The following is a 144,179-nucleotide window of genomic DNA, read 5'->3' as shown; positions in this document are numbered from 1 at the left end:
CCTCTAGTAAGCCATGATAATCCACACACATATACAGGAAATTACATTATCTTTACAGCATACATGTCAGCTTTGGCTCACCCTTCCGGTACTAAAACAGTTGTCCATAAAGACAAGCTCCAGGTAAATTTGCATTCACTCATCTTAGCAAGCTGTAGCTTCTAATGGGGAGAGGGTGGAGAGAAGAGGAGAAGGAGAGAAGAGGGAAGAAGGGGTATGAGGACAAGGAGACCCTGAGGTCCTGAGATAAGCAGTGATCCTTTTCTCTCATTCTTCCACTAAAAGTGCTCAGAGGATCCTCACAAGGGTCATGAACACTATCTCACATATGCACACAAAATATATACGCACTCCTGCAGCTGCACCCTCAGCTAAGGTCCTCCGTTAAATGAAGCAACAGTGTTTCTGAGTTATAGCTTCTCAAACACAATGTAAAAATGAAATTATTTCACTGGACTAAACTGACAAAAAGCTTCCTAGACTATTATGGAGGCTTTTGAACGTTTGGCCATCACCTGATACTGTATGAGGTGTTGCAAGGTTTCATCTATCTTACATAAAATAAGTTATTTCACACCAGCAGAATTAAATCTTTTACTTAATCTGACATGTTGCTTGCGTGTTGGGTGAGATGTGCAAATATGCTCATCATGCTAACAGGTTAATAGTTCTTTAACTTGTTAGCATGTCAGTCTCACCAGTAAATATGTAATAGGTTTGTTCACATGTCCAAATCATTCTCATGTTTTACTAATCACTCTTGTAAATTGTGTGATGGCAAAGTTTTCTGTCAGGCAGTGTTTCAGTGACTGGAACAGTCACTTATGAATAATAAAATGGATTTTTTAGTTTAACATCAAGATCTAGCAATGTCCATTGATTTAAGCCAAACCATGTAGTTTTCACTCCTACCTCTATCATCATGTTGAGTAGAAAACAGAGGAAACTTTTGAAAGCCTAAATGAGAGAAAAGTAAAGAATTACAACAGCAATTTGAACAATTCTCAAACTAACTTTTGCACCCAGGTACACTGATGAGCATTGTTTCCTTTGGGGAAAAGACTCCAAACCTTTTATCTTGCAGGCTGTCTGATGTTTTCACTGAACAAAGGTCTTTAGAATTTGATTTTTTCATGCCAAAAGTCTGTGTCCATACGTCAGATACTGCAGTTACAGAAGTGGGTTGTGTAGAGGGGCTCTTGTGCATTTTGTGAAAATGTAGAAAAAGAAAGATTTCTTGAAGCACTGACATCTTTAGTTGTATGTATCGCTGAATGGTGCTTTCCAAAGGCTGCACATCTTATTGCTTGTTTTTTCTATAAGATCATAAAGTAAATGAGGGCTCCTGAACCAATTGTAAGAGCGAAGGTCTCCATAAGTCTTCCATATCGCATGTGATGATTTCCTTACAGCAATTTTAGATAAAACTATCATGTCTCAGTAAATGAGTCTTAACCTACCATCTTGGCACTGATTTTCAGCCATATGAACATAAACAGGAAGGAAATTAGGTTTGATCTTTTAGATAATATATGGGGGGAAAGGACTAAAGTTCCTTAAATTGTTGATTAAAGCTTTTCTCATGTAAAAACCTCTGATCTGAGATTTTGAAGAAGTTACTTGTGTAGGAGCTTGTAGGAAAGTAAATGTGCAAATTTAGCACCTGCACACTGATAATAGTGCTATGATCTCAATCACTAATATAGTGTCTCAATCACTGATGCAGCTTGTACATATTAAGAGAAACATTACTCATTGTCAAATGTGGGGAAACTAATTTTTCACTCTTAATGTGGTGAAAATAAAGCAAACAAATCAATATTGTGTATGTGTGTGTATTTTAAGCTCTTACTTCTTGTGAGTTCTTGCATTAGACAGACTCAATAATTAAAATGCTTGCTGTGTTGAGGAAATGTGAGTCTTTAAAGATCTCTGCCAAGAGCATGCTTAATTCTGATAACAAGAAAGATCAGTGCAGAGATTACAAGGAGTTACTGATGCTAAACACAACAACTGGGCCTGTTATTGATGACAGACAGCAAGATGGGCCGAAATGGATGTTGGAGAATGTACCTTGGTGATTTTACCATAAATTAGTTGGATCCATTCAATCTTTGTTTAACGTTGCTATTGTTCATTTACATTTCATGCTTGAGTGAAATCTACATGATTTGAGTTAATTTATGTGCTTTACCACAATGTTTCTGTCGTCATGTTTTTAACACAGCTGTAAAACTTCTAATCCCACCTGGCAGCTACAGTGTTGATAAAACATCACAACATTTCTCCTGTTCAGAAGGATAATAATTGGCTTGTCAAATACTGTTTTGCAGGTGATCATCTGGCTCGTTTCCAAGACAACACTGTGCTCATTATCATCTTAACTTACTCAGTAAACTCACTCGTGTGCTGCATCTGAGCAAACTATGATAGTATTAAGTTTAATGTTCACAAAACTTATAGTTAGGAGCGTCATTGTGACATGAAAATTGGTCATGTGATCAGTGTCAAAAGTGGAAATGTGTTTGCAGTTCGAAGTTTAATCTGGGTGAGTTCTTCTGTGTGCTAGTACTGCATGTGCGAGTTTATGTGTCGTTCTGTAAGGCGCGTGTGTGTGTGTTTATCTCATATATGTATGTGTATGTGGCGATGTGTCAGATTTCCTGTATTCTCATGCTTGCCGTGATGCAGATGTGCCCCAGAGACAAAAACAGAGAGAGAAGCTCACATGCAAGAGGTCACATGGGCTCACCATGTGCTGCTGCTGGAGGCCCAGTAAACTGGCTTCAGACAGCAGTCCTCTCAGTCTATGTGTGTGAGTATAATGAGTGTGGCTTGTTACTAACTTTGTTACTAACTGATATACACTACTCAAAAAAATAAACCGAACACTAAAGTAACATGTAGATCTGAATGAATTAAATATTTTTATTAATACTTTGTTCTTTCCATAGTTGAATGTGCTGACAACAAAATCACAGAAAAATGATTAATGAAATCAAATGTATCAACTAATGGAGGTCTGGATTTGGAGTTATACAAAATCCAACTGATACAACTTTGATCTAATGTCATTTAAACAAGTCAAGATGAGGCTCAGTAGTGTGTGTGGCCTCCGTGTGGCTGTATGACCTCCCTACAACACCTGGGCATGCTCCTTATGAGGCGGCGGATGTTCTCCTGAGGGATCTCCTCCCAGACCTGGACTAAAGCATCCGCCAACTCCTGGACAGTCTGTGGTGCAACTTGGCGTTGGTGGATGGAGCGAGACATGAAGTCCCAGATGTGCGTAATTGGATTCAAGTCTGGGGAACGGGTGGGCCAGTTCATAACATCAATGCCTTCGTGTTGTAGGAACTGCTGACACACTCCAGCCACATGAGGTCTAGGATTGTCTTGCATTAGGAGGAACCCAGGGCCAACTGCACCAGCATATGGTCCCACAATGGGTCTGAGGATCTCATCTAGGTAACTAATGGCAGTCAGGCTACCTCTGGCGAGCACATAGAGGGCTGTACGGCCCTCCAAAGAAAGGCCACCCCACACCATTACTGCCCCACTGCCAAACCGGTCATGCTGGAGGATGTTGCAGGCAGCAGAACGTTCTCCATGGCGTCTCCAGACTCTGTCATGTCTGCCATATGTGCTCAGTGTGAACCTGCTTTCATCTGTGAAGAGCACAGGGCACCAGTGGTGAATTTACCAATCTTGGTGTTCTCTGGAAAATGCCAAACGTCCTGCATGGTGTTGGGCTGTAAACACAACCTCCACCTGTGGACGTCGGGCCCTCATACCACCCTCATGGAGTCTGTTTCTGACTGTTTGAGCAGACACATGCACCTTTGTGGCCTGCTGGAGCTCATTTTGCAGAGCTCTGGCAGTGCTCCTCCTGTTCCTCCTTGCACAAAGAAGAAGGTAGCGGTCCTGCTGCTGGGTTGTTGCCCTCCCACGGCCTCCTCCACGTCTCCTGATGTACTGGCCTGTCTCCTGGATGAGCTGCTCTACCTGAGCCACTTATGTGGGTTGTAGACTCCATCTCATGCTACCACTAGAGTGAAAGCACCGCCAGCATTCAAAAGTGACCAAAACATCAGCCAGAAAGCATCGGAACTGAGAAGCAGTCTGTGGTCACCACCTGCAGAACCACTCCTTTATTGGGTGTGTCTTGCCAATTGCCTATAATTTCCGTCTGTTGTCTATTCTATTTGCACAACAGCATGTGAAATTGATTGTCAATCCGTGTTGCTTCCTAAGTTGACAGTTCGATTTCACAGAAGTGTGGTGGTACCTTTGTAAAAAAAAAAACAAACAAAAAAAAAAACATTTGTTATAAAATGTTTACTGTCTATGAGCAGATTAAACAATTTGGACTTGTGCATTACACAGTTGACTGTAAATGCACTCTGCTGCGCGTCGTGGTGTTTTAGACCCTGTGTTGTGCATTAAAACCATGTCATACACAGCTTGTTGTTGTTTAATCCTTATAAATGAACCCATTGGGAAAGTGTATCCAAACTTTTGATTGATAGTGTGTTTATATACTTTTTTTGTTTTAAGGGGTCTTATCAAGGCCTGCAGACTAGAATGCCTCAGGAGCAGTTGTCCAGATCTGCTACCAAGTCATGCAACACATATGTGACTTAGTACTGAGCAACATAAATATGTAAGCAGGCTGTTTACTAAAACAAGAAAACAGAACAAAAGGTTGGATTAAAGCAGTTTTGTGCTCTTTAAGTCAAAAATTGGCATTAGGTTAACACAGCAGAAAACACTCATGCATGCGAGTATATCTGAATTTATTGCACAACCACAGTTCTTCCCTCTGCACGGGCTTACAGTAGCACAGATGTTTTATCAGTATGTCAAGAAAAATCTGGCCAAGCTGTGACCATGTTCTTGGGACTTGGAAATTTTTTTTATCTGTGATGCCAGGAATGTAATTTGACATTTTAAAGGTCATTCTGATCTGCAGCAGAAAAAAATACAAGTTTTTTTGTGTCTTGTAAATCAGCTCGGTAGTTAACTAAAGTAATCTTAAAGACAAACACAAACTCAAATGGTAATCAGTTAATAATAAAGTGAATGATTTTCTTTCCAACAGATGTTTCAGAATGACAGTCTGTCAGACAAATCCAGGTGACAAATTACTGATTTATCTAAATATGACAATATGGAAAAAAACTGTAACATGTGCCTAATGTACGTTTCCCTCTTTTGCCACAAGATTCTCTTTCATTCTTTTCCTTTTTTTTCTACCAGTGGAAAAAAATCTTTCAAATAAATTTTGCTCAGGTCAAAATTTCTTTGAGTGTGTCTTGAAATCTTTTCATACGTCTCAGGAGCAGAGTTCCCTAGTTTCTGTCTGCCAGTGTCTCTCTCTTTGCTCCTGCCTGGTTTTAACTATTATGTCCAGAGATGACAGGGGGAGGACGATCGAGCGCAAAGAGATGAGAGAGGTGGGAAGACAATCAAAGGCCAAGAGGGAAGGAGAAGAAGAGGAGGAAGCAAGTGAAAGGAGAGAAGAGAAGGTCAGGTGTCCCAAAAAAGGATTCTGTGAACAACAAATCTCTGAGTCAGTGTAGTAGGAGCTGAAGGAGACATAAAGAGGTCAGTGGATAGAAGAACAATGCAGCTTGTAACTTGTAAATGGTGTGTGCTGTTACTGTGTAGCTTGTTGAGGATTTCTGTTGAGGAAAATGAAAATAAGCAACTAATAAGTAGAATTCAACATGTGTGTTTTTGGGTCAGTAATGATGGTTTATCCATCTGCTTCACCACTGTGCACGTCACCGAGTCCTTAAAGAAACTGAGAATGAGATTAGTCTAACAGGCTTAATTAGGTTTCCAACCTACTCTATGTAAATTCATATTTCTGCTTGTGTGCATTTATGGCTTTCATGTCCCTCTCAGCTGCTCTGTGGTGCCCTAATGGTGCAGAAAAAACAACAGGAGATCATAAACACCAGCTGTGCCCAGCCTGACCACACACTGCAATCTACCAACTGGCAGATCTTATGAAACCTGCTCTGAGGTGACAGAGTGCAGCAGGCAAAGAGACAAAATGTGATCAAAGCCTTCGGAGTATTTTATGTGTTTTCTATTCTTTTGGAGACAGAGGTATATATGTGTATCTTAGTTTGCGTGTCAGGACAGACAATAGTCACCATCCACAGAGGATTGATTTACTGAGGAGTTTCTGAGTTATTTCCAAAACTCTTATTTAACTTAATTCTGCTCCCCATTTTTTCACCTTTGTGAAAAAGAAACCCACTAAGTTTTAAAGGGGTGCTATTATGGTATTTGGAGTTTTCAGAGCTTTCTACAGTGTTACAGTGTTGAATCCTCATCAGACATGTGAACGGCACTGTTTTTTTTTTATCACCTAAACACATGTTTGAGTTTGAGTTTGAGTTCCAGCACTCTCTCCGTTCGGTTTCCATGGCGACGAAAAACATGTCGTTTTAGAGAGTTTTTTCTACTTCGAAATCCTTGTGACGTCCCGGGGGATAAGGTTCGGTGATTGGTTACCTTCTACTGGTTAACAAGGGCATGTACAAATACATCAGGCGGGTGGAAAACGTCGGATAAAGTTATTTCCAACGATGGCTGGTGAGTTTACCAAAGAGAGACATCCTGCTGCATTCGTTGCTGTTTTCCACTTCGTTTTCAGGGTCTGATTCAGGTTCCAACATGTAGGGCTGTATGCTATGTGTTGATATTGTATTTTGTTTTTTTTATTGAGTTCATATTAGCCTAATCTTTCTGTTTATGAGATGTTACAATGACGGTGAAAGCAGGTGCGGTGCGCGCTCCCGATGTAGTGCAGTGGCGGGAGGCGGGGCTTAATGCGGAAGAGTCTCAATCCACTCGTTTTGCCCACAGGCTGATCTGACAGCTTACGGAGAGGGTCGGTCTGAAGTAAATAAAGCGATTTGTGACAATAACTCGATCAATCCCAGCCCTTCTGGTCTCAGAAATAAAAATGAATTAGCCAGAAATGCACATAATAGTTCCACTTTAAGGAGCTTGTCTCAACCAACTGGTTTTGGTGCTCACTTCTGTTTTTAATCTGACCTGAACACAAATTATAAAGCAAACACCTTCATCAATGAAAAGAACTGGTTGCATTTGGCATCAAACTCTACTATGATTTTAGCTCATTTCTCATGTATAAACTTTTAATTTCAGTTTGCTTTGGTTTTTATACTAATTATGTGAGGACTGAACAAGTTAAAACAGGTGTTTAACTGTGAAAGTCAGCTTTTTAATCCGATTCAAAATGCCAAGAATGAGAAACACAAGAAAAGTAAGAGCAGAGAGAATGAACTTGGCATTTTAATGTAGCTTTAGCAACTGGTGTTATCATAGTGCCACTTTAAATCATATAAAATTAATTTGTTTTTGCATTAACCTTATTTCAGACAAACAGTGATACAGCGACACATTTGACTAGGCAACAAAAAACAGTTTCAAAGAATAGAGACTTAAATATCAGAGACTCAGCTAATGTAGACACTAAGAAATCAAGTTGCAGAAATCAAGATGAATGATCTAAAATCGAATCTATTATGTAGAGGAGAAATGTCTCCACAGGAAAGAACCATCTTTCAAATCATCAGACAACCTATGATGCATGGTTTTAACTGTGGCAGAAAATCCACACAGACACAGACAGAACAGCCACTGTGGAGATTTGATTGAAGAGGCGACAGAACAAACTGCCACAACACATCTCATCTGATATGCATATGTGTATCTTAGATATTTTTCACAGTTATGTTGCTGTTTATGCCCTTTATTTAACCATGATGGGGTCTTTTAGATGTAAGATCTCAGCCCACAGGAGTCCTTATCTAGATGGCAGCTAAAAAATAGAGTTAAAGTTAGACCTAAAAGAGTTAAAGCAGACCTCCACCAAGCAGTTTATTCCCACCCATATTGTAATTTCCATTGCACGTTATAATCCTGCCTTCATTTTCTATGTAGACACTATTAGATTCCTAGATTTGTTGCATGTTTATATCTTAATTTGTTCTCTTACAGTAATGAAAATTCCAAAGATCACATAATTTTTCCTGTTCTGGATCGTAGGATCTAAAATTTTGCTGGGATCCAGATTTATTATTGATATCTTGTAAAAGATGTTTGGAATGTTTCCTGTATTTTTTCTGGCTTAGCGCCCTGATCATTATTCTGAGTTTTATGCATGTATATTGAAAATAATTCTAACTCGCAACAATAAAGTGTTCTTAAAAAATTTCCTGGATCCAGATGGTAATCTGGATCACAACTAATATCTATTGGAATCTAAGTTTGACCCAGAAAAGGTCATAAAAGTCCTTCCAGTAGTTTTTGTGTAAAGTTGCTAGCAGACAAACAGACATATAAAGGCAGGCAAAAGCATAAGCTCCTTGGCAGAAGTAACGAAAGTACACATCTGTTTTACCATTTGGCCCCATTGCCTAATCATCTTCCTTTCAGAAGTATTTATACTAGTGTTGCATGATCTGAGTCTTATCACAGCAAGCAGCTGTTACTTGTATTATTAATGTCTAAATATGCAGACTTTCAGCTCATTATCTTACTTTCCTTTCCTTATAAAGGCTTTCATTTTTTATAAACGCAAAATCTATTGTCTTTTCCAAATATAGGACTAAGAAACCAAGTGATTAAACAAACAGTTTGTGTACATTTTGTAATTATGAACCATTCGTAGCAAGTTTAAAACTCACACTGGCACCTTCAGGAAAGCAAGATTCAGCTCATGAGCAAGGCAGCTGAGAAAACACATGTATAAAAGATAACTTCACAGTCAGGAAGGCACCTTCTTATATTTTCCCCACCCCAGATGTTTCCTCTGTGTTATCTCTGGCTATAACTGCCTCCCCACACCTTCAGTTCCCTGACAGAAGTGAAACAGGAACAGTCCTTTCATCTAACTCCCATTAAGACAGCAAACAAGTCTATCCCCAAGTTGCTAGAATAAAGGATTGATTTTAGTCTGATAACAAATGAGGAAATTGACTATGCTGCTCAGTGATGTTGCTCCAAAAAGACTGAAAAAGATCTCAGAAGTTGAAGATAAAATCACTGCCTTGTTTAATTTATGGAGAGCTGTCTTGTCAGAGTTTTTTTTCTTGCTACAATGACACACTGTCATATTTTATGAAATGTAGCCATGATTTTAAAAATCAGCCTCCACAGATAACTTTAAAATCACTGACACGGATGAGAAAAATTTATTCGGTAGGCAACTTATTTTGAATCCTTAGAAACATTTCAATAAGCCTTCTGGATGTCGAATGAGGAGTCCGTAAAAAAGCAGAGATACAGTTACCAGATTAAAGAAGAAGAAGAAGAAGAAGACAGTGAAGCCAAAAAAGGGATTCTGCTAATAGGATGGGATTAACTGTCCAAACCAGGCTGTCATCGTCAGCGCAGGTCTGGGAACAGAACATTTTCAGTTGTTGCTACGACAACGGTAACCAGAGATACACTATTCATTCACACGGTGAGGTCATTAGATGCCCTCGGGAATCAGATCACTTTTTACATCAAGGCTTCTGAGGTCCATTTATACATCAGATTGGACATCCAAAACCCCTTCACTGTTTTTTTTTAGTTATTCTGGGAAACATATATTTAATTATACACAAGAAAACAAGACAAGAAAAAAAAAGACTTTCTAAGCCGCTGATACTGAGGTTATAAGGTCTTTTATTTCTCTTTTTTCCTTCAACAATGAAAAGCATTATTACTGTTTTACAAGCGGCTTAACAGACAAGTCCCATATATTCTGTTACATTACTTACATACATAGGATGATATATAAGTCCCTTGAGACATAATGACTGAGCCACCGGAAAGTGAGATTAAGGAAATGAGGGATAATACCAGCAGCGAAGGAGTTGTTTCAGCTTCAGGGAAATGAAAAGTGGCATTATAACACCCTATCAGGGCAAAGTAAGATATATTCAATCAGTAGAGGTTGATGGTGACAAAGTGTGTCAGGCTGCACAGCAGTGGCCCAGATATCAGCCCAGGGTTAATAGCAGGTGTTGTTCCTTAGAAAAAGACGAATGTTATGGAACCAGGTCATTACAGGAAGCTGTGTGTTCAGACTGGGGTCAAGACAAGATGGCTGGAAAAAGATTACCTTGGAGGTTCATGAAGAGGTTGAAATGTCAACGGGGTTGTGGGTTGAAATATGTTTTTGTTTCTTTTTATCTGAATAAATATTGTTTAATTTAAAAAAAAAAAAAATGCTGCTTGTGCCTTGAAACAGAACATATCAATGATTGTGAGCAGTGTTCATTTGCCAAGTAGGTAAAAACCCTCTGACCTATCCTAAAAAAAACTGTATTGTTGAAGAAAAACTTCACAGAATGAAGCCTGTCACATGTCTGCACCATCCCACAGCTGACAAAACAGGGGCAAAACTTTGTCTTTCAGGTTTATTTAAATTCTAAGACAATAAAGAATATATAGATATGCTGTATTTAATAGATAAATTGAAATAATAATTTAAAAAAAAATCCCCCTTAATAAGAGTTTGCTTTTTTTTTTTTTTTTTTTTTTTTTTTTGAGGAGCGACATCAATTCATATTCTGACTCAGTGCTTAATGTGTAAGTCATGAGGTCCCAGAGCACAGAGAGGGTTCTGTTCTGGAGTTAGAAAGTCGTAGAATGAGCCAAAAAAGAAAAAAAAAAGCCATTGCCAGGAGCGAATGAAACAAAGCCTTGGTGTTAGCTGTTAAACCTAAACCCAACTAAACTGTTTCCCCAAACAAAGCATTTTGTTTTAGACCTGCTTGACCACAAATCTGTCAAAAAGATGGGGACAAACGGTGTCTTGTTTGCACACAGTAGCATTGTGTGCTTACAAAGTAGCATTTAAACTGTAAGGGATATCTCTAAATATCATAAGCTTAAAAAGCAAATGTCTTTATAGTCTTTCCTTTATAACTATCTACATGATTCTTCTTCTTCTAATGTCTTCCATCTCTTCTGCCATTCTGTCATTTCCAGATTTAAAATGCACCTTATATTGTTGGAAGTGCCATCTTCCTTGCAAAATAAAGGCTCTCATGCTACACATGCAGGCAGTGACAATATTTAACCACCGATTCCTTTCTTTCTGTCAACTGGATCTTTTCTCTCCTTTTCAATATCAGCTTCCTCAGGTTGTATGGAACATCTGCCTCCATTACTGCACGCCTGTTCACCATGGTACCTTACAGTGAGCCAGTGTTACTGCACTTTAACACAGCCGCAGAACATAGTGCTGCACAGCAGGCTTTCATTTTTAGGAGGTTTTGCACTGTGGCAGTGTTTTAACTGGGAAGCGGGCTTCATTATTTATTTATATGCTAAACTCAACCCCAGATTAGGACTGACCTACTTATCTATTCAGCTAACAAAGCTTTGCATTTCCCCTCACTATCTTTCATCAAGCAGGCCACTGTTTCTGCAGCACTTTATTCCATCTGTCCTCTATTTTGACGGTCCATTTCCAATGCTGCTGCTTACCAAGTCATTTCTGTTGCTATGACAAGTCTGCGGCTGCAAAAATGGAAGATTGTGTTTTGTGAAACATGACAAATGATAGATAGATGAATGGTGATGACGAAGGACAGGCAAAGATTTACAAAAGCAAAATGGGACAGAGGGAGTCTGAGACAGCAGGAGGTAAAGAAAACGCCAGGAAATAATGAAAGGTGAAAGTTGTAGATGGTACACAAAATGAGGCCAGTGTGCAAACCCCCCCCCCCCCCCCCAAAACATAAATAAAATGCAATAAATATTATATTTTTGGTTTGCAAAAAGAAATTTTAATTTTCATTTCATTTCAACATTTTTTCTTTTATTTTCTTTTTTATAATATATTGGCAAATCCAAAAAACAACCACAGAAAATATACTCAAAAGTTACAACAACTAATACAAACCCATTGCGGTACATTTCATGTAAAAAAAGAAAGGAAAAGAAAATTGGAGTAGGAAGAAGAGTTAATCTTATAAACCCTACCCCATTCTCATTTCAAAATAAACCAACTGGATGATATCATCTACAGCAAACACTAAGAACAAAGCACAGGTATGAAATACCTACTTTTTTTTTTTTTAAATCAGTTTTTTGCATACAGTTTTACAATGTACTCTTTATATTTCAATTTAAATTGAAAAAGATTTGAACAATTTTTAAAATGGCTTTTAAGTGCGTTCCATTGTTTTACACCAACCACTGAAATACTCATTTGTTTGAGTGAAATTCTTGCGAAAGGTAGTTTAAAATCACAATTTCGTCTACTTGTTTCATCATTTAAGATAAAAAGAATTTGCAGCCCTGGTGGTAACAACAATTCTCACATACACAGAGCATGTATGGAACACACACCCTTAGTTAGCTAAACAGGAGGTGGAAGTGTGTCCCACAGACTGTGCTTCTATTAACAATTTATCATTTTGATAAGGTTTCACCTTTCATGTTGTCATGGCAATCTCATCACTATTTCTTAGCAGGCTTTAAAAGATGAAAAAAGAAAAAAAAAATAGATGTGTATCCAGAGTCAAGTAAAGACTCAGTTTTGTGCATTCATTCATGTGGAAATTAACATGATGTGATGTTGCACTGATGCAAAGACCCGTTTGCTTGGAATGACTCTACGTTTGCTATTACATCTGTGCTGAAGCAGTTCTCACATTTACACCTCATGTGCCCTTATTTCCTTTTGTTTCTGGTCCTGTGAGTGTGTGTGTGTGTTTTTATGACTGTCTGTGAGTGGAGCATCTGCAGTTATAAGGGGTTCAGAGATATTTCTGTCAGGTGCCTTTGCTAAAAAAAAAAAAAAAAAAAAATCTAATGGGCCTATTCAGGTGACCATAAAGCAGTTACGCACACAGTGCCATTCATACATGCACACACAGAGAAAATGTAACACACACACACACATACACACACACACACACACACACACACACACACACACACACACACACACACACAAATGAATAGGAGCTGAAGTGGAACAGCAAGGTCACAGTTATTTTTCTGGGTGCCATGACACCCGTCCTAGAAGATGATAAAATGGTAAAAGGGAGAGAAAGGTATATGACAGAGCATTTTTCTTGATAAACGATGCGTTCTGCTTGACCCCAATTATAGCAGAAGGACCAGGTGATTATACATTAAAAAAAGACATTCAGTCTGCTGTAAGGATGGAAAAGAAGAGGACAATTGACTAAATGAGTAGTAATAGCTGCAGTGAATGAAGCAAATTCTTTCACATGGGTGCATGAACAGTCTTTGTGTCCTTGTGCATGACACCTGTGTGTAAATGAGCTTTAACTGGGGGCACATTTCAAATTGAGTAGGTTTAAAACACGGTTAGTGAATTAACATTTTACATGTGAGAAACTATTTAGTATTTCCTCTGGAAAGGTTTGGAATGTCTAAAATTGACTTATTAAAAATGAATATGAAACATCATTACATATCAGACTTATTGCTTTCTAATCTGCATAGTTGGAGTGATGGGGGACTTTGCAGATGTGCACACAGTTCAGTGTTTTCTTCAGTTTGATTTGTCATAACCCAAAAGTATGCACATGCTCAGACAAATGGAGCTACCTCCCGTACGTACTCTAATATCTTCTGCTTCATTTAAAGCGGGCAGCTTTGATTAGGCAGCGCTCTGTCTGCACATGGATGTCCTTGGATGTTCAGATGAAAACATTTTGATCTGGGTATAATTAACACAAACTAGCTATACTGAAGAGACATGGTTGTCAAACAAGACATACATGGCCATTTTATTTCATTTAATTTCTTTTTTTACTTTAACCTATGAAGACCAGATGCAACAAACAGTCTGTGCATGTTCCTTGTGTGCACTTGCACATGCTTAATATTGATGTAGTGAATCATTTCCATAAAAATCAGAAGACTAATAATAGTATTAATAATTAAAAACAAGGTTAAAGGATTTTTTGGCAATACTTATTGTTCAACCAATGCTTTCGTTTTGAAATACTTTTTTTCTTGTTTTTACTGAGTACATGATGTCTTAATGGGATAAAAAAAAAACAGATTCGTCCTGAGGGTGAAGTTTTTCTCTCTGATGGCAGCATGGGACATGATATCCATCTTATACATGGAGGGGGTTATTGGCTGACTGACACACCAGCAGAAAACCCATCAGGGTCACCAAATTCAGGACGACTTAATCACAGCGGCCATGGACAAGCTGCTGCAAATTTAATTGAAACCTGGCCAATCATTTCCCTCAGGTGCCTTGTGCATCAACCAAGTGTTGCTCAAGGGAAAAATATGATTGTGATAGCTTCGTAAGAAGGGCCCAGAAAACACCAGAAATCGTTAGAATTTACCCTCTAGGGAACATGAATGTCCTCATCAAATTTTATGGCAGGCAGTTCATAGTCAGTGGTTTTTATGGCACTGGGCTTTGAGCAGGTGGTGAATCAACTGACTGGGTGGCTAAAAACATCACCAGTTTCTCTATGGCAACACATCCTGACCTGCGGCTTCTAGTTTACACCTCTGAGAAATGACTACTTCCAAATTTGTGTCACCAAACTCGGAGAGAAGGAGCTGAAAAACAAAGCAAGTGTCTCCACCAGATAATTACGTTCAGCTGGCCAGCACAAGCGTGTTATCTTCCCCTCATGGTGCCTGCTTTTCCTCTTACATGCATGCAAAATCTGCCTCATTGCCTTATGACAGTAATTTTCAGTAGCCTTACGCCTTATTTCACCAGCTTCTTTTCTTGCAGATCACCACGTGTTGTATTGCACATGTATGCAAGTTATACTGTGGTATCTGTTTCAGTTCAAGGTTTCAGTTTCTGTTTATGGTGCTGGAACAATGTATAACAAAGAAATGGACAAACTACACAAGAGAAACTAATTAATATTTAAATCTCTTTGCACAAACTCTCCTTTTGCATATAATTAGAAATAAAATATATACAAGTATGTTCTGACTTGTTTTGTGACATGTTTAATTCTCACATATTGATATGATATGAATGATCAGGCATAAACCTCTGTTTTCTAAAGCGTAGCTGTGGTACAACTGTTATGCACATGCAGAAAGCAATGATTTCAATAGAAACTGAACTAATGAGTAAAAAAAAAAAATGAACACATTTGTAGGTAATTTTTAATATATGTATTTAGATGTTATTTAATCAAGAAATATTTGTCTAGCCAGGTCTCACATAGAAACTATTAGCTAGATGGAGAAAGGCCTTAAAAAGATTTGTTTTCATTCAATCTATTATAGTGCAGTGTCAGCATATGGGAAGGTGTGTGACTTGGTCAAGATTAGAGCATACAGTAGACGGCAGTGGCTGGTGCTTTAAAGGGGTGTGTCAGTGGGAGACAACTGACACAGATTCAGGAAATGACTCTTCAGGGGGCCATTTCCTCTTTTAACGGCCTCAGATGACGATCATAAGAGGATCCGTCCTGTGAAGTTTAAAGCTATGTGTTTTTTCTAGTCTAAAATGATGTCAATAATTCACTAATTACTGGAAGAAATGGATGAATTATATGCATGGCAGCCTGTAAAGAAATAGCTTGCTATGGATGTTATATTAGTATTAGCTGTAGAATCAGAATCAGAATCAGAAAACTTTATTGCCATTGTCTGTGAACACTGTAAAAGTAGAAACATAGCTATTTTATAAAATGAGGTAAAAACATGCAGAAAAATTTAAATTTGAAATGAAAAAAATGAATTTATCATAAAAAGTAAAAAAAAAAAAAAAAAAAAAAATCTTGTATACATCTTGTAGTATTTCCCAGTGAGTTACTGGTTTGCACCTGACCCACAGGAACAGGTAGATTGGTCATCCTTTTCATTAGGCTGTTGTCTTTCCAAACAATTTTTGGGGACGACTTCTCGGAGGATCCCATGTAACAACCTACCTGGCATGTTGGGAAAGTTGGGACACAAACAGGATAATCTCATCTCTGTGTGCACATACGTTGCCTCACACCTTTGAAACCTCCAGCCTGCTTTAAAGTGCACTGTTTCTGCACCATTTCGTCATCTAAAACAAGAATTATTGAGTGATACTTTTCTTTTTCAGAGGAGCGGCACTCATCTTTTCAAAGAACAAGGTGGAAAAAGCTGGTACAGCTTTTCCCTTGTAGCGCTAACATTTTTATTTTATTTATTTATAAACGAGTGCTGGAAGACATAAACACAATCTGAGCTTTTTGGGACTCCTAAAGAAGACGGTGGCTCTTAAGAAATTCTCAATGTAAACAGAAAAACAACAAAACAACACAAAATACAAATACAGAAAATGTTTCATATTTTACCAACACCCAGCTTTAACCCCTGGGGATTTGCTTTTCATTGCATCAGTCTAAAAAATGGATATCTCAATGACTGCTGGATGGACTGATAGGTGCATGTATGTGCAAACCTAATTAACTCCCACATTAGAAGGATATACATGCATAATATGCAGTTTAGCTATGTGGAATCATACCTGTGCTTTAGTGTGTCTTTATTGGCTGATTTCTAAAATAAAGCACTCTCAATTTTGATTTATGGGCTGTTTGTATTTTCCTGCTTTTACGTTGATTTTTGTCAGATTTAACTTGGTGGTTGGTGGACACAAACGCAGGATCAGTGAAGATAAGAAGTTTTTAATTACTCAGACAAGTAGCGATGAACGCTACATTAAGAGAATTAGGGTGATATCCTGGTACGGGAGAGACAAGACTGCACAAGGAAGCTGACCAAACACAGGGATTAAATCCAGGGAAACACATGAGAATAACAAGGGGAACACAGGAGATCTCCATGATGGCATGGGCAGGAGAATCCTGGGAAATGTAGTCTGGGCCAGTGATCAGCTAGCAGGTGAGGCTGAGTGAACCTGAGGAGAAGCAGACATGACCATTTTTTTCTTTCTTACTCTCTGTTGTTACATTTACAATAATAAACCCCTTTTTCCCAACATAATACAAATCTGAAATTTGGGCTAAAATTAGACCCACAAAGACAACATGCTAACTCCTCGTAAAAGCCTTTTGTGACTGTTGTCCTAACTACAGCATCATCTTACAGTATTACTATCCATCAGTGCTGTGATTTCAGCTGTATTCACACAGAGAGACATGAAAATGAGACAAATGTTTTCTCACACATCCCACAGTCTCCAAATGCACCACATGGACAACATTGCCCATGAACAAGCAGCTCTCAGGGTTGTTCCTTTAGCAGAGAAGAGACCTTGCTGTTACTGCCCAGTAACAGCAAGGTAAAGCTGTGTCCTAAAATCACTTGCATTTGTTACCAGTTTCTGATTCTTTATGTCTTTTTTCCATACAGGAGTCAAACTGGATGACAAAATAAAAAAAATTGACTCTTCAGACAACACTTTCTTTTGTTTTGTTGTATTTTTGTAAACCTGTATGAAAAAAATAGATGTATGACCTCAAGTCGTTAGCATTCTCATGAGATGCATGTTGCATTACGGGGAATTATCATTTATTTTCATAAGGCACACCTACACATTTTAAGTTTGTGTTAGCGTGTTGATTGCTAAAGTAACATAGTAAACATTTGGCCAATACCAAAAACTTTGAGAGGATATCAATTAGCTTTAAATATAGCAGTTTTTAAGGCAAGGGTTTACGCAGCCATTATAGTTGGTTAGAGCTCTTTTGCCTTTTAAATTGATCCCGGTGTCTGTGTCCCTTCATCCTCATCTGTGTCTAAATGTGTGTGTGTTGTGATGGTTAAATGGCTGGCCAAAACTTGGCAGGGCTTGGTTTAGAGCTGCTATGAATCTCAATGACTCCAGGCTCACTGCAGAATGAGTCAAGCCCCGGTCAGCACCATGAGAGCGATCAGTATGATGTGTGGCTCTGGGGTTTGAAGTCCTTATGGATGAGGGGTTTGTTTAAATGCACTGGTCTTTGGGTTTGCAAGAATATGCATAAGAAAAACTGAAAATGGAAAGCTATATATATTTTGTATCAATTTTTTCTTTTTATTCAGCTAATGTAAAAGACAGGTTTCTTTTACAGTATTCAGTTTTCTTTGTTTTGAAACAGCACATGCTCTGAGTGACCGAAAGGTAAAGAGACCATGGTTTTGTCTTACCTTGTTCTCGTGGTAAACTGATGACTTGCACGCACATTGTCATTATGAGTAAATAACTTGTCTGTAAAAAACAAAAATGCCACAATGACTCACATGCTATATTATAGGCTGAGGTGCGACAAGAAGCAACATGGGCAGAAAACTGTCTGCCAGTGCTTGTGTGAGCTTGAAGTGTTCTTTGTAATTTATGCATGACATGTGCATGTCCATACCAGAGCTGCCTCAGTGCTCTAATAGAGCTTCTTCATCACTAACCATTTATATATTCACAGCTGGATACTTCAGGTTTATTATTGCCCATAGAGACATTTGTGAGCTTAACTTATATGACAAACAGCAACTTTAGGCCAGTCTAACAAGAAGAAAACACACGACTAGATGAACATACAACTTCGACACAGAATGAGCCTTCCTAACCACATATTGTCACACCCACACACTATAACAACCCACAACTGAAAGAAAATAGAAAAAAAATCAGCTGTGTGTGGTTAAATTTTAAAGCCACAATGTGTAAGATTTCAATGCAAAAATGCCAGTGGAGAGTTGTTTTGTTTATTTGCTTGGTTTGCTGAGAGAAAAAACTGTATGTTATGCGACTCTGTTCACCTAAACACCCCAATGCCAACCTCCCTTCAACAACTCTGTGGAATTTTTTTCCCTGTAAGCAGAAATGACCGATAATTACCTTCAACGAATATGCAACCACCATCTGTCATGAGTGCAACATGTGATGTGTAAAAATGGCACAGATTAAGGAAGTGTTTGCAAAGTATAAAAGATGCTTTTTTTTATATCTGCTTTTATTTAGTCTTAACCACAAATTCTTTTTTTTTTTTTTTTTTTTTAATCCAGTCATGTTATTACCTAAAGCCAACAGGAAGATATAAAGTTGTGTAATGTGTTGTATTTGGATGACTTGAGCAACAAAGCATATAACAGAAGACTTTAAATGAAATGAATTATCGGCGAAACACCAAGATTAAAAAACAAGAATTGAATCTTCCCACATCAGTTGAGTGAAGTCACCACAGCTGGGTTCATAAAGACGTTTTGCTGGCAACCAGATGAATCTTCTTCTGTTCTGGTGAGAAATTTCACTTTCTGTAAGTAGCTTGTGAAACCACTGACTCACCTGAGGTTTCATTGCTGGGGTGGACAACTCCGATCCTTGAGGGCTGCAGTCCTGCGAGTGTTGGGAGTTTCCCTGCTCCAACACACCTGAATTAATCAATGGCTAAATAGCAAACTTGTGCAGAGTTTGTGCTCAGCACAAGTCTACTAATTAAGTCTAACAGGTATCAGGATGTGTTGCAACAGGGACTGTGGCTCTCAAAGACCAGATTTGCCCACCCCTGTAATAGAGTGAACATTGTTCCTCGTTTTACTTGTGTGAATAGGTATTATTGGTCCTTGGGATAGCTGAAGTTACATTATTTTGAAGAGAAGTAATATTTTGTTCTACTTTGCTCTTTCACTTCACACTTGTCTTCTCTGTCCAAGATTTTAACATTGTGGTCCTCAAAAAGAGTGTCTTTTACTATAAAGATGCAGGAAAAGAGCTGAGTTTTGGCTTGAAGGATAGACTCTCCCATGTAGGGGTATTCATCTGTTGAGGGATTGTTTGGTTTTACAGAACTCATTGCAGTGCTTACTGTACATGACTACTGTGCTACAGCTGCATTGCTGAGTGTGTAGTCAGGTACTTAAGTCACAGTAGTTTCTGTGTGTTTGAAAACCATTGTTTTTTGGTGAACTCCTTCTGAGTTTTTCAATATTCCAGCCACATAAAAGATGACACTACCTTCCCTTTTATTTACATCCTTTCTCCCTGTGTCTGGATCTTGTTGCAGTTTTTAAAAAAAAAAGTCCAGTTTGAGCAGCCTCAAATGGTCCAGTTTACTTGATTCATCCTTTGTTGTATACTGTGACCTGGATGAATGAGAATGTTGTGTTCGGAAAATGTACTGAATGCAAGTATGTCACTGTTACATATTAGTTTTTATATTTCCTTGTATGTACAGTGAGATCACATCTATTTAATTTATAAGACTAACAAGGTAACTTTCCAACCTTAAAACTCTGCGTTAAAGACTTGTTTGATGGCACAGATTAATTTTTATTGCACAGTTCTGGAGCTGTCACATTTGCTTTAGCATTACGCACAGTGTCATATTCTAACAAATAGATATCAACACGCCATGTTTTGAATGTGAACCTTGGCTGATTCAACAAAGAAACCCTAAAGGACATTATAGAAAGAAGCTGGGAAAAGAAGAGAGAAAGGGACAGAACAAGAGAAAAGAAAAGGGTTGAGTTATGACTGTCTTACTGGCTGGAAAGTGCTCACACTCCAGGTAGGATGCAACATGGTGATGAAGTAGCTGTCAATAGAGGGGCCTCACTGATAAAAATCTGCCTAAGTTTCAGTGGCACTTTTGCTCCTGCAGGGACTTGCAAAAGCACAGATGTGGTTCTGGTTTAACGGGTTTATGCTATAACTTAGGAGAAGACCAGAACAGCAAGTCTGGTTGTCTGTTTTTAGCTCTGCATCTTCTCCTGAGGCCTCAGCACACAACTACAGATAAAGACAGATCATAATTACTGCCATCAAGGAGGATTTTTTGTGTTTGATTTATTTATTTATTTATTTTTTTGAGAATTGGTCTTGGTCTCACTTAGATTCCATAAAAGTTTGCGATACATCTGGGAGGGATTTCGGACACTGGAATATTTAAAGGGTATCTCATAATACAATATAGATGGAAATGAGCTGACGGAGGTCTGTGCTCTTCAAGTGATTTTCTAGTTAGACATGAAGCACAGCTGCATCAGTCTGAGTTAGTCTGCGTCACCTGCTCCATAGTCCATCTAACACAGCAATTAGCTCTAAAAAGCCTTATTTGCCCCATTTCTACCAAGATGCCCAGCTCATGACAGTTTAATGGTAAACCCTTATCTCTGTTTCTTTTCTGCAGGCAATCATGTTCTTATCTAGTGGGATTGTAAGACTGGGACTCAAACAGAAGTTTGATATTCTGGCACACTTCCCAGTTTTTGAATGTGGAAAAACAATTAAAAAAGTGCATTGTCCAGTCCTGTGGCTGGATCCCTTGGTGGAAACTGGGCTATTGATACTCTAGGTGGTAGAAGTCAATGCACTGGAAAAACAACCAAGCAAAGAAATAAAAACAAAATAAACCTGTAGATCAACTTGGTTGCAGTCAAAGTGAGTTGTCAAAATGTTGTAAAAAAATAAATAAAATAAAATAAAAAATATATACATATATATATATATATATATATATATATATATATATATATATATATATATATATATATATATATATATATATATATATATATATATATATATATATACAAGACTTTGCAGGACTTCTCTTCTAACCAGAGACCCCAAAGCAACTAAAAGAAGGGAAAACCAGTTTTCAAGCCCCTTCAGTGTTTACAAAACACAGCTGTTTGTTTCTGTGGTTTAGCATCAAACTCTTTGGTCCCAACCTCACATCCCAGGCTTAGCTCCTCAGATCATCCTCAGGTAGAGTGCTGCTAATGTTACCACAGACCAGACACAGACTAAACACAGAGAGTGGATTTATTTGCTGCTGTGGTTCGTTTGTGTTGTACATTAAAGGTAAATCACTTTAATCTTCATCGTGCATCAGATGTTTGTTTGGTGTAGCTATAATTTTGGGGTTTCACTAGAAGGCATGACAGAAAAGGCAGTAGACATACAGTACAACCTCAATATAAAAACCAGTAAGGCTTGTGGCACACAATACACATTTCTGTAGACAAGTTGAGCACAATACAAGGATGACTATGTTGAATACAAAGCAGAGGCAAAGACAAGCTGATACTGCCTGGCTGTCATCGAGGTGGCAGTAGTTGACTTGGCAACCAAATCTCTGTGGGGTTGTTGGTATAGAAACAGATCAATGATTATTAGGATTTTTTTTTAACTCTTGCATAATTTGCATGCATGTTTGCATAATTCGTGTTTAAAATCTGTATCCAGTAGCATGCACCTGAAGCGATCGTGTTCCCAAATTCATGGCGCTGATGTGTCAAAAACAGCCGTTTCTGTGAACAGTGAAGAGCAGAATGCAGTGCAGCTCAGCGTATCAGGAATGAGACACGCTTGGTCCTTTGAGTTTTTCTGCTTATTGGGAGCAAAACTGGTTGCTTCACTGAAAGCCTGAGGGACATTGTAACATGACAGCAGTGCAGATGTCCATTTTAGTTTCTGTGCCTCCTCCTCCGCCACCTCCACCTCTCCTTCTCTTCTGCCTGCTAATCATCTGTGTTCCTCTCTTCCCATCCTCCTCAACACTGTCATCCTCCTCCTCACAGTCTTTCTCTCTGTACCTTGACTCATCATCCTTGCCCTCCCCTCCTCCCTTAACGTCCTTCTCCGTTTGTTTGAGATACAGGACCCTGGAGACTCAAGGCTGCAGTAAAACAAGTCTGATAGATTAAATATGTCCTTGAGCAGAATTTCAACAATATCGAGAAAACAAGCAGAAAATCTTAAGTCCAGTGTAACGTCTAGGATCCTGTTTGGAAATGTGGTCACTCAGGGTTGAAGAGTGGAGAGGAGAGTTGCGGTACTATTCAGTGCCATCAAACACGCAGCTGGAAAAAAAATCTGAGCCTGCAATGAGGGCCGTTGTGTGTGTGTGTGTGTGCGCATGTGGGGGTGGTAAGGGAGGGTTTCTGTGATGCCAGGGAGTGAGCGTGATGAGCTTGTGTCAGTAAGGTGGTAAATGTTTGATGGGGTTTATCTTCCCATCTGTCCTTTACAGCTGTTTTGCCCAGAAAACGAGAATGTGGCTTAAAACTGTGGTAGAAACATGAAACAGAATAATGTTAGCACGAGTTCAGAAAACTGACCGATCGCCTTTAAATGAGGGATTCATGCAAATCTGAAGCAAATTTAACAGAAATTCAGCCTTGGGTTTGTATGTTATGTAAGTCATATAAGCATGTGAGTAAAGCTCATCAAAAAAGCACAACAGTTGAAGTGAATTGTGAGATAACAAACAAAAATACATGAGCATTGGCATGGAAAGGTGTGTGTTTCTGTGGACCAGCGAAAATATTCTAAACTTTGTCACGAGATTGATATTGCTTAGTTTTTTCTTCGGTCCCTAAATTTGTTATTTGTTAATCAAATCCCTTTTTCCCAATGAAAGTCCCCCTCTGCTGGAAGGAGTAGCACAATCTAGACACATAATTCATGCACTTGTGCTTAATGAGTGTTTTTTTTTTTTTAATCCTATCAATTTCTACGCCTTTTTTTCCTCAAACATACGTTTTTTTTTTATTTCAGCATCATCCCTCTTCAGACCCTATTTCCAAAATGCACCAAAAATACATGCTTGATATTCTGCTAAATCTTTTTAAAGTTCACCGCAGTCACTTAGAGTTTTTTCTTTCTAGCAGTCCTACAAACAGTTCTTTCTTAAACTGGTCTTGGTCATCCTGAATTCACCTCTGTTTTACATGCGATTTTATACATATTATACATACATTGTGGTCATGACACACATCTAATTGTTTCAAACTGTTTACAGGAAATTTTTAAAAAGTGCATTTATGCTATTAGAAGAATTATTGAATACAACAATTTATATTACAAAAAAGGAAAAAAGCCAAATAAACGATCTGAATCTGATATATGAGATATGATCTCCAAGTCACAAAGAGATTGTTGTTCTTGTTTACATTAAGAATTGAACTTTGGCATTTCTTCAATTTATTTGCTTTATTCGCCCCCTCCTCCTTTTGAGGGCAGAATTACTCATGCTGGAGGAATATGCAAGTGCGTTATGGATTTTGTGAGGTATTGACTGCTGGGAACTGTGATATTTATGTGTGAAAGCATGGTATGATTAATGTATGTTTACACAGAGCACATGCTGCATGTTAATGAGTGTGTTTAATGATTTTATGATACAGCTATGCATGAATGCACACAAAATTGCTCCTTTGTGTGCATGCATGCAGAGATAACCCGTTACACCCCGCCCGACAGTCACGTTGCTGTGCGCCTCTTTGGGACCCCAGAGGCTGGTGACTGGCCCAGCTCCAAGCAAGTGTGTTTATAGCAAATTGATCATGTATGTGCTATACTCCAATCAATTGCTCCAACTACCAATGGGCCAGATTGTGAACTATGCAAGCAGAGGTCAATAAATACTAAAGATCTTAAAGTCAGGGTCTGGGGACCCTGAAGGGTTAAGGGTGTCAGTGTACACCCCTGCATTGTGCTATCACTCACTGAAAAGGTCATGAAGTCTTTCTAATGGATAATAATGCAAACACAGTTCACACAACAGTCATCATTTGCCCAGACATCAAACAGGATTAATGAAATCCTGTGAACTCCTGTAACCACAGGAGGATCTGCAGCCTTCACCTTTACTGCAGCCCTCCCTTGTATAAATTAGGAAAGAACTCAATCTTAAGACTTTTTACTGTAATCAGCATTTTGATAGCAGATTAAGTAATTGAATAGTGGCTGTTTTTATGCAACTGTGCCCTTGCATGCAGAAATAAATTCTATGTATGGCCATTATGATGCAAGCTCGAGCACGCAGCAAGCAGGCAGCTGAAAAAGTATCAGCTGCTCCGACGGAGAGCCAGTGCTCCTGTCCACAACATGTGGAGGAGTAATTAAGATTGACCATAGATCATAGACATCAGGGTAATCACATTTATTAGTGATGACTATTATATTATGAATCCCAGCAAAGCATAGTGAAATCACCAGTCCTTTGCAGACATCTAGTACAAGCTTTACCCTCCAGGAACATCAGCCAGAATTTTCTCAATCCTCTGTTTGCAGTTGAAGGACTACGAGACTTGGGGGATTACAGAGTTGCTGGAGGAAATAACATGCAGTCATGTTAGGAAACTTCTGTCTGTTAGTCACACTGTGTACATTATTCAGACTGGTTTTGGCTGCATTAGGCAGGAGACACATGCGTTGCAGTGCATCAGTGTCCTCAGAGGTACAGCTGTGTTCACTGATAAGAAACTCTTGGAGCACCGCCTTCAAGTTAAAGCAATCTGAAAGAGCCAGGCTTTTTCTTTAAGTCAGCCCTCCTCCCTCCAACTCCACAAATGCATATTCCCCTACAGAGACAAGGCACTGAATTGGTTTTCTTTTAGGAGGTTCACTTTACACTAATCAAACCTTAAACTAATCATTCGCTTTGACTTTAATCTTGTCTGTAATGTGGTCTTGCGTTAGTCTTCACAAAATGACTGTGTAAACACAGTGATGCCATCAAAACATGAGTTTTTAAAACACATACAAGAAGAGAAGAACATGTCAGTGGGAAGACTGGGCTGATGCCTTACTAAACAAACCAACTTAAAACACACACACACACACATAGTTCAATGACTTTCAGAGCTTTAAAGAGGACATTCCATTATTGATGAGGCCACATGCTCTGTACCTTTATTGGGGCAGGGGGAGGCTCAGGTCTGCTTGACTCAGCATTCCTCTGTTCAGTGCTTTTTCTTTTAGCTTCTGTCAGCACTGGGAGCATGTGTGTATACGTGCGTGTGTGTTTGAATTTGTGTAGACATAAACAAAACGGAAAACAAAAAAGACAAACATAGACGGTAAAGCTTCTGCAGAGGGACCTTACTGCCCAAGTTGGTGTGAAACCAGCAGGTCACCAGACAGCAAATTGACTTTTTGGATCTTGTTTTATGAGTCAAAAGCAATTTCCAGAGGCTTGAATCTAAACAAAATGTCATTGGTGGTAAATATGAGGTTTCACCAAAGCCCTGATTGCCAAAGGACTGAAGTTACAACAGAGGCCAAGGTGCCATTTTGTCCACAAACAGTTTCAGCAAGTTAGCTGATGTGATAAACATGCTGTCAAGCAGCTGACATGTTGTCTTGCCCTCTCAACTATTATTTTAAGTGGAATAGTTCAGAAACGTCTCATTTTGTTTTAAATATTTGCGCGGGCAATAGGAAAAACTTTGATAAAACTGCAGTAATAAGTCACTCGTTGTAGAGTGGCTGAAATAAAGTCCGATATCAGAAAAATATACCACCTGTACACTATAGACGACCTATGTTTTTGTTCATTTACCATTCCCTATCCATCAGGTCAGATTTTTTGTCATCCCATCCTGTTAGCTTGCTAACAGTTGCTAAATCCTTCTAAACACATCATAAAAAAAATCAGTTTTAGCAGAAAGCCATCATTTGGGCATACAAGTAGTATTGGACCAGTTGTATACAGATGATACAATGGCAGACTCAAACACAGCAAGGAAGGCAAAGGGCAAGAAAAGTCATCAAATATGCTGCTAGAGCATGCAAAGTAGCCCAGTCCACAAGGAACAGACTTTAAATACTGATGTATAAGGAGTAAAGACATACTGAGAACCATAGACTGATAAGAATCACATAAATAAAAACAAAAGACAGAGTTTATGATTTCAAACACAGTGCAGATATGTGGCAATCTGAAAACTAAAAGCTGCTGATGCCATAGTCTGTGGCATCTGCACTGATATCTTGGTTTCATGGATCTTTGCTATTTTGTCTTCTTGTTTAATTTTTTTTTGTCTGTTTCCTTGTATTTCTTGCTAAGTTTAACTTTCTGCTCTGGGCAAACACTTTTGACCCCCTCATTACTTTCTAAACCTGTTTTTCAGTGCTTTTTATCAGGGTTCCTTTGTTCCTTGCAAGTCCTCATCCTTGTTTCTAATGCATGTTTTTTTTCACGTCAAAGTTATTCAACCTTGTGCCTCTTTCAGGGGTAGTTTTAAAAACAGGATTTTCCATTAAAACAAAAGAGAAAAAAACCCACTCCCACAGCTTCTTCTTTTGCTAAAACCACCTTCTCTGGTCCCACCAACTTGCAGTGAAACCAGCTCTACTTTTCTGTTTTTAGGATGTTGTTTTATGTAACTGTACACGCCTATTTATTTCATAGGCATGTGCATGCATGTGCAAGCATATAAAAAGTATTGTTAGCCAGGTTAGTGCTGCTGACATGTAAACAAATGGGAAACTGATGCATATTTTTATGCATTAAACCAATGATAGTGCCGCCCAGCCAGACATTGAAGACCAAAAACCTCTGTGTTCCAGTCCACACACAAACTTAAAAGATAAAGTCATTGAATATGTTTAATGTGGATTCATTCAAAATTTTTGCTTTTAGTACCCCAAAAATGAATTGGAAGTTGGAAGATAGAAAGAAAAACTCCAGTAGTCCTGTGCACAAAGCCCTTGATTAACTCTGTATCATATTATAGGCAGGTACATAGAGAAAGATGAGCAACAAGGACTTGAAGCAAAAACTAAATTCAATGTTAATGGGAAGAAATGTGTTCAAGATAATACAAGAAATCTAGCTGATGATGCTGAAGATTTGTCTGGGTCATAATGCATTTCTGCCAGCAACATCGGTCAGCCAATCTCATCAGGCAGCAATGAAAAAGTGCCCAGGAGGTTCATGAAACTTTGGCAATCGACACACAGTACTACTTTGACTTGATTTCACACACATGTGTTCATTACAAGTTCACACACACTCTCTCTCTCTCTCACACACACACACACACACACACACACACACTGGATCTTTAGTCAACTGCTTTCTCTACAAATGTTTTCATATCTGATTCATATGAGAAATACAAATACGCAGCACAAGTCTCCGCTTTATATGTGCTTTATGGCAAATGAAGAAGCAGATATTCCAAATTGAGTATTGCCATGGCAACAGCAAATTCTCATTTTGTAGACTGACATATATAGTAGTGTACAGTCAACATAAGGCAATGTAGTGGATGACTTTTTTTCTTCTGTTCATCCTTGAACATCTTTGACCCAGTTTCCCCACATGGTTTTATAATATTTTTGCAAAACTACACAAAATGTTTAGTTAATGTGAGAATTGATGGTAAGATCTGCTTTTATTAAAGGACTTTCACACGCTTCTTTTTGTAAAATGTTCACCTAATACCACGTCCTCTTTACAACTCGCTATCCCAAGCTACCGTAAAGGCAAAAACCAGTGATTCTTATGAATGAATCTACCTTGCTGCTTCCAGTGATTCTGGAAACTGATTAATTTGCTCTAGTCGATTGGTGTCTTTCCAGTATGATCAAGATGCTTTTCCACTGTTTGTAAAGTATGAATCTTACTGGAACATGCTTTTTGTTACAATGTAAAATAACATCATCAGCAAACTAAAAATAATTCAAAAAGCAGATTATGTGCTTCAGCTGCTCTGTAAAATGTTCAGTGTTGATGTTTTCACACGCTTAAGCTCATATTAGCACTCACAAACACACACACTTTCAGGGATTTTTTTGTGGTTCAGAGGACATTACATTGACTTACATTTATTTTCTGGAGACTTGCTTTAACCTTTACCATAATTAAATTAGGATCTAACCCTTTTTTTTCTAACCTTTACAAACCTTAAAAAAAAAATGCTTCACCGTAAACGATTTTCCAGTTTATGTTACAAAGACTTACTCTCTTCCCTTGGAAGGAAGGCAAGTCCCCTTAATGTGACTGTGTAAACAGATTTAGGTCCCAACAACATAACCACATACACACACTGACACTAACATCACAGACCCCCAGCTGCTGCTCTGTTGTAATTTATTATCCCTTCTGTACCCAGTGGAGTCATGAAATCAGCCTGGTCTTTGTGCTACACACACATGCATGCGTGCGCACAAGTACACACGCAGTCCATGTGTCTTTTTCAAATAGTCATCCAGTCCTGCTACCCAGAAAGACCTCTTAGGCTTAATTAGTATGGGGTCCCCAGGGAGAGCACAGCAGCTCAAAATACACTGGATGGATGAAGGATGTGGGAGGATGGAGGCTGCCAGAGAAAATGCAGCAAAACCCTGACTAGACAAGCTCTTCTGTTTTAGAGACAGTAGAGAAATATAAAGGCTTTTTTTTCTTCTAGTTTCACATTATATTTCCAGTGGTTTGTGAATGTCACCTTATGATAGATCAATATGACCCCTCCCCCAACCCATTCTCTTCAGCCCCATCCCCAGAGGTCATTTGCATCCCACTGCTACACTCAGGAGCACGTCCACACCGTCATGTCAGCTGCACACATCTTTGAATATTTTATAGAAGGCAAATACAACTTTTCAGCAGCACACTGTGAGGCTTTGTTATGTCATCCAAACTGTGCACACGCCTTACATACAAACATCTATATTATTTACACAAAGACAAAAAAAAAACAAAAACAAACAAACAAAAAAAGCCATCTCAGCTAGTTTTCTTTTTTATTCACTCTTATGTTTGTTTGTTTTTTCATATTTTTGGCACATTACAAGTTTAAATTTGCACTTTCAATGAACTGGTTTACCAGGATGTTCTCTGACATCAGAGCATCATGGCTAGTTGTCGTGTGAGATTTTAAAATCAAAATCATCAACAGCATGCGCCCAGCATCTGCACATTTGCCCTACGCACACTTACAGCTGCACACTTACACTAGTAAACACACTCATGCTCTCTGGGAGGAATTGCACCATAATTATGCCTAAGGTAGAGGCGATTAATTTTTTAATGGATCTAATGTTTTATTCATAGTACCTATCCAGTCAGTGTAGCAGAACACACAGAAAACCACTGACAGCAAAATAAAGCATACGGCAAAACTCGCTATTAGCCATTTCATATGGTGTGCAAATCAAACATCTCAGTGGTTTTGAACATGGTGGGACTTTAGATGGGAGCTTTAGATCCTATAAGCAGTTTCATAAATATGTATGTCATTCCTTCTGCTTTGTGCTGTTTTGGGGTTTCTGTGAGCATGGAGAATTTGATTTAAAAAACAATTTGTGATGAAGAGTGAAAGACAGAGAAAGGGACACTAGGGTGTTGTCTCCTGTGTAAGGCCAGTAAGACTGGTTATTCTGTCCTAGAAATCCATTTACAGTGCTGAGCACTCTGCCTAATCATTCCCCCCACTGTGAGACGAATACCTTATCGTGCGTAAGAAGTGCTGCAAAGCTAGGACACATTAGGACTTTCAAACATTACCCCTTCCTCCCACTGACTCTCGCCCTCCAGTGCATGAAAGAGATTTCCCTCAAACATGTCTGTTTGTGGAACAGAACCGAGATTAAAATACGAAGGACGGGAAACAGAGGTCAGGCTGGTTCTGCTTTTCTTGAACAAGTGAAACAATGGGAAGAAATATCACATACCATGATTTTTAGAGAATCATAAGACTAATTACGTACCATTTTTGTTATACCATATAAATTCAGAAACTAACTTATGATGCAGGAAATAAATGTCAAATGCCAAAACAGGTTAATCGTAAACTTGCTTGATAGCCTGTTTGCTGTAGGCAACAGATATTTGTAATTATGATAATCTGTTAAATATTAAAATCCTGCAGGTTTAACATGGCAGTAACTATATTAATGCTCTGATGAGACTTTTCCCCTGTATGTGCAGGAATGCATTTTCCTTGCCAATGTGCTAGCTGAAAATTATTATTATCAGACATCTGTAATCTATTTTTTTTTTTTTTTTTTATCGGATTACTTTAATCTGTTCCCATTGCCTGTTCATCCTGTCTGTTCATACTTAATAATGCAGAACACCACAGATTCTCCAATTTATCACTCCCACCCAGCTGGACTTGAAGTGACAGATTTATTAGATAGCCATTTGTGGCGGCATGTACTACTGCCAGAGGAGGGTCGGTGAGAGTGACAGAGTCAAAGCTGTGTGATGACCTCTTTGTGATAATGACCATACAGGAGAGAAGGACACAGAGGAGGACAGAGATGCAGATAGAGATGTGGGTAGTGTTGTGGGTGGGTGATGAATGAAAGAAGATTGCATTGTCAGTGCAGTGTGATACAGATGCATTCACATCTACACCGAGTAAAACTAGGAGGGATCAAGATTGCATAGTATTTAATATGAGTTTGTATCAAATACCATGCAGGGAATATTTTCTTTTAAATACAAGAGGGGGGTCACTCGCTGAAGGCATAGATGTCACTGTGGGAGATAAATTGGTTTCCTCGCTGCGATGTCAATTAGAAGATTGATGTTCCTCTGGATGGTTTTCCGTTACATATGAGGCAGGAGCCAGCGGACTTATGCTAGCATGTATTAGCATAAGGGCTTAGATTATATGACACATGGAAAAATCACGTTATATCACAACATCATCTTATATTTTTACTCTTGTTTCTAGGCAACATGTGATGACAACATGAGTCAATAGAAAAAAAACCTAAGAAAAAAAGAACAAACTGGTGCATATTAGCTAAAACAAATCATCATGTCTCTTGGGTGCTCACTTATGATTAAATCTCATTTCCTTGATCTATAGTGACAATAGAAGACTGTTTAAGATCACCAATAATGCTATTTTTTAAATCTCTCACACTTTATCAAGAGTCTGAGACATATGCGCCTCAAAATTCCTGATTCATTTTATAGTTAAAGTGGAAATTATCTGAACTGAAATTCAGCCTGATTCTTGTAGATTTTTTGTTCCTTGTGTCAATTTTGCCATTTTGTATGCTCAACACAGCTGAAGCATAGTGTTCTAATTGCCATCCTCCTGCTGCACTCTGGATATTGTTCCCTCTTGGCCTACTATCTAAAAGATGTTTAATTTGTCTGTGACTGTAGATCATTTCCAGTCATTTTCGAACATGCAGCTGTGCATCCACTCCTTAAGAAAGCCAGTTTAAATCCAACATCTCTAATGAGCAGTCTTTAACTCTTTTTGTCTAATTTGGATAAATGATCTCTGCACAGTTTACACAAGAAATCATGAAAAACTGAATGAAAAATATATTTGAAACATATAGTGACATATTTTGACCTTAGACTGTTGTTAGATTTCGATCCTCTTAGATATAACTGTTATGTATCTTTGATATGATTGATCATAATGTCCTTCATCATTTGGAGATCTTTTGTTGGAATTAGTAATTAATTAAGAATTAGGCTCTTAGCTGATTAAGTGAATTTATTTCCAATATTTTTCCATCACACTGATCAACTTTTCTTTTTCAGAGGCTCAGCTCAGTTCCACAGGGCTCAGTCCGTGGTTCACTTCTGATCTTTATTTACATGCTACATCTTGGTAAGGCTCATAATGTAAACGACCATTTGCCACTCAACTGTACTGCGAATAAAAGCAACACATCTTCCCAGCCTTGTGAGTCTCACACCTTGTCTTTCTGTCATTAAACCTTTGAATGGTGTAAAATTTCCTTAAACTCAATGGTGAAAAATGAATTATGACATTCTGTATCATCTCACCAAAGTCTGTCACTTGTGATGTTTCTTGTCATGGCAGTCTTTCAGATAATATTACCTAAATTAGGACAAACATTTTACTCTGCCTTTAGTTTTGACGCTCAGGTTAAACCAGAAATTTAGTCATGTTGTTTACCAGCTTAAGACCATTGATAAAATCAGGTAATTCATTGAACCGATGACTAAGAAACAATATGCATGTCTATTCTCACCTTCACTATTGTTATTCATTGAACTCAAGTTTCACTCAGGGCTAACTTAGTTGCCTTCTGCTCATTCAAACTGCAGCAAGACTCATTACTGGTGAAACACATCACCCCTGTGCTTGCTTTTTTACTGTTATATTTTGTATTGATTAAAAAAGAAAAAAAAAACTTTTTGCTCACCTTCAACAACACCATCCCGACAACTGATGTGAACAAAGAGACATTGGATTTTTAGGTCAGAGCATGTATGTGTTATTATTGTTGTGGGTATTGTTTTGTTATTGTTATTTTAATCAGTTTGACTTTCTGGTTGTATTTATTTCATGACTGGAATTCCTCCCTGGAGTTTCATTATGTTTTATAATGTTGTCTTAAGTTGTTTTACTTTATTTTAATCCACTGATGTTATTTTAATTGAGGATTTTGTAAAAAAAAAAAAAAAAAAAAAATATTATTACTACTACATGTAGATAAATCTGTAACTTTCATTTTTACTGCATGCTGGCAAACCAATGCTGGACCTTTCATTTATTTCCTGCGTTGTTAATATATGTGACCTGGTATTGAATACAAAGGCTCCACTGTCACATAAATGGAAAACAGATCATTTGCATGTTATAGGAGTTTGCCAAATGAGTTAATCAGCTCTGTTTCTCAATTATATGTCCTGTGCTACTCATTCATACATCTAACCATCAGCCCAAAACCAGGTTGCTTAGAGTACGAGGATGGTATCTTACAGTTTGTTATTTTCTAAAAAAGTAAAGGTTTCCTTTGACATGTTCTGCATTTACAGACACACACTCATTTCATATCTGGTAAAAACTTTTTATTTATTTTTTTTAATTTTTATTCCATGACAATGTTCAAATGAAAACATTAGCAGACTTTCCCTTTAATTACATGACATGAACACCAAACAGTATGACTATGATCATTGCTACTCTTTTCCTTTTATGAAAGATAGTATTATACTTACTATACTAAAGAAGTGATTGGATCTGTATCCTAAAGTATTTTGAGAAGCCAACCAGCTCTTATCATAGCTGAGTAATTTAACTCAGATAGCCTCACAAACAAAAGTGGCTATGATGAGGCCCACAGGCTCTGCTTTTACAAGGGACATGGCATTATATAAGAACAAATACCAGTAATTATTTGGGCAAATAAGTAATTTATTTTACCATTTTATTGACTGACTTTCTTGTGCAAGAGAGATTTAAGTTTTGGAATGAATAGGTTAATGTCCTTCAGTGGAATTTCAGTAAAAAATTCCTCTCAAAAAGAATACAGGTTTAACTACCTTATGCAAAATAGGTGAATTACACAGTGCATTTAAATTGTGCTTTTGCAGTTCTGGAGATACTGTTTTACAGTACAAGTTGAATTCATCCATTCACACAGCTTTTTATAGTCCACATGAGGAATCTTTTTTTTTTTTTTTTTTTTTTTTTTCTTTTTTCTGAAACACATATTCCCACTGGTACCACAGTGAGTGCAGCTGTGGGGTCCAGTATCTTAAACAGGGACATTCTGTGGAGAAGCCAGGCATCCAACCATCAATTAGTGGAATACTTGCTCTGCTTCTTGACTCAAAAGGAAGCTTATAACAGTGAAGCACAGAGGCATGCTTTCATTTTTATATGCACATTAGAAAAACCTAGATAAAAAGGACAAAAAGATAACTAGGCCAAAAACTGCATGCTTCGTTACCGGTTAATGAAATGCATAGATGATGAGATTAAAATAAGGTTTCCAAAATACGAGACACCTTAACATCTAAATGATATCATGCCTTATACTTCTATATCTACCTTTACATCAAACGAGCCTGAGATCAAAACGCTTGGTCAGGGGATGCTCATTTTCCGAAGCTTCTATCTGTTCAGGGGAGGGAGGAGGGGGTGGGTTTCTCATTTTTCTCACGACCTGCTGCCGGCTGCATCGTGAAAGGACAGGATTGTGCTAGGAGGAGGTTTTCTTTTTTTTCTGACCTCAGTGGGCAGTATTTATGGATAACATGGGCATATTATTGGTGCGTGACTGTTAAATGATAAAGAATTTGGGCGAGGTTGCCGGCCGGCCAGCCAATCACGGGCCGAGGTGTGGCTGTGGAAAGGCGTGGTCAGGCGAGAAGGGGCGGTGCTAGAAGCGGAAGTGTGCCTCGGCTGATCTCTCGCTGTCATTCGGCCACGGTCGGTTCCAGGAGAGAGGGGCAGCCAAGACGCACACAGGGATCGGCTGTTCTCTGTAGGAAAGACAGCGAGAGAAAGACAGAGAGAAGATTCTGAAACGAACAATGAAACCGATCGAATAAGGCTTGTGAAAGTACAGCTCACTTGCCACGTTAACAAAGCAGTTTGATGCTAGAGTCCAGATCAGATAGAGAGCTGTGTCATTGAGCAGGCAGGACACGTCAGGAGAAGGAGAGAGAAAAAAAAGCTGACCGACTGCACTGTACGAGTCAGCTATTAAATCGCCACTGAAAGCTTCCCTGTCGCATTCTTTGCTTCAAGGACACCGTCTCGCTCTCAGTCCGAGGGAAGGATCTCGACAAAGACATCGCCGAGGTCGAAGGTGGTGATCGGAAGGTGAAAATGGTTTTATCCGCCTCTATGCTGCCTGTCCAGCTAGCTAGCATTCGTGCTAGCCGTTAATAGCTAGCTTGCTAATGTTAGCGACGGTAAAACTTAGCTTTGTTCATTTTTCACTGCTTGTCCGTCGACTTCTCCCACCGGCAGATGAAATAATAATTATCAGAAATAACTTGTGACATGTTTTATTTGACTCGTTTTGATATGTGATCGCGGACTGTCCATGGACTGCTGACAGCTGTCAAACTAGGTCGAGTGTCTTTTTCCCTAACGTCGTTTCGCTTAACTGTTAACATCTTCACCGTCCACTTATATTTAATGTCGATGTGCTTCCGTTGAGGCGACACCGTGGGCAGTTAAATGTCTATACGCCCGCTTGCGTTTGTGAACCGTCTCTAAATGGAGACTGTGCTCGACACAGCAGTGTCTCTGCTTTTATTGGAGGCTGCCAGGAGCTCAGCTGTAGACTTACAAGCTGGCAACGTCACGGGGTTATAATTAGCTAAAGATGTAACGTTGACTGGTTGTTTTATTATCAGCTGCAGATGGTTCAAGCATGAATGAGCTCCTTTACGGCTATTCTTCGTGATTGTTATATGTTTAGTGGTTAAAGTAAATAGTGTTTTAAAGTAACCACTTCTATTAAATTCTGTTATAATGTCATTACAAAATTAGAGTTGGTTACAGTTACTGAATTTAAAAAAGAGAAAAAACTAAATTTGTAATTGTATTATAAGACAAAATATTGGCTTTTTACAAAGGGTGTACTACATAAATTTTTTTTTTTTTTTGTTAAGGAACAGTATTTGGGAACATACATTGTGTGCCTTTCAGGTTGAATGTGGGCGGAGTTTTTGAAATATAACCACGCCTACATAAAATCATATTTTAGTCATTCGCAAACCACGCCCACTAACCTGTAAATTGCGTTGGAATTGAATAAACCTAGAACATGTAGCTTTTTGTAAAAAATTGTAAAAGAATTCATTGTTACCCTAATGTAAACTAACTGTGGTCGTGACTGACGTAGAAAATAAATTAACAAAATAGCTACAGATTGTAGCCTGGATATCTAAAGGGCTTTTAGCTTTATGTAGCAGATTTTAGAAGAACTGTGCTCAGTTATCATATGTTAATCAAGCAATAAAATATTTGAAGTTTTTTAATCTGTAATTTTTGTGTATTTCAAATTGAGCCACAATTTAATCCAGTAGGACTTTATCCATCATGTCTCACTGTGAAACGCCCTGTAGTTTCTAAATCCCTCGGTCTATAGAGGAAATTAAATGGGCTGACTCCTGACGTGTATGCAATCCTATGTCCTTTTCTTTCAATAGGACCAAAGAGATCGCGGGATAGCATTTGTTTCTGGGGGCAGAAAACAAATGGGGGATTACGGGTTTGGAGTCCTAGTTCAAAACAACACTGGCAACAAGTCTGCATTCCCGGTCCGAATCCACCCGCATTTGCAGCCCCCACACCACCACCAAAATGTATCTCAGAGCCCTGCTGCTTTCATAAACAGCACCACAACCACAGGGAATGGCACCACAGGAGGCTCTCCCTGGCTCTTCCCTGCCTCTGCCACCCACAACAGTGTGCAAGATGAAATCCTGGGAGGGCCAGAGAAGCCCAAAGCACAACAGCAACAGGAAATGCAAGAAACGCAAGAAAAGCAACAGCAACTGTCTCCTGGGAGCCACCAGGAGGGTGGAAGTGGTGGTGGAATAATTTCAGAACTGGAAAAAGCCCGATCAGAGGAAGCCAAGACAGAGAACGGCTCATCTGAAGGCAGTAATGGAAAGGAGAAGCAACTTCGCCTTGAGTCACCTGTTCTGACAGGCTTCGACTATCAGGAGACATCTGGTCTTGGGGGAACTGGTCCGGTACAGTCCAGTACAACCTCGTCATCACTTACTGGCTTCAATAACTGGTCAGCTGCTATCCAGCCTGCACCATCCACAATCATCAATGAGGACGTCAGCTTTTTCAACCCCGCCTCTGCCAACAATGGTCCTCTGCTGTTCCAGAACTTCTCGCACCATGTCAGCCCAGGGTTTGGTGGAAACTTCTCTCCCCAGATTGGACCAGCTGCAGCCTTGTCCCAGCATCACCCAGCTCCCCCACCGCATCCCCACTTCCAACACCCCCATAGCCAACACCAGCAACATCGGCGTTCCCCAGCCTCTCCCCACCCTCCACCGCCCTTCCCACACAGGAATCCGGCTTTCAACCAGTTGCCACATTTGTCCAACAGCTTGAACAAGCCCCCGTCTCCATGGGGTCCAGCCAGCTATCAGAGCCCCTCTCCCTCTCCTGGCTCATCCACATCATGGAGTCCTGGAGGAGGCTACGGTAGTGGCGGCGGTGGTTGGGGAGGATCTCAGGGCAGAGATTATCGCCGTGGGTTGAACGGTGGGATGACCCCCATTAACTCCATCTCACCACTGAAGAAGACCTTTCCTAACAACCACGTGGCATCTCAGAAGTATCCCCGAAATAGTCCAGCAGGGTTCAACCCAAAATCGTGGATGGATGACGGAGTTGGCCGTGGTGATAACATTTTCCCTTTCCAGGTCAGTTTTTTTTTTCTCTGAATAATTAAGCAATATTTTTCTTATTTCCTGTGTCTGCTAAACAATCTGCTGGTGTCTTTTCCATTACTTTGTACCACAGTGTGCCCAGTGTTCTGGTTCAGATGTGGATATCTTTCAGCTCATCACCTGAATAGTTAAATGTCAAGTGTTATTGGTGTTAGCAATTAATATCATCACAGCATGAGGTATTGCTGCTTATTTTAGAAGAAAAAGGGGAGGGAATGAATGCACACAGCACAATTGTTACCATTTTAAAGCTGCCGTTGGACTCTGTACTTCCACAGCTGCGTGTCCCTTGTGATGACTAATGCAGCTCTCTCACTGCAGTGGCGTGTGCCTTGTATGTGAGCTGGGGGGGGTAAGGATTGGGGGTATGGGATATGTGGATTGGGGATGGAAAGAAAAAGATTGGGAAATAGAAAATGGGCAAACTGTAGAGGGCGATTAGAAACAAAGCAGGCGAAAAAAAAGATTGCAAGGAGAGCAATCATGGTCCTCCTGGACGTGGACAACCAGAAGTGACAGATTAGAAATGCAGTAACGTTAAAGAAAGCAGAATCACAAGGACCAGGCTGTGTCACCGTGCCTTCTGCATAAAAGGTATCTATTTTAAGTGGTAAGATTGATCCTAATAACTTTTCAGTTTTACAGTTTTTAAGAATCCCCTTTGTCCCAGCTGCGTTAGGAAGCCATTTCTCGAAAAATACAACATTTACAGGATTTGTATTTATGATTTTTCATAGCCGGATCAGCACACAATGAGATGGCTCAGGTTATTGTTTTTTCCCTTGAAACAACCGGATGTGATGGAAGGAGGTAGAGGGAGCATGGAGACAGAGTATGATTAATTTTCTTGATCAATATCATGATTGATGGTATCGGTCGATGCAAGGAGGCGGCGGAGAAGAGAGGGAGGTTGCCATGGGCCTGACGGCCTGAAGAGTGATGTCTTTAAGGACCGTACTTAAACGTGTCCTTTCACAGGACAATGTTCCTTCATCTCCAGGCACCCTGCTCTTTCAAAGCATCGTAGAGTCAGTCGCTTTTGGTTCCCCGTGCCATTGTGGATAAAATGGTGCTAAACTGCATGAATGATGGTTTCTCCTTCTTGGTTCCACTCTGTTGTGAATAAAGCTGATAATAATTTCTCCTCGCAAGCAAAGCAACTACACAGTGCCTGTGACTTTTCCATGTAATTTATTTTTCGTTTTGTCTGTTGAAAATGAACAATACAGAAGTAAAACAATAACGCCTTTGTACTGACATGTCTTGACATGTCTTTAGTATTTCTGCTTGATATGTTGCAAGAGCTGTAGATACAACTGCTGACTGCAGTCATGGGGTCAAGTTTACATCTCAACCTGATTCTAGACAGTAGAAGCTGTTATAAATAGTTTTAAGTTATTTTAAAGAAAGAAAATACTGAACCAAAAGAGCCTGTTTAAATAAAAATATGATCTAGAGTGACTGGATTAAATGCCATCAACAAGCATCCTTCTCATTTAGTCACTCCTGTTTAATCAGAATTATGATGGTACATCTGCAGTTGTGATTCTGTGTTTCCAGAGTCCCATCTGTGTCATCCTCATGACAGATTTAAACTAAAGCTAGCATTACTGTAGCTGCAGCATGTTGCTCTTCCTTGTGATTGAATCAGATCAACTAAAGTGGCATTGTCCTCTTGGCCTCTAGATTCTGCAGAGGCAGATGGGAGGTTGGGTGTTGAATGGCCCTACTGTGTGTGTGTGTCTATATGTGAAAGGGATGGATTATTCAAGTGCAACACCATTTACAAATAAATAAAAAAAAAAAAAAAAGACAGTATAGGTTAAGTTAAAAGATAAAATAATCATGCATCACCTACATAGGTATGTATGGAGAGAAGCTTTAAATAATGTGAGGTATGTAGTTTGACATCATTGCTGTTAGTTTGGGCTGTTTGTGCAGGTGGTGTCTTGTTTCCTATGTTGGTGAGTGACTGCTGTAACCTGCATCCCACATAGTCAAACTCTCCTGAAGCTGTAATTGAAAGGAACTTTGATGGGTGTTGTAGTTGATTGTTTCAGCAGTTCACCAGGAAGCAGCATGCAGGTCACTTTTTGCTGCCTCCTAAGTGCAAACGGTAATTGATCTCACAAATGGATTAATATTTGTCTTCATTCGTAACGTTTCATTTGTTTTTGGCCTGGTGGTAGATCTCGGTGACCTCATTACTCGATAGACTTGGACGAATGTAAAGGAAACTGTAAAATGACTCTCAGGGAAACATTTGGTGCAAATTGATGCTTAACTCTTAAATCATGGCTATGAATTGAACTTATTTAGTTCTTCAGCCTCAGACCATCTCCTCCGATCGCAGCTTTGAGCATCTAAGGAGTGGTACAGTTTGGCATGACTGTAAATTCAGGGAATCTCTTTATGCTTTCCTCTCTTTGGCCTTTTCCCATTGTTTTACTTGTCGTCCTCTAATGATGTGTCAATCAATGTCACTTCAAGCTTAACAGCACATCTCTTGGGAAGCGTTCAGTTTAGAGGCTGTAGAAATTAGAATTTGATCCTGCTAAGCTTTTCCTTCACGCTTATAGAGCTATCTTCTGTAATCTTGGAATATAGGGCTTTTTTTGAATCATACAGTATGTCTTGTGCTTATTTGTAACGATAGCAGTATAGTGTTGCTCCACTTCAGAAATGTTTAACTTGGGTGAGCAAATGGATGATGTTGCAGCCTTGAAGCTGTCACTGCAGGAACCTTTGTTAAATTACTACACAGGAAGCCAAGACTTGGGTCCATCTGTCAGATGCCTCCTCTTTTATAACTCATTCCTAAGTATATTAGTGTTCTGTTTGACTTGAACCTTGGTAATTGCCACATTCTCCACATCAGTCTTTAGACCACTTCCTTTTTTCATTTCAGTGCAATTGCTGAGGAAAAACAACTTTGTTTTAGGTTTTTATAATGGTCACAGAAGGCTGTTAAGATCATACATGTTGACTTCCAAAAAAGGCTTTCAGTAAATAAGATCCTGCAGTTTGTGAGCTAAACAGACCCAGATAAGAACCTGATGTCACACTTCTCCACCATCAACCCCCTCCAACTGCCTCGCATAGCTCCCATTTTAGCACCAGCGCGACAGATGACAGATCAGGGCCTTTTGCTTTAGAATTCCTATTGTTCAGCCATTCCTCAGTCACTGCAATAATTCATCGCTCAGTTTGATACTTTGTACATTTTTTGGAAAGCTGCATTGTTGCATAAAACTGTAGAGACAACACTGATAGCAGACAACCTTTAGTTGCTTCTCTGTAACATTTCCTGGACACATTGTTTGTTGCAACTCTTAATTATTGATGCAAAGATAATGCCTTATTTCATAGTAGCACTTCAGTACTATCTTTCAGACCATGAGAAGCATATTTAAAATTTCCCTTTGAGAGTACAACTGCCAGTACATTTGGCAGGTATTTTCTACAGAGTGGTGTACGGCACTGTGGCAAGCAGAAGGGGATGTTCCAGCACTGTGTTACTGCAGCAGGGAGGCCCACTGATGTATTAGAGCAGCTTTAGTACTCAGGATGGGCTCGTGTCCAGGGACACTACAGCTAATGCACTGTTCATCTACTAAAAGAGTTTCTTTCAACCAAATATCTTTTTCCTTCTCTTGTGTCTCATTCTCCCCTAATTTCTTACCTGGGAATTTCAAGGTCAGAAACCTGCTGTTGTGTCAGGTGCACTGTGATGATTTGAACTGGTAAATTTGGCGAGGGACCAGGTCAAGACCTGCAGGGCCTGAGGGGGAGAGTAAGCCAGGTCAGGATATTGTCTCAGTAAGCCACCTGGGTAACCGTTGGTTACAGTTCCCTCCTCTCTGTTTGTGTAGCTCAGGAAAATCTGTAGCTTCACATGTTGCCGTGTCTTTGAAAGCATATTATTAAACTGTGTGTTCTGTTCATGATGTATACCATGTATGCAGGCAATGTTGTTTAACATGGCTTCACTCACTGTTGTGGGGAAAGAAAAACTAAACCAATGAACAGAGCTGTATTTATAGACATGGACATGCAAGGAGTGAATTATCCTGTTAAGGGTCAGTCCAAAAGAGGTAGGGTTGTTGTTGCATGATTGCTGAGGCCTGTGGTCACAGCAGTTGTTTAACTAGATGCACCGACAGCTATTTTAGGGCTGAAGGGTGAACATCGTCATTGAAGCTCTTCTTCATGGCATTTCTATAGATGTTTGACATTCAGTTTCTTTGTGTTTGTTGCTGAGCTAAAATATACTTAAAGCAACGGAATCTACTTCATCTGAAGAAACAATGTCGGCTCTAAACGTCGCTCTTAGAAAGATCGGACGCTTTTTGTTTCACACATCAGGTGATTTGGCTTCGTTATTTATCTGCCCTGTGTTTGACTTCTGCGATCAGCGCAGAATTATTGCAAGACTGATAAATGTGTGACATGGGCACACACCTACAAACATCCACCCCATATCTCTACCCATCAACCTACAGATCCCAAAGTTGATGCCTTTGACCTCTTGTCCTGGTGACAGTACTGTTTTATGAAAGAAAAGTAGTCTCTTAGACTTATTGGTCTGAGCTGCACTGGCAAGAACATAATGCCACTGCTCCTGCAACCCTATTGTGCCCTTCTCACACCCTTGACAGATGCTCTGAAACAGCACTTGTGTGCATGCGTGCATGCCTGTATCTGAATAAGCCTTAATTAGTCCCCGGTCCAGTCTTCTACTCTTACCTTAACAAAGGAAGAAGATGGTGTGAGAGATAATGTGGAAGTGTCATTTTGTATTTATCCCAACTCATTGCATGCAGAAAAAAAAAGAGTTGGTTCAGTCTAATTCTCCAGCGATGCATGTGCTGCTGGAACTTTCTCCAAATGAACACTATTGACCCATTCAGCCAGCGTGGAGTAATTGGTTGTTTTTGACAGTTGGGGGTATTTCGTGTCAGCTCTGGTCTTTGAAATACTTGACCAGGAAGAATGACAAATGCAATCATCAAAACCGCAACCTGCTTCCCTTTCCTGTTCTCCTTTTCTTTTTTTTTTTAACAGTGCCTTACCTTGCTGCCTGCAGCCTCGCCCCTTTGTCCCAGTATCATTTCTACCTTCCATTCTTTGCTTTGAGCTGCCTCTCATTATTTGGTTTGTGAAGGATGTGATCAACTCAACCTGCATGTTTCTTTATGAAATCTTTCCCCCTTACTTTGCCCACTCTGGTTGTCTTCCATAACTTGTTTTTTCATGAATAGACATAAAAAGTAAGATCAATGTTAACCACCAGCTTCATGTCAGGTTTACTCATTTGTTACCACTCTACATCATTAGCATCTACAGGATTTTTTTTTTGGCTGCTTCAGATTAATTCCTGTTTGAGAGGCCTCATTTCCTCTCTGTTTAACATTTTCACAGATTTTAAATTTCTTTTCAACGCTTATTAGTTCTTCACTTTAACACATACAGCTTGGAAATGTTTTAATATTTACGTTAAGTAAGCAGTCCAAGTCACCATGATGACTAGGCCGAGCCCAGTCTTTATGTGGAATATTTTAAAAACACCAAAAGCTTATTTAACTGGAATTTTCAGGGTGCAAAGATAAGTTATTCTGTGTGATCACCATTACCTGTACCTATTGTACGACAATATAACGCCTCTTCATATTAGTTACTCTTTCTGAAAGCCCCTAGTTTAATTCAGTTATTGTTCCTTACTGGGAGAACTGGTGATCTGTTTCAATGATAGCAACATGAAAGGTAGCCACGTTTAGGATAAATGAGCTTTTGCATAATCCATTAATATGATCATCATACTCCAAACTGGTTAGTTGTTTGTTTTTTTTTTTTTAACATTTTGAAAAACAATGAAAGACGGCCGTCGCTGTTCTTCCTCTTTAAGGCTTGTTTCTACGTTTGAACCGCTGTTGAAAATGAGGGAATATTCACTTAAAGGTAGTGATGGTCAACGTCTAGCTCAACCTCAAACAAAACCTTTCTGTGGATTTGTTTGTATTGGAAGGGTGATCAGTTTATACATGCTAGGGGTGGGAAAATCGAATCAAAAATCGAATATTGCTTCACAATTTTAAAGTAATTTTTTTTTAGTTAAAAAATCAATTTATTTAATTATTTATTTATTGTTTTTATTGATCTTTTTACTTGTCCTCTTGGGCATTATAGCAGCAGAATGATGGTCTGGCTACTGTGTTTTTTTTTTTTTTTCCCCTGATTGAAATCAAGAAAAATGACGAGCAACAAAAGTTAAGTACTTTTTAATTTTTTTTTTAGTCTACAAAAATCTGCAATATCGAAGAATTGTGAGAATCGCAATTTAGATCTAATTGGCACCCAAAAAATCGGAATCAAATTGAATCGGAATGAAAGCGTATTGTCACAGCCCTAATAAATACAATATATCACTTGTTCATCGTTATAGAATTTATTTAACCCTTTAGAGTCCATGTCCGTGTGCACAAGAGTCTCTAACAGGCCGAACAAACAGGTGCCTTAATTTCTTTGTTTTCCAAGACGGCATCAAAGCAGCTATAGTTCATTTTACCAGGTCTCGCATCATGAACCACAGAGGTAGTTTCCTTTTTATTCCAACCGAAGACTTCGGACCGACAACTTAGAAATACCAGGCGCTGACAGCCAGCAAACCAGTTAAATAGGGTAATCACTGAAATGTTTGTTGTTTTAGTTCTAGCAGCATTTGTTATGTTTATAAATTACCACCTTCTGCAAACTGACTGCACATGAAGCATTTGTTTCAGGAAGACGCTTTCTTTTATGAGCTCATTCTATAGGCATGACCTCGCAAGTTTTATTAGCTGAATTATTTATGTAAAGGAAAATGTTTACATGAAATGGCTCGAAATGTGCTACTCAGCACTGAGAAATTGATTTATGGGCAATTGGTTATAATAAATCCGTTTTTATGCTTGGCAAAATCAACCATCTGTTTCCTTTTCTTTACTTTAACCAGTCTCAGTGGATGTTTCTTGCATTGTGTCTTAAAGTGATTTATTTTAATTTTGTGATTCATCCATTATTTCCTGCTACACAGGGATCTTTTTTTTTTTTTTTTTTTTTTTAAATTCCTGGTTGAACATTCACAAACGGCAGCATATCCCCGTTGGAGGCACTTTGCCTTGCAGGATATAGTCAGCATTATAAACCAACCCATCAAGCAGGTCTTTTCATGAGTCATGCAAAATGAAAAGAGAGTAAACAAAGGTGTGGCGACTATATTACGTGTATCAAGGTACCATGACTTGCATTTTATTGTTGCCTGCAAGTAGAAAAGTATGGATCACAATATATTTTCAGTTTACACTATTGGCCCTGGGTTACTGTGGCTATTTCTCATAGATTCATATGACATGGGCTACCCTATAAATTGTGCCGTGTGTGTGTGTGTGTGTGTGTGTGTGTGTGTGTGTGTGTGTGCGCGCGTGTGTGTGTGTGCGTGCGTGCGTGCGTGCGCTCTCTACAATCTGTCAGGGGTAAGCACTTTGCTGGTCAGCTGTCCAGTTGTTAAGAGAAGGATCCACAAATCTGATGATTAATCACCGTCTGCGCCCTTTTTAGACTAATGCTTAGCAACTTCAGAGCACCAGCCAGACCTATCTCCACCCTTCAGACTCCATCTTAACCAACATCATGAATCCCCATCATTCAGTCATGGAGTAACAGAATTAGGCTGTGATGCTGCACCACATAAGGATTACTATATCTAAACTGGTCTAAAAATACTGAAATACTACATTAACTGCTTCCTGAATTGCATGTGATCATATAGGAATATGCTACCTGCTCCTGTTTACCTCCTATGGTAACTAGTTAACTAGTCCTTAGCTTGTTTCAGCTCCACTTCAAATGTTTGCCATGTTTGTCCAGGAGGAAAGCCCTAAGCCCATTTGTGATGCTAAAGCGGATATGAGAAAACAGAAGATGTAATCTGGGTTTCTATCCCTGAGCTGATTTTTGTTTTGAAGGACACTGTGTGTACTGGGTTTTTTCTGCCGTGTCTTGTCGGATTTTAAAGGTTCTTCCAGTCAGTGTGGGAAATCTGCACCAGCTCAAATGCTGTTAAATTATTGGCTACAGCTGGGAAGTTTGGCTGTTTCATCAGCCAGCTTGCCAGATTTCCAGCCACACTCTTTAGCTGATTAGATACTAAAAGTAGGTATGGGATTCAGGAGCCCCTGCAAACACAAGAGAGTGGATGAAAAAGCGAGCTGGCTGCCCGGAGGACAATCAGTCATGTGGTTCACAGACGTAAGTCTGTTTTTCTGAACCCTTTAGCATTTGACCCCTGTGGAGTTCATGGTAACATATTATGCTACGGGTTTGTCTTCTCAGAGGGGTTTCACTTGGCTCTCTTTACTGACATCTGTAATAGTTATTGAAGGTTAGACCTGGTTGCAGGATAACTACTGCAGAGCTAAGACATGAATACGTTACACTGAACCACAACTCTAATTGCTCATTGGTTAACTCGTGTGTTGGGTAATACCTGTTCTGCAAGACCTGACTGTCCTCAGCTTGGCTGATAACAGAGCTAACCAAGCAGTGTTGATGTTCTTGTGAGAATGTTTGTCTGCCTTTTCACAAGAGAAATAAGTCTTTGTTTGATGCCTTTTTTTGTGCAATGATTATAGATTTTCTTCTGGTTTCTCTCAGCTCATTTGAAGTTGTATAATTTCTTCTTATTTAAACCAAATCCAGCAATTTCTGAAGCTGCAATGTGGGACATTCCACCTAACGTTTACAGGATATTATTTGATCATGTTTTGCCGATATAGATTGTAAAAGGTGTAAAAGGTCGAAGGTGACTGTGTACAATCAGTGATGAACTAAGTTAAAATATGTAATTTTCACATAAAAATCTGGAGGCCCAGCTGTAAATAAGTGTAACTTTTAACAGCTTTAACTATGAGCTAAACCATTAAACTGCTGAGAAGAAAGAGGGTGGGGTGGTGGGGGTGGTGTTGCGTTTAAGGCACATCTGCCAACTTTGCCCCCAAATTTCCCCCTTGTTTGCATTAATATTTTCTTTTTGTTCCCTCATGCATAAAAATGTCATATATAATAAAATGTTTTTGAAGATAAATACATATCCTGGCAGGTAATCAAATTAACACAAGTATAGTTTTAAGCTAACCAAACTGAAATTATATATATATGATTTATAGAAAGTCACACTGTGGATGTATTTATGATGAAATGCACACAGTGCAGTCTTAAGCTGAGAAAAGGACGGTATAAGACATTGGTACAAATTACATGTAGTGCCCCCCCCCCCAAAATGTGTATGTATTTTGTAGTTATGTGAATAAGGGAACTATTTATCGATAATAAAAGACCATAAATTTCAGGATGTGGTGTGGATGGGGTGCATGAGGTGCATGTCCTTATTCGTTCTGCTTTGAAAATAAACTTTAAATACATATTGGTGGTTTATGTTTCTCAATCTCTTTAGAACATTTGTTTTGCAAGCGAAGAGGCCACACAGTACAGAGTCATGATGCACCATGTATCAACGGTAGTATGTTAAGCATCTAGTCAGACTCAATCAGTGGCTCTTTCCCAGCTTTTAAACAAGTCATGTCAGATGCTTTCAGACTTTTTTCCTGTAGAAGCAGACTGTCAGTCTCTCCTTTCTTTAATATCTTGAAATCTCAGGTTATTTTACCTGTGTATGTTCCAGGTAATGGAATCACTGTATTTCCATAAATATGTAATGCAAGCGTGTCTGCAGACCTCCTTCAAACTTTCTAAAGCAGCACTTTGAAATAATCAGAAAGATGTGATGCCAAAAGTCGGATAAGAAATCTTTAAGTCGGGAGTAGACGGTATGGAGAGAATAAACGCAACTGAACATGATTTAGTCAGAAAGCAAAGCTGGCTGAGCAACAGCTTGAAGCCAGTATAGTTTTCGGCTGTTTGAACTGTGAGATCTCTGATGCAGTGCTGGGAAATATGACACTATTTATGGAATTTCTTTTTTTGAGGTGATATTCATCAGAGAGTCACTGGAAAAATGTCTTAAAAAAAAAAAATAGAAGGCAGGAGGAAGGCGTGAGGCATTGAAATGTACAATGTGGAGAAATTTGGGGATTTATAACCCCTTTTAAAGATACAAACAATAATGTTATCAGCTTTTTGAAGTTATTTCAGAACAATGTTTTCTGATCTTCGGCAGAGTTTATTATTTTGAATAGAAGGAAGCTGAAAGAGTTTGTCAGTTTCAGCCGCTGTTGTCACGGGGCTGCATATTTGGCAGAGGTGGAGTCGAGACAGAAACCTTATCAGCATGGCACTGGCAGCGTGTGTTTGTGTATGGGGACATGTTTTTAGCCTATGAGCATATTTTGTGGACACACACTGTGCGGGTGCGAGTGTTTACACATGTTTGTGTGTGCACACACACATTCAGCATGGCTGCTGTGCCAAGGATGCCTATGTTCTGAGGTGGCAAAGTTGACTTGCTGGAATTGGCTTGGCATGAGACCGATCCTGCTGCCTTTCGTTGCGTCTTTTCTGCGTCGGGATTTCGTCAGCTTCCTCAGCCGCACGGCAGCGAAAGCGAACAAGAACGCGTGCAAACAGAAATAATGGTTAAAACTCATCGAGGCATCTCGCAGAGCCAGAAGATGTAGTCGAAGCTGACAGAAAAAACGAGATTTACCGGACAAAAGGAATGGAATTTTATCTTTTATATAGAAACAGACGCACCCCTAAAAAAAAAAAAAAAAAAACAAAAAAAAAAAACAGAAAAAGTCATTATGTCTGAGTACCAAGATGAAAATCATATTGTCTAAGTATTTTCAGAAGCAGTGAGGCGGTCCTTTAAATTTTATTCTTGTCTATTTTGCATGAGTGAACTGATCTGGGCGCAGTGCAAAGAGAGGGCGTTGTTGCACTCTGCAATGAAGTTTGACATGTGCATCACTCTGTAATCACACTCAGATGTATCAATCTGTTGATTCTCACGTCTGTGTATCAGTGTGACTTTCCCCAACAGCTTCTCTCTTTGAAGAAGGGTTTCAGTGTACAAAAGCAGCTCCTGGATGAGCGTGGATGCTTAAAACAACTGGTGTTTTTTGTTACGAATACTCTAAACCTCTTCAACCCCATCTTGTCTCCTCTTCATACCGACTTCTGGGATATATTTTCAGTCACCAAACAATTTGCACATAATATGGATGTGTTTACACATGAACTAAAAGCTACTTTATGTTTTAAATATGGGCAGTAATTTGTATTTGCACATTTCTAAGAAAGGCATAAATAAACACAAATCCGTCACATCTTTTGCATTTTTCTCTGAAATCAGCGAAAGCGAGACTGAAGCCAAGTAACAGATCGCCATTTGGTTGTTTAGCAATAATTCTTTTATTACCTCGATCGCAGGTGTTTCAAGTATGTGTGAAGTACTCAGAACATATTCTCAAATGTAAATAAGAAATGCTGGCACCTATTTTTTTTTTTTTTTTTTGACCTGTGCAGGATAACTGAGTCAGTGTTCCAGTAAAAGATTAATGTGGATGCTCCAACTCCAGTTTAATGTGTTTTCCAACCACCGTCTTTTAAAAGGAAAATGTCAGATACTGTTATATTTCTGGCTTTAAAAGAAGTTTTAAAAAAATTCAAAGTGTCTTCTCTCTCTCTCTCTCATTTTCTCTGTTTAGGATCGAACCAGGTCATTTGACAGCTTCAACATGAACACCTTGGAGAGCTCCCTGATTGACATCATGCGGGCTGAACAGGACAACCTGAAAGGTGAAGATCTTTACATTAAAGCAGACTTAAAAACATAAAACAAGACATACAGCTGTGCTACACTTTTATTTTCAGTCGTGTTGACATTAATTTCCTCCCAGACATATATGCTTCCCTCTCAAAATATCACCTCTTTATCAATAAACTTACCTTGCATGCAGGTTTTATCCATGTTGTCTTCAGATGGGGCAATTTAGAAAAAAAAAAGTAACTTTTATTGTATTTGCACATATTCATAAAAAAAAAGCAATCATTCTTCATTACGTCTCCCTGACTACTTGAAGGGAAGCTAATAGATGTTTGCATACACACATATTGAAGTTACCTTGACTGTTTCTTCACATATTTTTGTCCTTTAATGAACAATAATAAGAAGAGGTCAGACTGTGCAGCATGTCAGGTTGCTGTTCTGCCTTCTCTTTTCACATTAAACAATTACAAGAAGCCAGAAAACATTTCCTGTGCCTGAGCTCGCTGCAGTGAGGGTGACCTCTTTTTTTTTTTTTTTTTCCCCCCATCCTGCATATTGAGAAGGAGATGGAGATAGAATGATGGAGGCTTAGGCTTTGCATTTAAAAGGGGATTTGTGAGAGAAATAAAATAGTCCCCTGATCTGGTCTGAGGCTGTTGGCCATTATTCATTAGTAATCATTGCTGCTATAGAGCCTTTCATTTTGAGCTGTGATTATGTCGCTGTAGTCACAGATAATCATAACTGTTGCTGTTACTATTGAATATGTTCTCTACATGTTGCCATTATAATGTAGAAAAATCAGTTGTTTCGGATAAGAAATTATGCTTTTGAGAAGAGGAGATTTATAATGTATTACTGGTTGATAGAGATGACAGGTAAGATATTTGGAAATAGATGGACTGTAAATCTCTCCTGATGTTGGTGTTTAAAGATTTTCATGAAAACCCCCCCCCCCCAAAAAAAAAACCCTGCATTTGACAACAACTATCATGCACTTTGGCCCTGCATAGGAATGGCAACCTCTCCACAACCCACCCTGCTTCTTGCTTCGTAGCAGCTGAGACGGGCAACCCCCCTCGCACCCCCCCCCCCCCAACAATACATAGACGTGCATTTTACAAACAATTTTAAAAAGTGAAAATGTTTCAGCTAGGCACTGGGATATTTGCAGCACATTGAGTCTTATGGCTTGCAGAGTGTGGACGATTACAGCTGCACTTGTTCTGTTGCAGTCCTGGAAATGGATGATCACACTGGGATCTGGTGTGTTTGGAGGCTGGTCAGTGGCCCGGGGCTCCTTTTTGTGTTCCTTGAAATGTTTTCCTGAGCAGTTTTTTTTTTTTTTTTTTTTTTTTCTTCCCAGAGGACCTCGTCACTTGATCAGCTGCTACTTGGTGCAGCGATGTTTAACTTAAAGATTGTATCAGGAAAGATGGTTAACTAATGAACTTACATATGAGGGGTTTACATGGGGCAGATCAGTGTGTATGTTCTGTTATTAACGCCTCGCTTCTGATTGGAAATTGGTTAAATTTTTAGGTGACAAAAAGAAAATGGTTTATAGCAGCGGGCAGTTTAACAACTGTTTTTTAAACAAATAGTGACAGAGTGTGTAAATGGCAGTAATTATTGTTAGAGAAAACCTTCTCCAGAAAAGACCAGACACTAACTGGTTTGATGAGAGCGAGGCGCTGGTTGGAGTAATTCTGATAAAGATCATTATTTGGATCGGAACGCTTTTGATTTCTGCAGGTTTCAGATGAGTTGGAGGAGTTGGTTTAGTCTCGCTAGCTGAACTACTTTACTATATTTGTTAATGGTTAGAACATAGGACTTAATCCTAAATAACAACAATGGCTTTATTTAGCTATTTACAACTTTTTGGATCGGCTCAGCACCTGAAATGTTTTACTTCAAGTCTCTATTTGATCTTAAACCTTTGAATAAATTTATATATTCTTTTTCTAGTGTGTGTGACGACTTCTCCTCAACATCTTAACTTATTTTAGCCTTCCACACGAGGCTCAGTCGCATCCTGCTGTGATCTTACATTCTGCTGTCAAAACTTAGTAAGTCTTGCCTCAGTGTTTTGGGAGGAAAGCTCCAAGGCTCTTTCATTAGCGACGTTATGGTATATTGGCCCCAGTCTTTGTGGCTCTGACTCCTGTGATTCCTACCTAAGCTTTTACTTCATTAGAAACCAGAACATACGGGATTATGAGAACAGTCGCTTCACATGTAGCCTCCTGTTTTCAGTAAGGGTTAAACATTTAACACTTTATCTGTTTTTAAAACGATGGCGTTATCTTTTTGTTAAAGAGTCATTTTTCTGGTCCTTTTAATCTTACAAGTTTTGAGGTACTTTTTTTATTTTTTCCATTTATTCAGCATTTAATTTGATATATTCTATGTCAAAATATTTATTTTCCTTCAAACCTCGCATTTGACCTTCTTTTCACCTTCTCTTTGTCATGTCTGCTTTGCTCGAGTATAACCCATTCTATACTTCCTCCACATGATGCATCCTAGCATATCCCATCCCTGACTTCTCTGTGACTGACTCGTAGCTCCTGGCTCCTATACGATGCCTTGTCATCGGAATTATACTCTAGGCTTTTGCAGCGCTGTGTCAAGTGTAGCTGTGACTTAAGTGAGTTTGTCCCTTCCTTCTCAAAGCAAAGTAAAAAGAAAACCGTAATTACTCCGTATTTCCTTTGAGCGCTTCCTTCTCCCTAGGCCAGCGCTTGTTCTGTGTTTTTTGGCTCTCTGTCACACACATACATGCATGTACACACAAACACAATAAACTCATACGCCATGCGTACACAAGCACATTCAGATGCGTATATGCGCCGGTTTCTCATCCCAGCTGAAGGTATCGAACAGTGAGAGCAATGAAGCAGGGGAACATGCGAGACAAAATGCCTACAGTAGATGTGGCTTTGAATCTCTTCCAGCATTGTCCTAACTGACAGAAAGGACCCCTCTGTTCGGCCACCGCGCGCACACACACACACACACACACACACACACACACACACACACACACACACACGCCACTGTGTTGTTTGAAGCTTGTGCTTCATGCTTGCACTTTAACAGCGAGTGTACAGTATGTGTGTGCAGCCGGCGGCATGCAAATAAAGTTCACAGAGCGGCCGCGCACAGTCCTGCAGACACACAGGGATGTGGCGTACCTACTTGCTTCTGGGAGGCGGTGCAAGGCTTCAAATCCAACATGACGGGATGTGTGGGTATGCTGATGGACTTTGAATTTTTGGGTGCCACCGCCTGCACCGCCTGTTTATCACTTTGCACATTTACAAAGAGAGAGATGAAATGATGAATTTGCAGAGAGGAATTACCTGATATGCCAAATCGGCTTCGGATTAACCTGAAAACTTCACAAAAACTCCAAACTTGCCCCCTAAAGCCGTGGGTTGTTGATTCTGGTCACACCCCCCCCCCCCCCATTTCTGTGTGGTTCACTATGCGAGGTGTGGGGGATGGGCCAGCAGATTTCCATGTGACAGCGGCATCGGTACACACCAATCATCAGGCGGTCCGTACCCATACAACAATGCTCGCACTATTTGAGCCCTTTCATCTCATTATCGCTCTGCTCCAAGCAGGCCTTGCATAACTTCGAAGCTTGTTTGGCATCACAACATGTGTTTGCGTGCATGCTACTGCGTGTGTTGTGAAATGGCCCTGGCAAATGACTGTTTAAATTGCATCATACGAGACACAGAGAAGGACAGGCAGATAAGAAAATGGAGGTCAGTGAGGAGAAGAAGAGGGATGGCTGATGTCCTAGAGCTGCAGAATGTGACTGGATGGATGTGGAGGCAACACTTGGTCTGCTTATAACACTCCCAGCTAAAGCCCGTCCTGGAGCACCTCTAATGAACCTTTTAACTCAACAAAGACAACAAAGTAGTTCAAACGGTGCTTGTGAGCAGCTTCATAACGAGATTCAAGGCCTTTATTTGTAAAAAAAAAAAAAGCGACATATGTTGTGTAAATAAGAAAAAAAGGAATGAAATAATTGCACATTAAACTATTAAGGTGGTGAACTGTTGAAGCTGGATTTATTAGTTAGAATTTGATGGCATGACAGTGAATAGTTTTGCATTTAGGTCATCTGAGATTTAGCAGCGCTAATCACCTAGCATGTCCCACACCCACCTGGGATGTTTCCGTTTATTGTACTTTCCTCCTTTAATAAGATCAGACTTTGTTTCTTTCTTCATCAAGGTTGGCCTGTGTGATGACCACGCCAGGTTCTCTTTGACATGACTAAAGAAAAAACACTCTTATCCATTATTATGGTCTCAGCCGCTAGCATGTTAGCTAATCTGTTTGATTTTTATTGCCTAAAGCAGCTGTTTGTTCATGGATGTTGTAGGATCTTCAGAATTGTTTAGTCCAACCTGATCGTGCTGATTTGTTTCACCTGCGATGACATTTTTGTTCATAAAAGTGATTCAGTACAGACTTGCACAGCAATAGCGTCAAATCCGCAAAAAACATTCTGGTCATTTTTCTGCTCTGTCTCCTGTAGGTCGTCTGGGGTTCCCCCATCCAGGAGGGGACAACCCTCTTCCCCTTAACGGTACGTATGCTGACCTCTTTACTGTCCTCAAAAGAATGCTAATACCTATAGCTGATTAAGATCGTCATAAGAAATTTATGTGCAAAAGATTAAAAAAAAAAAAAAACAAAAAACTGGATTACAACCGAACACATTTCATTAAAAATGTCAAAATGTTGTGATAGATATTTTTTTTCTAGGATAAAGAACGTCTGCAATTATTCCACCAGTTATTCTGTCTTGGTCCTACATAAAGCTATAGCTCTTGTTCTATTGGTGTTTTCCTTCAGGAGGATCATGAAGTTTTTGACTGCAAAGGGGACCAAAGAAAAAGCAAAGACAGCCCTATTTGTCCAGTTGCTGTAGCTTTTGTAACCCAAAGTTCTGTTAAATCCATGTGCAGCAGGTGGAGGTTGTTGGACCATTGTGGGATAATTTAATCGTTTGCATGTGGTAGCTTTGGAGCTTCCCGTTCCTTGGCTGGCACACGCTTAAATCCACGCCCAAAATTTCCTGGCGTTCCTCTGTTCCCCGTTACTTTGTAAAGAGCAGTGTAAAGAAAAACACCTAGTTTTGCAACTGCTTTGCTTGGCTTGTCGTCGTCTATTTTGTCTCTTCGGATTGCTTGGTGTCTGAGAGAAAGAATGAGAGATAAAGAGTTGGCTTTTGATGCCAGATAGAAGATGCACAGCAGAGACAGAATAAGACAGAATGATGATTATTTCTATGATTTTGGACTTTTTTCATGTCGTGACTTAGTCAAAATGTCCTTATCAACGTGTAACTGCGGTAAATGGTGCCTTTGCTATCTGGTCCTTTGGCCGGGATGCAAAACAGGAGAAGCCAGTCGTTTCTTCAAAAGCTTGCTGGGTCACATGATGAGATCACATGGCCAGGAGCTGTCATGAAGCCGTGAGACAGATGGTGCCAGCGGATAGAGGCTGCACACCAGCCCTCTGTTTCTCCCTGCCTCATAAGGATACGCAGATTGCATTCCTCATTCTCTTGATCCCTTCCCGCCCAGTCACTCTCATTTTCTCTCACCCCCACACAGCTTTTTATCAGCTCATTTCTCCATCGTTTCCAATCTACCCCCCCCCTTCTCCCCCTCACACACATCTTTTTATAGCGCTCTCCGTTCGCTTTTCAATCTGCTTCCCTGCCTCTCTCGCTTGTCTCTGTTTCTGGCTCTCTTTGACCTTCCCGACAGAGTTAAAAGTCCATCTGCTTTCGGAAAGTCATCCGAGGGGGGGGAGGCGAGGATTATTGCTTGTTCGTTCTGGCCACTTCTTCACCTTACCTTGTGGTTTTTAGAGAGAACGAATGTCTTTGTGTCGTGATTGTTTCACTTTATTTCCCATCCCGAGGTTAGCTTGATTGGCACGCTGGTATGCTGCCGACAAAACGGAGCGTTTGGATTATAGTGCATATTTTTCCCAGATATTGTTTCCTGTAACTGGTTTCAAGTTAGCATAGCTAGCTGATGTGCCTTCAAGTTTAGTCTGGATCATTTCTTCATTCAGTCACCCCCCCCCCCCCCCCCCCCCCGCCATGATTATGCACACTTTATCTTATTACTTTTCTGTCTAGCTGAGTGAAATGGATAAGTTGCCCAGTTGTTTTGGCAGTGTTGCAGATCTAATCAGATCTGGTGATTAGATTCAGACTAAGCTGCAGTCCTTGTCCCTGTGCATGCTACTGTGCATGCTGCCTTTTTTTTTTTTTTTTTTTCTTTTTGTACTTTGCTCTGTCTTTTCCTGTGACGTAGTTTGAATAATGTTGTCTTTCAGCCACTATGTCTGTTCTGTATTATGTTCCTTTTTAACACCATGGGAGGTATTTTACTTAGATTCTTGGTGTTTAACTGAGATGGCCTTTCCGTTCTTTGCATCTTTGCATCATGTATAATCTCACTTGATTGTGAAGCACTCTACTTGTGTTGTGAAAGAATAACATATGTGATAAATTCCTATTTCTTTAAAAAAAGGCAAATCCTTTTTTTTTTCTTTCTTTTTTTTTTTTTTTTCTCATAGTCCTTCAGGTTTTTGTGTTAAAATGATGGAAATGGAAGCCGTCTTTGCTCTAACTACATGCTGAAAGTGAAACGAATGTGGGGACTGGATCGCAGGCTGATTATGATTCATTGCTGATTAACAGAATCAGGCTGACTATGGAACATCCCTTCATTGTCACGAGCCACCTGGTACCTTTATCGGTTCAGCGCATTATACACCATTTCTAAACATCCTTTTCTTTGATTTGTCCTTATTTACCATGCAGCAAGGAATTATAGCAGGAGACGAGGTAAAGGATGATCACCTATATATAATGTGTTGCAAACCATTTTTAGCTCCGACTGATTTTGCAATGTGCAGATGTTATTTAGTGTGGCATGGCCTGGTTTTGAATGATTTTTGTGCTTTTTGTATTTGCAATGCACAGTCTAATGACGTGCTTGTCTGCATGATTGTGTAAGTGCTGACCCTTGTTTTGAGCTTGTGAAGTGATCTTATTCGTCTTTCATAGTGAAGTGCCCCCCTCCACTCATTATGATTCACTCTCTTTGCATTTTCCGTTGAACTGATACAGCAAAATTAAGCCAGACGTTGCGTGTGAGCAATGCATTTAGCTTACAAGTACATGAGGCAGACAAAAGTAGTCAGTCATTTTACTCACCGCGACAGGAGCAGACACATGGCACACACTGTAAGTTAAGGCTAACACCCTTGTATAAATCTGCACAAAGCAGCTCAGAGCAGGTTGTATGGGAGCAGGAATAGGCCAGGGAGAGCTTAGCCTCTACCACACATCCGCTCCACAGTGAAACCATTGAGACTTGCTCACTTAAGAGGGCTATTTGCTTGTTAAGCTGCATGCATGTTCGGTTCTCTAAGAACATGCAATCGCTGCACAGTAAAAAACAAACAAACAAAAAAACAGAGTTACGATGCGCGGTCAACAGAACATTTTACATGACTTTAAATACATGTCGTACCTTAAAATTCAGTTCATTTCTCTTGGATGTGTCTTTTTAAACTGCATTACCTCCATGTTTGTTTGTTTGTTTGTTCGGCTCTTCTGGATGAAACTCAGTACCAGATAGATTATTCAGCATAAAATCAAAGAGAATGAAGTCCTATCGCTTCAGGAGGTGAATTTATGCTTCTCTTCTTCCTCTCAGGTCACTCTTCTCTCTTCCCCATGGAGGATGGTTTCCCTGACGATGAGCGTGGCGATCAGGGTCTGGCAGGCCTCGGCTCTCCACACTGCTTTCCCCATCAGAACGGAGAGCGTGTGGAACGCTACTCACGCAAGGTCTTTGTTGGTGGCCTGCCTCCAGATATAGATGAAGGTATAGTAGCTGCATTTAAATCCCAAAGGTTAGGCGTTGTGTCATGAACTCAGCATGGGAAATGGGAAGTGTTAGGGTCAGGGAATTGTGTCACACACACACACACAACGTATCTGACTGTTTCCCCTCCGCTATGTGTCTTTATGACTATGTGGACTCTTCGTTTTAATTTCAGATGAGATAACGGCAAGTTTCCGACGATTTGGACATCTGTTCGTGGACTGGCCTCACAAAGCTGAGAGCAAATCCTATTTCCCACCTAAAGGTATTTTTAAATCACAGCCTGTTCACACTTTGCTGGGTGTCGATTTATAATCCTAAAAAAAAAAAAAAAAAAGCCTGCAAATATTTTTTGCAGTAGGCGCTGGAGTATTCCTTATCAGTGTTTGTGTTGGCCTCGTATAAATCTTCATGCAGGCTGTTGCCTGAAGGGTTGGTTTGTACATGCTTATGGGCTCCTGCTGTGAACTGCAGAACGCCATGATCAGACATACTGTCCAACTCATCCACACCGGAGTCTGCTGGTACTGAGCAGATTCAGTAACCCCGCTGTCTGTCGCGCAGGCTACGCCTTCCTGCTTTTCCAGGATGAGAGCTCTGTGCAGGCTTTGATCGACGCCTGCATCGAGGAGGACGGCAAGTTGTACCTGTGTGTGTCCAGCCCCACCATCAAAGACAAACCGGTCAGCAGGAACACACACACACACACACACACACACACACACACACACACACACACACACACACACACACACACACACACACACACACACACACACAAACTCGCTCGCTCGCTTGCTTGAATCTCTCACTATTTCTGTAACAGAAACTTGTTGCTATGTGTGTGGCAGGTCCAGATTCGCCCGTGGAACCTGAATGACAGCGACTTTGTGATGGATGGATCTCAGCCTCTGGACCCGAGGAAGACCATCTTTGTGGGAGGAGTCCCCCGTCCACTCCGTGCAGGTATCCTTCCATTTTTTCCTCCTTCTTCCAGCTGAATTAACAACAGGCAAATGTTTGGAATAAAAACACTTAGATCTGAAGTGTGTCCTGCATATACGGGCCGAGTCTCGCACGTCTTTGCCGCTTCCCGTATTATCAGTCACTTATCAAAAGCCTTTAAAATGTTCCTACTGTTTTTTTCCCACATTTCTGCTCTTGTTTAAAAACTTCCAGGGGATAACAAACAAACCTCGCTTTTACGTCTCAAGATTCGCAGCCTAATTTTTAGTTAAATGGCAGTTGTCAGCAGAAAGCTGCGTGAACGGACCTGCTGCAGGGCAGAGCCACTGACCTCCACTGCTTGGATTAGAATGAACTCTCTGTGGCACGCTGAGCTGTGCAGCATATTAACATCCATTTTCTCCTGATAGCGGTGTTATGTGTACTGCATGTTGTGGTTGTCATGTTTTACACCTCTGTGCTGCTGTTGCTGTAATAATCAAGGTCACAAGGCCCAGCAGTGCATTAGATATTTTATGAGCTTCTGGAATACTTTGCTCTAGATTTCCATGTTAAACTCTGCAGGATGTTTCTTTTTTTTTCTGTCACTTAACAAGTAAAATTGAGAAATTTCTTCAAGTAAAAGGCGTGTTTGTTAATATGTAAACTTGTAAACTTTAACCAGTCTGACTTGATGCTGTGAGCTTGTGGATCAGAAGTTGCCATTAGCTTGATGTGTATTTTGTTTCGTTTGGGTAATTTTTCCTTTTCGTCCATCTGCAGTGGAGCTGGCCATGATCATGGACCGCCTGTACGGTGGAGTTTGCTACGCTGGAATCGACACAGACCCCGAGTTGAAGTACCCCAAGGGAGCAGGGCGGGTCGCCTTCTCTAATCAGCAGAGCTACATTGCTGCTATCAGTGCTCGCTTTGTACAGCTGCAGCATGGAGAAATCGATAAACGGGTGAGTGGAAAGAAAAGAGAGCATGGTGTTTTTTCTGTCTCCTTTCTTCAGGCCCCTCATTTCTTCTGTGGTAACTCTCACCCCACACAAACACACTCTCACACACACATACAAACATCCTCCTCCCCACACACACACACACACCTTACTTCCTGCTCTTTTTTTTTAAATTTTTTTTTTTTATCTCAGACTCAACTGCTTTGCTGTTTCTTTGAGTTGTGCAAAGGAGATACTGGGTCAGTTATTGTTACTACTGAAAAGAAAAGGGGAAAAAACTGAGCTGCAAACATGACTTCTTGGTTTGTTGAGGAGTAAAATAACAGAAAATGGACGTTTAAAGCGTCCAGTTTGAACGGTGCCCTAAAATTATACTATTTTTCTTTCCTCCTTTTCTTATGATAGTGTTCTGTTAAGAAAATCTATTTTTGTTTACTGTGAGCAAGTGGAATCTAAAATATCTTAAATTAAGACTATATTTGTTTTTTGTTTTTTTCCTAATCTTTTTTTTATGTATAAGCATCTCAGTTTCATCAAGCACTTTGCTCCTTAATCATGTTAAGATGTTGTTACTTCTTTATGAGATTTTCTTACTGGTTCTAAATAAGTTGGTACTTACAAACTAAATTTAGAAATGCTAAGTTTTGTCCTGAACACTGGCAAATACAACCCTGAAAAGTAAAGCATGCTTATTTTCCAGCTGCGCACTCCAGTCGCCCTTCTGCGGAGCCTCATAAGGCTGAAAAGGTTGACTTGTTTTTAAAAGCGGTCGCTATTAGCAGATAATTCTGCACATTTCAGCAAACACACTCATGTTTTCCTGAATTTCTGCAGCACAGTTTTAACCTGTCATTAGTTTCATCAAATGGGACCTAAGTGAGACAGATGGTCAGTCGTAGAACAGAGTAACAACTCGGACATGATTTGATTTAAAAGACAAAATAAAGCCGTCGACCGAAGACCAATGACTGAATGTTTCCTGCTTAAATGTGGATGAAGGGTCATGGGTACAACAAGAAAAATAACTTCCCCTCACACTCTGGCTGTTTCTTGAACGAGTTAACAACTCCGAGCGACACCTTGACTTGCGAAAATAGGAACGGTGCCAGTAACAAGTAAAAAGGGCTTTTTTTCCATTTCAATGTTGCTGCTGGCAGTGAGGCACCTTGCACAAATGGATTGTAATGAAATTCATTAGGCGGACCAGCGCTTCTTCTACTCTGTCATAAAAACATCGTGTGTAAAAGGATGGCGGGATGACAGTCACTTACACGGGGCTTAGCTGTACTATATATGCACAAGCTGCAGTGCTGCCGCACGGTGAACAACAACCTTTTTACAATATTACACAACCGTTATCCATATTTGCAGAATAGGTGACTGAGAATCTGTTGTGGAGAGGTAAATGGGTAAATGCAGTGTGGAATATAAAATCCTGACATGACAGAGCAGCATGTGCTCATTTGCATAATTAGTGTGCAGATCTTGTAGACGGAGTGCCTTGGTGACATCCACCTGATAAAAATAGTACAATCCCCAATTAAAGAGGCTTTGGAGAAAAGGAAGTGAGCTGCATTTTGGAATGTATGGTGGAATGTAAATTTAGTTTGAAATACTAAAGAAAGAGAAAAAACAGTCGACAGCTTTGGGCAATGATGATAAAAACAGTTGTATTACTTGATAATTTGGCTAAATTAGTTATTTTAATTTCTTTTAGACATTTTTTTTTTATTGTTACTTTAAAAAAATTGAGTTGCTTTTACAAACAGGCGTTTATTAGTTTTTATTCTTTGACTCATTGACCATGTTGTGCATTCTGGATCTTTGATAAATGACGACTTTAAGAAGCAACTTGTGTGATCAGAATGTAGATTGTAAACGTTTCAGTGTGAACAGCTGCAGGCGAGTGAGCGGTCGCTGGCAGTCACAGCGATGCTCAAAGCAAAGAGGAAGTGTGACAAGAAGAGTGACGAAGGACAGTTTTCCACTTTGACCTTTCCAGACATTAACAAAGGACAAAGATGCATGAAAAGAAGAGTTATTGTTGTGAAATATGCAGTGATCCCCTCTGTGGTTGCAGGTGGAAGTGAAGCCATACGTGCTGGATGACCAGCTGTGTGACGAGTGCCAGGGAACTCGCTGCGGCGGGAAGTTTGCGCCGTTCTTCTGCGCCAACGTAACCTGCCTGCAGTACTACTGCGAGTACTGCTGGGCGGCCATCCATTCGCGCGCCGGCAGAGAGTTTCACAAGCCCCTGGTGAAGGAGGGAGGCGACCGGCCTCGCCACATCTCCTTCCGCTGGAACTGAGCGGAACGGCAGAGAAGGAGAGGCAACAGAGGGGCAGGAGGGGCAGGTGATGTAGGAGTCGCAAATCATTGTACAAATAAATGCACTTTTCTGTTGCTGGTTCCTTTTTTGCTCTAATTTCACCAAACATTTTCTTTTTTTAGTTTTAAAGTTTATATATACATATATAAATATATATATATATATAGAAGATGGAAAAGAAAAAGTGGAGTTATATCCAAATATGTCCATCTTGGAAAAAAAAAAAGTGTAAAATAGTTTTATTTATATTTCCGATTCTTTTTAATATTATTTTTTATTAGTTCCTAAAAAAATCTATAGGAAAGTTTGACGTGTGATATGGTACTCTGCTAGTCAATTGGCATATTTTTCTAAACTGTATATGTCCTTTTTAATTTTGATACAAGAGACCCTAGAAAGACACTTCTTACTTCCCATTCAGTGGACTTTATTGTAGCAGAGCTTTTACTTCTCACTTTGTATCAAGTCTTGACAGTAAATGCTGTCAGACCATTAAGTCACTGGCTGTTCATGCCTGAGAGGCGGGGTTAAGTTTGCCGCCGATGCACCAGGCTCCCGAGCAAATGAGAATTCAAAAAGGGTGTTGCTGAAGAAGAGTGCACTTATTTCCAGTTGAACGAGTGAAATCACCGTAAAACCCAGACCCTTTTTGTAATTAACCAAAGCCGAATCTTAATTAACTTTGAAGAACAGAAAGGAACCCGCCGCAGAGTGAAACGGATTCCTTCCCCCCCCACCTCTCCAGATCAAAAATTGCTTGAACCTCTCCTTATGATTTCCCAGGAACATTCAAACATTTTGATGTTACTTACCAGATGATGTTAATTCACCAGAAAAAATTGAGCAACTCACATTTGGGTTTTGATCTCCATTTTGACATGCAAAAACTAATACCTCAACCTCAGCTGCTAACGTGCCGAATACAGTAAAGGAAAGGAAAGAAAGAAAATACGAACCCTCTCTGGTGTTCTCCTTTCCTTAGAACTATAATCAGAGGGAAGTGATGCAACGGGGAGAGAGTGATGTAACTGGCACAGTTTTGTACTCACTTGCTTCATCACCTCCTTATTTTTGTAATCAAACCCAGGGTTGTGCTATGGACAGAGCATCGTACAGTAATGGTGTATTATGGGAATGTATTGCATTAGGGAGACGAGTGAAGCGATGAAAGCGGCCCTTTTCCCACCTCGCGTCAGCCTGCGGTGTCTGCTGCAGAGCCGTTGGCGACGAGACAGTCGGGCCTCACGCATGGATCGAAACCTCCTTTCTCAGGTTTTGGATCCAGACCTTTCAGGATGCGGGGGGGAGGGGGAGGGGTGTGCTCAAAGCAGCCCCTCGAGGGAAGACGCCTGTATTGCAGTTTTGGAACAGGCCTACCACCGAACAGGAAATGCCTGTCTTTGTTCATTTTCTTAAAAATGCGTTTGTGCAATGCTCCCGAGTCTTAAACAACGAAAGTGCTACTTTTGGATCCACGCGCGAGCTACGTTTATTTACCGAAAGGAGCAGTTCGTTTCTAGTCAATCTGTTTTTGCGAATCATCGGCACACGTTCGAGCCGTGGAGGGTCTCCGCCCTATTTTTTATTTCTTTTTTTTTTAAAAGCGAGAGCCCTCTGTAATTTCTGCTGCCAAGCTAATCCAACTCAGCATCCAGTGTTTTTGAAGCATAAATGAAGATAGTGTCTGCAGTGTGCTCTACTACTACACACTCGTGACCCACATGCAGTTTGATAACGAGATTGCAGGTCCATTTGGCTGTACCCAGTGGCTTCCGGGAACCAAAGATGGCCGTGCAGTAGTGGGTCATACTGTAGCTTGTTCCTTTTCTACTTTTTTTTTTTTTAAATTTTCTGTCATTACTTCAAGTTTTTTTTTTCTTATATTTCCTTAAATATATCACTTCTACCCAGTTGTGCTTAACTGTCAAGCCTTGATGGACTCCAGCAAACCAAAGATTGGCCTTGAACATGATCTATACAGTGTGTACAGTAAGCATTTACGTGCTGCAGATATGTATATGACAGTGGAGTGAAAACCATCAGACCACCAGTGGAAACAAAACAACAGAGCTTGCAGAGACGCAACCGAGGTCACACACTCCACAGCTCACAGTGGAGGCGGCGCTGTCATGCACGAGCTAATTTTTTCTTTTTTAAAAAAAATATATATATGTATATGGTTTTTAAAAAAAATTTTTTTTTTTTTACCTCAAATAGCTCTGCAAGTTTGCGTAAATTAACATGAAGTGCACATTCCCACAGTGAAAGTGAAACTAATCCTCACATTTGTTTGACATTTTAGGTCACACCGTGGCAACCTTCTAGCTGAGCATTTTAATGTCAGGGAGTTAGTACAGAAACTTGATTATACACACTAGTGAGAATCCTCATATCGGCGTGGTGTCGTTGCACCAGTTTTGCACCCTGGACATTAGTTTTGTGGGTGTGGTGGGTGAGCATTTTAGAAGTTAAAACACTTTGTGAAGAATTTGCTGTTAAATGAGATAAAAAAAAAAGATTATTTTATACATGGCCTGCTGATTTTTGGTACAGTGTTTTCTAGCTAAATTATTTTGTCATGCACATATAAACATTTATTATGCACTACTTTTCTAAATACTTTTTTCTTTTTCCAACAGTCATTTTAGGCACATTTTTCACAAATGGGGAAACTCCTTTTTGCAATACCTCAATTTTTCACATTGTGAAAGGTAGCTTTTGTACTTTTGTTACTGAGAGATCTGCATATATGGAAATGTTCATTTGGAAAAAAAAAAACAGAAGTTGAGTGATTTCAATATATATTATTTTCAATTATGCTTTTTATACATTTCAGTGCTGAGGAATCTTTACAACTAAGTGCGCACTTGTGTTGATGCGACTTCAGATCTGCAGAGGAGAGACCAAAGTGTCGCTCTCTTGGTCTTAGCTTTTCCTACACTTGATGTTTCCAGTCTGGTCAAGAACAGCATGGCGAGAAAAAACAAAAAACAAAACATACAAACTTGTAATTTCAATTTAATGTTATTGTCTCTAAACATGGCTATACTAGTTGGACATGGTAACTTCTGTCTTGGTTTCCTCTCCATAGATGGAGCATAACTTATGAGGAGAATGCAAAATCTGGTTCACGCTTCACGCTGAATCTCGTATCACAAGAATGGATGTTTGGTGTTTAGATATTTTAATATTTGGAAAAAAAAATCTATATACATATATAAATATATATATATCTATATATATATATATTCTTGAACTTGCCAACTAGCACCTATTGTAATCCTTAGCATGCATGACGAAAAAAAAAAAGAGAAAATGACAAGTACATGAATTAGCTATTAAAACTAATTGTTGTGATGTGCACCAAATGTTTCTCAACTATTAAGTTAAAGACACCCCCCTCCCCCCAAACCCACTCTCACCTCAGCTCACCCTCCTCCCCTCCACCCTCCCCCCTCGTGTTGATCCTCGCTTCCCCATTCGCAGACCTCTGCAGGATGCACATGACTTAGAGATATTTAAAAGCAAAGCAAGAGAGAGAGAGAAAAAAAAAAAGACTATGTGACTTTAAACTGATCCGGCAGTGCAGGACTTTGAGCATCCGTATAGAACACTGTTTAAAAGACTTGAGAACTCATCCCCGCTGTGTGTCGAGGTGATCTTATAACAGACCTGTCTGGAGAAAGGGGAGCTTAAAGACTTGAATGTGGTAAATGTTGCAAGTTAACTTCAAGTTGTTATGTGCAATACTTCTTTTGAACCTTTTTCCAGATAAAAGACTCTTTGCAATGTAATTCTTTAATGCCATTTTTAATTGCAGACATTTAATTAAAGAAGATGTTAATATGTTTTTCACAGTCATTTTCTACTGTTATTGTAATCCTTTTCATGCTGGTGTTTGTAAAAAAAAAAAAAAAAAAAAAAGAAAAGAAATCAAACTATTTGTACTAATATAAATAATTGAAGTTATTTTTAAAACATTAAAGTTTTTGTGCTCATTTGCTTATTTTGTTTATTTTAAGCTACTGTGATTGATTGCATTGTAATTATTAGGTCAACAATGTATTTAGCTGTTTATTGGTATATTTTTAATTGGAATGTATAATTGATTTTTATAATTTTGATCAGATTTTTGTTATATTTTTGAGGTGAAGCTTTTAATATGTTAAAGTGTCTAGTTTTTACTAATTGCTATATTGTGCTCCACAATATATGGTTCACATTTTCTGAAGGAAAAGAAATATTTAAATATTTGTCTGTTAATGATGTTACTTAATGGCAAGATTTCAATAGTTTTTAACTGTGTATGGGAAGGTTGTTGTATTTATTAATAGCATTTTTTACTTAAGATATCACCTTAATTTTTATTGTCATTTCACTTTATAAGTTCCTATTTTTGTATTTTCCTTTCTAATTAAGTTATGTAATACGGATATGTCCATATTTCTAGGAGTTGGTCTGTAGAAGTGCTAGTGAAACAAAAAAGAAAAATCTGTTATTTAATTGTTTGCAGCCAACTATTTATAACAGTATGCATAATTTTTAAATATTTGTAATGTGAAATGTTGAATGAAATAAATCTTAACTGTGATGAAATAAGGTGGGTGGTCTGCTTATTTTACGCTGTGTTGGAGATGCTGGGCGTCTCCTCCCTGAGCGCTGGATTCTCACTTTGGCCTCTGAGGTGGCATATTCCTTTTTTTTTTTTTTTTTTTAAGCAGGCATTCATCATTTAAGTGTAACCTAGCAACAAGCTGAAGCAAAGTTTCACAGCTCTTTGTGGTTAAAAGTGACACCACCGTCCACATGACTGCTGGGTGCAGTCAGCTGGGCTTTATGATTTCAGCCTTGAACACCAGGCAGCATTGTGATTGCATGATATGATGGCATAACTGAGCTGAACTGGACTCCACTGATCAGCTAGTTTGGATGATACTGGTTATGTTCTGGTTTGAGTCATCTCTGTGACTGGGTTTATAGCTGGTACGCTTGGACTTGCTTTCTGTTTGTATGTGTGAGCATTCACTTTGTGAATGGATGCCACCAAACAAAGGGAATGGAAAAACCCAGCAATGACGAGGACATCCTGTTTCCTCCAACTGACCAGCAGCTCAGTAACGCCACCAGCTGGCTGCATGACGACAGGACCCTTTCCCCCCCCCCCCCCCCATTGCTATAGGCCCAAACTATGCAGCTTTTGACGTAACTACTAAAGTACAACCATAGCTAAGGAATGACAAAGTAAATATGAGGAACTGGAATATCAGAAAACACACCTCTGCAACTGCATGTAAGGATGTGAGATCAATGTAGGATTAAACAACCACACCTAATGCTGGGAGTTTTAAAATCAGAAGCGGTAACATCCATAGGCAAAAATAGACTTCATCTAGAATTCTAATGAAGGAAATCTGCTGAAATACCTGAGTGCAGAAAGTCAAGGAGGGGATGCTGTTACTCCACATTTAAACAGTCTCATAGTTTGAGATCCTCACAGATAATGTGAATGCTGAGAAGAAAAACAGGTTTTCTTTTCTTTTGGCAAATCGTATGATTACAGAATGCACATGGCCTTCAAGGAGGAAGAAAACCCTCCGTGGACTGAACTGGCTCATGTGCTGCCACTTCCTTCAGTACTTGTGAAAAATCCCTGTTTTTGTATTATGGTTGTTTTACTGTCACATACTTGAGCTAACATAACTCAGTTTGATTGTACAGGCATTACACCATACAGGCCTCACTATTGACAATGGTTGGCTGATACTTCAGCTGGTTCTTTTAATGTGCTGTAATGAAAACACAGATAGGCTCAGTGTAGGTGTTGTGGATCCAGAAGGAGGATATGTGACCGAAAATAGAGCCAACAGAAAACAAACTGTGTGTGGTTTTAAACTATAGTCTTATATAGTTAGTTTCATTATGACATAAGTATTTTCATTCATTTCATTGATCATTTTATGGTATTGCAGTTAGTTTATGCCAATAATACCCAGATATCCAATCATTTTAAACAAATTATGGATTGTTGTTCTTGATACATGTATATCTATGTTTGAAATGGTTTCACTTATCTATATAATCGTTTTTATTTATTTATTTTACTGACATACCCTCCTGCCCTTCTAAAAGAAAAATCAGCTTTTGGTGACCTGGCTGCATGTCACTAATCTGATCGCTAGGTGGCAGTGTAGGACCAAAAGAACTGCGGTGAGGGATTCGTCCAACATGTTTACACTTAGCTTTGTGCTACATATAATTGTGTTAAATGTTTACCTCTTTCTTTCTTGGTCTCATTTTTTCTTTGTTTCTTTCCGATCCAGCTTTTTTTTTTATGCAACTGCAGATCTTTAAGACGTGAAATCCGGAGATGCAGAGTAGTTTACATGATGGTAGTTAAAAGGAGTTCTCACCCACATTAGGATCAATATGTTAACAAATACCTTCTTTGGGTATTATTGTTAGACAAAAATGTAGATGAATTTCTCACCTTTATCCAGCACATGTACTTTACCAGGGTTCTTTAAATACAACATTAATTCAGGTTCCACTTGGAGTCAAATAAACGAGAATCCCGACAGGGTGAATGGAAAGGGGGGGGAAACAGAAGAGAGGAACCCCCTAGCGGCAGCTCCATCAGATGCGTGTGGCAACAAGAAGAGGCTGTGCCTGGATTAGGGGGTTGGGCTGCCTTGCTGGTAGGAAACCTTCCGCCAGACATCCACTTTGTCTCTGGCGGTTCGGCGTCGCTTTTCCCGCAGCATCATCATCCTCAGCGACACCGCGGCGCAGCCTCCAGCCTCCTCTGCTCCTCATCTGCGCTCCCCTCCTCTGCTCCGCACTCAGCACTGCCGCAGCACAGAGGAAGCAAGCGGACAAGGACGAGCAGCTGTAAGTAGCAGCTTTTCATGCGCTTTTGGAACTGTTTTGTTTTTGTTGTTGTTGTTGTTGTTGTGGAGGAGAAGGAAGGAGAGGATGCTGCGGCGAATGTGGGAGTTTTTGTTTGTTTTTGTCCGAGACACATTATGTTGTAAACAAAATTCACATTTTTCTGAAGGTTTGCTTCTCTAACCATCCCCCCCCCCCCCCCCCCCTCTCAGAATTATTTATTTTCTAGTCAAAACCCATTAAAAACTATTTACTTGAGAAGTTAATTCAGTCGGCTGTTTTTCCACCCCATCAAACGGCCCTGTGTGTTTGTCAGGATAGAAAAGGTTGAAGATGGTGAAACTGGGGAGTAATCTTCAGGACAAAGGGGCCAAACCTGTGAGTGTGGAAGATGGCTTTCAAAATGTGCCCCTCATCACTCCACTGGATGTTGGCAGCCTGCAGAGCCAAGCACCTGACAAGGTGAGAGACTGCCCCCAACTGTGTGTGTGTGTGTGTGTGTGTGTGTGTGAGTGAGAGAGAGAGAGAGAGAGAGAGAAAGCTTCCCTGCATGTTTGTGCATCTGTCTGTTTTCTCCAAACCTTCTGCTGCTGTTAGCTCAGTCTTGTAGATGCATACTATCCTTAAAACCTCATATGCTAAATACACCCCCTCCCTCTCTTACCCCTACACACACACACACACACACACACACACACACACACACCTGTGATGTTCCATTCATTCACACATTCATTCATCTCAGCTGTCTCCCAGCCATGTCCTTTGTTTTCCAGCTCAGATTAGGAGACAGATTTGATGCCAGACAGACTGTCATTTATCATCCCGACATCCCATAGTAACTGCGCTGGTGCCTGTTAATCCAGTTACCATGGCGGCAGAGCGGAGCCTCTTGGTGTGTCTGTGGGGTTGGGATAGCAAGCTGCACTGATTGCACATTATGAAAATGAAAAGAACGAGGCTCATTGTAGCTTCCAGCACATTTGAAAGCTTAGCACGTTTCAAAGCAACAGTTGCAGACTGTTCATTTCATTTTCCGATATTTCCGTCTATATTTCCACTCTGAGCTGAGATTGGTTTATTGGAGAACTGCAGAAGGAAAGAGGTTATGCCTCATCGAGTTTAGTCTTTGAAGACAAATAGCTTTAATAGATTAAGACTTGTTTGAATAGATAAGCCAACAGATTTATGACCTGAATCTAAAGCTGACTTCAAACCTCTAAACTTGTTGTTTTAACGGCTATTGTAAAAAGACACAACCTCGGCACCAAATTACGCAACATTTTTGCTTTTTTTAAAATGAAATAAATGAGTGAAAATGAGGAATGTAGCAATTTGTTAACATTTAGGTTTAAATTTCAAAACTTTATACACAATTGTATTATAAAGGGAACCACTTAGTGACTATCTCAGCGTTGGCATGACAACGCTGAGACAGTGAGATGAAAAAGTTTTGTTTTGGTCTGACCTCGCTTTCACATAACGGTTTTGGGTGGATAAAACTGCAAACATTTGTGTTGTTGCAAAGTCTCACTGTCAATTAGAGGCCTGGCATGTGCACTAATATGTTTCTGGTCCTGTTTGCTTTTTCCTCTGCACAGAGATAATTGTTATTCCACTGTTGTGTAAATCCATTTTTTATTTTTTTACTATGGAAACTTGGTATGACCATGGCCTGGATTTTTTTCCCCCACTTTTGGCAACCTATGACGTAAGATCATTTGTTGTCTGTCTTTCATCCTGTCTCCTCTCTGAGCTCTCTTTAACTAGTAAAAATCAGTCCCATGTTGACTCTTCTTTTCTTACTTATTTTATCACTTTCTCTATTTTCCTTGCTTCTTATTATCATATACTTGCTGTATTTATGTCTGCTGAATCATAAATGAGGTGTGATGAAATTGGCCAGTGTACCAGTTACTGGCATGTGACGTGGTGCTGTAGAGCAAAATGCAGCATATAATGCACATGCACCTGAAACACAAAGCTGCAGGGCAACAACGGCTACAGAAATTTGCTTACTGACTATTGGTGTGTCATCAAAGTGAATCAGAGGTTACAGTTTTAAAATATCGGAAACTTGTATAGTTTTGCTTTGATGTAAATTAAAGAAATTAACAGAACTTTCAGAGAGGCTAGCACAATGGTTAGCACTGTGGTGTCACAGCAAATAGGTTGCTGGTTCGATCCTTGGCTGGGCAAGGTTTGGTCAGTGGCCTTTCTGTGTGGAGTTTACATGTTCTCCCTGTGTATGTGTGGGTTCTCCTCGGGTACTCCGGCTTCCTCCCACCGTCCAAAGACATGCATGTTGGGTTAATTGGTTATGAGTGTGAGCGTGAGTGGTTCTTTGTCTCTGTGTGGCCCTGCGATGGACTGGCGACCTGTCCAGGGTGTACCCTGCCTTTCGCCCAAAGACAGCTGGGATAGGCTCCAGCTTCCCTGCGACCCTGAATTGGATTAAGCGGTTAGGATAATGAATGAATGAACTTTCAGAGACACATGCTTGCAGGATTTCTGATGGCTAATTTTAAACCAATGGTACATAACTCTCCTGTACAGGGAGAAAATGAAATTCATAGATGTCATAATAGAAAACTGCCCATTTTATTATCATTAAGTAACATTAAGTAACAGATGTTCCAGTCATTCTTGTAGGTGATGTAGGTGGTGTTGTAGGGCAGTGTGTAGTGGGTGGAACAGCACTAAATCTTGTTAGTATTGACAATAAAAGGGGAAAGTTGCGAGGTAAAGAGCAGAAAATGGCTTACAAAAGGAGATTAAGTTGGGCAAAGCACAGAATAATTACATTTCAGCAAAATTGAAAAAAAAGAAAAAAAGAATTATAGTAAAATGTCTGCATTTGTGTGTCTCTTCAACCAGCAAGAGATGCAGAGTGAAAATGAAAGTTCAAAAATATGGAAAAATGTACCATCAATAAAAACAGTGTTTCTATTGGTTTCTAATCACTATCTAACATAGCAGTTATGTTTTTATTTTGTTAAAATTAGCCATTTATATTTACTAACTGTGGGTCTGTTTACATGGTAGCTGCCATATTCATGCCACCATTTTTTACTATGGTGGCTGTGAAGGGGCAAACAGTTCTGTGTATAAAATGAGAACCCTCTAAGACCCTGTAAACCTGCTTTATTGGCTTTGTTTAATCGGTGCTCATGCACCAAGAAGAAAACACTATACACACACACTTTTAGAGCAGTTACGTGCAGTACGGTTATTGCTGCACCTGAGGAGTCTTACATGAAAACTCCTTTAGGCCTAGAGCAATTTTGGCCACTGACAGCTACCATCCATTCACAACTGTGCTTCAAATTTTTAAGCAATTTCTGAGCTCATCTTTAGATGTCAGTAATTATCACATGTTTAGGCTTAACAACATATTGAATGAGTAAAAGAAAAATGACAGAAATCAGGGAGAAAGTATCTGAATTAAAAAATCAAATTTAAATGACAAGTAAAGGTACTTGAGATTCAACCTTGTTTTTCCAAGTCGACAGTCCTGTGAGCAGCTCTGACCTCTAATAAACAAGCTAACAAGTGCAGATTACCTTATTGAACTGTTAAAAATAATTAGTTGAAAAACACTTGTCATGGTTTTTATTTACTAAACAGCTTCTTTCTACTGAAGCTGTTTAACTTCTTCTAATATTAAAGTGGGTCCTGAAGGAAGCATCTACCTACAGAAAGTCACACCATAGCTTGAGCCCACATGTGTCGTCTGCTGATGAGTGTCCTTCCATTTCACACACCTGCTAAATGACTTTCTCAGCCGATGCACTCAAGGTTTGACACACGGGCGAAGTTCATCGCCATCCAGGTGAAACCCGACACACGGGTTGGGACAAACAAGTGTGACGGCAGCAGTGTTGCGCCTCACACGCTCGGATTGCTTGTCTCCAAGAAATTTAATTGTTTATGACATGGGAGGGAATTTGGACATTTTTACGAGCTGTCCATGACAGACAAGGCATCAACAATGAAAAGTCAGAAGATTTCCCTCAAATTGACAAGAATCCTGCTGTTGGCTCTACTGTACAAAAGAAAAAGGCAACTCTGGGTTCATCTTATTTTATAAACAGGGAAACATTCTGGTGGATGTTGTCAATTGATAGCTGACCTTAAGGTTGATCCAGATAAAGTTAGGGCCTACTTGATCAGTCAATGCAGTGTCATGCGACAATAACAAAAGTTGGAACATTTTTCAACCGCACGAATGTTGCCTGTTGCTTAGCTGGATGCTAAGCAATTTTCACCTCGTCACTCAAATGCCATAGAAATGAATGGAGAAGGAGCAATATCAACCCCATTAAACACACACTGTCCAGTTTTTAATAACAGTGGCTGCAATACACTTTAGGAGAGTTTATGTACAGACAAACAGACAACAACGTCTGCGCATAAACATGTAGATGACTTGTCAGATACTGGCAGCCACCAGAGAGCGACATAAAAATACATCAAGCTGTCAGTCAGCTCTGGCTGATTAAATCAGTCTTAAACCACAAACAGTATTTTATTCTGTATCCAAAGCACGCCACTTGGTTATGATTATAGTGTGCACACCCTACACACACATCCTGCTGTTTTAATGTACTGTGTGTTAACTATTAGTGATATTTCACATGCCTCAAGAGATGCATACATAAAGACTGCTTTTGCTCAGTGCTTTCAAATATGCTTGCTGAGAGCTGATTCTGATTTGCATGCGACTCCTTTGTTCACAGGACTAAAACAACTTCAAGTCGCGCTTCTGCATGCAGATGCAAATTGACCCGTTTGTTCTTGCATGAGACCCTTCGGACAGTTTGTTGCTAAATATTTGGATGTGTCTGCAGCTGTGTGTGTGAGACCATTGCTTCCTTGTAGGTGTAGCATTTATGCTGCTTGAGGCAGAAAAACAGTGGGAAAGATGATGATCATAAAAGGGGTCAGCAAAAATTTGTAAAGACATATACAGAACATGCTCACTTTTTGAGTTAAAAATTTTACCACACAGGACTGCATGCTGTACTGTTAGTGTGTGTGAGCCTGCCTTGCTTTGAGTCCCTTTTCATCTCATTACAAGGTAATATCACAAAGTATTAGCTGAACGTTAAAATCTTTAAAGCTGCAATAAGTGATTTTTTTCAGCATTTAAGTGCAGCAAAGGAGAGATGCAACCTCATAAATGTTATTCTCACAATCCACTTTTATGCAACAACGTTATCCATCACTTGTGTTTGTCTTCCTGGCTACCTGATTTTCATAAATCCAAGATTTTTCCTTTAGTTTTTCTTAACTTGCTTAAAGTTCCTTTAGCTTCCAAAGCTCAGCAGCTCTCTGGTAACTTTGATGAGTGTAGCTCAGCAGGTATTGAGCTGTTTTTTTTTTTTTTTTTTTAAATTTTTCTATCTTTTTTTTAGAATACAGCTGCTTGCTACAGCAGGATATGACTCTAAATCTGTGACAGCAAAGCAGAGCAGCAAAGTTAAGGGTCTAACAGCCAAAAAAACCTCCAAAAAGCAGAGAAGAACTGGATAATTCTGTGATATTTGTAATTGTTTGTTAGGATTAGTAGCACATATTACAGTTAGATACCTTTATGGGTGTTATTTTAGGAAAATAGTGTTTATATTCTAAAAATCACATTCTGAGATCAGTTTTTTGGTTAAATCTGTCCTTCAAAACTATGCTTTAACAGATCATGTGACCTGAGTACAACCCTAGATCAGCCATGCACATCTGAACAGCTTTACCAACACAACCCCAGCTGTTTGCCCCCCTGATCCTGCCTGATAACTTGGTGGCCTCCCTAACTACAGGGTTACCCAGGGATTTTTGCAGGGGTATGGTAAAGTCGTGACAGGGTTAGCACACATTGACACACAAACATGTCAGTGCTGCTGAAGCCATCAGAGTCTGTGGCTTTAGAAAGGTATTAAATTTGATTCCATCGAGGCAGGGCTGCATCAGCACCATCACTGGGTCACTAATAACTTGATTGGATTGCTGGTAGTTGGAAAAAAAAAACAACAACCAGGGTCGAGATAGAAATAAGTCTGAAAAGGACATGGTGATTTTTATGTCTGTCATTTCTCTAAGAACAGAGCAAAGATGACAGCGTCTCCCTAACCCCCATCCAGCACATATCCTCATACACTGATGCCCTTTGTAATTTCCCCAAGTTATCAGAATAGCTGTTAAATCTCGATCATTCTTATTGCCGTTTGTTCTTATCCTCATGAATTTAGCAGGAAATGTGAGGATTTAAAACCCTGTCATGTATTAATCAGAAAGGGAACATTCAAAGATTTCTTCAGTTTTTTTTTCAAAGAGGCTGCAACCATGATCATCTAAGACCTTTGAAAACACAAAGTAATAGAGAGCCTTTTTTTTAATATAAAGAGTAGTAACTTAATTGGGTTTTGCTCTTTCGAGGCCGACTGTTAGTGTCAAACAGTTTAAAGCTTGTTCAGCAAGATTATGTCAAATGTTAGTGTAAAAATATATTACTTTTACATCTAGCTCCCATTAGTTACGTCTGAAACATCGCTGAATAGTCTTCTTCACCAGGTGACCAAAAAGTTCCAAATAAGTGCTGCAGCTGTGCAAAAGTAACAAGTCAATTATTTTTGTTAGTGTTGCATTCAAGGCTCATGTGAATCTAAAACCTGGAGTTGAATATGATTCTAAATGTATTTCTGAGAACAAAATATAAGGTCCTTGTTTTGTTTAAACAGCAATACTACAACTGGTCCCAATTCACTGTGCAGCATGACGACATCACAAAATCCACAAGCACAGCTCTAACCAGCAAAAAGACTCAGACTTTTTTGCGCTTGTATCTGCAGAAATGTTTGTGTTCAATCAGTCAAATATATAAACCGTACAAAAAAAACTAATAACATATTTATTACCTTTGATTAAATTCTCGCTTCATCTTGTTAGAACTTGTGTCATACAACTGCAATATAGACCCCTCCTCTCTGTATTTTTATATTTAAAAGAGGTTTCTTTTATTCATAGGGAAACACTTAAATCAAAGATATATATTTAAAAAAAAATGTGTGCAGCTGACTTCCACAGTGGAACTTACCACAGACCCACACTCCCACAGCTCCGTCTCTGGGGATTAAAGATGAAACAGCAATCATCGTGGTAGCAGGTTTAAGGAATTACATAGTAGGGAAGATACGCTGAAAAGAGAAGCTCTGACAGCTTTTCTACAGGGAATATCAAAACTAAAAAAAAAATACCATGATTGGCGATAGAGAGACGGGGGAGAAGCAAAGCTAAAGCCGACTTCTCCAAAGTGTACTTTGTTCTTCTTCATGCCACATTCATTCCGTTCTTCACCCTCCCAAATGCAAAATGACAACATAAAAAGTTTTTCTTTTTATGAAAAAAGTATACTGTATATCTTAAAGTTCCTCGTCAGCCTCCGGCACTGGAGTAATCTGTGGATCCATACACAGATCTAACAGCGAGTCAGAGGTGGAGGTATTAAAAGGTCACACTGACTCAAGTTGTTTGCGTAAAATGTAAATGTGTAATTGAATGCTTGTTAATAGGTTGTCAAAGGTAGCGGGGGGGGGGGGGGGGGGGGGGGGGGGGGGGCTTGCTTCTGTATGCTGAAATCATTACACATCTCACAGGAGAGTCTGGCAGAAAAAAGGTGCAGCTCTGCAAAAGATGATGTTTTATTAGTGTCTCATGAGGTAACCAGTGTCATTTTGCAGCATCAAACAGGTGCAGTGAAAGAAACTCAGATGGGAAAACAACAAAGTAACTTCTGTTTTAAGGTTTATTAGTGGCCAAAACATGATCAGACAGCCTGGGGAGAGGATTAATATGAATGGAAACAAAAGAAAAAAAGACCCATCAACAACATCATACATCAAACCCATCAGTAGATAGGGGATACCATATGTGATTTTTGATGAGGAAGTGCAGCACAGTGTGTCCTTTCGTGTTGCATTGTGTCGTAAATACCAATTGAATTAATTTTAGATGTAACTGAAAACCTCCTTGTGTCATGGTTTCTATTGAACATATGCTAATATATGTTATTTTCTTTAAAAACAAAAACTAAACTATTTTTTAAAATTCTCTGAGCTGTTGTCTGCCAGTGTCAGGCATAAGTTGATTTTAGGCTGAAATGAACTGTCAATAGTATGACATAGTATAGTCCAGTGAGGAGAAGTAGAATCGATGGAAGCAGACATATCTGAGATACGATGAGTTCGGCACTGTGAAAAAGACAAGATCATTAGCCAAGTTGGCCAGAAAAAAACAAACAATAAAGCATTTCTGCATGAAGGAATAGTTACAAACAGATGGAGCAAAACCAACAGGAGCAAAACCTTCAGACAAACTGAATGAATGATCAGAAATCACCCAGTCATCTACACCGAGTTCCATATAAATTACTGAACAGTGGCACAACAATGCTATTGCATAATTTAACACAAATGACCAAAACATATTTATTTATTATTATTATTATTTTTTTAATCATTTGTCATTTTGGAGATTTTTTTATATCAAGCAAATAATTTGAGTTTGAGCTATTTATATTTTCTTTCTCTCTTCAGATTCCTTTTACTACATATAGGGCAGTATTTTCATGGCACAACTCATTAATCGCTTGTCTTGTGCGATTTTCACAGTTTTCAGAAAAAGAAACAAAAAAAAAAAACTTCCAGCTCCAAGTGTCATGATTTTTTTTCTTGTTTCTTTTTATCTGTTTAATTTTCTTGTTTCTCATTTTATTTTTTTCCCTTGTGGAGTCTGTCTGCTTTATTTTCTTTTCCCGGTTTTTAATTATCACGCCTGCATGATTTTTTTTTTCTTTTTGCAATCAGCCTCTCTGTATATATGCTCTGGCTTTCCTTTATTTATTGCTAGCTCGTAGTCCGTTTGTTCCTACTGTAGTGTCTAGTGTTCCTACTGCTGTAGGGTTTTTATCTGTAGTCATCCATCAACCTTTGTCTCCACAAGTCCTACATTTGGCTCCGTCTACCTCCTGCGTTCATAGTCCATGACATATATGTAATAATGATGAAATTCGTGATAATAATAAAATTAAATAAATAAAAAGTCTTAATTAAATTAAAAAATAAGGTGATTTTTTAAAAATTCTTTTATTTAGAAAGCTGTAAAAAAAAAAAAAAGAGTAAAATCCTCAAAAATGGGATTTGTTGAGCAGATTGTCTTTCCTTTGGCTCACTGTATTATCGTTGTGTGTAAACATCTCACACAGCCAAAAACAAAATGATTAAAGAAATCAAAGGAAAAGACAAACAAAAACCTTGAAGAGAAACCTTTTCTTTCAATCAGATGGAATGTAATATGTGTGTATTTCTAAAGGATATTACTTTTCCTAGATGAAAATGTACTTTTCCTACACTCTCTGTGCCATCACACACACTTTTATATTAAATAGAATAACAAAACTGCAAAAGCCTTGATGGAATAATATAGTACATCATTACTTAGTGATATGTGGGTACATCACATTAACCTAAGCTGCCTGCTCTGATGCCGAAGCACAGAGAGAAAGAAGCACTTCACCCACCATAAGTGTCTATATTTAAGGGGTTAAAAGGTTTGTTACAGCGCAGGTATTTCAGTGTTAAAGATGTTTTCATATAATCTCCAGCAAATGAAAATCTGTTTTTATACAGATATGAAGTTTAAAGGAGAGGAATGCTGAGGTTATATTTATTTATATTTTGTAAATTAGAGTCAGTTCCAATTCACCCATCTAAGTTGACAGACGTGTCAAAGAAGCAGACGTGTACGGTGCTATAGAATAGGGCTGGGCGATATGACCTTTTAGTAATATCCCGATATTTTTATGGCATGTCACGATATACGATATATATCTCGATACTTACCTTAGCCTTGAATTAATGCTTTGGTGCATACAATCACATCAGTACTATGATTTTGTGTCTACATTAAAACATAATTGTTCGTACTGCATTAAGATATGCTGATTTTAAACCTTCATGCCAAAAGGATGAAATTGTAACAAAGCAAATTGATCAGAACCGTATTTATTGAACAGTTAAAGCAGTGGCAGAAAAATGTCATTTTAAATTTGTGGTACTACTACTTTTTATGGCGACAATTTTGCAACTTACTTTGCAGACGACAGTTGTTTGTTCAACATCCTCTCTCCGGTATCCAAACCACCGCCAGATGATGGATCCTGTACTATTTTTCTTCGGAACAAATTCTTCCTCCATTTTTTGTAACTTGCGCTGCTACTGCGACCGGAGTCCTCTGCTAGAAACACTGCTACACGCTGCCTCTCGTGATGTAGCACATAGCTCACGTTATGTACGTAACTAGAAGCGCTTGCTTTAACTCTCTGTGCAAAGCGGTGCAGAGAGTCGAGGAGGAGTGAGAAAACCCCGCCCACAGCTAAAAACAACTGCGTGACAACAGGATACTCAAATATGACAAATATAGACATTTTCTATATCCCACAGGGGACTAGCCACGATATCTCGAGTATATTCGATATGTCGCCCAGCCCTACTACAGAAACATGTTAGATTTGATCAATAATAGGATTTTGGTTATTTGGATTTTCTGGGAATCATCAGCATTTGTTCTAACCCCCTTTAATATATATATATATACACACACACACACATATATATATATATATATATATATATATATATATATATATATATATATATATATATATATATATATATATATATATATATATACACACTACTCAAAAAGTTAGGGATATTTGGCTTTCAGATGAAATTTATGGAAAATGCAATATGTTCATGCTACAGTGATATAATATCATAAAAGTAAGACATTTATGTAGAAGGATGCATTGAGATGATTTCCTCATCTCAAAAAATTCATTCAACACAAAAGGTAACAACAATGGTAGTTACACCACAACAAAAAATTTGAACGTCTCAATATCTCGTCATGTGCCCTTGAGCATCAATTACAGCTTGACAACGACGTCTCATGCTGTTCACAAGGCAACTTATTGCCTGCTGAGGCATGGCATCCCACTCTTCTTGAAGGGCAGCCCTCAGGTAATTGAGGTTCTGGGGTGCAGGGTTTCGAGCCTCTACACGACGGCTCAGCTGATCCCACAGGTTTTCAATGGGATTCAGGTCTGGAGAGAGTGCAGGCCATTCCATTTGAGGTACACCAGTCTCCAACAGCCGTTCCCTGATGATGCGGCCTCGATGAGCAGGAGCATTGTCGTCCATGAAGATGAAATTAGGCCTGTGCTGTTCATGTAGGGGCACAATCACTGGATTAATGATGTTATTCAGGTAGTATGGGCTTGTCACTGTACCATTCACAAAGTGTAGGGCAGTTCTGTACCAAGTGGACACCCCTGCCCACACTGTAACACCGCCACCACCAAAAGCTCGCCTGGTGACAACAGTGGCTGATGCATAGCGCTCTCCCTGAGGTCTCCAACATGGTTGCCGGCCATCATTTCTGCTCAGTGTGAATCGACTTTCATCAGAGAACAGCACTGAGGCCCACTGGTTCCTCGTCCAGCGTAAATGCTCCCTGGCCCATGCAAGACGATGATGCCTGTGCCTGGTGGTGTGGTCAGGTACCCATGCAGGTCGTCTAGCACGCAGACCACGCTGATGGAAACGGTTTCGAATGGTCTGACGTGACACTTGGGTGCCTCTCACCTCTCTTAAACGTGCCTGGAGTTGAGTGGCATTCATCATCCGGTTTCTCAGGGCAGTGTTCACAATGTAGCGGTCATCAGCACGGGATGTGGCCAAAGGACGTCCACTTCTAGGGCTTTCTGTGACTCTTCCAGTCTCTCCATATCTCTGTTGCAACCTGCTGATGACACTCTGTGACACTCCAAGCTCAGTGGCCACTTCTGTCTGAGAACGTCCTGTTAGAAGCATCGCAATGGCAAGGGACTGTTGTTCCATTGTTAGGTGTCGTCTTGGTCTCATGATGTCAAAATGTGAACAGCATGATGAGGACAACTGTTTAAACACCAGCTCTAATTGAACCAGGACATTTATTGGTCAATTCAAGGATCACACACATGCCGTGATTTTTGCCGTTAAGCTCCTTGTTAGAGAACAGCAACTTGTGCAAAATTTATTGAAACATTTAACATTTGGACATGTGCATTTAAAAGCTTAGAGAAGATCACATTAAGTTCACCTGTACAGGTTTGAATGCATTTTAGGCTTGTTGTGAAATTTCACCCAAAAGCTGAATATCCCTAACTTTTTGTGAATAGTGTATATTCATTCATTTTCTAAACCGCTTAATCCAATTCTGGGTTGCGGGGAAGCTGGAGCCTATCCCAGCTGGCTTTGGGGCGACAGGCAGGGTACACCCTGGACAGCTCGCTAGTCCATCACAGGGCCACACAGAGACGAACAACCACTCACGCTCACACTCACTCCTATGGGCAACTTAGAGTAACCAATTAACCGAACATGCATGTCTTTGGACGATGGGAGGAAGCTGGAGTACCGGGAGAGAACCCACGCATACACGGGGAGAACATGCAAACAGTACCACTGACTGACTGACCAGTGCTGGGGAGGATCGAACCTTCTTGCTGTGAGGCCACGGTGCTAACCACTGCGCCACCATGCAGCCCCATATATATATATATATATATATATATATATATATATATATATATATATATATATATATATATATATATATATATATATATATATATATATATACATATATACAGATACATATATATATATATACATATATATATATATATACATATATACATATATATATATATATATATATATATATATATATATATATATATATATATATATATATATATATATATGTATATATATGTATATATATATATGTATATATATGTATATATATATATATATATATATACAGATACATATATATATATATAAACCAAAAGCTGACAATTTGATGTGGGTTTGACAGGAAAGGTATTTAAAGTTGGTTTTATTTATCTGTTAGATCCACTGTCTGCAAAATAAAAATAAAACAAGCACACGCACAGTAAGAAGGTGTTGTGTATAGCTAGAGGCCTGTGCAAATGAAGCAAAGTTGATTTTAGGCCACTTCATTAGTAGTTAGAAATAAAGGGGTGAGATGTAGAGTGGGGGTGGGCGGTGGGAGTAATGAAGCAACATATAGCACTGCTGTGTTTGAACCCAGAGGCCTTAAACATTTTATTATTAAATGACTTGAGAATGACATCATTAAGCTAAAAACTGCAATGTTAGATATGACTAAGTGACAAACCTGACGTCTGGTGCTGCTGTTCTGGAAGCCATGGGGCATTTGGGCCCCTGGGAGTCCAATCAGATACAGTGTTTTCATGCTTGCAGCTTTCAGCTTTTAGATAAGAGCTTTCTAGGACCAACTGAAAGCTTTGTCATTCAGATAGTGGAGGCAGTTTGTGTGCACAGCAGTTTCTGGCTTTGTCTCAAAGTGACAGCGAGACGTTCAGAAGCAGCACAATCAGCCACAAGGACACGGAGACATTGTTCTTGTTCTTTCTCTTTCCATCCACCTCACTCTCCCCTCCCCTATTGACTGCTGTGCATTAGAAGACATTAAAATGCAGTTTCGTGTTTTCAGCAGGAATGAAGGGAAATCTGGGACTATTGAAGCGCTGATGTTCATTTGAGTCATTGGCAAATGAATAGAAGATGCTCAGTTAATGAGGAGAAAAGGAAGACAAATGTAGACGTATTATTTGGTTTAGCACAGATCAGAAAAATGAAATAGTGGAAATTGGGCACATAAAGGCATCATCCTTTCAGTTCAGTAGATTTTGTTCAACACAGTTTCAGCTGTTATTTGTGCATTTATAGTTTTTGAACAGGCACACCCCACAGCATAACAAAGAGTTAGAAAAAGTTAGACCACTTTTTGTGCCTGAGGATGTAAGACTGACAGTACTGGGACAGGACTGTGCTGCCCTATCTTTCCTTTTAAGCACCAGCATAAAAAAAAAACCAAAAAAAAAAAACTGTTTTCTCTTCACATTGGTGTTCTTGAGCTGTGGGCAACAAATCCAATGATACAGTACAGCTCGCTGATGACATGAAGTCTCCCCTGTAAAGTAAAACACCACAACAGCTGCTTTAACTTTAACTCTCTCTCCTCTCAAGGTGGTGGTGAAAACCCGCACGGAGTACCAGACAGAGAAGAAACGGCTGAAGGTCCCCAAGGTGGAGGAGTTCACCATCAGCTTCACCGATGGAGTGTCTGAGAGACTTAAAGTAAGAACTCCTAGAAACACTAAAAAAAACACTCAGCGCCTTGTGTCGGGATGCAAAGAGCTGGGGGGATGTGGGGTCTTCTGTGGGACATGGGGCTGGTACATGGCTGGTTTGAAATAATAGAACAACGTATTTAAATGGCCTGAAACGTGAGGTGAACAGGAATCTGGCAAGAAGTGGGAAGTTGACCTGAACTGTTATTGATGAGATGATGGAATACAGATGCAGATCCAGGTTGCCATGGAGATGGAAAGACACATTCGGCATAGTCACACACAGGCAGGGAAACACAGACCGCAGTATGATAACTTTTGTTGCCAATGTAAGATACCTGATTCCGTGCAGGGTACTGAGTCGGCATTTTAACAATTATTACTTCTTGTCTTTGAAAAGTTGTAATAGATTTATGTTGTTTTGGACAATTAAATGGTCCAAAGTTTCTTTCTGAGTTTCTTTTGATCATGTTTCAGTAAGCTACGAGCTGGGTTAGGAAATACCACAGCTACAGAACAACTGAACGTTAATCGGTTTATGGTCCCTCGTGTTTATCAGGTGATCCCTCGGAGGGTCCACTGGACAAAATAACTGCTCAATGCCGATTAACTAAAAACTAACCTCATCTCAGCCAAAAGCATCACAAAAATAAAATGTTTCTACAAATCAGAAAACCATTCACTGGCAACGTTTTCTTGGTGGTAACACCTCCATTTAAATACTTTTTGGTTAATTTTCACTTCTATTTAAGAACCTTTACGTTGCCATATTGGTATTTTATACTATTACTTGAGTATTTTTCCTTCCATTACCTCAGCTTCTCAACATGCTGGACAAATGACTTTAAAAACCTGTATGTGAATCTCAGACTTCCAATTTCATTAAAATGTACATATCCTAAGCACTGTCGCCTCCAGTCGCCCGTTGTTAGGGGGAGCCATAGAGAACTTATGTTGTCATGGCAGCAAAGAAAACCTCCTTCCATGACAACCCTGGCAGAGACCAAAAGAGGAGAAAGAGTGTACAAGCGTAGGTGTGCAGATGTTTAAGTGTGAGTGCTTGTGATTAAATGAGAAGTGTTACTCTGGCCTGAAAGAGTCTTACATGGCAGGAGAGAACAGAATTAGAAAGTGGACACTAAAATAGCTGTAAATTTTGTCTGGATGAGACAGACTGAAGCCATTTCAGAAAATTGCAGCAAAAGGGAAAGTTGAGAACTGAACTACAGTACTTTAAAGCCAGAAGATGAGTTAAGTGACTTGTGATCGATGGACAGACATGTCAAGAAGCTTTTGTCCAGTTGCACTCCGAACTCCTGTATTCAGTAGTGTAATGGTCCCTCAAAAAGTGGGTATGCTCTAAAATATTCGTCCTTGTTTCAAAAACCAAAAAAAAAAAAAAAAAAAAAAAACCTCGAAAAACGCTGTTTGATAAAATAAGAAGTGTCATGTAAGACTACTGTATTTAGTGTACCCATAAAATCCATCAGGATATTTGATCTTTATCACATAATTTCTGCTTTTCGGTTTCAGGGAGGAAGAGTTATGAAATGACTAAACCAATACTGGCACACAGACTGGTGAGAGACAGGCTCATAGACTTATGTACTTACATCTTTGTTATGTCTATGTTCAGGCTAAAGTTAATGCAGCTGATGGCTAGCTGCACCAGTGTAGCATCGGTAATCTTAGCTGAGCTGCTGGGCGACGTAGCTACATGTGTAGAGATGTTTGTAATAGTAGAAGCAGCATTTCAGGGGGGTTAGAAGTGGGTATACTCAATGCTGACTGAAAAAGAAGTGGGTATACTCCATTTACCCTGGACTACATCACTGCCAGTAATCATTTTGATACAGTGAAGGATTTAAAGTAAGTAATCATTTTATAATATCTATCAAGTGATGGAGTTAAAACAGGATTATGAAAGTATGTTTGTAAAATATACAAAAAAGAAAATGATATGATTTATGCCTAGTAGCAGAATGTCCATACTGAATGGCGTTGCTAAGGAATTAAATCTGGAGCTTTTTATTTATTTATTTATTTATTTATTTATTTATTTACCTGACATATCCAGACTGAGGGCTGCACAGTGCTGGCTGGTACTTTGACTTTAAATCATTTGGATGGGGAAGCCTTTCTTCTCAATGACACAACATGCACTTTATGTGAATTAGTGACAAAAACTGACATGAGGTGTGAGTGTGAACATTCATGGTGGTTTGCCTTGTTTTTCCTCAGTATTGACCCTATAACCCACTGGCAACCTCTCTCCTGGTTAGGGTAAAGTGGTTATGGAAACTGGATGAATATCTGATTAAAAATGCCTGTCATGATACCTAAAACAGATAAGTTGGATCTGAAAGATGGAGTCAGAGATGTAGAAGGAGATTTTATCGTTGCTGCTTTATTGTTGAATCAAATTTCTTTAATGTGAACGGATATTTGCCAAATGAAGCTAGTTTCTGATTCTATTACTTTGAAGAAGCAGTTGTGCTTAACTTTTATTGATAGTGAATTGATCTGGAACACTTCTTGTTGTAGGCCTTTCTCACTGATAATGTCAGGACCACAAATTATTTTCTCTTACAGATTTTGTGTCCAACTCACTACAGTTCCATTGTCCGGGTGTTTGGTGGGTTTAGTGTGCAAGATTGCTATGATTTACTAAATGCTAGAAAAACTGCCATGGAGAACCTGCAACACACCCAAGATTTTAGCATTATCATTAAGAGTATGGTAGCAGGCTTATTTTTGCATCCTGATGCTAGCAGGACATTTCTGTCAGAACACAGCAGAAGCTAAAATAAATGTCTGACTTCTTCCTTACCAAGGTGCTGAGCTTGTTTCACTAAGCTGGGGAAATGAGCACGAATATCCAGTTTAGAATAAAATATATATTTATTGTAAAACACATAATTATGAAAGTCATTAATTTATGAACGCGGATGCTGCTATTTCATTTCAGTGACCACACTGTGAACAAGTTAAAAGGTGTTCACATATGCAAACAGCAACTATTGGACAAACATAATTGGCTGCAATATAGCATCTATGTGAGTGTGAAAGTATTTCAGCTGGGCTGTCTGGTTATGATAAAAAAGAACTGTTTACACACATATCAAAGGGGTACAGCAACCTACGTAGTTCTTTTGTTGCTGTAATCAACTTATGACTTATAGAAATGAAAACACACAGCTTCTAAAATTGGCTTCTTTTTTTCCCATTAAAAAGTCAAGATTTTGTGGATTAGAAAGGGCTGAAATCAAATATGACAGTAAGATTGTTGTTCAGAATGGACAACACAGGATTCGTCCTTACATTTGAAGAAGTAGATTGTATTTGGTTGGAAAAACCTTTTTTGTTACTCCTCATATTAAAGGCAGACTATCCCAATCATACGATCCAAATCTTCTGCTTCAGTCTAAAAGCTCAGATATTTTTGGGAAAACATGTGTGAACTGTTGGTAAGATATTGGGCTCCAAGATTTCCAGCAATACTATGACTTTGTATTTCTATGCCATGAAAATGGATGCTTTATACGGTAAACTGGTACCTGTGCAAAATACTGGTAATGACTTGTAAAAGAAATATCATCAGGGAATAGTATGAAAGTGAACCCCCAACCTTCAATCGGTGGATCAAAAAAATTAAGAAAATTTATTCAATGGATAAGTCGACTTTTAGGCTGAAGACTAGAAGAGAATGGGAGAAATGGGAGAACTAGACAAACGAGGAGAAGATGCTACTAATTACTCTGATCTATGAAACGCAGGACATGAAACACCTTACTGGAAACATCTTGCTTGTTTCTCTGTAATGTTGATAAGTTACCAGTTTGTTGCACTTTAAACCAAAAGCAATAAAACCAAAACTGTGAAAAAAAAACAATAAAAATAAATCAACAAAGGAGTATAAATAGAAAGAGCTCAAAATGCCGTTTACGGATTCAAACCCGGTTTAGTTTTTCATGCTCACAACAGTGTCAGATTCGTCCAGTTATCAATAAACATGCTGCTGTTGGAGTAAATGTGAAGCTCTTGAGATGAAGTACATGCAAGGTGCCTTGTGAATCTGTATCACTCTCCATCTGTCAAATGCCTGCTGAGCTTAGCACGTCACTTGTGTATCTGCAACCGACTCGCAATCCGCCCTCTGCTCGCCCAACACCCCCACCCCTTTCAGTCTCCTGATTTTTTCACAATTTTTTGCAGAGACTGGAGTTGCTCAAAAAGGAAAAAAGAGACTGAGATCAAAGCAATGATCAAACAATTCAATCTCAATGTTACTGTAGTAAAAGAATGATGGTTAGAAAAATATTATTTGATACTGAGACATGACTGCATTGGTTATTTCATGTAAGATGCAGCTGTTCTGGAAGATTAAGGATTGGTTACAACTGAGAAAGTTGTCATGGTCTGAGTACCCCAGTTGGACTTCTTGTGGAGCCTCCTGGCATTTTGGTAATGTGAAGAACTCTTGGATAATACTGAAGTGGGGTGCATGTTTTTCAACCCTTAGCAATGTTCATCTTATACTGTCAATGTCTCTGTGATAGTTGGAACATGTCCACCGGAGAATTATGGAGAAAAGCAAAAGAGAAGAAAAGGCATGACAGTACCCAACAATGTCAGCCTTTATTTATTTATTTATTTTATTTTATTTTTCTTTTAACCTGTCCTGTCCAGCATCTCAGCATACAGAACAGCAATCTGCGTGCCATATTTTTGCCAGACAGATTTGCTCTGTCAAGGGAGACATCTCATGTATATAGCTGCCCTTGATAATCTGAATATTTTTTGTTATTATGATAATTATTATTATCATTTTTTTCTTTTTTTATTTTGCAATCATCGTCAGTCTTGATATGGCCGAGCTGGACCTGGCAGGGGAAGAGGAAAAAAAAAGAAGATGAAGGGAGAAAAAGAGAGAGAGAAAAGAAAGGCATGTCTAAGCTGCTAAAGTTACAATATTTGCAAAACAATATAAACTACTACAGAAATACAACAAGACATAAGTAGAATAGTGACAATATTCAAAAACAGACAAAAAAAAAATAAAAGGAAAAAAAGGAAATGAACAATGTCAGCCTTTAAAATGTTGCCTGTCAGAGTTGGTACGAATGTTGTTGCAGATTTTGCAGTCCTCTCTCACACTGCATCAGCTTTTGTTAAGCAGAAATGCATTTCAGTCTTTGTGATTTTGTGAACTCAGTTAGTTTTAGGTGCTCAGCTAAACCACGAGCTTTGCTTGACAGACATAGCTGATTCTGCAGCACACACACACACACCCTCGCGCACACACACACACACACACACACACACACACGCACACCACACACACTTACAAATGTTTACTGTATAGAATGCTGCATGCCGTTCTGTCATTATTTCTCTGATTATTCCCAGTGGACATGAGGTACAGTGTATTCCCTTTAGTTGTTTTTCCAACAAAAGAACGGTAGAGGCAACATTTCCCGCCTCATTAACAAGCTGAAATACAGACTTCGAGTTTCCATATTTCACTGCAAGTAGGCCAAGGTAAACCTTGAGAGGTCCTTGCATGTGATGCACCTCAGAAAGCATTAAAGATTAACATATATAATGTTCATGTAAAACACAACAAAACAAAAATCTGTAAACGTTTTGTAAACAACTGACAGAATCCAAACGTTTGCTGTGCAGCTTTGTTTCTCTTAAGTTTCAAACAGTGTTTCATTGCTATTTTGGACCTCAGCTGCCACCCCCTCCATACTAATCCTTGAGATTTCTTAAAGGACTTCTTGAATATTTCTGGACTATAAATCACCTCCCTTCTCTGTGGACAACACACATTATTTTCAGCATGACCCCCCCCCCCAAAAAAAAACCCAAAACTCTCTGCTTCTGCTTTTCTTCACACCCGGCAGTGTGTGAAACTTACTCTCTTTATGTATTTGTCATGTTTGGTATGCCGTTTCTCATTCACACATACACTACTACACACAGCAAGGAACTGTCCCTGGCAGATTGCATGTCAATAAAACACAACGTTTACCGGAAAACAGAGACGAAAAGACATTTGATGCAAACAAATTGAGGATTTTGGGCATGGTTGTGGATTTACCATGATCATTTTTACTTAAATGCTAATAACCTCCATGATATTATTGAAATGGTTTTTTTTATAATATTAATCTAAGCAGAAACAATTTTCTGGATTACACTAACTGTTACCTACTATGTTTTTGCTATGTTAATCTATGTATCATTATCTATATATCTGATACACTTGTATATGTGTGTATAAGATATAATAATCATTGCCCATATAAATTAGATAAAGACTGATAAAGACTTTTTCTCTTTAATTGTTATGGCTTATTGGTTTAGGTTGCACATCTATTAGACCCAAACTCAGTCAGATCAGAACTAAACTTAAGAATAATTTTTATTCATCCAACTAATATTACACATGACTCATGAAACAGGCTTTTTCCTGCCCCTGCTGTAGTCTGTTTAGACATAGACAGAGCAGGCAGTTATGAGCAGAATAAACATTGTAACTTGATCATTAAACACAGATGTAACCATGGAAACCAAATGTCTGGATTCAAGAAGAGGATGCAGTAAAATAGATGAAATGGATAACTATACATTGACAGAGTTTGTCATGTGAAATCAGCATCCAGCCTGTGCTGCCATACATCTATTTCATCACAGCAAAGACTTTCTCATGAAAGCTGGGGATGAAAATGTGGATTAGACGAGAGGAAAGCGCGATGCTGGCGCTGTAGGGCAGAGATTGAAAGATGCAGGTGCAGAGATTGATGAAGGGCTGATTTGATTTGTGTTGTCCAGCTTGGTTTCTGATGCTTTCTAGTAGAAAAACATGGTGTATTTGGACAGCTTTCATCCACACACACACACACTTTAAACCCACAAGCACACAACAAACAGCACTTGCGCATTCACACTCTCTGAAAAATGCCATCACAAACCTAAAGACAAACTCACGCACACACTCGCAAGCATGCTGTCTATCACATGACATTGGCGTGACTGCCAAGCCGGACACTCTCTGTGCCAGCAGAAGTTAGCAGGACTGTACAAGTAGCTGTGGGAGAGACAGCCATCGTCCAAAACAATTGTCCCATTATTACCTCCATTTCGCTTTTAGATAAAAGGTTTGCTGCAGTCTGCCACCTCCACAGACCGCCTACGCTCTTCGTCAGGTTGGAGGTAATTACTGCTGTAGGTTAGAAACCTTACACAGCCTCCAGTAACACATATTGTTCATCCCTGTTTTGCAGGGATGACTAATAGTACACTGATTATAGGGAGGGTTGATAGTCCTCATCAGATCTCAGCGAAACACCCACACTGAGCCGCATGTACAATCCCAATTCTTCTGAACAGTGAAGCCCAGAAACTCTCTCCACTGTGAAAATCAATGAATTTGCCAACTTCAAAACCAAATCAAAACATTAATGGCACACAGTGAAATAAGAAAACTAATCTACATAACGTGGAAAAAAACTTGAATGCCACATTACAATTTAATATGGCTGATTTTTATATGGAAGAAATGGTTTGGCATTTGAAATTAACAAGAAACAGCTTTTACATCAGTTCAAAGTGATCTTCTGCGAATAGTTAATGGCTCACTGGCATTTTCCCCAAGTCACTGCAGACTTCCAGGCTACAGTCACTGCACTCTAATCGCCTCTATAATGAACAACTATAATCCTGTCTCCAACACCTCTGTATTATCCAAGATTACTGAGAAAGTTGAATTTAACAATCTCTATATCTTTTTGAATGATAGTGGAAATCTTGATCCATTTCAGTCAGGCTTCTGACCTCATCGCAAGCTCTGCTAAAAGTGTTCAAGAACATTAAGCTGGATACTGATTCTGATCATATATCATTCCTGGTTCTGTTGGATCTCAGTGCTGAGACACTGTAGATCACATAATCCTGGTGCACACGCTGAAAAATAACGCTGGAGTCTCTGGAGCGGTCCTTTACTGGTTGAGGTTGCTGGTCAGACGGCTGGAATTGTTTTGTGACAGTTGGCAGTGATGAATCTCAGCCAATGGCCACAGCTTGTGGAGTCAACTTTAATATGTTTTATCACTATTACTAATATTATGACTATTACAAGTGTAAAATAAGTACACAATGACCTTTGTGTGACTATTTTCATTCTGACTTTACTGTCTTTTTCATTAAATTTCTTTCATCTTTTTCAGTGTTGTTATTTAAAAAACAAAGAAAGAAAGAAAAAAAACCCTTAATTTTTTAATAGTATTTTTCTCTTATTCTTCCCACAAGAAGCTTTAAAGTGGAACTATTATGTGCATTTCAGGCTAATTTATTTTTATTTCTGAGACCAGAAGGGCTGGGATTGATCGAGTTATTGTCACAAATCGCTTTATTTACTTCAGACCGACCCTCTCCGTAGGCTGTCAGATCAGCCTGTGGGCAAAACGAGTGGATTGAGACTCTTCCGCATTAAGCCCCGCCTCCCGCCACTGCACTACATTGGGAGCGCGCACCGCAACTGCTTTCGCCGTCATTGTAACGTCTCATACAGAACATACAACTTGCCCATGAAGGAAAATACAAACATTTACATTCTTTATAGTCAATTCCAACATCCAGAGCTCAATGCATGTCATTTATTTTAGTATAACCCGAATCTAACTTTAGATGTGGCAGATGTACGTGAGTTCAGATGGAGAATTATTTCTAAAGAAACACAATGCTTGCAAAATAATTCATATTTCCTTTTGAGGGATTTAAAAAAAAAGATATCCAGTAGAAAGTGCATAGGGTGAATTTATGATCCGACAACCTCAGGCAGATAAGCCACAAGGCTATCTGTTTAAACTTTCATTTGCGTTTTTCAAACATATCAACAATCTGACTGGAATGAAGAAAAAGACTTGCGTTACTGTTATCTGCACCTCAGCAGCTATGGCTTTGCCAGAGGCATCTGTGAAGGTGATTGGTGGTACACGTTAACCCGTTCAGAGATTCAGCATGGCGACTTTTTTGCCTTCACACACTTATTCCTGTCTCCTCTTCCATTCCCAGCTCAGCTCCCCTTTAATTCTCACTTCCTCTCCTCATCGTCTGTCAAGCTTATACTCCTCTTCACCGTTTTGCCTCCTCTCACCCACGTCCTCATTTTTTTTCCCCTTTCTCTCTTCGTTGTGTCATAACATGCCAACTGTACGCTTACACTCTCTCATCAAACAGCACAGTGTGCAGGGAAGCATTTTGCAGCACTTGTAATACAAACCTTTCGTTATGACTGTGGCAGCTCCAGTTGGCAGATTTTATTATCCAGAGTTGGTCTTTGAGAAAAATGAACGGGCCAGATGTGACCCATAGATCCCAGAAACTTGACTTTCACACACATACACACATCAAACACACTCATTTAAACGTCATAAACTGGTGTTACGTTTAGATCTCAGCTGTTCAGGATCTGTGTTATTTGTTATTTGTAAAAGGAAATCAGTGATCATTGTAAAATGGAAAACAATGCTCTTGCAGGCTGCAAGTAGCAAGTCTGTGTGAAACGAGGCGGGACTGTTCAAATGTCTTTATACACCGCTGAGCCTCGAATGCAGTGATGGCCAGGTCAGTTTGCCGTCCCACAGGCGTCAATGTCAACTGAGTCGGAGTCATTTATCACTTTAAAGTGGTCGTCTTTTTCAGCTGCCTTATGAGACGCTGAGAAAAAGCCCCGACAGACAACCTGAAATCTGCAGGGCTGGAGAGATGGACAGATAACAGCAGAGGCAAAAATTGCTACTGTTAAGGATATTTGCAATAATTTTGAAGTCCATCTGGCTTCTGTTCTGCTCTACTTGTTGTTTCTGCTCAGATATGAAGCCGTACCTCAGAGGATGGCGTACTGTAATCGCTGCCTCCCTATCAATTTCAGCAGATGTGAATGCATATGCATGAATCATGTCTCTTAGCAAGTCGATCAAGGAGAAACATTTGAATAAAATTCTAACTCTGGGTCCTATTTAATCTTGGAGGTCAAAGCAAGAAGAAAATGTAATTTGTGATTTAAAAAAAAAAAAAAAAGTCTTGTTTTGATTCAAAGGCACGAAGGCTTCCACATACAAACTATCTTGTTAGACTCCATAATAAGCCCGTTGTCAGGATTTGGCCAAACAACAAAGGGTTTTTGAGCCTAATTGATGGCCGGCATGTCTATTGCTAAATCTTCTGTTTCTTGTTCTTAGATTTAGCTGAACTTGTTGAAACGTTTTGTACCATCCGGCTTTCATAACTTTGTTTTCAAACCCAAAACTTCACTGTAATGTGACAATTTTTATACCTTCACAAAGGTACCATGTTGCTTTCAACCCCTTCAAATATGTATCTTTTCCAATGACGAGATATACAGTTGCCCAAAAACCTGATGATAAACAGAATGAAGATTGATTGGACAAAATCAAAACCACGCTTAGTTTCACTCCAACATAAAGCAGATATTTTTTGCTCCATTTTCCTCAGCAAAGCGAAAACACCAACTAAAGCACCAACTGACACTAAGAGCAGACTACGGCTCAAATCTTTCCACGTATGTCTGATACTGCCTCCAAATGGCAGTAAAAAGCTAAAACATAGAAATGTGGGTCGGTGGGATCTGTGTGGAGCAGTGTGCAGAGGTGCTGTATGTCTGGACCTCAAATCTCGCTCTCATAGCAGCTGAATCATCTCATGAGACGCAGCCGCTGCTTGCTGCGGACCACCCTGAGCAGTGGAGTTCAGGTGGCCACAGCGGTAAACATTCACTGCGGGAGGGATACCTGCGCTGCGTCTCCAGATAAAACACACACAGACATATACTCACCGTATGTCTTCTATAAATGGTTGAGACGCCAGTTAAACAGGCTGTTCATGGATCAGATTCGTGAAACAGTTCAATGATAATGAAGATCGATAAAACGTGTCCTGGCTGATGGTTTTGATGAAACGCTGCATGTCGCCACATAAGCAGAATATTTTCAGAATGTTTGGGTAAGATATTAAATGTTACAACATATGGTTTCATGCCATCAGTCATGAACAGAATATGTCTCTTCTGCTTTTTTTTTTTTTTTTTTTTTTACCAACAATACACTCAGTGACTTCTCCATTCAACTTGTCCCAGCTTCTCCAGCTCAGCCAGTAGTCAGGACTGGTTGATACATAGAACATACAGACTGTCGGATTTGACCTTTCTGATGCATTTCATTGGCATTTCAAAGCAAAGAAATCCCCAAACCTTAGTGTTTTACTTGCGATATAGTAACATGTAAAAATGGACATTTGATCACGCAGAGGAAGACTTTATAAGGACACGGTGTCCTCTTCATAAGTTTCTGACGTGACATAAAGGATGAAAACTGAATCTAAGGAATTCAACAATCAGACAGATTCAACTAACACATCACTGCTGCTTCTCAGCGGCTAAATGAAGTTATTTCTGCTCATTCTGCTGCTGCAAAATACAAATGAAGTGCTACCAAAATAAAAAAAAATTAAAAAAAAAAGGAAAAAAAACAGTCTTGGATGTTTCCATGTTGAAAATGATAAAGTGAAGAACGAAAGTGAGCCGTCATCCTGTTCCCTCTCCTCTGACAGAGTATTTCACTTTACTGCTGTTGTGCTGACAAGCTGAGCCATGGGAGCAATTAGGAGACAGGCTGCAGATGACTAGTGACCCTCCACATCTTCCTCCTCAGAGGAGGAAGATGTGGAGGGTCCTCACAATTAGTCCAGCTTCTCTTTTACTTTAAAATTTGTTATCTCATGCTGCAAATGTCAGTGAAGTAACTCTGAATAAAGCATACAGCCTTAGAATTCAGGTGTTTTACGATGAAAGGTAATTAATCATTAGTGTTTTTACTTTATTTATTTGGATCTACATAAATAAACAACAGTTGATGCCACGTTATTTATTAAAAACCATTTCTTTATGGCTTTGAGAATCCGTATTCAGGTGAAACGTCCATTTCCAGTTCAGCTTTCAGTTTGTAAATGTATTTAATGTGAAGCAGGATTTATAGTTGAATCAATAACAACAAACCCCAGAACGATAGCATTTCTAACAACATGCCTCCTGGCTGCTATGACTTTCTTTTCCTGAAAACATATATTTGGTCTGAGTCTACATTACTACTGTAACTGTAGCCGGACAAGTCTTTTCCAGGGGGAATTTCTCCAGATTGTCTGGTTTTTGTTTGTTCATTGCCAAACAGCTGTTTTCCTCTGGTTTTGACAGCAAAGACATTTCCTGAACACATCTTCCATACTGGTCATATCTGTGCTCTCACTTTATGCTTGTGAACACAGATCTCTGATAAAAGTTACTTCCAGACACTGAAATGATTTTTCCTTTTCCCTCAGAAGTTCTTTTTTAAGCAAATGATCTGCTGGTGAAATCTGCTTTAGTTCTTAATCTTCTGTTAGTCACCTTAAACATACATTTATTATCATTTCTATTGTCACTTAATGATAGAACTCAAATAACCTAAATCTTTTTTCAGACAAAAAGACTACACACTCCAGCTGCAGTGAAAGAAAGAAAGAGAAAGAAAGGAAAAAAGGAAGAAAGAGACACTCTGCTGTAAGTTTGTCAGAGTCTGTCTTGAAGTCCATAAGGGGGATTCAATTGTTAGTACCCACACTTGAGCCACTGGTTCCAAACATGCAGATTTTTACTCATTGATATGAAATGCATCTGTAGGAAATAGTTTTTATTCAGGATCAACTTACTTTCATTAAACGTTATCTAAAAAGCCATCAGTGTTTCAATCTAGCCTATCCATGCTGCTGCTGGACAGCCCTGCCCAGGATGGATAGGTCTCAGTCTATAACTGGTTGCAGATAAAACCATTAAATAATATTGGAATTCTCCACAGCCAAAGTAAAAACCACAGCATCTCTTGATACCACTAACAATAATACCACTCACTACTAGTGTTGGGATTTTGGAGGTTGTCTTAGTTCTGGTTTCCCGTCTTATTTTGTTGTTTCCCTCGTGTTTCCTGTTTAGCCTTGTTTTCTGTTCGTCAGTCCACCTGGGTTCCTTAGCTCATCCATTACACCTGTGTGTTATGTTTTCTGCGTATTTATGCCTCCCAGTTTCAGCTAGTAGGCTACTTGCTGGTTCATTGTGTGTGTTATTTCCTTTTCCACTGATCTGTTACAAAGCAACGTTCCCAGCACTCCCTTGGCCTTCCTGCCTCTCCATCCGTCTGGTTTTATCACCCTAACTACTGGTAACCCAATAACTCCCACCATAAAGAGTGTGCTTGACTAGGGAAACAGGGTCTCATTCAAACAACTGGTTACTGTATTTCATACATTTATTAAATATACATGCAGCATATGCTAACCACACGAGCATCTCCACACGTAACCATTGCCAGGTAAACAACTGGAAAAACTAAGGTAAACAAAACATAATATTACTAGCACATACACGTGAATGACAGTATACAGCACATGTACATTCTTGTGAAAATATTAATGTTTTCTTTACTGCAGCATGACTCACCAGCTCAGCTTCACCAGCAAACAACGGTAACTGTGCATGTGCAGAAAGGAGATTCAGTCCGGAATAGACGCAGACGGACTTGCGCCACGTTTCAGTTTTGCACAATTAAAGCCTCCCCATATACAACATAAAGAAAATGATATAATGACCAAAAGTAAATACAGAGTGGTGGCTGGTGATAAAACCACAACACATAAACAAATACCAACATGTCTAAAAAGGGGTTTGTTCCACACACCTTCTCTGCAAGTGGGTCCAAATCTCCATGTCTTCACAATGCATGACAAATATTTTACAAGTTTGGTAGTTTGCAACTAAGAAATTAGGCAAGTCTCAGGTGCATGCAGGTAAAAACTAAAAATCAAATCTCAAGCTAAATTTTATTTCCTGTAGAAATGTGAAAAAGTTCTGAATGTGAAATTTACGTGTTGTTTACAAATACTGCAATGATCCTTTTTCTTCTGTCCAGAGCTTCGTTTCCCGGGTCTTTTTTCAGATGAGTCATGTGCATGGGACAAAATTTGATTCTTTTGGGCTTGTTTTCATCAAGCTGGTCGCTTGTTTTTCTCACCAAATCTGGCAATGCTGCTCTAATGCTTACTAACACGTGACACACAGACACAGACACACACGCTTGGCGAACAAATTGAGAAACATAGAAAGCACCCATGAGACTGAGTGCTTTGAAACATTAGAGTAATGAGCCTTGTTTGGTGGTGTAAACAGCTGTTCATGTGTGTTTGCGCAGATGTATATGTGTGTGTGTGTGTGAGAGGAAATGGTTCTGATGATTAATCACAACTCGTCGTTTGCAGCATTTTTATCTCGCAGAGTAAGATCTGATTAGCAAATCTAATCCAGATTGTATAGTGTCTATTACTGATTCACGGCCAGTGTAGATCGGGTATGGTGTCCTTTTTACAGACTGTCTTCTGTATTTTGCAAACAGGGCGAGGGAATCATTCTAGAAACAACTTTGCATCATCATGCCCGTTGAGCAGAGGGGATTCGGGGTACAGAAAAGGGAATTTTATTCATTGCAGAGTCTGTACCCCCCAACAACACAGCTTCCTCTGATCAGACCGGATCTATAGTAGCGTGCACTGAACAAGCCTTTGAAGTTCTGTCTCCAAAGAGACCTGCCTTAATTGGGATGCATTATCATAATTAGCTCATATCTCCTGTTGAACTTGCAGTCTCACTCAGTGCTTGTGGATTCTGTATGCATACGAGATGTTTTGATGTTGTTCTTGGACATGTTTCACAAGAAAACAGAGGAAAAGGTACATAATTATGTTATTTGATGTGCAACCTGTAGTGGAACAATAAAGTCAGACATTTTTATTGCACATTACTCCTGAAAAAATGGATAAAAACAGGGTCTGGTATTAGCTAAAACCTTTTCCATAAACTCCCCATTTATTTATTTATTTATTTTATGAGAGATTATATTGAGGTTGTGCCTATGTGTAAAGATCTAGGCCAAGTTAATGGGCGGGTCCTTGTTATCATTGACGAAGATTTTAATTCTAGCACAGCTTAGAATCTTTTGGGGTTTTTTTGTGATGAAATGTTTGATTATTATAGGTCAATGGACTAATGTGGCTTTTAAAAAGTCCCTCTTTTCTGTGTGTATTCTTTTATATCTCCCTTTCAGGATGTAATCTGTAGGATTTAAAGCCCTCAATTTGTAGCCAGGCTGGTCGGATAGAGAAAAATAATCAGTGTCTTTATGCCTGAATAGAGGAGGCAGCAAAGGACATTCAAGTACAAGATATTTGCACAGATTCACCTCCTCACTTTTACACTCTGAATCCAGTAGATTGTATTTTTTTTAACCTTACTTTTCATTTCCTTGAGGTCTTTCCATTACGATTATGTTATAATTAAATCCGCTTTGACAGACTTAAGAAATAACTGTTCTTAAAGTTCATGTTCTATTTGTTGTTTTTTGACAAAGTGTGAGCAGTTCAGCTTGTTGGCCTCAGATGAATCAAAGCAGGCCTCAGCTGACCTGAAATCACAACAGAATCTTGTGTTTCCTCAGGTTGACATTTTAACAGTTTGTGTTTCCATCAGAGACACGATGCATTTCGACAGCGGAGTGTTTGTACTTTGTTGCCTCACTACAGTAGCAGCGCTTGTCTCAACCGGATAAGCTGTCCCCGAGAGTCCAAATCCCTCTACACGGTCTCCTTGACATCCCTCTGCCCTGTCTCAGATACTCTGCTCTGAGACAGTCAGCTCCCCAAACACTGCCTGCTTTTAGAGCCGCCTTTGTTCCACTGAATAAAAACAAAGTGAATTCTTGGCTTAAATTCCTTAGGATGCGTAGCAATTTTTTTTTGTCTTGTCCAGCATTTAAGCAGGCAGAATGATTATCTGAATGCTGTATTCTGCTGAGCATTTTTACTTCACCAAGCTGGAGCTTTATAGATATAATGCTCCCTTTGATGTTTTGGATTCTTATTTTATTTTTCTATTTATTTTGCATAATTGTTTGTATTACAAAGTCGATACTGCTGGACCGGACAGGAGAGGACAGAAGAGGGACAGAAAGAGAATGGAAAGGAATAAATAACTGAAAATGACCTCGTAGAGAGTAAAAGAGAGAGAGAGAAGGAAAGAATGACAGAGAAAACAACCTACACACATACATATGCAAATACATAAGCACGTATACACACCCACCTATACACAAATACACATGGAGTCATGTTCGCCCTGCAGGAGGACGAAGCCATCAACCATCAGTAGAACCAGAAATTAACAAGTTAAATCAGCGACATAGAAAGAAAACTAGCTGCTGTTAGTAAATAAACCTGCAGGACAACTCAGTGACTGTGTCACATGCAGAACATACAGGGTGGAACGTGTTTGGAGAACACATGCAAAGGTATCCACTTCCTCTAAAAGTACCTGAAGCCCCTTGCCCAACATTCTCACTTTCTTCCTTATAAAGATGACTTGAGCTCCTCTTCTGTCCTGATTCTGGATCAATTGCTTGCATTTAGGTGTCAGGGTAGTGTCTGAATGTGGGTTATCTGGATTAAGATATACTTCATTATTTCATTATTTCATCATTATTTCATCATGAAAAAGTCTAGAGGCGTTTTTTATTGTGTGTGGTGGACCTTCTTTCTCTTAGGGGATTAAGGCAAGGTTAAGGGTGGCATGTTCAGACCTTTCCTGGCCGCTTGGAGTTCCCCTGCTCTGGTGTCCTAAGAACTGCATGGGAGTCTCCATGTCATTGCAGACGTTTCTGAGGTGTATTGCAGCTTCAAATCAACGTTTTGCATTCAGCTTTTAACTTTTGACACAGGTAAAGTAGCTTGATGTATGTACTCTGTGTTTCAATACTTCTTTCCTGTCTCCCGAAACAACAGCATGCATGTGGGGTAAAGTGTTTCACCTCATAAAAGGGAAAATTGTCAGAGTGTGGACTGTGCTGCATTCAATGTCATCACAACATCATACACACAACATTGTCATTGTTGATCTTTTGTCATTATTTCAAGATATTTATTTATTTATTTTTCTTTTCTTTTTTTTTGATCATTCAAGACCCATATTATAAAAGAGAATGAAGACAAAGTAAAATGTGTGAATTGAAACCTTCAAGCCCTCAATGTCGTGTGGGATAATAAGACCTTGGAGTAAGAACAGTTTATTGAGGGGTTGATAAGAGGCAGGGCGGGTTGGCAGGTGACCAGGCGGCAAACAACTAGAGCAGCAGGTCGGCAGGAGAAATTCACATGGAGTGAAAGCAACGATCTGGCAGAGACTAGTGATCAAACTGGAGTAGATATGCTGACGCAGTGATGAGATGATCATTGTCAGCTGTGTTGCAAACACTGCCATTCACTGTCATTCGTTGAAGTGATGAAAACCTGGTACCTAACGGTATTATTAACATCTTGCACTAAAATTGTTGTGCCTCCGAAAGTTAAAGCATATTTACAACCATCTTTTTTTCAGCTGTAAAAATAGTTACCGTTCTGAAGTTCACAATCTGCTGTAGTTGACCGGCACGGTTGATGTCCATGATTCCACATGCTGGCTTTAAAAATGGATCCATCCTTTATTTGGTCATTTATTTCACCACTGACACCTCTGAAACAGTGAAATAAAGACATTAATTATTGATGTGTGAATAAAGCCTTATGAAGCATTGTGGCTCTCTTTCTTTTTATGTAGAAAATTATTTGATGCTTCGGGGTTTTTTTGTGAGGAGGAAAAATGGCGTCTGTTGGCAGACTGGAATTACAGAAGCTGTTTCCTAATTTGGCTGAAACATCTGGACTAAAGTCCAGCTAACTATACACCTCAGGTTATACAAACTTATACATCCTAAGGTACTATATAATGAGCTGTAAACCAACAAACCATCTTCTTTTTTTCTCCAACAATAACTAGAGGATGTTTCAGAATGTCACTATCTTTTGAAGTTATCCTGTCTGCTAACAGCCAATAGGCTAAATACCAATGATACCAGTGTTCGACTGGTACGTCTTGTTTTTGCTTTTCATCCATGGCTTGTTGATCCTGTCAGTTTGTAAGCCATGTAGATGCTTTGGTTTGTAAACTTGCCTTAATAGAAGAAAATGTGTTCTCACTTTTGCAGCTCCAAGCGCAGCACATTAGCAAAGATTAGTCTCTACAGGTGGGATGTTTACATCCACGCTGAAGCTGACGAACTCCTGCAGGGACATTTGAAGAATGACAAAATGATTAAATATTTTTCTTGGATAAACTAAAGCCTGATGTTTTGTGTGTTTTATTTTTGAACCCAGTGTAAAAGAGGCTATAGTTTCATTTATGTAAATGTCCAATGCCAGCGGTGTTAAACTGTATTGTAGCCATCAGGGTAAAAAGCTGATTATCCATGGATGCATTCAAATTCATAGTGTGCTAAATGCAATGTTTTAGCCAAAAATGCAGATTTTTTTTTATTTCTTTGCAGGCAAAATGATCTTTATTATAATTTTTTTTTTTTCATTCCGGTGCATATACTATAATATAAAAAAAAAAAAAAAAAAAGATAAAACAGCAAAAAGCTTTGGGGCTTCTGCTGTATCGTCCCAAACCACTTAAGCCCTTGATGTTCAGTTCATCGCCAAGAAGCCTTGAAGTGACGATACTGTACTTCACTGATTATTTTGGCTTCATTTAACTAATGTTTACATCCACGGGCTTCACATTTATATTCCATGAACAGAGTTGGAGTATGTGCAAGTGATGCATTTTGCTGCAGGTCTTATAGAGCAACAAACCAGTGACCTTTAAGTTATCAGCCATAGTTTCCAACCACTTGCCCTAACAGGTAGCTTATATTCATTTTGTCCTGACAGAACTGCCTTAAGAGGAAAAGAGATTGTTTCATTTTCATTTTAATGCAGCTAGCAGATCCCTGACTTGATGATTAGGCAAGCGGTTTTGTGCCTTGATTAGACACTGCAGGAGCAAATATTTAATCTCCAGTGTTGGATCTCATGGTGAGATTGGTTGCTTTGTCCCCAGATGGAAGAAAGGAAGAATATTTATACTAATCGTGTGTTTTTATGTTCTGATAAACTGTGAAAAACACCATTTACTTGTTCCCAGAGGCCATGATGAGGAGTTCACTCTGGGAAGAGTGAAAATAAACACAAAACATTACAGTTTTTAGTTATATATAACGGTGGAAACACACTTCTTAGTGTTGGAGAAGCTAAAAGCACTTTTTTTTGTTATTTTCTTTGATTATCTGTCCTCTTTTTATTCACAGTAGACAACTTCACATAAAAAAAAACAAAAAAAAAAAAAAACGGCCCAGTTGTAATAATAGATGGCTTGAATTCCATTTTGTTGCTACATGGATGGACCAGAACCATCACAAATGGGCCATCTTAATTAATTAAATCCGTTGATTCACTTATCTTTTCATCACAATCCATGGTCTTAAAGCATGATTACTTTGATTAAACTGTTGCCGCTGCTGTAGTCTGTACAGTTTGTCATTCTATTTTTAGTGTCTTATATCCAAGTCTGGATTTACTCATCTGTTTCCATAAAATCCCCAATTTCAAGTTAATTAGAGAACTTTTTTTCCCTTTATGTATTTATCATTGTTAATAAGTCATTCCATGCGATGCACTGGCAACCTGTCCAGGGTGTACCCTGCCTCTCGCCCAGTGATGACTGGGATAGGATCCAGCTTCCCGCAACGCCTAATTGGACTAAGCGGTTCAGAAAATAGCTGACTGAATCACTAATAAAGTATCCCACAGTTTATATCCTGAACTATTTCTACAACTCTGAAATGAATCAGGTGTCCATCCAAAAAAATCTTTCAGATAATCCAAGTTAATAGTATTGTGAAAACTGGTTGGACATGCATGATCAAAGTTAATGATGGGATTTTTAGGAATATTACTGCATCATTTAAAATTAATAGAAATGTTTTTTTTTTTTTGTTTTTTTTTTTTTTTTTAAGTGATTAAAAAAGTGATTGATTACTAGATGTGATGCACAATGTTGGGTTGGGATGTACAATCCAAATCTGGTAGTTTTCCATTTTTCAACTTTCTTGAGCAGATTGTTCATGCAGACACCGAAAGTGGACTTATTTTTATACATGTCATCCAACTGCAGAGAAATTCAATTTTTTCCTAAAGCACAGCTTTGTGTGTATGTGTATATATATATATATATATATATATATATATATATATAGATGTGTATATGTATATGTACATTGAATTATTGTGATAAAGAAAATCAGTTTTTCTTATGTCTGGTGGTGCTCTTTATGATCACATTCCAAGTCTGAAGAATCTCCCTCATTGTCATATCGGTGAACATGAAGTGATATTAAAATAATAATATGCTGTCAGCAAAAGAGTTTTTATAACAGACTGATTCTTCATTTATATGCTAAATCTTTAAGGCTGTTTTTACTCCCTCACATCTGTAAATAGTTTTCTCAGTTCTCATTCGTGGCCGCCTCCATACTTCCATGCACCTTTTACGTTACCGTGGTCACTAAGTCAGGTGGTGAGCAGTGCTGAGTTCAGAGGTCAGGTCAGTGTTTTGGGATGAGTGGATGTAGATAATGCAGTTGTCAAGTCGTCTTCATCACACAACTTTTCTTTAAAGACTCCTGAAATCTCTACAGATCTCCTCTCCATCTTCTTCTTCTTCATGTTCCATTCGCTGGTTGCATGTTAGCTTTACTGGTCGACTCTTCCCCTGCACTTTCCAGTGACATTGCTTCATTTGCTGTGTCAAGCGATGGAGCCACAAGTTCTCCCTGAAAACAACCAAATTACATGTGTGAGCAATGCAGAAAATAGACAAAAGTGTCCGTCTGTACGAGTTGAGCATAAATGGACCTTTAAAAATGATCTTTCACAAGGCAATCGCCATACGTCTACTTCTGAACGTTGAGTCCCAGTGACAGACTGTCCTCTCCTGTGAATTGTTCAGTGACATTTAAGTGTTTTAAAAAAAATTTTCTTTTAAATTTTTATTTGTTTTCGAGGGAAACTTTCACTCTGTGCTGGCTTGCCTCGTGTCCTTTGTTAATTCCACTAATGAACAAAACCTCCCTAAAAGGCATTTCAGCCAGTAATCAGGCATATTTGGTATCAGAACTGTTCCACAAAGTAAAGAATTCAGGTTAACAACTGAGCAAGAAATAGTTCAGGGAGGAATTGGGTAACTGAGCTTCTTTTGTGCTGCTGTTGGGAAAGAATTGGATGGGCAACAGGAGGAAAAGAGAAAAATGGTTGTTTTTGCTTTCTTCACTTGTGTATTGATTGATGCATGAACCGATATCCTGTTGTGTTTGCTGCCCTCCTGCCTGACTCTCTGCCTGTCTGTCTGTTTCTGCCACCTGCTACCAAAAGAGGAGAGATTCTCCCATCTGCCCCTGGATCTCCATCATTTGCTCACTCTGTGTCTAGCTGCTTTATTGTTTTCAACATCTTTCTTTTTATTTCTCACTTTGCTCACTCTGTCACTTTGTTATCTGTTTTTATCACAGCCATTTTTTTTAATCTCCTCTCACACCCCAACCATTCTTTGCTCTTGCTCAGAAACACACTTACATATTCTCTGTTCCACGAGTGAGAGCGAGGAGGTGTCTGCTCCCCCATATGGCCTGTCAGCTTACAGCGCCGAGAGTGTGGGCGGTGTGTTGCATTTCTAACAGCAGAGTGTGAAAAAAACAACAAAAAAAAAGGGAGAGGAATCATATGTCAAATTGTGGTGAAACAGCATACAAAAAAGACATTTGGAAAAATGCCTTTGAACTTGTGATGCACCATGCGGCCATAAAAAATTAAGCAGGAACGCATTTTGTGGAAAGCTGAATAGTTCCAGATCCACAGAGCCAGTCAAGCAGGTGGGGTGTGTGTGTGTGTGTGTGTGTGTGTGTGTATTTTGACTGATATGATGAAATGTAAACATGAGGTAGATGCTTAATCTGGACACATGAGATGAGCAAACTGAAGAACATAAATCGTATTGGATCTTTTATAATCTGATTAGATGGTCTTTGTCCATCGTACACAGCTGTCTGTCTGCATCTTTCAGTGATGCAGGAACAAAGGACAGCAAAGATAAAGACCATCAATTTCGTCATTTACGCTACAATCAGAAAAATTGGATGGTTAAAGTTGACTGAAGGACCGATTACTAACAATAATTTTCATGTCATCGGTCTTCTTTTATCTTAACAAAACTCACATTTTTGTCACATATAGTCTTGTGAAAATTGAAGTGATTAATGTTTATCTGTCCTAGGAACAATTTTTTTTGCAGCTTTGACAATGATGTTGACTGTAAAACACTATAAACCATGAATAGAACAACGGTCTGGATCTGTAAGACCAAAAAAAAGCCTGAAAAACGAAGGAAACTGAAACGATGTCTGCTGCATCTGAAAACTGATGATTGTTGTTGGTTTGTAATCATCAACACTGAGCCCTGACCAGCAGCTTTTGTGGACCACTCAGAAATATGTGCCCTAAATTTTTTACTTCTGAAAAAAAAAAAAAAAAAAGAATACATAAAAGCCTGAAAGGCGCTCCTACTACGATGTTTATACACCTAAAGGTATGGAGCACCATAAAAAAAAATCCTTCAGCATTTTTTGATGTAAAAATCCCCAAAGTGTGGTGCCTATTTTGCCAAGCACCTCCAGTTTTTGTTTACCAGCAAGGATGCTCATTAGGACTTGCCTTGAAGGGCATTTCATGAAAAAGGGAAACCAGAAAACATCCCTTGCCTACAAATGCAGCATTTTTATGCTGCAGCCTCCATGAAGATTACATGTGGGCAACAGTGCAAATCCATAGTGGCCTGGGTTGCCGGTGAAAAGTGCTTTTGAATGAAGCTGTTTCTCTCTCTCACACATTTTTGTGTGAGAATAATCAAGCTCTCAGTCATTTCTTGGTGGATTCATCAGGATGATTAAAACCCAGAGGGCACAGTTACCTGCCATTCAGTCTGTCCAACCTTCACTTCTGGAGCCAAACCTTGTTATGAACACACTGTTCTGATTCCAGATTGCAATAACATGCTGGGCTTCTGCCTGCATCCAGGACAAACTGTTATCTGTCGTACACAGCGAACAACACAGAGCTTGTGTTGCTGATGATAGTGGTGTTGGATGGCACACAATGCTGTGTTAAGGGTCTGTTCTCGCATGGATTATATCACAGGGAAAAACTGGCTGATGATGTTGCTTAGAGGAGAAATGATAGTTTTGTCTTTCCTAAAGAAAAAAAACCCATTATTCTGTTACTTTGTAATCAGCTGTATTTATTTTGCACCCCATAGATTTGCCTGCAGATTCAGCGCTTTATTGTATCATATGGAATTATTACAATAAGCCAGAAAATGCAAGAACAATTTCACATCATGCAGGGAACAATTCTTTATCCCTGAGCTGTACTCTTACCCTCATGACCTCCTAAGGTTTACAGCTGAGTTCAGCCAGATTATGAATAATAAAGAAAGGTCAGGACAGATTTTTAATGGATTTACGCACTACATGGCCACAACTGCATCAATAAAGATTTTAGAGCACTTGTTTCTGTTATTAAAAGAAGAGTATGTTCTTGTCTAAACAGCTGCTCTGACTGCTGAGGCTGCGTCCAATCTGCCATTAAAGTGTGAATAAATGTTGATGTTTAATCCCTCAATTCTGTTTCATATATGTGCCATGCCTTGACCTGTGACTTCAAGACTTATTAAAGAGTAACTCAATATTTCCAACTAGTTTGATCCAGTCGGTTATCTGCTGAGAGAGTATTACAAACGCTACAAATGCAAAGAAGGAGACAGCTTGAATTTTCCCTATTTTAGCTGCACATAAAAGTGAAAATCTCTTCAGTCGTTAGCAGCTTGAGTCTTCATTTCATGTGTCAAAGCTGAAGTCCACAAGCATGAAATACTCCATGATATGAGCCTTACTGTAATCCATTTCTTTGATAAAACGTTTCATTTGCAATACTATTCAGAAATGACAAAAAAGCAGTCGAGTGGGTCTTAATCAGTCATTCCACGTCTGTTTGTAGCTCCAAAAAAGCGGATCACCCCGACTTTAGATGCGTCCTCTTAATGTATAGCAGCGTGCCATGCAGGGAAATGTGATTTAGCAGGAGTGTCAACAGCAACCAAGGGTGAGAGTCGTGTCCCCGAGTTGACACCGAGTAAACAGTCACTTAGCTTGCGTGTCCCTGTCCTCCCACATAACCCTGATGGAGACGGATGATCACACTCATGTGTAATTGCTCTGACGCGTCGCTGTGACAGATTGTGTACAGAGCAGTAATCAGGAATGGTTTTAGCCTCAGTTAATAATTGAAAACTGGAAATTAGAAATATTCATCCGGTATAAAAGATTATACTACTCAGCCTGCTCCCTGCGATAAATCTGATGTTCTCCGCACAGCCATGTGCATCCACTACACACATACCTCATGCTATCATTTGTCCTTGATTTGCATAATTCTAATTAAATGCTCACTTAAAATCACCCAAACAGGGCAGAAGTAGAAAGTAGGAAGAAACAGTTCCTTTTATATGTTAATATACTTTAAAACAGCATTGTCCTGCCTGCTGGGGGAATGAAAATTTCACACCATCAACTGTATATTTGAGCCGACTTGCAGATATATATATTGTTTCCATACTTTTAGATTAGCACTGCTACTGCTGAGTGTTAAGCAATTTTCACACTGCATAATTATTTTGATTCCATGCAGCTGTAATGTATGCCGATAACATTTCATAGTTTGTTGTCATGAAAACAGACAGGAAAATTAAAGTTTGGCACTTTTCAGATATGTTCAATGAGACGGGACTTGAACAGCTTTTAATTTCAGAGCTCGTTAGGTTGTAAGAAAAGCAAGAGAGAATTTAGTTATAAAGTTGAAATGTTGATTTCTCTTGCCAACAAATAAGTGCATGCTTTTTGAATGATTCGGTGTTTTTACTTTTAGCTTTTAACAGATTTGTCAGGTTCCTACCTATAAATGAAAGATAAATCCTGGTTACCCCTCGAAGAAAAGCTTGTGCTTAAATCCAGATTCTTCTTGTTATTAACCAAAGTGCATGACCAAAGATGATGATGGAGATATTCCAAAACTAATGCTTGTTTTATACTCCACAAGAAGTGAGAACTTTGTTCTTTGTCTTGAGGCCACAAGAACAAGAAAAAATGATTTTTTTGTCTGGCCCGTTCATACACCATGAGAAGGGACAGGGATCCCTGCAGGCGGTGAGGTCTTTTATGTGCAATAAACCTTGTTATTTCATATTTAATAAGAAACTCAGTCTACGGCCGGGCGGGTTATGCACGCGGCTGGGTCCACGTGTTTAAATGCCACATGTAAAAATTTTTTTAACTTTCTTACCACCTTGATCAGCTGTTTTATTGAAACAATTCGTTTTACCTACAACAGCAAACTGCAAAAGCAGCAACTTTCCGCTTCATTCCTTTCTCTGTTAGCCACACCCATCTCCAATGTCCAACCAATCACACGATACTTCTCAGAGCCCCACAAGAAAAAAAAAAAAAGTTCTGCCAGCCCGATGTGCTGACAACTGTCTTCAACCACGACCGCGACAACAAAATGACGCAATTTTCTTCTCAGGGCCTCGAGAACAAGAACACAGTTCTCTCTTGTCATAGAGTAGGTAGCAGCTCATTTACAAGATTCCCTTATGGCTCATCTCCTTTTTTTTACTGTCAGATACATAACAGCAACCACATGCCAGCCAAAGCTGCAACCCAACTCATGGCTTATCTTATTGTCCCTTTTTTGCCAGCTTAGAACAAAACCCTGATGCCCTGTTTACACTACAATGAGGAAACAGTTTCACAGATTGCATAGATTTCATATTGCTATTAGCATAGCCTTTACATCCCACTACCATGAAAATATTCCAAAACCTATCCGCATAATATATTTAATGTGTTCCATATATTTTCCACGTTTCTATGAAGACATGCTATGGGACTGTGGCAGATTTTCTCTGCTAATTTGCCATCCATCTTGCATCCTGCTTGTATGGTGTGCTCTCTCCAACCATTACAAAGCCAGTCTGATGTTGAGTCTTGAAGAAACGACAGCACCATGAATGTACATGATTAATGTCACTGTGCCATCAAAATAAGTCAAAAACCACATATTTTTAAGGAGAAAAACCAACAACAACATGCAAGTCCAGGTACTTTTGCATATTGTGAAGTTTCTGGTGTTTCCGTTAAGAGGCTGACTTGGGGTCTTATGTTTATTTGCGCCAAACAACAATGTGTCCGTGGAAACGAGATCATTTTTAGCAGTGTCGCATCTCGAGTCCTTTGTCATGTAACTCAACAGAACACCTTGCCTCGAGGAGCCATTGACCTCAGTCAGCAGTGTCTTATCATTTATTATGACAACACAAAGTCACACACAGACGCACACACACACACTAGTACACACACCTCATCTTTCTCACCTTAACACTTTTTCACTTATATAACCCACTTCCTCCTTTATTGCTCTGGTGCACTCGCACATACACACCCATACTGACCATCTGTTTTTTCCCCTCCAGGTGACAATTCTGATCATCCTGGCCTTGGCCTTCCTCGCCTGCATTGTGTTCCTGGTGGTTTATAAAGCCTTCACTTACGACCATGCCTGCCCAGATGGATTCATTTATAAGGTAAGACCATGAAGTGGTGTGTGTTTTGTTTTGTTGATTTTACAACATGTCTGCCCAATTCTCAGGCAAACGAAATGGTTAAAAGAAAAAAATGAATTTTATGAACGGACAAAGTAAAGCCTCTCTGATCCAAATCCAAAGCTCAGGTTTATTTTAAAACTTGAGCTCAGTTGTTGCTCCTGTTCACGATTTGGTGAGCAAGGTACCTTTTTTTTCCATATATATATATTTGCATCATTTGATGTGCAGAATTTTTTTTTCACCAGAGTAATGTCTGAGACTGTAACACACTACAACTTGTTTTCCATTTGGATTTGGTGACAGTAAACCCCATAACATGGGAACATGTCATACCCTAAAATCTTTTGATGTGATCTGATCTCTTAAATTCTGCTCCTAATCAGTACATCCACAACAATTTCATTTGCTTGTTTTTTTTTTTCTTTTTACCTGATCAAATTTTTTCACTATTTTATATGAGCGCTGCCAAATTTCAGTATAAATAAGAAGTTTCGTTAGGCATAAAATGTGTGCATAACTCCAAGTTCAGGAGTAGCTAGGCATTTTACTGTACCTTCCTATGCTTTTTCAGGAAATCACAAACTAAAACAATGATTTTCAACCCAGACCCTCGAGGCCGGCTGCCATTTATGTATTAGTTGTGTTCCACCTCCAACGCCCCTGGTTCAGATGAACTTCTTAATAAGTTTTTAACAAACACGTTTATGAGCCCTTCATTTCATTCAGCTGTATTAAAGTCAGGCTACCTCTAGAACAGGGGTACAGAGGTCCAATCCTCAATATCTACTATCCTGCAACTTTTAGTTGCATCCCTTCTCCAACATACCAGAGTCAAATGAAAGGCTCATCCACAGGCCTCTGCCGAGATGAGCAAATTCAGCCAATTCAATCAAGTCTGTTGAGGATTTGACTGGGACACACATGCTCTGAAACATGTAGAGCAGTGGATGCTGAGGACTTAAAAGAATACCAGTAGAATAATAGGCATTATGTTGTCTTTTTCCCTTTTATTACTTTCCAAATTAAATAAATTTCAAGTCATTTAATAGTGCATACAGAAGTAATAACAATGTAATTGATAAGATAAATATCTTAAAGGTACTCATGTTGCATAAAATGAACAAGTTAATGTAGGTCTTCACATGAGTGTGTTTATTATTTTTCAGGAAAATGGTCATCTAATTTATTTCTGCATTAAATATTTATGTTGTATTTCTGTGCAATACAAATAAACTAGCAAGGATTTTATCATTATTATTATTTATTGATTTATTTTTATTATTAGTATCATTGATAGTAGTGGTAGTGATAGTAGTAATCGTAGCAGTAGTACTAGTAGAAGTAGTACCGTAGTAATTTAATCTATCTTTGCACTGCCAAAGCTTCCTTGAGGAAGGCACTGAATCATTTCTGCCCTTTACTGTCTCCTTCTCTACTTTCTCACCTTTCTAAATAAAGAAGTCAAGGTGAGAGCAGTCTCCTATGAGAAAGGAAAGAATAACATCCTGTTGGCCTACTTTGGTTTTCAGAGGTCATGTAACGGAAGGAGGCTAATGAGACATAATAGGCAATCATCAATCAATGAAATTAAGGTTTTTTTTGTGTGTGTAATCAAATATAATTCCAAGCAGCTCAAAAGCCAAAGAAAGAGGCTCTACGAGGTCTGCTGTCAGGGGTTATTAGCTGTATTGACAGCTATAGAGATATGAGGAAAAATTAGCCTCATTGACAGTTTTATAAAAATGACCATATTATGATTCACTGCTGATCCAAATGGCAGAGGTTACAAAAAGACTCCCAGAACCATCTTTATCCAACAATCTGCGGCAGGAAACCTATGGGGTATGAATAGATGCAGACAAACCCTTCTATCCAGGTTTGCACTGCATTGCACTTTTAAGATTCACTGTACCTTGTAAAAGGTCACCTTGCAAGTCAGTTTCCCTCGACAAGCCCACTTTTGGAGGTGGAATAAATAAAGTTTCAGGCTCTCACCATCTCTGCAGGAGCTCCAGCTGCAGTCTATAACTACTGGGAGTTTTAATGTAACTGGTTTGTCAAAAGTAAGAGTTCCAAACTGATCTAAATTAGATGATAAATATTTATTGCATTCAATATTATTTGTGTTGGACAAGGTGGAACAAATCAAGTTTTGAGCTCCTGTAACCTCTGCAGGAGCTGCAGCTGCAGTCTGCAGAGGTATTATTAGCTGTATCACATGCACATAAGGAGCAAAGGTGCCAACAGAAATACACACTCATGCACATTCCACAAAATATGATGTACAAGCACAGATATGCAATAATATAAATCTACAAAGATTTAAACATTTCCAATTCTATAGACTTGTTTTATTCCAGTACTTTTGAACCTCATGTGAGTTTTTTTCCATTGTTAGGATCCCTCCCAGAGCTGTGCATGTAATTGCTCTGGGAGTTAAATGGTCGAAAGACTTCCAACGATAACGTGTTGGATTCATCAAACCTAACTAAAACTTTCTCTTCTTGTCAAAAATAATCATACTTTTCTGAGTCTGTTAAAAAATTTAATAAGCAATTCATTTCAGTTAAATTAACAAGCAACGTCATTAGGTACACTTTCCCACGAGGAAGGACCTCACTTTTGCTTTAAGAACTGTTATAGTTTTTGTGGCACAGATTCAACATGGTGTTGGAAACATTCCTCAGAGATTTCGGTCCGTGGTGACATGATAGCATCACACAGTTGCTGCAGATTTGTTGGCTGCACGTCCATGTTGAGAGTCTCCACTTCCACCACATCCCAAAGGTGCTCTGCTTGTCTGAGATCTGCTGTCTCTTGAGGCTATTACAGTACAGTGAACTCATTTTCACTTTCAAGAAACCAATTTGAGATGATTTAAGCTTGGTGGCATGATGCATTATCTGGCTGGTAGAAGACATCAGAAGATGGTTCACTGTGATCAGAAAGGGATGGACATGGTCAACAACAATACACAAGTGGGCTATGCTGTCTAAGCCATGCTCAGCTTGTACTATGGGGACCTAAAGTGTGCCAAGAAAATAACAGCCATGCCATTAGCTAAGTGTAGAAAATGAATGAATGTTCTGTTTCTATCATTTCCAACCAGTCTGCCCATTGTCCTCTGACCTCGAACATCTGCTGCGCATTTCCCTGCAGACAGCTGTTACTCTCTGGATATTTTCAGAACATTTCGTGAAAACCCTTAAGATTATTATGTGTTGAAATACTCCAATTCAGTAGTTTCTGTAATACTCAGACCAGCCTGTCTGGCACCAGCAACCATAGTGTGTTAAGTTCGCTTTAACTCAGTTTCTTCCCAGTTTTTATGCTCGGTTTTAATTAAATAAAATTGGAACTTTAGCAAGTTGTCTTGACCTTATTTATATGTATGTACGGCGTTGCTGCCTGTTTAGCAGCCTAACAAGCATTTGAGTGGGTGTACCACTGTACCAAGTGACTGGTGAATGTCATGCATAGTACCTCAGTTAAATAAGAAAAATCTAAATAAATAAAACAAACTTGAAGGAACAAAGCATTAAAACAGAAAATACTCCCACCTCTGCTGTGATATTTAAAGGACAATTTTATTTTGAACAAAATTACCACAAGATTTTGTTTTGCCAAAAAAAAAAAAAAAAGCTCTAAGAGTGAGATGACTGTCCAACGCTGGTTTGTTTTTATAGTTTGTGTAATTTTTTTTCCCTCTTAAATAAAATAATGTGATTAGCTAATGAGTCATTTCTCTCCAAAAAGCAAAATTCTTGATTTTCTACAAGAGTTGTATTTTATCATAATCATTTGTTATAAATAAACTTCTATTATTTTTCAAAATAAAATTTAATTTCTAGTAAATGCTAATTTTGTTAGATTTTGTTTAAAGCAGGTGGTTCTTTGCTACAGAAATGTGACTTCAGTTCTTATACTTTCCTCCTGCAGAACTGCTTTGTTCTGTTTTTATTTGTTTTATTCTTTGACACTGGCTACGGTCCTGAGCAAATCAAATTACACCGTAACTTCAGTACAAAGGCAAACAACAAAGCAGGCTAGATGTTTGTGTTTCTTTTATGGTCTGAAGTGCTGCAAAGATTAGGCAAATCAGTTCACTAATGTATAACAAACATAATATTTTTGTTGTTTGTTTGCTAGTTGCAGGTCTTCTGTACAGATGGGGGTGAGTAATAATAAAAATACAAATGATGAAGCCACAATGGGAAGAAGGAAAAGCACCTCAGTTGCATCAATCTAAGGTGCTTTGTGCACCTTCTTGTGTTAATACGCAACCCCTTTACTTTTTACACTTGAATGTATTTGTTGTGAAAAAGTTTGGGATTAGAATTTATGTTTAGTTGTGTCTAAAAAGAAAAAAAAAAGAAGGATAATAGGGCTTAAATTAGATTTCATAAGCTATCGAAGAGATTGAGTTAGTAATAAATGAGATGGACTTAATCAGGGGTTCCCAAAGTTGGTCCTCGAAGGCCGCTGTCCTCCAGGTTTTCCATGCATCCCTGCTCCAACACACATGACTTCCATTAAATGGACCCAGCAGTCAATGAAGTTCTGCCCAGAGAGGGATTAGTTTGAGTCAGGCGTGTTGGAACAGGGGTACATGGAAAACCTCCAAGATTGTGGTCCTCGAGGACTGGAGCTGGACACCCCTAGACTAAAGGACATGAAACACACAATGACATTCAAGCGCTTTAATATTCAGTATTAAAAGCCCCCCCACCCCCCCACCCAAAAGTACTCTTACACTTTCTGAGGGTTACAAATGTACCATCCTGATGCTACATGTAAAAAATCTAAAAAGAAAATCATTGTTAAATTATCCTTTCTTTTCTTCTTGCTCTTTCACAGCACAAGCGGTGTATCCCCGCCTCTCTTGAGGCCTATTATGCTGCCCAGGATGCCAACTCGAGGGGCCGCTTCTACACAGTTATCAGCCACTACAGCATGGCCAAGCAGACCACCTCGCACTCTGTCTCCCCCTGGCTGCCTGGAGGATCAGCGGGGCACGAAGCTAAACCTCCAAATGGCGAAAGCCACTGAGTTGGCTGAATAGTTCTGGGATGCAAACACATCCAGACACTTGCAGACAGAGACAAGAAACAGTACCTGTAGACAAAGGTAGAAAAAGACGCAGACACAGACATGTGGGTGATTATTTAGAATTACAGACAAAAGACACAAAACACAACAATGATAAATATAAAATAGAGTGAAAACAAGCATGCAAACATTAAAAGACACAAGCACATGCTGGGTCATACTCTAAATCTGTTTTTTGCTCATCTTCATGTAGAGTGGCATCTTATTCTTTACCTTCTGGGGATTATCCTCCTCTACCCGGTTACACTCAGTTACATTCACACATGCAGTCTGCTGACTCATTGCCATGGTTACCCCTTTCCTCTTTTTAAGTCATCGACTGTCACAACATAATTATTTTTTACTGTATGGATGTTTTGTAAGTGATTGCAACTCTTTGTACAAAGGTGCCTGTTTAAGCTAAATTTCATGCTTCCTCTTGGTGAGATCCTGTCTAGCAGCCATTTATTTTACGTGTATACTGTAGTTAATGTGTATATTTTTCTTTCTTGCTTATTCATGTCTGTATTTACTCATTTGTTCAGACCATGTAACCTCATTCATACCTGCCAAATCTTACCAACAGGTCACTTAAGTCCATCTTTTACCTTTTCAGTAAAACCTTTTCTCTCTGAGGCCAACATCGACGTTGACTTGACTGAATGAATTAGTCCATCATTGCTGTTTGATAGCTAGTGTAAAATTACATTGTCAATGTGATGCGCCATGAATTTTCAGTCCTGAAACCCTTCCGCGACCCAAGCTGTACATGCAGATGTGCATTCAGGCTAGTTTTGTGTGTATGCATCGTAGTAGCAAGTTTTTCTTATCTTTTTTTTTTTTTTTAAATAGACCTTCATTTCTTTCATGTGAACAATTACTTACTTATTGCTTCAAATGCCAGTCGTGTAGCTCCATTAAACTCTATGTTAATGATGGGAACAGAAATAATGTGCATATCTCTGTCTTTTGCCAAAACCCTTACTTTCCACAATATACTCTTTACTGTTCAAAGCTGGGCTTCAACAACAGCCAGATTTTGTTTGTGCACTGTTTATTTATTTATTTACTTGTTTTTATTTTTTGTAACGTTGAATCTGTTGTAGAGAGCGCTTCAATGAGATATTGTGATGTTGTTAGTTGTATTGATACCTGGTGTAATTTATTAATGTAAAACGTTGTCCATGCTCTCTTGGTTTGAATCCCAAATAAAACAAGCTGTGACCCGTGCTGAGTGTCCGTCGGTCCTTTTTTAATCGCTCGTCTACTGGAGCAAACTGTGCCCAATGCTAGCCTGAGACAATGCATACACAGGCCTTCAAAAGGAACAAATCACTTGTATAAAATAACATATGTTAAATAAACAACACATTCAAATAAACTGTCTGTCTGCCATTTGCAGCTCTGTTGCTTTGTTTTTTTCATTTCATGATCCTTTCATATAGCTAATAATTCATTTTTACCCATTAATTGCACAAAAAAAAATTTTAAAAAAAAGAGCCACAGAAAGCAGTCAAATTGAACAGTTGCTGTTCAGACGATTTGTGCAACACAACAAACTATTCTTCAGTCCACAGCTCCTGTATGAGTCAGTGTAATCGGAATACAATGGATCACCCGCATCTTCGTTCAGAAACACACATCATCATCATCAAACTCATAATATGCATCAATGATAAATACAAATGTGATCATTCCTGCTGATTAGCCTCCCTTATGTCAGTGGCAGCTAAAGACATCTGCTGTAAGACTGATTTTATTAGGGTTTTCCATGGTAAACAACATCCCAGTAACTCATTCAAAAACACACCATGTGCGAGTGTCCAATGATTATAGTGCAGCACTGCCGTGCAGGGATGGCCAGAGAAGGAGTCAATGGAAAAATGTCAGTAAATACATCTGACAGAGAAATTTTATATGATAATCAAAAAACAACACTGATATTTGAATTCTTTTTTTTTTTTTATTATTTATTTAAGAAACATTAAGAAGTTAATAGAAAGAAAATAAAAAATATTGCCTGAAGTGGATTATTTTTTAGAGCCCCCCCCCCCCATCAGTCATCAGGGTAACTCATTTGATTTTCAGATAATCAAACCATGCAAATATCCAATATGACTTTGGACTTACCCAACCCATGTTCAACAGTCTCACTATTCAAAATTGTTTAAAAGTGCAGCTATCTATGATGCAGGTCAGTCAGGAAGAGGAGAAACACACCATCCCATGCTGAGCAGAACCAGTGACAATCAGATGTTTTTGTTACATAGGAATGCATTGAACATCAGCAATAAATTCTCTGAGGGAAGCATGTGTACCAGGAAAACTTTGTTGTCATTTGGCATAAAACTGAGAGATTTCCAAACATACAAAACAAAACTCTGGTCCAGCTTTGTCTTATATTGTGCTCATGGCCATGTTTTCCACGCTTAAACCCACAGTGGTTCTGAAAATATATTTCTTTCTCTCTGTTCCAAGAACTGGTGGTTAGCTGTTAATGTGGTGGCACTCATGATGCAGTGGAAATAATAATATATCTCTTAATATTCAACATTTAATTAAAAATCAGTTGAAATCCCTTTCAATGAACAAAATGAGCAAAACACAGGAAGTGAGTACTTGGAAAATTTTCATCTTCGTGAATTAAAATAATATCAAAATTTTATGGTGACAAAAATAATCCATTTCCATTTTCATTTATGGCTTATTGGACCTTTAAATCATCCCATGCCAAGGAGAGTTATCACAAAGTAAACAACATTTACCTGACCCTGCAACAGTCCTGAATAGTGAAGGTAAAGCTTCCTGGAATAAAAAAATAAAATGAAAAGTTGACAGAGCGCATATGAAGAACCAGTGAATGTTTACACACGTTAACAAAAGCAATCTGTGTTCAGGAGGAGAAACTGAGAGAAACCAATACCACCTGTTTCTTTGTGGCTGAAGTCCACTGTTTTGACTGTACTGTATTAATATTCAGACAAATAAACAGTCTGAGCAGCAGACACACAAAGCAAAGTCAAGGTCTTTTAGACCGACAGCAGACTTTCTCATTGATGGTTGCTCTAATGTCACGATCTTTTGACAAATTACATTAAAATGTGTTTTTATACACATTCTTAGAATTACTTTCAAGACTCCCACAGAGGTTACACAACATATCTGACTCAGTCTGCATGGGCAGATGGCTGCTTATGCAGTGCTTGCACAACTACAACACCACTTTGACATGCTGTGATTTAAGGGGTCGTTTGAAGAAAAGCAGCTTCATGTCAAATCGTCAGGTTTTTACAGTAAAAGAGGTTGGGAACAGGTTGGGATGATGTTAAAAACATACAAACAATGACAAAAGAAGCCTTACCCAAATGTTATTGTGTCATTTATCACTGTCAGAGGCAAGACTGTTTTGCTTGTAGATACCCTGAAGATGTCAGATTTTAACCAGGAGATCTGAGCAGACGTATTGTTTCTACTTTTAACCCTGAAGAAGTCTTCAATCATTGCTAAACTAAATGAATTACAGTCCTCATTACATAAAAGTAACAACTGGCAATCTGACTTATTAAGATTTTCCTTTTCGCAACAACTGTTTCATACAAATCTGTTGCATTTGTTTATCCACTTACAATCATTTTTATTTTGTTTATTGTTATTATGTTCTTTATTATTTATGTTATACTGTGATCTTTTTTCAAAGAGCCATTATAAAACTCAGCATTACAAAGTTGATACATGAGGCCATCTGTGAGCCCGAGACCTCCATCTTTCTCTTCAGCTTTGTCCCCTACTGTCAGAGGAAGGCTGCCTCTCAGCAGTCAGCCTTCAGAGGTGAAGGAGGGAAAACTGAAGTGAGAAAGGAAAAAAATAACCGAGGAGGGAGACAAACCTGCAGGGATTTACAAGATGGAGGGAAAGGAGTCAGGTGGGGCCACAGGAATGAGTGTTAATCATATCCATAGTTTTCTAACTACCCTCAACCCTCTAAATGTATATATGTATATTATGTATATATAATGTGTAATATAGTGTTGAAATAAAAATATTGATAAACTTATTCTGCTTACATAAAGATTGCTTTTAACTACCAATGGGCTACTACTTCAGATATAACAGGAACAAACAACAAAACATTAAGAGTAGGATATATTGCAACTACAAACGGTTATCAGTGTTGGCAGGAACTTAATGAACTAACTCATGAAGTAGAGATAAAGGTAATTTGAAATTAGATTGGGAATTTTTTGTAAGTCTAACTCCTTGCAAGCTGTTTTCTGTTTCAGTTGCTTTTAGACCAAGCAGTCCTACTGGTTGTCTGATCAGATTAATGTTGTAGATCAGTGCAGCTCTCTGAGTGTTATGTGGTCTAAGAAATTCCCCACAAGTAACATATTCAGAGTCATTTTCTCTGCTTTCGTCTTCATTAAAGCTTAAGACACAGAACTGTTGTAATGGCCAGCTGACAGGCGGTACGTAATTCAAAATCATGTTGTCCATACAGCTTTGGATGTAAGCTATAGAGCTTGTAGCCAAAGGATATAGAGCTTGTATCCTTTAGATTTAAGCTCTCTACTGGCGATCCGTTCCTCTGCCGTTTGTTTGGGGTGTCACATGTCTGCTCATATGATGAGACAAAAAAATCAAAGCTTTATGAAATTTGGATTTTAGAACATTTTAACTCAGTTTCATAGTTTTAACATCTAAATTAAATGGGAACAACCTGTGTTTGCAAGTTTTTCGTTTTTGTAATGGTGGTTTCTTGTGGTGCATTTGTGTGTTCAAGTCGTGGTAGCCGTCCCACTTTGACATTACAGATGTTCTTCAATTCTGGAAAAATTCACAATCAGATGTAGAAGGCTAAGGAAATACCCTGAGAAAAGAGCTGAATTAACAATGTTTGACCACAGCTCCTGAAGCCACAAAAAAAATCCCTCACTCTTACTTCACTGCAGACAGTATCAGTCATAAATATTTTATACTCAGGCTCAGATGGGGAGCACACCAGTTTAGAATCTGATGCCTCTTCTTCTGCAGCTATACCTTTGTAATGCGTTCAGAATGTCATTTTTCATTGTATCATTACAAAATGCATTGATTTTGTTGGATTTTTCTGTCATGAAGGCAGCATGTGTGGTTGTATGATGTGAGTTTGTTTATCTACATTAAAATGTCACCAACCTTCTCAAGTGTACTTTTGGGGTTGTAAAGGAGGCTGTGCAGCAGCTTCATGTCCACAGTGGAGGGTCAGTAAGGGCAGAGCGCCATCTTCACATTCATTGCTCCAGCAAACTTCTAGGAAATCCCAAATCTCTGAAGGTCATGCTACATTAAGCTCTCTTACACCAAGTCACCTGGGAGGAACTGCTTGTGGGAAATCAGCATCGGCATCAGACCAAATGTTTATTTCCATATGAATATTAGATATGGAGACATAACTTAGAGGTTAAAGTTTCTGTTTATGTGAATAGGATATAGTGTCGAGTGTGTAAAGACTCACGTGAAGCACCTTGTTGCTTCCTATGGGTGTTGGATTGAACCCCTGTGTAGTAAAAGCAAGGGAATTTGCCCCTCTAGCCTATACAAATATATGTAAAAGCCATGAAAAACTGCAACCTCTAAAATAAGAAGGCACTGTTATCATGTGTTTTTAATGTTAAAGGACCAAATAACATTATTTGTCTGTGAATTTTACAATATGACATCTGCAATAACAACGTGAGAAAAACCCAAAAGACCTGAAAATGTTTCAGTGTTTCTTCGTTCCATTTTCTTTTTCCTGTTTACATATTTTAAACATTTAAATGTAACAAATGGATGTAATGATGCATGTGCTACATAATTCACACACAAGACAGAAGCTGTTTGCAGGACTTGTGATTGATATCGCTCTTAATAACAGTCTGGACAATCCTTATCCCTCCTTTTGTTTTAAGTAAAATTATTGAAGTAACAATGGTTGCAGTCATATAGTATTTACCACATTTTCATCTCTTGCCCTTTTGGTTATATCAGGTATTGTAAATGACAGGCCTTGATGCAGTGCCTTCTGAAGGACAGGCGATCACAAGAATCCAGCTTAGCCTGACGCACTTCTATCTGATTCTGGAGAGTTTGGAGGCCTTAAATGCAGAAGTGAGTTTATATTAAGAAAATAAATGAAGATGACAAGATAGAACATGAAATATCTGTATTTCATGCTGTATGCAATAACATAAAAGCAAATATAATATTGATCTTTCTACAGTATTCCTTTTCCATAGCATTTTAACTTTTTTGATTTGTTGTGCACCAGATGTTGAAGTGTGTGTTACATTGTCAACATTTTGCTCAAAATTTTGTAAAAAGTCATGTCTTATTCTGCAAGGATTCAAAGTAAAATTTGTATTTTCCTGTAGCCTGTGAAGAATTCAAACTTATTAGTTACCATCAGAACTCCTGATATTTTTGGCAGCAATGATCTGCCAATAAAACACACTGTGTGTGTTCACATGTGATTTAGATTTCTCCCAAATGACTCAAATTAAAGTGGCTTTAATAGTTTTTGGCATGTTTTTGGCTGGTTTTGACTATTAAAAAAAAGCAGATAAACAAGCAGGAACTCTACGTACAGATGGTTTAAGTACACACAGGTCACACCTGAACTACGTCAACACCAGCATAGAATCCAAAATATTTTCTTTCTTTTTACTTAAACATCCATGATGAATGTAGCATCTGCCACTTATATGACCTGCTGAGAAACTGATTCTAAAACCAGCCACAGGTTATTTAAACAAAAAAATGAAAAGAACATCAAATATTTAATACAAGCCAACATATTCTGCTTTTTAAAACACTGGGTTTCATATGCATTAACATTATATACATGAGGTGAAAATTGAAAATTCTGTCATTTAATGGGATGCAGTTTATTCATTTGGGCTTTTAAATGAACTGTCAGTCTGCTGTGATCTCTCCCTTTCTCTCTCTCTCTCTCCCCATGTGTGTGTATACTTGATAAGAAAAATGTGATGGACCCCAATAATGTCAGTTATACATCATACTAAATTTATAAGTGCTTTGCCATGACAATGGAGGGGTTAGCTGAATCAAATCAGAATACAAAGGTTCAGTGATCATGCATCAGAAAGTGTATGCCCCTTCAACCTAAACTGGATAAGTACATTTCCTGGCCTAGTTTTCGAAAAGGTTGCCTGTTAAGTCCATGAACGCTGGCTGCTGCTGCTGGGATCCTCCTGCTGGGCTTGCTACATTTAATATTAAAAATAATACTGAGCACCGTTCAATTATTTACAAAGAAATGTCTGGGTTAAGGGATGCAAGTCTTGTTGCCCTCTTTCAAGGAGCATAATAGGAAACATAATAATTTCAGCTTTTTGTTGTCCTGACTGGGGTTTTTGTTGTTTACATTAATTCAGGATCCCATTTGATCATAGGAAAATTAACTTACTATGTCTGCTTTGTTTTTCCACATCTTTATTTGAGCAGACTAAAGACCTATGCTGCTGCCTGCCCTGAGCAAGATGCTCATGAAGTCTAACGTGAATATGTGCAGACATGTATGCTTGCACTTTGTTTTAAAGGCACACACAGAGTTGATTAAGATGGTCAATCTGTTTAGTTTACACACACACACACACACACACACACACACACACACACACACACACACACACACACACAAAAAAAAGCTCTGATCTTAGTGCAATCTTATTTACTACAAAGCACACACTGTTAACCAGTCCCAGTAAATTGGGGCAGTGGGCTTAATTCCTGCCTAGACGTCAGTCAGAGCTCAAAATTAATGTCATTAATGTGACTTTGTGCTGCAGACAGCAAACTGTGCCCAGCTACAGCAGGGATTACTAAGAGATGATATTAAATACCAGCATGCTTCTATTTCATGTGCATTCACTGCCTACAGATGTGTTTGTTTTTTAACTCGTGGGATTTAGTTTCTCATATGAGCTGGGGCTGTAATCATGAGAAGGATATTGTTTAAGTGTACTAAAGCACTTTGCTCCAGTCATTGGTCCACAGCTTTCTGGTTCTATGATTTTAGAAAACTATGGTTTCTTGGAAATGTCTTCTGTTTAATCAACCAAATTAGTATTTTTGGGTTATATAGCGAAAATATTATCAGTGCTTATAGACGAGTTATACAGCGGTAATTCTTTAAAAACATTCTGAAACCTGTGTTTCAAAAAGTCACCAAATTTCAAATGATGGCACAATCGAACTACATACCTTCTCAAACATATGATTGTCTCTTGGTTGCTTTACAAAAATAACAATAAAAAACAACCAATACTTCAAGTATATTTTGTAGATACTTTTCAAGTGGACTTAGTTACTATTTGCTATTATAGAATATATTTGTGAAAGTTAAGTATATAGATTGCACCATTTTAAAAACTGTCAACACAGATGGATACTGATGTTTTACAGCAAATCCATTGTTCATTTACTTGTGATTCAAAACTCGGTGATGGTAAGCTACATGTATATGACAGCTGCCCCAGGGCAGACTGATGGAAACATGGCAGCCAATCCATGCCAACAGTCTCTCTAACCGCCCCCGCAAATTCATACCAGCAATGCCGACATTGCAGGTAAGTAGGTGTAGAGCACGGCTGTCCAAAGTCAATCCTCAAGAGTGTCTTCCCAATAATAAAGCAACAGTGTTTACTGGAATGACTGGGAAAACATACAACCTGAGTACTGCCTGAACAGTTTATGCAGTTTTCATCATTACTGCATGCAATAACATTGGCTTGATGCATGATGCAGGATACTGCCCTTGTTGAATGGTGCACAAGCATAACTTTGTGTGTCATGGCACAGTCAAGAAGGTCTGCAAGTTAGGCAGGTTTCCATGCATTCCTCCTTCTACACATCTGAATCATTAAATGGATCTAAAAGCCGAACAGATTCTGCACAACGACTCATTAATTTGAATAATCTGTTTTGGAACAATGGTGCATAGAAAACCTGCTGGATTGCAGACCTTTAAGGACGGACCTGCGTAGCCTTGGTAGAATCTGTGAGGGTCACTAATGTAAAAATTAAAAAAAGAAAAATCAGCTATGGATTTAAACTACTTTGCAGAGGAAGACTGCATGTTTTGCATGAATTCATCTGGTTAATTTGTATACTTTAGATGTTGGCTGATGTTTTCCATTACTTTCTAGTACAAGTTCAGTTTGCAACACAAACATTTTGCGCTCAATGTTAAAGTAATGCTGATAAATACTAGTGAGGCTACAAACTGTATTGGTATGATGGCGCTGTGGACGTTGAGGGTTCCCCAAATAAAATTTTGCTTGGGGCCACATATATGCTTGGGCCGGCCCAACAATCGGTCTCACCGACGTTAGCATGCATTTGCAACTCTCAGCAACACAACAGTGAAATGTCTCATTATTTTGGATTTGTACATAAAAAAGGGAAAGACCAATCATGTTAAGAAATATTGTATGTGAGAGAATATATGAGTTCAGAGTTCAGTGGAAACACATACAGACTCAGCACAACTCTGCAACACTGACAATTCTACCAGTGCTTCAATTCTTTTAAAGCTTCAGAAGCTCTTTAACTCGGGTTAAGCTGCCATTTCAGGAAAAATAAAGAATATGTTGCATTTGAGAAGCTACCAAAAGGATCCCCATCCTGGAACAAGTTTACCAGTAAAATCTCTATAATTTGCTAAAAGACAGGCATTCAATCCCTCACAACTTCCATCTGCAAGTCAAAAAGTTACCATGAAAACACAGTTGGGATTCAGAGGATCAGTGGTGGAATGACAGCTGTAGAGTAAGTAGAAAATTACACGCTTTTACACAAAACAAGACATTGACAGAAAAGTGTGCCTTGTATTTTTCAGCAATGGCATTCAGAGCTGTCTTTTCTTTAATAACAATTGGAAATTCGTTACTCATCACGGCAGCATTGTTGTTTGTGAAAGTGTTGCTCATTTTTTGAGAAATTAAGATGATGAACGAGAGTCAGATTGTATATGACATGTAAAGATAACAAGGTGCTGACACCTTTCTTCTTCTACTCATTTGCTATGCTGAACAGCCAGAGTCAGAGAGACCTTTTTCACTGATGGCTGCAAGCTGATCTTTCTAGAATCTAAAGATGTTGGCTTGGTGTGTAATACTTTTCTGATGTCAGATCATGAGTCCTGCAGTCTGACAGGTAACATTCTGTGCACATCTTTCTTTACCTATATGCTCTAAACCCAACTTTTTCTTGTTTCTCTTTGGGTCATCTCAAATTATCCTGGAATTAAACCTTTTTATACAGTAAATGAGTCTCATCACATCAACTAGCAATGGAGTTAAAGGAGATATAGCCTTGTTATTAATCTGCCCCCACACCACATAACCTGATGCACTCTACTTCTCTAATTTCACTTTCATTCCCCAGAAACACTGCAGATGCTGCATCAGGCTCAAGGATGCTTTTTTTAAATTTATCATTTCTCCTAGCACTGAAGAAATTAGAGGTGAATTCAGTGGAAAGGAGATGCCAGAAGATATTGGGAGAATAAAACATGTGGAGCATAAGAGAACAAGAAGAGGGCAGTTTGAGTCAAAGAAATAAAGGCAGCTACCTAGAGCAGTGAGAAGTAGAGTGAGAAGGAGCGCTGACTAAGCCAGAGAAAATTAAATGGAGAGGGCAACGAGGTCATACAATAGCAAGGATAGTGTGTTCTAATGGGGTGTGATCGAGTAAATATCGAGACAAGGAATGTAATAGTGTACACTGATCTCCTAAAGTTCTTAACCAGCATATCAGAATTTCCTAATCTTTTTCACTGGGCAGCTTCGCACTCTATGTTGGCTGCTTGTTGTCTGGTTCTCTGGGCCCTTTTGGTTCTCCCCTGGTCTTAATGTGGACTACACACACACACCTATGCACATGGCGCACAGACACACACCTGCACCCCTGCACATTTACTGTTTGCTCTGTTCATAGTGATTGACCGTTTTTACAGTTTTTCCACCTGATTATGTCTGTTGTGCTTTCATCACACCAGGATAGTCCAGGGGGATAAGGCGGGGGTTTCACACTTTGGTTAGGTTTGTGTTCAAACTCCACTTAACTCATGCTTATAAAACTGTCTACACATATTTATAAGGCACAAACATACACACATAGATAAAAGATGTGTTCATTATGGTGTGATACTCTGATAAAAATACAGTTTATCAGGTAAAAAGAGTGGAGGCAGGTGGATTTTTAAGGCACATTCACATCAGTCTTTTTGATTCAAATCCTCGTCCGTTTGCTCAGAAAGTCCACTTCGTTTGAGGAGCTGCGAATGCACCAAACGAATTCTGATTTGGACCAAAGAAGCGGCTTCGGTCCGCCTACAAGCGCAGCTCTCAGCTTGTTTCAACCAGACCAAAACAGAAAGTGGAATAAAAAAAAAAGTCATTTCCTGCATTTGATGTAGTATTGCCTTGTGGGTAAATACATAGCGATGATGCTTAGAGTCCTATGCCTCTTCTGTTGTTCATTGTTGTCCATTGTTGTAGTGTATTTCGGCAGTATACTTGCATAAGACAAAATAAAAAACCCAAAGCAGCAGTAGTTTCACGTTCTAGGTTTAACTCGCAACTTGAGTTTTCTTCTTCATGCCGGTCTTGTCCTCTCTTTTGCTAGATACTAGTACAGCGCCATCTTTGGTGGGAATGGGGGATACATTTTTGTTAAGCTTTGGCGGGTTCGACCAAAGGGCAGCGTGAACGTGATCTCAGTGCACATGGATACAACAGAGCAGAGTCCCCAATCGGGCTGAGTCTAGTAGACTATCCTGAAGAGAATGCACCCTTTGGCAGAATATTTTTCTTTCTTGAGTACATGAAGCTCTGCAGGAGTATTTCTAAAGCTTGCACGTATTGCGAAGAAATATGCCAAAGACATATTTTTCTGCTGCTGGTTCTGTGATTCAAGATCGGAGGCACAGCTGGAACCAAGATGGATGATGTCTAGTTTAAGCAGCATCCTCCCAATCTCATGAACAGAGCCCCCAAGTAGGCTTATAACAAACTACATGGATGTGATCCAGTGGTCAATGTGATATAAAAAAAAAAAAATAAAATAAAAAATCTTAAGATCAAACGTTGCCTAAAATAAACTTTCACACATATTGTCGTCTTTTCCTGTATTATTGTAAACAAAAATAACAAAACAACAGTTATTACATCAGACATAAGACTGAATGCTAAGTGATGTAATGAAGGAGGGATGGGCTGTATTTACAGTTACATAATGTGTTAATGTGCACTTTGGGTTGTGCTATACATAGGTCGGGTTTGTAATACTTTTTTTAAGGGTTCGGGTTGGTAAATTGGACCCTTTCAGGACTCTGGTCTTCAGAATCCATATTTTACTGTGATGTGTAGAGCATATGTTTTCTGAATAAATCTTGTTGTTGCAAGTGAACCGAGAAGCCCTGCTTTCAAGAGGATGCTTCTTTGGTCTGCATCAGAGTGCAGTTGCTGTTCATACTGCGCCATACTAAATCGTGCTATCCTTGGAGGTGAACCACGCTCCATTTAAACTGGAGCAAAAATCCACATTATGAACGTGCCTGACTACTTAATGTTTCTGTAAAGGTGGAGAAAATGTTCAGTTTGTCTATTGAGGATTTATTGGAGTTGTAGTGGCTTGTTTTCTACTTCTTCTATTCCCCCTTTCTTTCCTTTTGGTTTTTCCACTGATTTTTTGTTTTTTTCACCGTGTCCCTCTGCTGTCTCTCCCCTTCCAGTCCTGTCCAACATTTATGAGCAGGAATAGCCAAAAACATATTCATGGAAAAAACATATCCATGATATAAATAATAAAATAAAGTATAAAATTTGCCTTTCGATGGACTGGCGAGCTGTCCAGGGTGTACACGACCTTTCCCCCAAAGGCTGCTGGGATAGGCTCCAGCTTCCCCGCGACCCTGAATTGGATTAAGCGGTCAGGATAATGGATGAATGAATGAAGTATAAAATTTAAAAATCAAGGGAAGCCTCATATCCAAAAGGCTTCTCTTGGCAGAGTGAATTTGTTCAGCACAATACTGCAGCCAGACCCTCATTCTGCTGTCATAATGCAGGAAATAAGAGACATTGTGTAACATTTTTTGCTGTTTCTTGCTAAAATCAATGTCTATATTTATGTATGTGTTATCATTGGCGTATTATAACGTTCACTAACAATTTGACATACATTCTTTTAAAAGCAAGGAATTCCAATTTGTTTAAACATACGACGGCTAAGCTGGTAGGAAAGCACGATGCCTGAAACTACAGCCACCGGTAAGGGACAAATTGCGTCAACATGGAATAAGAGTGCATTTTCCCTGCGAGCCAGCGTACAGTGACATGCTGGAGAAGATTAGTGAGAGAGGCTTACTAATCGAGCAAGTTGGAAAATCTGTTCAACCATCATTTAAAAAAAATGCAGAAGCAGCACAGGAGCCGTTTTTACCATAGCAAAAAGGCACTTAAAAGGCCTCCGCCTTGTTGTTATACAGAAGTGTATCTTTACGCGATTTCAGCAGCATTCAAAATTGCAGTAAAAGCAAGCTTTTTGTCACAGTAAATGCAAGCTTATAAAGCCTTCCCACCAGCTTTTAGTCTGGCTGTTTATTCCCCATGGCATTTACTCTAACAGCTACTGAAACACAGTTCCACCAGAGGAGTGTAACTGCATTTTACTTCATATGTAGCGTCTATGTTGTTAAATGTGTCCTTATCAGACAGCAGAGGTTGGAATAATGTTTTTAACACATCATCTTTGTGCCATGAATTTATTTTGCTCATGCATTAAACCAGGTAATTCCAGTCAGCTCAGGTAATTAACCTGCTTCATTGGCTGAGCAGGACAATTACACAACATGGGGATGACTGGCTGAAGTGTTGAGGTTTTTGAAACACAGAAGACACAACTGCTGCGATAGGTGTTCAAAAGGGTGAGGGGCTAAAATGCCTACCTTGTTTGAAGGTGATACACAATTAGATGAGGACATTTCTTTTGCAATGTACCTTTAACAGTGTCAAGGAAATCTGGAAGGACTTCAAACAGCAGTGGAAAAACTTTATTGTAATAAAAAAAAAAAAAAAAAAAAAAAGCGACTGTGAAAAACAAGAAAAGGGGAAAACCCAATGCTGACTAAAAAAGAATTGGGCATACTCTCTTTACCTACGTATACCCCGGACTACACCGCTGTATCATTCTTAAGGACCCCTTACCTAACTGCTTAATTTTTACAAAACTCATAATAAGCTTAATTTAGTTGAAAACCTCACAGACCTGCAATATCAGACAATGAGTTCAACAAGTTCACTGCACACCTTAAATGTTTGTTTAACATATAAAAATGAAGTCAGATGGTTGGTCACATATGATGCATAACTCACAGATTAAACAGTCCATTCATTCTTGCAGCAAGACTTTCTGATCAGAATTGTAATCTTGTCAGACAGTGAAGGCAGCATGTTGAGGATATGTTCTGATTTGCACACAAAACACACAGAGAGCCCTGACTGCAGCTTGTGTCTTTCTCTTCCACATACTTCCACAACAGGCACAGAGCAAACCCAGGAATTATCCAGGTCGTCATTGCAGTTTGGCCTTTCTGGTAACATAAAGATTGAGTAAAAAATTCATTTAAAAAAGTATTGTTGTCTGTCTCATAGTGTTTAAAAAAGATGCGACTGGCTGAATCAATTCTTTAAATTCATTCTTAGCACAACATATAAATAATGTACTGTACTGTGCAAAGGTGTTGCACCACCCATCATTTCTTCACAGCTTCAGCGATAGTTCTCAGGCTTTATTCTTTTCAAGTTTTTTTCTTTTCTGCTTTTTCCATTTCTCTTCAGTTCAGTCTTTGTGACTGGTGCATTTTCACTACACCTGCTCAGACTGGTTTGGAGAGGAAAGATTGCCTATGCAAACACTGTTTCTTACTTGTATCCATCAATTTATGGTGCACATCTGTTAGACTTTGGGTTTTTGCGGTCTTTGTTTTGGTCTAAATAAAATGTAAGTGAAATGCTAAGCACCAGATCTGATTGGTTGACACATCCACAGTTATATGGCAAATAGGCAAGGCAGTCTGACTGCAGAGCCTTACTGTGAGGACAGTTGCAGTGCAGGCTCCATTCTCAGGTCGCCTCCAGCACAGGGCAGGAAGAAAGAAACTGCAGCAAAGATTTTTGGAAATAAAATACACTCAAACGTTGGCCAATGATGTTTTATAACTATTGTGTTGCCATCTGGAACACATTTGAAATAAAATTAAGGTAATCGATTTGAACATTTTGCTGAAAAAGAAGTACCAGTAGATTAATAGACAGTGTGATGTAACCACTGTACCTATCAGGATCACACTATAAATACTGTTCAAACAAGAATATGACCTCATATCCTTCTCAAAAAGCAACATACTTTTCTATTTCTAACCCCTATAATGTTTTTGGCATAGTATGCTGATTTTAATATGGAAAATACTGATATCAACGTGTGACAGATGTGGAACTTTTTTTAAATGAATGCACAAATTGTTACTTTGATTTTCCAAACATTTTCAGTTTTTATTCAGGATGGAGCAACATCATAAATATCAGCCAGAATTTTACAGGCTATTGGATTAGAAAGGAAATCAAGTGATATCAAACATCCCTAACTTGTGCATATTTACTTGCATGCCACAGTGAAGTCCACAGACATACCATTAGCAGCAACCACAGATGAGCTTCATTCAAACCTTGGCTAAAAATCCATTATCCTAACCGTTTAGTCCAATGAAGAGTCGCGGGGAAGCTGGAGCCTATCGCAGCAAGCTTTGGGCGAAAGGCAGGGGAGACCCTGGACAGCTTGCCAGTCCATCGCAGGGCTGGCTAAAAATCCATTTTAGCTACTTTAACATATTTTGGGGACAAATGGTCACGATGAAAATCAGAGATTGCTTATTTGTTTTAGCAGTTTCTGTCGGCACTTGAGAGCAGCAGTATTATTGCATGGTTTTTATTAGGGATGGGAAAATCAAATAGAAAAATTAAATATTGGTATTTTATACTTAATAATTTTAAAATAGATTTTTTTTTTTGTAAAAAATCTATTTTTTTAAATAAGTAAAATGAAAATAAATTATTATTTTTTTTTGTCATTTTTATTTTTTGTTGATCTTTTCACTTGTTTTCTTGGTCATTACTGCAGCAGAATGATGGTCTGGTGGCTGTGTTGTTGTTTTCCTAATTGAAATGAAGAAATATGACTAGCAAAAAAAAAGTACATTTTTTTGTTATTTTTAGTCTACAAAATTCAACAATATGGAAGGATTGTGAGAATTGCAATTTAAATCAAATCGTCACCCAAAAACATCGGAATCCAATCGAATCGGGGTAAAAGCACATTGTCACAGCCCTAGTTTTAATCAGGTCTGATTGTTCATTTTCAATAAACAATAATACAAGGTTTAGATTTGCTCGTGGTTTTTAGGAGTGTTGCCCAAAGAAACAGCTGACATAATAGGACCAGAAAAGATCACATCTTCCAAGTGTATGAATGTCATTAGCAGGATGTAAAAAACAACACATTTCACAGAAACTCTGAACTGAAATACTGCAAATGGCTATGTGCCAGAGAGAATATGATGCCCGAAGCCAGTAATTATGATTTCATATCATCATACATTTTCATTTCTGCCTCTGTGTGAGCAGAAGAAAAATCTTATTATCAAACCCAGACATGGGCCAAAAGGTTTAATCACTTATACCATTTACAACTGCAGCTTTAGATAATAACTTTGGTTTCATCTGAGGAGAAAGAGTCACTGATTTCTTCTGTTGATGACCTTGGATTTTTCATGAGATTCGGGGCAACTCATCAAACCCAACGCTTTATTCATTTGAAAGAAATGTTCGGCATTAAGAATCTCCCGAAGCCTAAACATAATCTACTTTGTTTGCGTATCAATTAAACAAAAATGTACTTGTTGTATGTCAGGTTAAATATTGGTAAGAGAATGTCATTATGCGTGGAAGAATTACTATCATTTATTGTGCAGAATAATGACGTTTCATGTCAAAGCACAGAAGGGGAGATCATGAGTTTGACTTGGTCTTACAGGACGTCGCAGACATCAAATGGTCCGCTGCTTCAGGGCTTCAAAGAACGCCGTCATCAACGCTTCAATCATAAAATGCTTTCTTCTTAATTCTGAGAAATTCTCTGACACAAGTTCCTGCATGAGGTCTGCCTCCCATCAGCTTGACTCTGCAGTATCACAGGTGTAAAAGCAAACTTTCTATAAGCTTGGTGTTCAGTGGGAAAAGTGGGCTGTTCTTCATGTGATAAGAATTTATGCTCTGATTCAGCCAGCTGTCTCTGTTTGCTGTTCTGTATTCACTGCTTGTTACTCACATAGAATTCAAATGACATATCAAATCTATCAGGAGCCTGTCAGGAACCAAGTCTGCTTGTCCTTCCGTTTATTCCCTCTGCAGATTGATTAGCGTTTTGCATAAATTTGCCCAGAATAAAGATGATTCCACCTTGTGGACTGAAAAATGACTGATGTGAAGATCATTAGGCAGAAACCCCCCAAGTCCTCTATGAAATATTTAAAAATGTACTGTGAAGTATACATCATTTAAGAAACACACTGACTAAGTTTTTTTTTTTTTTTAAAATAATACATACATGACATATAGTAAGCATGTAAAGCTAGAAAAAGGGACATGACTTGTTGCATGAAAAGCAAGCTAAACTAAACATCGGAGACATGAATGGTGGAGGAAATGTAATCAGTGTTTGAAGGTCAGACATTTCTGGTAAAAACAGTCTGTTTGAAAGGTGGACATCACCAGACTATTTAGGAAAGCAGCTGTGAATTAGATTGGTAAAATACCACCTGACAATGCAAAGCTGTGCAAACAGTTTCTGAATCATCTTACAGAACCTTTAATCGGTCACTTTTCCCTGCAGGTGGTACAACATTTATGGTGAAAGTGTAATATTGTGTAATTAGATGCGTTAATGTATAATCAAGGTAGAAGTTAATGATACCATGTCTGGTATGAAACAGCTTTTTGTTCAGCAATAAGGCTCCTGGTTTGAACCTTACTTTTGTGCTTTCCAATTAATTTTCTCCAGATTCAGTTCATTTCAATTCAATTCAGCTTTGTTTCACAACAGTGTCATCTCAGGGCACTTTACACACACACATCAATTAGAGCCAATTTATAATCAATAACCTAGTTAAGGAAAACCAACCTCAGTTGCATTGAATGTTGACTTTGATCCAATCCCCCGTCCTGAGCATGCACGAGGCAACAGTGGAAAGAAAAAAAAAAAACTTTTAACAGGAAGGAAAAACCTCTGGCAGAACCCGGCTCAGGGAGGGCTACCATCTGCTTCAACCGGTTGGGGTGGAGAGGAGAGCAAAGAGAAGTCAACACACACTGCAATTTCAATCCAGGAAGACCTGCAAAAAGAGGAGAAATACGTTATTGATGCCAATACTGTCGTATGTTTATAAGTGGAAGATGAGCAGAGAGATGAAGAGGAAGTGCTCAGTGCATCATGGGACATTTTCAAGACATCTTTTAAGCCTATGGCAACATAACTAATGGATGGCTAGACAACACCTATGAAGACTAATAAAAACAAAAAGGAAGCTTTTAAGCCTAATCTTAAAGGTAGAGAGCGTGTCTGCGTCCTAAACCTAAACTAGGAGCTGGTTCCATTAGAGAGGGGTCTGATATGCATCCCATCGTATTCTGTGTAGACTTAGAGATTCTGGAAACCACCAGTAGACCTGCAGTCGGACAGTGAAATGCTCTTTGATATGCAATGGAGTTTTGTCTCCTATTTGTGAGGAGAAGTTGTGTACATTTTTCCTTAGATGAAATAGCCAATGAAGAGAAATGAGCAGCTTTTCTGAATCTAATTAAAAGGATTATTTTTAAATTGCATTTCACTTTAATATGACTAATTGGGATGATCAAATCTGTAAATGGAATCATTGTTATTATGTTTATGCTTTTGTAGGCTGTTAGCACTGTAATGCATGCGGTTGTTGATTTAAGCAGGCTGCTCCCAAAGGTTTGACTGCTGCTATCGGAGATGAGTCAGACGCTTTACAAATACAGACAAAGAGATTCTGTTGAGCGGCTGAGGGGCTCTTCAAAATCCATTTATCTCTTCCTCTCTCTGTGAGCACTGACTTCATGTTACCTCTGTGTCCAATACTTGCCTCAATCAAAATTTGCTCTCAAACGTCTCTCCATGAACAATTAACCATCTTAAACACTGAAGTTTTTTCAGAAGACCTGCTGAGAAACTGGCTTTTTGGTTCCATTTCAGAGGGTATTAATTTTTGCCACTGTAAAAAGGCCAGTATGACAGCATGCAACATGGGACAGAAGACAGCTAAAAACAAAACAAAACAAAACAAAACAAAAAAAAAATGCAAGTACAGAAAATTTAAATGTTAAGCTCATGTATTAAAGAACAGTCTGCTCTGTCTCCAACAGACTCTTTATAACCCCTTTTTTGCTTTGGTCTGTATGTCGCTGTAATAATATGATGAAATAAAGCACTTTCACATGGCAATCAGTTTCTTCCACACATTAATCATCCAAATAAAATCAAATGATAGTGTCACACTTATTGTTGTGCATAACTTGGTTGTGTATATCACAACCAAGGAATGTCCTTTTCTTTCATTGTCAATGTATAAATGCTTCAGTGTCTGCATTTTTAAAGAACATAAAGAAGGAAAAAGCACGAGAATATTGTTATTAAACCCTGAAAAGATGATCATACAATTTGTGCCTTGAAAAACTGCATTAATTCATTCCTGCATTTAGATTGGTTGTTCAGCTGAGATAAGCTTTATCAGTAGTACAATTACCATTTCTAAAAGCAGCCCATGGCTGTCTGTAAAACTGAGGGTGATGTAAGAAAGAATTCCCATAACACATTTCCTTTTTAGGGGAGCAGTAAACAAATGAGATGGATTTTATAAAGCCCTTCTGTGCTCCTTCATTTGCGTCGACAGATTTGACATTATAATCATGAGCTGGTGTATTGTCTGATATTGTCACAGTGTGTCATTCACATTTAAGGTGATTAAATGCAAATGACTGCAAATTAACGGGTGGCTGCAGTTAAAGTGACTGCTGATTTAAAGATGAAGAAGTATAAGCACATTTACAGTTTACCTGCCAGTCAAGGTGTTTACCTGCCGTGATCAAGAAAGGGGCTCATTTTCATTTTCTTTTGACACATGGGCAGATGGCGTCTAGGATCTAAGTTTTAAACCACAAAATACACAACATGAAGCAAAAAATATAAGAGGAATATGGAGGTCGGATTTGCATGCAGATCTGTTTGCACAGATGTGTGTTGAACACAGCTGCAATGGAAATGTATCTTGTCTTCCAGTTGACAGGAATCTCTCCTCTTTAACAGATAATCTTGCAAAAGATGTATCACAATACCAAAACCTAATGCCTGAATAATATTTCATTTCAGTGAAGAATTCCAGCATTAACAAGGATCAGAAAAAGACAGAAGTGGCCGCATGACACATGGCTTATAGTTGACAGAAGAACTGCAAGGTCCATGCTGACTGGTTTGGTTGCAACTGGTTAGCTATTCAGCTAAAAAACATGTCAAGCCAATCTACCTTCATTATATCTGCTGTTGCAAATGTGCATCAAACCACTCCAGGCCATTTTATGGTATCATCTTTATATCTTTTATCTTTTATCTTTTATCTTTTATCGTTATCTTTATCTTTATCTTTACCTTTATCTCTATATTCTTAATTTTATCTTTATCTTTATTTGCTTTTGTTGTCTCTTAGTCACGTTTTTGTTTTTTACAGTGTTTGTTTATTGTTAATCTTTATCCATTTATTTTCATTAACTCATTTAATATTAAAATGTTCTGTACTTTGTTCCAGTGTTTTTGATTTAGTTTTTTCCAGGTTTTTTTTTCATGCATTTATTATCATTTTTGTTTTTTTAAACAGAAAACAAATTCTGAATCACATTGACTAACTTTCGAGTGCAAAGGAGAAGGACTTGCAAAAATCTTTGCTCCATGGTAAAAAACTGAATATAGCTGCTGGAGACAAATTTAATATCAGCCTTTTCTGTCAATTATCTCAACTTGTAGGTCATCGGGTGGCCGACTCTGGTCCATGAGAGCCACACACCTGTGAGATTTAGGAGTTTCCCTGCTACAACACACGTGAATCAAATCAATGGGTAATGGCAGAATTGTGTAGAGTTTGTTATCAAACTCTACACAAGTCTTGAAAAATGTGAATGCAGAAATTTAGACTGACAGGCACATTTCCACATTCTGCCTTTTTACTCTGATATTCAGGTTGAAAGCTGATTTCTTCAGCTTCATTTCCAACTAATCCATTTTATTTTCTTAAACTGATTTTTTCCCAAACTTGCTAGCGCTCATTACTGTCCTCAACCATGACAGGGCACCGGTGCAAACCTGAGCAGGTAATAGCCTGTAAAATAAAGAGGCCACTAATAAGAAGTGTTTCATTTCCCTGTGTTCGTCTTGCCATAAAGACTGCTAATTCAATATAACAATACAAAAAAGTGCAATATTGAAAAAGGTCAGCATCTTAATTTTTAATCACAGTTCAACTTTCAGACATGTTTTATTTTTAAAAAAAAAAGTAAAATAAAAAAAAAAAAAAAGAAAGATTGACTCATCAAATTAGAATAAATTTTCTTTGAGCACTGCACATGATTTAAACTTATTTAGTCCTGAATAGCGAACCTGAATCTTTAAACTTTAAGCAGTTTAAATCTTATTCACACTTCATTTTACACCAAAAAAAACCACAGTAAGCAGAAATGATTCACAGCAGCCATCTCTAAATTATGGTAAAATCACAGAGAACATCAACCTTGATTTTAATGCCTAGGTTTGGCTAAAAATGGATTCTTTCACGTTCTGTAGTGACTTTAATTTTAAGGAAAATGAAAAAAAGTAAAGCTGTTCTCCTTTAAACACCAGATAGTTTGCATTACATTCCAGCATCTGAACTAAGGCATTAAATGATAATATCTGTATTATTTGTACCATGCAACAGTATTGGCATCGACATGTTGACGTTTCTGATTAGTTTTATGTAACTGATCAAAAATCTCTGCAAGGATTATTATAGATGGTCGCAATTGACGAGTGATGTAAACTTACAGAAAGGTCAGAAACAGCTCAAGGGGTCAGTATATTCAGATATTACCCTTTTTAGTGAGTATATTTGTATGTGTTTACAGGAGATGTGTAAAATGTATGCTTTTACTTTGAGAATAGATTCAGAAAAAAAACTAAAGTATTAAAATGAAGGAATGTTTGGACAGTGATTTTCCCAAGTATTCCTTCTCTCAGTGTCTGACATGTCAGCATAGGACTGTTTATTGTGCAGTTTCTCCTTGGATGCACCCATCTGCTTCAAAATCTGCCAACTATGTCAACCTCAGGATGTCAGGCAGCCTCCTGGAGTTCTCCATGTGTGTATGTGTGAATCAGGACATATCCAGAGTAACCAAGTTTTAAGATTCATAGTTACTAGATGCCACAAGATTATTTGTCAAAATTCTAATTCAAAGAGAAAAAAAAAAAAATGCCGGAACAAACAGAGGAAAACCCTTCACAGTGAATTCATGGTGTTTTAACAGCAAAGTGTAAACACTGCTACGTTCTACATGAAGGCTTTGGAGGTTGGTTTGTGTATCTTTAGATATGGGCGAGCATATCCTCTTGTTTCGTGACATTTTCAGAGTAATGAAGAGGTTTTCTCTTGTGACAGAAAAAAAAATGTTTAGATGTATTAGTTTCTCCAAATGTTGTGACCTCTGAGATTGTCCTCAATTCTGTGACATTTCACGCAGCAAGAAAAGACTTAGCATTTGGGAGAGAGTAGATGTGTTGAACATCTTCATTAGAATTAACCTGCAAAAGTACTTCTATTGGAAGGATAGAAAAAAAAAGGCAGTACTATGGCAGAAAATCCAGAAACCTACAGACCTGACATGGCAGGACCTGGCATGAAACAGCAAGGATCTACACAAGGATAAAAAAAAAACAAAAACAAAAACAGGTGAGTATCTATAGAAAAGCAAAAGACACCTGGAAGTATTTCTACAGGTGGAGTTAATGACAAATAAAAGAAAGGTGCAGGAACTGGTGAAGCAATCTGGAACCCAAGAAACATGTCAAGAAAATGAAACAAGAATATAGAATTTTAAAACCAATGAAAACCAACATGAACTGTCCCTATATCAGCTAAAGTTCAAAGGATACATAACGTGAGAGTAAACCAAAGTTTATATATTCAGAAAGACCAAATCTGAAGATAGATGAGATCCCGGACCAAAAAAAAAAACAAAAGAAACAGAGACAGTTCTTAAACCAACCTATTGGGCTGTCACATCATGGCCTCGAGGAAAGATGTCCTTTTTAATGTTCTTTCTCACATGCTTACTATATGCATGTATGTTTTCATTTCAAACAAAAACACATTCTTACTCAATGTGTGACTTAAATTATGCATATTTTCAAAATGTTTTATATATTATTTATTACATATTATTTATTGTATATTTAGTGCCTCAGGTTTAATGAGGAGTGACCTGGGTCTTTTCTGTCTAATTAAATTGTTTTTGACATGCTGCTAATGACAGTCACACATCTGAAAGATGTGATCTTTTCTGGTCTTGAAATGTCAGCTGTCCCATTACATAAAACCTTTAAAAACCACAAACAAACCTGAACCTTTTATTGTTGTTTATTGAAAATGAACAATCAAACCTGATAAAAAAAAACCCTGCAATAATGCTGCTGCTCTGAAGTGCCGACAGAAACTGCTCAAGCAAACAAGCAATGTGACTTTATTGTGACTATTTGTCCCCCAAAGTATGTTATATTAACTAAAATGGATTTTTAGCCAGAGTTTGAACGAACCTCATCTTTGGTTGGTGCTCGTGGTATGTCTGCGGACTTTGTAGTGGCGTGCAAGTAAATATGCACAAGTTAGGGATGTGTGAAAGCACTGATTTCCTTTCTAATCCAATAACAAGTAAAATTCTGGCTGGTAGTCATGATGCTGCTCCATCCTGAATAAAAACTAAATATCATTGGAAAATCAAAGTAAAAATTTGTGTATTTATTTCACATATTGCCAAAAGCTCCACATTTCCTCTGTACTTGGACGGTACCTGCCTGCAGCACCAACAGACTCAGAGAAGGATGTCTGTCCCTCTCTTCTCCTCCTCGTTTGATCTTTTTCAGTAAGTCATGTTTTCTTAGTCTCGGGTTTTGGATCCGTTACATTAGCTCATTGGTCTCCCACACACATCGCATACTGCATCGTTGCTGCTTATTGAACTGAAAAACTGTCACATGACTGTTTACGTTCAGTTATTGTTGTTGTTGTAAACTGGTTCAACTGCAGCGTGTGAGCCCTGAGCAACTGAATGAGCAGCGCGCTGCTTCAACATGTAAGCTGTGTCTTGTGACTATGGCAGGTGATGAATTTCCATTTAACTGGGTATAATTTAGAAGACATCATAATGGTACAGTTATGTTCGATTGCATTCCTGTTAATTATTACCTACATATTTACCCTAAAATATTTAATATTAAATGTATACTATAAAATGTATATATCTAATTCTGGATAAAATATTTCAATATTGAGAAAAACACTACTAAACACACACGCACACACTCCAGATACTAACCTTTTTTAAATGGAACTCAGTCTTATTTCAGATAAAACGTTGCAATAAAGTGATTTATCATATTGGCTAAAAAAAAGAAAAAAAAAGAAAAAGAATCAAGGTGTGATCCTGTTAGTCGACATGCAGCACAGCCTTAATGTTCCAGCAACTTCTCAGGTTTGCATCCTGACTTTCTTTGAGCCGATTTCTGCTGGATATATGTATGACAATCATCCTTACCTCATATCGTATCATTTCCTTTTTTTTAAAAGTTAAAACAGCTCATCAGCTTTAAGCCTCGTTAGTGGCTTAACAAATTACCTTCAGATTCAGCGTGGGACTTTTATATATTATATAAAGGTCATTTCTTTTCAGACTGAATCCTCATTGTAACTTGTGGTCTGGAGCAGATTAGGTTCCCAGATGGCAAATCAATGCGTAAAAGCACAGCTTCCTGAACAAGTGTTTCTCTAAGAAAAACACCAACAACAAGAAAACATTAAAAGACATCATTATGTATGTACACAGTGAGAGACATTCTTCTAACTTCCAATTGTCTAATTGGAATTTCACAGATCTTTATCTCTAAGTGAGATGTCATCTGATCGGAAAGCTTATGTAGCCTGAAAGGACTTGGCTTTAGCCAAACACAGCCCGACAGCACACAACATAAGAAATGCTCTGGACCAGCAGCTTTCTGAGGGTTGATGCTAGAAATGAGTTTCTTCACACTGTTATTAACACCTGGGTCAGTTCAATGAAATTTGTTACAAGACTGCATCTAAAAGAGGGATCAAACTACAGACCATGATCCTCAAAAATACAATCTGGTAGGCTTCATAGTTGGAATCTCATTCCCCTTTTAAACCAGAACTCATGGATATGTTCAGTGAAAATGAATGTCCTTCCCCATTTATTACATATTTTGTGAACTTTACAAGTAGCATGAGTGACAGCCAGTTCATAGAATGGGATAAATGGATTTATAGTTTCATTTGGCAGGAAAGAAATCAAGGATTCAATTTAGTATCTTGCATTCTGGGAAAAGAGAGGTGAGATAGCGTACCCTTGCCCAAGAAACCATTATGTATCACAACTAATTTCTTTACTCCGTTGGTACCATAGGGACTATAAGGCCAAATGGAAAGTACTAGAATCCAGATTGGCCCCCAGGTTCCCCCCTTCAAGCTCCAATTGCTGATCGAGGACTGGCAAGCGAACTGGAAAATATTAATCACCTCTGGGTTAATCAGACATTGAACATTTGACAGAAGGCGGATAATGTGTACGAAATCCAGAGAATGTCAAGAGCTGGAGGGGAAAGTTTGCAATTTTTAAAGGCCATCTATCAACGACATGAATTGGTGAAAATATTGCTGAAACAATGTGATAATTTAATTTAAAGTAACTTTCTGAATCCATATTCTTTACTGGTTTGGTGGCACACAGACATGACCAAAGCCAGTCGTGTATTAGGTGGTACTGGTTTATGTATGCAGGTATCAACACGTACACGAGTAAAAACATACAGACTCCACACAGACAGGCCACCATTTGAGCCTCCCCCCAGGATCAAACCAGAGACCTTTTTGCTGTGAGGACAATGTAAAAAGATCTCTGGTTTGGATTTCTGTTTGAATGTAAATGTCTTTAAAAAGAACCAGAAAATAGAAACTTTAGTAATCTGAGAATAAAAAAAGAGTATTTCTCCATCAGTTTGCACTCTGCTTGCTCTCCAGTTTGGTGACGTATAGTTTCTCATAGTGTAATAATGTCTTTCGGTGGTTATGAAACATAATTCGTATCCAAAATTACATTTGCATGGATCGCTTGAAGCTGTTGGACAAATCTCAAATGAGACACACCCTCCACAACAGAGGGGTAATCTAATGGAGGCTAGTGGCTTCTGCTATGCCCTAAAACAGGTTCTTACCATAACAGCTGTAAAGTCAAGGTATGAAAAGTGCTGCTTATTCAGTGTTTCTGTGGTATTTTTACCAAAACATGTCACACACATTCCATCAAGACCTCTTTGAAATTGGGTCGACTCATTTAATGGGGTGTAAAAATTCTCCTTGATTTTATTTTAGACTCATGTCATGTTTCTATAAAAAATTCAGGGCATAGATGCTAAAAGGCTCATTTTAAACAGTTCTCAAGTTTTCTTTTTGAGATTTTCCTTTTTCTAAGTTTCTGCTGTGTCCTTGTCAGGATTTCCTTCATAAAATGTTCTTTTTTTTTTTCAAGTACCATTAGGGACATGTTGATCCAGCTTCATTGTTCAAGATGCTGCCACTATCTTATGTTTATATATTTTTATATATTTATGTATATATTCATACTATCATAGTGTTTTAATATATTCTTCTTTGTGATGTAAGCTGGCTCTTATGAGTGTGACTCAACATGGACATATCTTTTATTTGCCCACTTCATAACTAATGCGCCATTCAACTCATGACTTCTCGTCATAAAACTGAAATTTGAGTCTAAAGCACATGATTAGTTTCTCATTAGAAAAAAAAAACTGATTGGCCTTAGTACTCTGAATTACAGCACCATTTAATTATTTTTATCAGAAGTGGCAGAGGTCATCCTGGGAAAATAAGTCTGGAGCATAAATTGTGTTTGCACTGGATTTCTGGCTACACTGACAGCTCATAATCAGTTACAGGACTTTATCATAACAAGCAGTTATTTCATTTCCACACATTTTGACATGAGTCTCCAAAAAAAAAACCATATAAAAGCCACATCTGAAATTATGTTTTCAGCACAGACAATGAAATGAAAAGTCTGGTTAGGCAGTGAAGAAGGAAAAGCACACTAATAACTGAAGCATAGAAATTATAAATGAGTTTTTCAACCATATTCAACATGTTCTGTGTACCATTTTCAGAATGAAACATGCGTCTGAAGGACTTCAAAGTCCCTTAGAGACATCCGGCACAGTTAATTTATTTGTAAAAAAAAAAAAAAGAAAAGAAAAAAAAAATGTGGGTGTGATAATTACAAGCTGCCAAACCATGTCTGCGAGTAGAGATGAACAACAGCTTAAACCGCCTGTTGCTTTCCTGCCATTTCCTGCTGAAGACATGTAATAATCAGCTTTGCAGGACGCCTACTGTTGCTAACTCTGCCGGTTTCCCTCACTTTTCCTTTTCCTCTTATGTCTGATAAGTCTGTTTCTGTTTCACTTCTCACATAGTAATTACCACTCTGCTGGAGAGGTTTAAAACAGCAAAGCTTATCACCACCCCCACGCTACAGGGACAGCCAGCCAAGAGAATAACAAACAGCAATGGACACAAAGCTGTTCATTCCCTGGTGCTACTAAGATTTCTATCTTCATACTCTGCAAAAAGTCCAGATGGAAGGCTGATCCTAGTCTTGCTGTTTGACTGCTATCAGCTGACATGGACTAAATTAGAACCCTCCCTACATCTTGGCATCCTAATTGCCAAGATTAAATTATAGACAAAATGTATGTTTGGAGAATTAGAACGTTTTCTAATAAGCGAGTTAAAGCTAAAAGTCAACCATGAACAGGAGTGTAGGAGACGAAAACATGTTCATGTCTTTAAGTACACACTGCCTATTGTTTGCTGTATACATACTGTTTAATAAAATGAAGAGCTTCTGTGTTGCTCTGCATCAATGACTGATTTCCATTTAACTGAAAAATGTAGTGATTGTGTTCACAATTTAATTTGGTTGCTACTTTTGAATCCTGATGATTTATTGATGTTTTGGGCTGATGGCTTTGTTGCATGAGCCATTTTTTGCAGAGCTTCAGCTGTCACCCAGATGGGATCTGAGAAAGTTTGGTGGTCAACTCAGTGACAAAAACATTGCCATGTCTGATGGCTGCGAAACACAACAACAACAACAACAACAACAACAACAACAACAACAACAACAACAACAACACAGAAGGCCAAACTATCAACTCTCCATCCCCATGTTTTAATCTTATGGAGAGTTTGTGTTGATATTTTGTGTTTGGTGTTCAGGTTAAACAGCTATACATTACTAGTGTATATCTGTACACCATATTACTGGTGTTCAGTAATACACCGTACAGTGTATTACTGTAAAAAAATGACAATCTTGTTTCTGAATGTGTCCAGCAGGTTTTATTAAAATTTCTACAAGAGCTTTTTAGGTTCTGATTTTAAACAGAAACAAATACAACAGCAATTCTGGAAAAGTAAAACAGAAATATGTTGATTTACTTTGTCAAGGATGTCACGGGGTCCAATATGTACAACTATTTACACCGATTCCACTAGTAAACCTTTCCAGCTCTAATAACACACAATTTGCTACTCTCCAATCTTGACTCCTCACTCTCCACCTCGACAACTCCAAAATGCACGTCTTATGAATCCCAAGCCCCGCCCACCAGGAACTCCCTAATTATCACAAAGAACAGGTTTCTCCTAACTCCCCACATTAATACATACACACCAAAACTAAATACATTGGTAAACCCCTGCATTTCCCATATTTGAAACATG

At 38.8% G+C, this 144,179-nt stretch overlaps 2 protein-coding genes across 3 annotated transcripts; both read left to right on the top strand.

Moving 5' to 3' along the window:
• The first annotated feature begins 34,915 nt into the window (after positions 1–34,915).
• Positions 34,916–63,084, top strand: cpeb4b (cytoplasmic polyadenylation element binding protein 4b). 2 transcript variants are annotated; one of them, XM_079247589.1, is made up of 11 exons: positions 34,916–35,295; positions 36,636–37,874; positions 49,604–49,694; positions 54,233–54,283; positions 56,543–56,566; positions 57,444–57,614; positions 57,790–57,879; positions 58,179–58,297; positions 58,466–58,580; positions 59,343–59,524; positions 61,602–63,084. In XM_079247589.1, the coding sequence occupies exons 2-11, from the start codon at positions 36,684–36,686 to the stop codon at positions 61,827–61,829; spliced, it is 2,262 nt and encodes a 753-aa protein (XP_079103715.1). In that variant the 5' UTR covers positions 34,916–35,295; positions 36,636–36,683; the 3' UTR covers positions 61,830–63,084. The 2 variants fall into 2 exon arrangements, with proteins under 2 accessions (XP_079103715.1, XP_079103716.1); XM_079247590.1 differs by lacking the exon at positions 56,543–56,566.
• A 5,611-nt stretch (positions 63,085–68,695) lies between these two features.
• nsg2 (neuronal vesicle trafficking associated 2) lies at positions 68,696–114,847 on the top strand (the record flags this gene model as incomplete). Its single annotated transcript, XM_079247799.1, has 5 exons — positions 68,696–68,738; positions 69,052–69,197; positions 82,913–83,023; positions 109,667–109,777; positions 114,656–114,847. The coding sequence occupies exons 2-5, from the start codon at positions 69,069–69,071 to the stop codon at positions 114,845–114,847; spliced, it is 543 nt and encodes a 180-aa protein (XP_079103925.1). The 5' UTR covers positions 68,696–68,738; positions 69,052–69,068.
• Positions 114,848–144,179: the final 29,332 nt, after the last annotated feature.

The sequence above is a fragment of the Telmatherina bonti genome (assembly GCF_933228915.1).
Source record: "Telmatherina bonti genome assembly, chromosome: 10".
Taxonomy (NCBI): Eukaryota; Metazoa; Chordata; class Actinopteri; order Atheriniformes; family Telmatherinidae; genus Telmatherina; species Telmatherina bonti.
This window is presented reverse-complemented; position numbering and strand designations above follow the sequence as displayed.

What these genes read in the sequence shown, in the direction of transcription:
- cpeb4b (XM_079247589.1), top strand. Translation starts at nt 36,684, where the DNA reads ATGGGGGATTACGGGTTTGGAGTCCTAGTTCAAAACAACACTGGCAAC. An exon ending in CCACCATCAAAGACAAACCG is followed by an intron (nt 58,298 to 58,465) that starts GTCAGCAGGAAC and finishes TGTGTGTGGCAG; the next exon opens with GTCCAGATTCGCCCGTGGAA. An exon ending in ATGGAGAAATCGATAAACGG is followed by an intron (nt 59,525 to 61,601) that starts GTGAGTGGAAAG and finishes CTGTGGTTGCAG; the next exon opens with GTGGAAGTGAAGCCATACGT.